At 43.5% G+C, this 120,839-nt stretch overlaps 3 protein-coding genes across 11 annotated transcripts; 2 read left to right on the top strand and 1 right to left on the bottom strand.

The window, feature by feature from the left end:
- Positions 1 to 9,230: 9,230 nt before the first annotated feature.
- LOC127424279 (nuclear receptor subfamily 2 group C member 2-like) lies at positions 9,231 to 64,168 on the top strand. 7 transcript variants are annotated; one of them, XM_051669304.1, is made up of 14 exons: positions 9,231 to 9,365; positions 12,495 to 12,593; positions 19,223 to 19,420; positions 23,775 to 23,880; positions 24,923 to 25,102; positions 25,821 to 25,968; positions 33,817 to 33,904; positions 34,183 to 34,313; positions 36,664 to 36,838; positions 39,264 to 39,385; positions 52,715 to 52,854; positions 60,594 to 60,734; positions 60,817 to 60,922; positions 61,237 to 64,168. In XM_051669304.1, exons 1-14 carry the CDS (start codon positions 9,357 to 9,359, stop codon positions 61,409 to 61,411), a joined length of 1,818 nt encoding a protein of 605 aa, XP_051525264.1. In that variant the 5' UTR covers positions 9,231 to 9,356; the 3' UTR covers positions 61,412 to 64,168. The 7 variants fall into 7 exon arrangements, with proteins under 7 accessions (XP_051525264.1, XP_051525265.1, XP_051525267.1 ...); XM_051669305.1 differs by having other exon boundaries at positions 60,597 to 60,734; XM_051669306.1 differs by lacking the exons at positions 9,231 to 9,365; positions 12,495 to 12,593 and adding exons at positions 22,277 to 22,731; positions 22,851 to 23,101 and having other exon boundaries at positions 19,285 to 19,420.
- Positions 64,169 to 70,515: 6,347 nt separating this feature from the next.
- Positions 70,516 to 85,544, top strand: mrps25 (mitochondrial ribosomal protein S25). The gene is made up of 4 exons (XM_051668816.1): positions 70,516 to 70,761; positions 82,545 to 82,651; positions 82,728 to 82,815; positions 85,317 to 85,544. Exons 1-4 carry the CDS (start codon positions 70,628 to 70,630, stop codon positions 85,507 to 85,509), a joined length of 522 nt encoding a protein of 173 aa, XP_051524776.1. The 5' UTR covers positions 70,516 to 70,627; the 3' UTR covers positions 85,510 to 85,544.
- LOC127424013 (rabenosyn-5-like) lies at positions 85,543 to 105,186 on the bottom strand. Of its 3 annotated transcripts, XM_051668774.1 has the most exons (13): positions 105,105 to 105,183; positions 104,947 to 105,025; positions 101,699 to 101,936; positions 98,056 to 98,187; positions 96,126 to 96,244; positions 93,824 to 93,869; positions 93,563 to 93,724; positions 92,740 to 92,996; positions 90,568 to 90,638; positions 90,359 to 90,445; positions 90,008 to 90,110; positions 89,631 to 89,735; positions 85,543 to 88,328 (listed from the first exon to the last, which is right to left on the bottom strand). In XM_051668774.1, exons 3-13 carry the CDS (start codon positions 101,844 to 101,846, stop codon positions 87,321 to 87,323), a joined length of 2,238 nt encoding a protein of 745 aa, XP_051524734.1. In that variant the 5' UTR covers positions 101,847 to 101,936; positions 104,947 to 105,025; positions 105,105 to 105,183; the 3' UTR covers positions 85,543 to 87,320. The 3 variants fall into 3 exon arrangements, with proteins under 3 accessions (XP_051524734.1, XP_051524733.1, XP_051524735.1); XM_051668773.1 differs by having other exon boundaries at positions 104,947 to 105,186; XM_051668775.1 differs by having other exon boundaries at positions 96,126 to 96,226; positions 104,947 to 105,185.
- Between the last annotated feature and the right edge of the window lie 15,653 nt (positions 105,187 to 120,839).

Raw genomic sequence — 120,839 nt, forward strand, 5'->3', positions numbered from 1 at the left:
GGGTCAGGATCACCCTCGTGCAGCTCTTTCAATACCATGGCCTGGTGGACCTGCAGGAGGGCCATGACATGCAGAGCGGAAGCGGCCCGCCCTGCAGCACTGTAAGCCTTCGCCGTCAGAGGAGCGTGGCTGTGAGCGGCGCTCTGACCCCAGGAATCAATCATCAAGCCACGAGGGTTCAGGGCAGGGTGGAGGGTTCCACTCTAGCCCGACGCTCGTGGCGGCTCGGGCAAGCATGGCCGTCAGCTTGGCGTCAGCCTCAGACTGGGCAAAAACACTTGAAGGCGGAAGACCAGCCGAGTTCGCCACATCGGACTGAAGCAGCCTGCTCTCCGATGCTGATATCTAGATCTCATCGTCCACCTGAGTGCCAAATGAGAGGTCGAACCCGCTCTGAGGCGGGCCGCCTGACTCATCCTAGAACTCCACCGGGGCGCACGAGTGTGCTGGGGAATGGGAGGTCCGTGGGGATTCACCCGGTGGAGATACTTCCATTGAAGTCCCAAAATCGCCCTCAGCACTAACCGTTGCAGTCTGAACCAGGGCGGGGAGCGGCTGGAGTGGCTTTCCCTCTGATGAAGGAAAGCCGCGATCGCAACATGGCCATGGTCATGCTCTCGCAGTGCGACATGAACCATCCACGAACGCTGTCTCAGCATGTCTGGTTTTTTCTTTTTTTCTTAGACACACAAGGCAGCGATCATGACCATCAGAAGCGGAGAGATAACGACCGCTACCAGGAACTGCACATAACCGGAAAGGCATCTTTAAAAAGACACTTTCCATCAGTGCCCACTCTTTTAGGGAATATATACCCTTTTAGGGAGAAATATACACTTTTAGCGCTCAACGCGCGCTGTCGAAGCACCCAGGGGTGTTCTCCGCACTTATCTGTGCAAGACGGGGAGAAACCGCTGTGATGCGCCGTGAAATCCAACAGCCGCGGAGGTCTCTTGCTTTCTACAGAGGCAAATGGATTGGCAGTGGAATACATCAACACTGCTCGGCTCCGAAGAAAAAATCGGAATGAGTGGTTGCACACCAGCTCCTTTTATACCCGTATGTCCGGGGGAGTGGCATGCAAATTCCACTCACCAATTTTCATTGGCCTTTTCTCAAACATCAGAGGTGTTTGGGGCTCCCAAGGGCAACCCCTAGTGTCACTACATCGACACAACATCGAGTGAGTGACAGATAGGGAACTTTCTGTTTCCTGTGTGAGCAATGCATAGCGTATACGGCTGTCACGTGAAAAAAGAACGAAAAACATGGACCAAAAGACTCGAGAGGTGAACTAATCTTTCTGTTTCCTGTGTGAGCAATACATAGCATATACGGCTGTCATGTAACAAAAGAACGAATGACTTGGACAAGAAGACTTTAGAGGAGAACTAATCATTTCTGTTTCATGTGTGAGCAATGCATAGCGTATATGGCTGTCACGTGACAAAAGAACAAATTACTTGGACCAAAAGACTTTAGAGGTGAACTAATCTTTCTGTTTCCTGTGTGTGCAATGCATAGCATATACGGCTTTCACGTGACAAAAGAACGAATGACTTGGACAAGAAGACTCGAGAGGTGAACTAATCTTTCTGTTTCCTGTGTGAGCAATGCATAGCGTATATGGCTGTCACGTGACAAAAGAACGAACGACTTGGACAAGAAGACTTTAGAGGTGAACTAATCTTTCTGTTTCATGTGTGAGCAATGCATAGTGTATACGGCTGTCACATGACAAAAGAATGAATGACTTGGACCAAAAGACTCGACAGGTGAACTAATCATTTCTGTTTCCTGTGTTAGCAATGCATAGCATATACGGCTGTCACGTGACAAAGGAACGAATGACTTGGACCAAAAGACTCGACAGGTGAATGTGGCAGCGGGGGCATGGTCAGGCGTCCGTCCAGAGAGAGAGAAAGCGGTAAAGGCGCTTGCACCTGAGCTAGATTATGTTTAACACCTGTCTTTAATTCCAGTGAGCATGGGGAGAGCGGCATATAAGCAGCCACACCACCAGCAGAGAGGAGAGAGAGTCTGGCACAAGCAAGGCCATGGTGCCCCTGAAGCTGTTGCTTTTAATCTATTGTGTTTGTGAAGCTGATGTGTTTAAGTAACTACATGTCTGTGAAGCTGTTGAGTTTGAGAAGTTGTAAAGCACTCAAGTGGCCGATTAAAAGTCTTACCTGAACCTGGAAAACACGCTTTCCTGTGTTCTCCTTCCCTTCTGCTGTGAAGCTGTGTTACAGTGAACAAATAATTTCTGTTTCCTGTGTTAGCAATGCATAGCATATACGGCTGTCACGTGACAAAAGAATGAATGACTTGGAGAAGCAGACTTTAAAGGTGAATTATTCTTTCTGTTTCCTGTGTGAGCAATGCATAGCGTATACAGCTGTCACGTGACAAAAGAACGAATGACTTGGACAAGAAGACTTTAGAGGTGAACTAATCAGTTCTGTTTCATGTGGAGCAATGCATAGCATATATGGCTGTCACCTGACAAAAGAACGAACGACTTGGACAAGAAGATTTTAGAGGTGAACTAATCATTTCTGTTTCATGTGTGAGCAATGCATAGCGTATATGTCTGTCACGTGACAAAAGAACGAATGACTTGGACCAAAAGACTCGACAGGTGAACGTCATGGTTACTTGTGTAACCTCCGTTCCCTGATGGAGGGAACGAGACATTGTGTTGATGTAGTGACACTAGGGGTCACTCTTGGGAGCCCGAGACACCTCTGGTCTTTGATAAAAGGCCAATGAAATTGGCGAGTGGTATTTGCATGCCACTCCCCCAGACATACGGGTATAAAAGGAGCTGATATGCAACCACTCATACAGGTTTTATGTTGAGGAGCCGAGACAAAGTCCGGCCATTTCAGCGGGTAGTTCAGCATTGTGGGACACAACGTCTCGTTCCCTCCATCAGGGAACGGAGGTTACACAAGTACCCATGACATTCCCTATCTGTCACTTACTCGACGTTGTGTCGATGTAGTGACACTAGGGGTCCCTATACGAAATCCCACAATTGGTTGAACTGTGTTACGTGAACTGGCGGTGTGTGGTGGGCAGACCACTGTGTGCCTCATAGCCAGCACACCAGGTCAACACGTAACCTCCCCCAACATAGTTATGAGTGTCGAACGGCCCTTTGGGGACAAGTCGACTGCCCAGACAGGCTAACCCAGTCGTGGCCTCTTTTCCCCTTCTTTTTTTCCACTCCCTAAAAAAGAAGGGGGATTATCCGACTGGGCCGCCAGGTCTAGTCAGGGGGTGTCCCTCCCAAGGGGAAGGCACTGCGGAGACCACACCTCGCCTAAAGAGGGGGGGGATATTTAAGTGGAAAAATACGTCACATGGTCTTTCCGACCATTTGGAGAGTCTTCAAGGTAGAGCCTACCCAATGGGGGAGGAGTTACTACAAACATGGAGACTAGGGCAGAGGGGCTCTGCCCAAGGAAGACGCAGTTTGCCAACAGGGAAACGAATTAGCAGAAGATATACATCGCATGGGGTTAGCCTTACAGGGAACCACCACATGCGGAGCACCTACCCCAGAACAGGACTCTTAGTTAGCATGTGTACTGGGCCGGCAGCGAGTCTCTTTGAAAACTCGACTGCCACAGGGCTCGGAGGAAGTGAACCAGGAAACAAAGTTTGTGAACACTACTGGGAATTAATGGTGCACGTCTTCAGCTCAAAAGGAGGTGGAAGGCACTATGTGCAAGCGATACACCCGGCCGGCTATCCCGGGTTTATCCACTTGTATTGCGCCCCAATCCACCCGGAGGTTGTAGAACCTTGCAAAGGTGTTGGGTGTTGCCCAGCCTGCTGCTCTGAAAATGTCTGTTAGAGAGGCACCCCTGGCCAGGGTCCAGGAGGCCGCTACACCCCTGGTAGAATGGGATCGTAGCCCTACCGGGGGCGGCATGTCCTGGGCGTGATATATCATAGTTATGGCGTCAATGAGCCAGTGGGCGATCCTCTGCTTGGAGACAGCGCTTCCTTTCTGCTGTGCACCAAAGCAGACAAAGAGGAACCTGATGATCAGGTCGTGCTTCCCTAAGGACTTACCATCGACTGTGTTGTGGTGTGCTGTTATGGCGGCAACGTACACCTTCAAGGTGGAAGGGGACAGCCTCCCTTCCAACCTCTCCTGCAGGAAGGAAAGCACTGATCCGACTGCGCATCTCTGGGTGTCTTCAAATTGGGAAAAACACCACTTAGCGAACAGACGCCACTTAAAGGCATTCAGGCGCCTCGTAGAGGGGGCCCTAGCCTGAGTGATCATGTCTACCACCGCAGGTGGCTGCGTGCCCGTTGCAAACAGTGCCCCAGCCCGTTTTGGAGGCGTCCGTCGTGGCCACGACGCGCCAGGAGACCAGTTCTAGGGTAACACCTGCCCGTAGAAACGAGAGGTCGGTCCAAGGGATAAAAAGACGGTGACAGACCGGCGTGATGACCACACGATGTGTCCTGTGGTGCCATGCCCATCTCGGGACTCGAGTCTGAAGCCAGTGCTGAAGCGGTCTCATATGCATCAACCCGAGCGGGGTGGCCACCGCTGAGGATGCCATATGCCCCAGGAGCCTCTGAAAAAGTTTCAGTGGAACCGCTGTTTTCTGATTGAATGCCTTCAAACAGGCCAACACCGACTGGGCACGCTCGTTCGTGAGGCGAACTCCAAACCGAGAAAAGAGATGCTCTGAACCGGGAGGAGCTTGCTCTTTTCCCAGTTAACCTGAAGCCTTAGTCGGCTGAGGTGTGAGAGCACCAAGTCCTTGTGTTCCCACAGGAAGGGTCTGTGTCGAGGAAGGATCGAGATGTGGAAGTACGCATCCTTCAGGTCTACCGCCACAGAATGCGTTTTTGCGTCAGCACCTTGAACGGGAGTCTGTGTAAAGCCCGGTTCAGTACTCGCAGGTCCAAGATTGGCCGCAACCCACCACCTTTTTTCGGTACGATGAAGTAGGAGCTGTAAATCTCCTTCTTCATATCGGCTGAATGGACAGGTTCTATCGCGCCCTTCTTTAGGAGGGTAGCGATCTCCGCGTGCAAGGTAGCAGCGTTTTAGTCCTTCACCAAGGTGAAGTGGATACCGCTGAACCTGGGCAGACGCCTGGCGAACTGAATCGCACAGCCGAGTCAGACGGTCCGGACCAGCCATCGCGATGGATTGGAAAGCGCAAGCTACGCGTCCAAGTTCCGCGTCCAAGTTCTGCGCAAGGGGGACCAAAGGGACTACGTCGACTGTCACATCGGGGGCAGATTTGTGCCACGGCTGGGCGCTCAGGGGCAGGAGACCACAGCTGGAGTGCCAAACCTGCCAAATAGAGTGGTGGACGGTGGTCGTGATGACGGCCGTGCACACCAGATACATGACCCAGGGAACAAGGAAACTGCTCTTGCTGAACTCTTGAGTACTGCAGCCACTTGGGCATGCAGCGCAATTAAATGCAAAGGTAACAAAAAGATTCTTCTCCCGGCCTTCAACTGGGAGATGGATAGGTCTGCTTACCAGCTCCAGAGCAGCGGGCTTCATCATCCCTGGGTTGCCCGTCTCAAGGGCGCTTTGAAGCCTTTCACGGGTTCTTGGCAGCTGCGAGATGGCGTCTGCTTCCTGCGGTGGGCTCCACGCCGGGGCCAGGCTGAAGGGGCATGCTGCGGTGGAGCCGGTGCAGTCACCGCAGGGGGTCCCATTGGGGTCCCCAAATCGCCCCCAGTGCTAGCCGTGCTGGCCTCATACCTGTGGGTAAAAGGACCGAGGCAGGGAGCCTCTGGGGTGGCTTGCTTTCTTACGAAGGCGAGCCGCCCACATCGTTGTCATGGATATGTCTTTGCAATGAGTACATGACCATCCAAGAATGCTGTCTCCGTGTGAGCAGTGCCCAGACACGAAAGACAGTGATCGTGACCGTCAGAAGGCGAGAGATAACAAGCACAACCAGGAATAATACACAATCGGAAAGTCATCTTTAAAAAGACGCGTCTTTAAAAAGACGTTCCGTGTGTGCCGCTCTTTTAGAGAAATATACTCTTTTAGAGAAATATACTCTTATTTCTGCTGAAGCGCCAGGGGCATTCTCTGCAGTGCACCAATGCAGAGGAGGGAGAAGCCACTGAAATGCGCCGTCAGATCCAGCATATGTGAATGAACAGTCGTGGGAATTCAGCTCAGTGAGCATGACCATTCGGCTTCGAAGAGAAAATCTGAATGAGTGGTTGCATACCAGCTCCTTTTATACCCGTATGTCCGGGGGAGTGGCATGCAAATACCACTCGCCAATTTTCATTGGCCTTTTATCAAAGACCAGAGGTGTCTCGGGCTCCCAAGAGTGACCCCTAGTGTCACTACATCGACACAACATCGAGTGACTGACAGATAGGAAACTAATCATTTCTGTTTCATGTGTGAGCAATGCATAGTGTATACGTCTGTCACGTGACAAAAGAACGAATAACTTGGACCAAAAGACTCGACAGGTGAACTAATCATTTCTATTTCCTGTGTGAGCAATGCATAGCTTATGTGGCTGTCACGTGACAAAAGAACTAATGACTTGGACCAAAAGACTCGACAGGTGAACTCATCATTTCTGTTTCATGTGTGAGCAATGCATAGTGTATACGGCTGTCACATGACAAAAGAACGAACGACTTGGACAAGAAGACTCGACAGGTGAATGTGGCAGCGGGGGCATGGTCAAGCGTCCATCCAGAGAGAGAGAAAGCGGTAAATGCACTTGCACCTGAGCTAGATTATGTTTAACACCTGTCTGTGAGGTGAACTAATAATTTCTGTTTCCTGTGTGTGTGTGTGTGTGTGTGTGTGTGTGTGTGTGTGTGTATGTGCATAGCGTATACGGCTGTCACGTGACAAAATAACGAACGATTTGGACCAAAAGAGTTGAAACGTGAACTAAATCATTTCTGTTTCCTGTTCATATGCGGTTTTCACATAAGAAACGAACGGAGGTTGCGCAATGCACATGCGCAGCTAGCACAAAATGAACGAATCACTCTCTGAGACTACTCGTTCTTCTGAGTCACATAAAAGATTTGAATCAGCGGAGATAAGGTCCATAGCAGAGTTACTCCGTAAGGCAGCGAATCGTAAGAACGAGATCCTTTGCTCTACTTTTAAGTCATAGATTGTGTAAATTGAGTCGGTATATGTCAGTATTGAGTTATTTTGAGAATTTAACTCATCTTTGTAATGTCTTGTGTTTGTACAGAAGGTACAGCACACACCTCGGCCTCATCATCTCTGTTAACTTCTGAAGCGAGGCAAACGATAGATGGTAGGTATATACATCGATAAAGGGTTTTGTTTAAGTTTGTTTGATGTTTTATTTAAATAAATGTAACTTGGATTTCAAATGATTGAGTGCTGCTCAACAACTCGCTTCCAAAACTGATAGTGATGACCCTACATATACAGCATCCTAACTGCAAAAAACATTACATGTGACTTATTTGAAACATTCTACGTCAGTGGTTCTCAACCTTTTTGACACCAAGGCCCCCCATTGTCGGAGAAAATATTCAAAGGCCACCTCATCTAGGCTATTAGATATTTATATTATAAAATATATCTATTATAAGATATTTCCTTAAAACGTGTGATTCCAGAAATATGAAACAGAATTGATTAGTTCACCTCTACAGTCTTCTAGTCCAAGTCTTTCGTTCTTTTGTCACGTGACAGCGGTATACGCTAAGAATGGCAAAGAAAAAGGCACTTTTGAAACAGAAAAACAAAAAGAAAAGGTTAGAGTGGGCAAAGAAACACAGACATTGGACAACAGATAATTGGAAAAGAGTGTTATGGATCTTAACCCCATTGAGCTTTTGTGGGATCAGCTAGACTGTACGGTGTGTGAGAAGTGCCTGACAAGACAGCCACATCTATGGCAAGTGCTACAGGAAGCGTGGGGTAAAATGTCACCTGAGTATCTGGACAAACTGACAGCTAGAATGCCAAGGATCTGCAAAGCTGTCATTGCTGCACATGGAGGATTTTTGATGAGAACTCTTTGAAGTAGTTTAAGTTCTTTTTTTCAAATTGTAATAGTAATTTTTCATGTTATTAATGTCCTGACTATACATTGTGATCAGTTAAATGACACTTTAGTGAATAAAAGTACCAATTTCATTCTATAAGAGCAAAATCTGTACATTATTCCAAACTTTTGGCCACCAGTGTATATAATTATATTTTGTAGAAGGCACAGGGGGAAATCTATATATACATACAGTATATATATATATATATATATATATATATATATATATATATATTGGATGCAATAGGTTCTTGCATCCAATTTTCTTGCCATTTCAAAATGAGTTGGTGGTGTTACATAAATTGTTAAAATATGAGTGTAGCAAAAATGCCCTTCTATTATGCCATTTTTAAGTCTTCTTTGAAGATTAAAGGTGCACTCAGTAATTTTTTCCCCATTAAAAAAGTTTTACTCCAACAGAAATGAATTGTTTTTTTGTTTTGTTTTTTATGCAACAAACTACAGATTGCTTGAATAATCTTATTTTGTAAGACAGAACAGCAGTCATATAAATAATTATGGGATCACCTTCAGTGTAAAAAGCTGCAGAATCTTTTTGATTTTCTTGAATTTCTTTCCCTTTTCTCGCTCTCTTTGGTGACAGTGGTGGAGAACTCCAGTTATCACAGTTTTGAGGTAATCATGTTTAATATTGACTGTCATACAAAATATAACCTGGACATTTTAAGAAGGACTTTAAGAAGGATTTGAATGCAGCATTTTTAAACAAAAATCTAAATAATGTCTAAATATCTAATGAAAAATATTTTCATCATTGAAATATCTGACACAAAATCAGAATCTTTTTTTATTCATCAGAACATGAGAATTTACCTTCTCATTTGACACTTGCTCAACACGTAACAATACACAGTTATAATAAATACCGTGTACATATTATAATATGTAATAATACAAGATACGTGTAATGTTTTGTGTGAATATGCAAATTTGATAGAAACGCCACTAATGAGGATTGTGATTAGCTACTATACGTTGATTTATGAGGGCTAAAATGTCCATTCAAGTCAGAGATTTCTTTGGCATTTAAAAGACAGAGGTCCAGTTAATTCATCAAATATCACACTTTAATAACGCAACGGTTTGTGATGGACAGGATGACGTCAGCGCCGTCTCGCCGCTCGTACTCGCGGCGCCGTGACCGCGCGCTGCGCGAGAGGAAGGAAGAATAACAGCCTCACGCTGACAAACGGGGTCACGAACTATGACCTTTCACTGGAGTGCAACAATAACAAATAATATGAAATAAAACCGTCCATGTCACAGGTAAGCGGCTTTTCCTTTTTGCACGTTGCACAATGTTTTTCTAAAACGCTCATCATGTTTGTGATGGACAGAAACAAAAACAGTGCTTTAGAAGCCCGTGCATAAGCCACATCTAGTGTATATAGGTATAATTAAACGATCGTAATGCAGTACGCTGGTTAACAGATGAACTTTGACCTTTGCCACCGTGGGTCCTACAGTGGGTTTATTTCCATATATTCAAAAACACAGCACGGACATATTAGTGGATAGTTTTGTGCTGTCCTCAGACTTAAAAACTGCCAGTAAGAAGCACGAATGTGATGTAAATAATTTGTATGCACATTTTGCAAAGGCGTCGCGTTTTTCTTGGCTTTGTCCCAGATTCTCCATGTTGTTCCGTGTTTTGAACAGAACTTCCGGGATAGATGCCGTGTGAGTCATTTAAATACTAATTAACCAATCAGATACTCGATCGATGATGACGTACAATTACAGCGGCCAATCAGTGAAAGACCTTACTGTAAATCATATAAATGAATTGTAAAAGATTCTCCTGTTGTATGGCGATGGTGTTCACATCAATGAAATGTTCATGCAAATTAATAGTAACAAATAGATGTAAAAATAATAAAACATATTGTAGTCAATTGTCCATTAACCCTAGAAGTGCACAATATTCAACAATGAACATTGAAATGTAATGTATTTCAAATGTAAAGCACATTATTAATAATTAATTAAAACTCCCAAAATCAGAATTATGTAATTATACATTTAATGATAATGAAATATAAATAGGCATTACAGTTGCATTATAATGTACACTGATACAACAATACTACAATATTAACATTTATTATGTCAGAAGCTGGTGAATGAAAATTTTAACTGGATGAATTTTGCATAATGAAAATGAAGCCTTTTATTATGATCCTTATTTGCATTGTTATATTTATTAAAGATTAAGCACATTTAAACCCTAAATTCAGGGTTCCCGTGATCATGGAAATTTTAAGGAATTTTACATTGTTATTTCCTGTGTTACGGTTACAATAATAAATGATAAATCAAAATCATTCATAAATGAGGTTGATTCATCAATGTCTGACTACACACTATTTTTTAGACCTTTGTATTAGAAGAAAATTGAATAATGGTCTCCCAATTTTCTGTTACAGTTCCCATGTACAGATGAGTGATGTACAAACCCAGAATATATTTAAAACATTAGATCTTTTGCAACTCGTCTAGTTCTATTTAAATGATTGTTCTTATTAACAATGCTGGCTATTATTAATCGAAAAATGATTTGTAGTCAAAGTTAATGGACAAATGGCACGTGTGGAATTACTTACAATTGGGCCTAATAATAGTGTGAACAATAACCAATACTGAAAGTCATTTTACTTTGAGTTTGTTTGTTTTTATTTGAACATTATGCATAAAAACAATGGGTTGTGAATGTGTATTGATAAAAACAGTACATATTACAAATCTGGTTTAGGTCTTCAGCACCCACAAATAATTTTTTTTAAAATCCTTTAAAACAGACATATTTTCTAAATCTGTTTATTAGTGATTTATCTGAAGAGTGTTTTGAACATACTAATTTAAAACAAAGAATCAGATATTCTATAGTGTACTCTCCTTTTTTATATGCATGTTAAATATGAGATCAGAGAAGAAGAATGATTCGTGTTTATGCTATTTGCTAGAGACACATCTGGATCAAAGTGCCTAGGCAATCAAATACTGCAGATATGAACTCAGTCTAAAGGAATATCATGTGCTTGCACTACTTATTGACAATGCATTGTTATCTATGTGATTGGCACACAGGTGGAGGGATCGTTGGCAGGTGTATTTATTATTTATAAATATAAAAACACACCGATCCTCCACCTGGTCGTGTAATGGTTAGACGGAGACCTGATCAGAAGCATATTAAGTGCTTATGAAGTGCAGAACGGCAGATGAATAATTGATTTTGCTTGGGCGGGGTGGCTGTCAAACATTTTTTAAACCTGTCCATGTTTCTAAAATTCTCTCAGGGTGCTTTCACACTGGCAGTTTAGTTCGAAACACAGCATGGTTCGCATGAAAAATTGGTAATGTGAAAGCTGTCATGCGGACCGAGGAGCGCACTGTGGTATCGAACCCGAGACTACCTGTAGGAGGTGGTCTGAGTTCGGTTGCAATGGAACTGTAGCGTGATTTGCGTGAATGTGAAAGCAACTCGGACTCGGGTGCGCACTCGTTCAGGAAGTAAAGTAACCTGCACATGCGTTTTAGCCGATGACGACATCTATCTATCTGTACACCTTATAAATACTATATATAAATACTATTATAGGTTATAAATATAGGGTATAATAGGAGATGACAGTGGCGATAACTTCACCTTGGACACGAGCGTGAGTATGCGTGCAGTGTAAACAAAGATGCAAATGAATTCCTTGCAATCAGCTGTCTCCTCAGCAGCACCAAGCCGCCTTCCCCTGGACATCTGATGAGTTACACCTTGAAGTGCACATATACGCAGTTGTCGTTCACTCTGCTTTGCATAATGGCACCAAAAAAAAAAAAAAAGTATGATGAGTCACGTTGTGTTCTCCATGCGTGTTTGTGATGACATAAGATGAACGCAAATGGACCGGGGTTCGATAGAATCAAGTGAGTGTAAAACCAGACCAAAGCTGCGGGAGGCACCGGGAACAGTCGCACTCGGAATCGCAAACGTGTCCAGTGTGAAAGCCCCCTCAGTCTCACATGGAGTTCTGCCCATTGATAGATAAGCCCACACTGCGCACATGGATATTTACATATCACGATATACACAATATAGCAAAATCTCTATCTATTGACACTTTATATTGTCGCCACATTGTTTCAAAGCAGCTTTACAGAAAATAATGCTGTAACGTCTGTAATGTCTTAAATGTCTTTGAGTTCTTACTGAGCACTTTCATTGAAAAACATTGGAATCTATTGTATGAAGCATGCATATGCAGAGGTGAATGTTTCGAATCTTTTGTTAAAGAGGACTGTAGTTACCATGGAAACACACTGCCTTTGACCCTCAGAGGGAAACTGTGCCGACAGAACATCTCGCCTCATTTCCTGTGTGTGTGTATATGTGTGTTGCAGGTCCAGTCATCTCCATCAGAAAGTTCAGTGATGAGCTCCTCCCCTCAGCACATTCATATCATCACTGACCCCTCCGTCACAACAGCACAGAGAATACAGGTACACACACATATTTACCTTCATCAGAGTAGCAGTTATTAGGGCAAGGCAAGATATCAAACATTCACTTTATACTGTATTCCTGATGATTTAGCTAGCGATTTAAAATTAAACAATATCTCAGTGATTTGAATTTGCTTTTTATTTGCCCAGTAAGTTTCCTAAAGAGCATATCATTAGAGCTCTTTCACGATCCTTCCTTGTCTCGTGACTCATGAATATAAGAGCATTATGACAAGGGGCTCCTTTTTCATGAAAGCACAAATCACAGTGCTACGCGCAACGACCGCGTCCAACATCTTATAAAATTTTGAGCACTAAGTCTAAGTGCAATTTTCATGCCAGCGCAAAGCCCAGGTGGGCGTGTGCGTGAGTGTTTGCGCTATCTGTGGGTGTATGCGTGCAAACTGTGGGTGTATTGTATGTAAATGAAGTGGCACAAAGCGCAATTTGATATTTTCCTGAGAAATAGATAATTACACTAAGATGTTTGAAAACCACGTCTTAACTCAGCACACAGTTTAAACTCAGTTCCTGCTTTTACAGTTTGGAGATTCCACCAGCAGGTGGTAATAAAGTTCATGTCCAATCTCTGAATATATAGTGAACATCAAATTATGTCCCTGACGATCACAGTTGTAGCCGTCTTGTCAAAAATCTATGAGATTTAAACTATTTTTTAGCTCATGGGTTATTTTTCAATTATTATTATTATTATGTTTACATTTATAATTGTATTTATGGTCTAATTTTTATTGTTATTTTTCCACCTGTTGTCGTTAAGTGATTTTTAAGTCACTGCGAAACAGGCCGGTGGAAGAAGATGGAGAGAGTAAAATGTTTGGGCTTGGTTTATGATTTTTTTTTTTTTTTATGAAATTGTTGATTCATTTGAAGTGTAATTTGAATTTAGAAATATTTTTGGTTTACTTTTTTCTTGTTTCAATAAATTAAATTAATTGTTCAAAATCGACCGATTGAAGTTAAGTGCGTTGCGATACAAGAATCGCATTTTCTAAGCATATAAAAGGAGCTTGTCCATTTTTCTATTCTTCTAATTCATTGCATACATTCCATTTCACTACGTACTTCTTATGAATGTGCTGTCTTTGTTTATATTGCTGATGTTTGAGGGAATGAACTATATAATAGGATGAAGAACCTCTGAATTAAATTGCACTTATACCATGGTCTCCAAGGAGGATGATCAGGAGGCCTAAGGGGTGGCTTCAGGGCTGGGAAAGGATCTGGGGGCCTGATGGGTGGCTTCAGGGCTGGGAATGGATCCAGAGGCCTGGGGGGTGGCTTCAGGGCTGGGAATGGATCAGGAGGCCTGGGAGGCAGCCACAGGGCAGGGACTGGGTGTGGAGGCCTGGGAGGCAGCCACAGGGCAAGGACTGGGTCAGGAGGCGGAACCGCTGGAGGAGGAGACTCTGGGGAAGCGGGCGGAGGCGCGGAAGACTCTGAGGGTGGAGCCGCGGAAGGGTCTGCGGGTGGAGCCAAGGGAGGCAGAGCTGAGGAAGGAGGAGCCGTGGAAGACTCTGGGGACAGAGCCGTGGAAGTCGGAGCCGTGAGAGGCTCGAGGGGTGGAACTGTGGAAGCCGGAGCCGTGAGAGGCTCGAGGGGCGGAGCCGTGGAAGTTGTAGCCGTGAGAGGCTCGAGGGGTCGGAGCCGTGGAAGGCGGAGCCGTGAGAGGCTCGAGGGGTCGGAGCTGTGGAAGGCGGAGCCGTGAGAGGCTCGAGGGGTCGGAGCCGTGGAAGGCGGAGTAAAGGAAGGTGGAGCCATGGAAGGCTCGGGCTGAGAGCCATGGAAGGCTCGGGGCTGAGAACCGTGGAAGAGAGTACAGGCTGAGACTGGGGATCGACCTCTGCGGTTGAGAGCTTAGGTAGAGACTGGGGATCGACCTCTGCGGTCGAGAGCTCAGGTAGAGACTGGGGATTGACCCCCGTGGTCGTGGGCACTGGCAGAGACTGGGGAATGACCTCCATGGTCGTGGGCACTGGCAGAGACTGGGGAACAACCTCTGTGGTCGTGAGCATAGGCAGAGACTAGGGAACAACCTCCATGGTCGTGAGCATAGGCAGAGACTGGGGAGGAGGAGTCCTTTTCCTTCTCCTCCTCTTCCGGCCAGCAGGAAGCGTGGTTACGGGGACGGTCGAGGCTACAGGCACGGGCACTAGTTCGTTAACCGTGGCAGGCATGGGCACTGGCTCGTTAACCGTGGCAGGCATGGGCACAGGTTGTGGCCCGGGGTTCCCGCCATAATTCACAGCATATGGGGGAAATGCAACTTCCGTGGTCGCCAACGCTGACTGTGGCAGGGAATCGACCACCGAAACCTGGAGAGGATGAGCCCCCCCAAAAAAATATATTTTGGGGAATTGTATGGAGAGGAGTTACCTTGGAAATAGGGGGCATGGAAGGCATGGAGACAGGGGCCGTGGAAGAAGTCAATTTCTGTATTAAACATGATGCGAGTGGGTTATGCATATTCAGGGTGGCTAGGATGTAATTCGCCAAGGGAAGATATTCCACCTCTGGAAGTGCTGTGGGTCTGTGGAAGTTTAATCCCATTCCATAAATGGGCTTGATGTATATGTCCGGAATTGATGTCGAAGCAGCGAGGTGAAGGAACTTGGTTGTGTATTCCAAGAGGGGAAGATCCTGCCTGAACAGCTCCAAGTATAATACTGTTGACTCCATGCTCAGTGATGTGCATATCGAGGTGAGGCTTTGTAGGAGAGGAGGATAAATGGGATTGCTGGAGTAGAGGAAGACGTTTGGAAGAGCAGGTAAATACAGGTGCATCTCAATAAATTAGAATGTCGTGGAAAAGTTCATGTATTAAATAAATTAAATGCACACAGACTGAAGTAGTTTAAGTCTTTTGTTCTTTTAATTGTGATGATTTTGGCTCACATTTAACAAAAACCCACCAATTCACTATCTCAAAAAATTAGAATACATCATAAGACCAATAAAAAAACATTTTTAGTGAATTGTTGGCCTTCTGGAAAGTATGTTCATTTACTGTATATGTACTCAATACTTGGTAGGGGCTCCTTTTGCTTTAATTACTGCCTCAATTCAGCGTGGCATGGAGGTGATCAGTTTGTGGCACTGCTGAGGTGGTATGGAAGCCCAGGTTTCTTTGACAGTGGCCTTCAGCTCATCTGGATTTTTTGGTCTCTTGTTTCTCATTTTCCTCTTGACAATACCCCATAGATTCTCTATGGGGTTCAGGTCTGGTGAGTTTGCTGGCCAGTCAAGCACACCAACACCATGGTCATTTAACCAACTTTTGGTGCTTTTGGCAGTGTGGGCAAGTGCCAAATCCTGCTGGAAAATGAAATCAGCATCTTTAAAAAGCTGGTCAGCAGAAGGAAGCATGAAGTGCTCCAAAATTTCTTGGTAAACGGGTGCAGTGACTTTGGTTTTCAAAAAAACACAATGGACCAACACCAGTGACATTGCACCCCAAATCATCACAGACTGTGGAAACTTAACACTGGACTTCAAGCAACTTGGGCTATGAGCTTATCCACCCTTCCTCCAGACTCTAGGACCTTGGTTTCCAAATGAAATACGAAACTTGCTCTCATCTGAAAAGAGGACTTTGGAACACTGGGCAACAGTCCAGTTCTTCTTCTCCTTAGCCCAGGTAAGACGCCTCTGACATTGTCTGTGGTTCAGGAGTGGCTTAACAAGAGGAATACGACAACTGTAGCCAAATTCCTTGACACGTCTGTGTGTGGTGGCTCTTGATGCCTTGACCCCAGCCTCAGTCCATTCCTTGTGAAGTTCACCCAAATTCTTGAATCGATTTTGCTTGACAATCCTCATAAGGCTGTGGTTCTCTCGATTGGTTGTGCATCTTTTTCTTCCACACTTTTTCCTTCCACTCAACTTTCTGTTAACATGCTTGGATACAGCACTCTGTGAACAGCCAGCTTCTCTGGCAATGAATGTTTGTGGCTTACCCTCCTTGTGAAGGGTGTCAATGATTGTCTTCTGGACAACTGTCAGATCAGCAGTCTTCCCCATGATTGTGTAGCCTAGTGAACCAAACTGAGAGACCATTTTGAAGGCTCAGGAAACCTTTGCAGGTGTTTTTAGTTGATTAGCTGATTGGCATATCACCATATTCTAATTTTTTGAGATAGTGAATTGGTGGGTTTTTGTTAAATGTGAGCCAAAATCATCACAATTAAAAGAACAAAAGACTTAAACTACTTCAGTCTCTGTGCATTGAATTATTTAATACACGAGTTTCACAATTTGAGTTGAATTACTGAAATAAATGAACTTTTCCTCGACATTCTAATTTATTGAGATGCACCTGTATATCCATATTCTTTGTTGGTCAGTCCTTCTGTAATGTTGGTGTCTAGGAGAGGAAGAGAGGAGACCCAGGAGTAGAATCTTTCAGTCTTTTAATTACAATCACTGGAGTGGAACAAACGCTGGAGAGGAGCAAACACTAAAGCTCAAAATGCAAACTTAACACTAAGTAACACTTCAATAACTCAACGTAACACTTCAAGGACTGACAAATGAACAAAACTAGAGGGTATATATACACAGGGAAACTAATGAGGGAATGGAAGGAAGGTGCAGATGATGATGAACAGATGGAAGTGATTAGGGCAGTGAACTATGGGTGATGTAGTCCAGTGGAAAACTTCAAAATAAGAGTCCTTGAAGAAAATGAGGGAGACAGACTGTGACAGATATAACAATCTCAATATTTACTGCAATATTTATACACAAGCAGTTCGGCTTTCTCAGACTGTATGAAGTTGCTAATGTTAGCTGCCTTGCTAACAAATAGGCTACGCCGGTCACCGTGGTCTGGGTCCAGACACCAGATTGATTCCATCCGGTCTGCAAGACTTCATGATGACAGTTGCATCCTCTCATCGTCTCTAGTGAACAACGCAACAAAACAACAGTGCTGTGTACACCAGATCTGATCTTTCTGTGCTGTATTCTTGAATATTTTTCTCTAGCACCGAACACGCTTCATTTATGCCCCGTCCCGCTCCGCACGCACTGCCTCTTTTCACCGCATGTAAGTAGATATGAGGCCCTGCATAAGTTAACGTGGTTCCAGAGTGCCTTTAGACCTTAATGTTTTTTTCTTCTAAATTTAGCTTTATTAATCAGCATGATATGAGCCTTTAATAATAAACCATTATGTTTCTGTTCTAATTTTGTGAAATTAATCAGATGTCATAATCTCGGCATGGATGACAAGGAAAGACAATAAAATTACTAGTTGGTAGCCTAGTCCTGAACCCTCATACAGTATCATTCCTCAGTCACAAGGGCTTCTATGCCTCCATACTTGTGTATCTGAAAGTAAAATGATATAAATATATATCATTTAATTTAAAAATATTCGAACAAAAACTGGACTGCTGTCATTATGCTTCAAAACGAACAGATGATCTTTTAACATTGATATCCAACTGCACTCGATTGATGAATTCTATCAAATATTTTAATATTTTGGTAGAAGACACCTGAGACACCACTGCTTTGGCTGTCTCTGGGCCTCCAGTGCAGATTTATGGAGACTATTTTGACTGTTTAGGATTTGTTTTTCTTCTTTTCTTCTGCCAACTTGAAATTCCAAAAATATGCAAATATGAATGTATATCGTCTGCAGGTTTAGAGCATTTTGGATAGTTTTCTCCTTGTACAGCAAGTGCTACTTTATCAACTGTCACGTCAGCAATGGCGGTTTTTCCTCATTAATGAGAAAATGACAAAGAATAGGAATGAAATATTACAAGTTCTGAGTAGTGTCAACCCTTCTACATTATGTGGCTATTATCATTTCTGGATTGAGTATTTAAACAGAGTTTGGTCTCCCAAAAACTGTGATAATATCACAATACTTTATCTTTGTGTCTGATTTAGAATGGGCAGGACTTGTAGATAAAGTTAACTATTATTGATATTCTTCCAGTCAAAATTTGCACTGTAAAAATCAATGACAGCTGTAACTAATCAATGCTGGCAAATGACCTTGGTATAAGCAAGGTAATCCACAGCTTGGTGTGCGTTAAACGCGCCGGGTGGTTCTTCTCCTCCACATCGTGCATTAAAATAGTTTAACGCCCACCTAGCCGTGGATTATCCCTTACTTGACCCAGCACATTAGCGCGACGTGTACATGATTTCGCTAAACCCACTTGCGCCTAGATTTAACGCATGCTTGCACAAAATTACAAAAACTTCATGGCCATGCCCACTGACTTTGCGCCTATGACTTATAGCACAGAGCTGCACTTAGCACTCTTAAAATAGGGCCCAAGAGATGTTATAATAGAAAACAATGTTAGAGTTGGTTTGTTCTTCATATTAAAATGTTTTCAATAAATTTAGGTAAGTGTTGCTGTTTATTACTATGTATTTTTATATTATATATATAAATGATTAAATATCATTCTTCCATGTGTTCATTTTGTGAAAAACATGCCTTAATTATTTTAGGTCTATGTTTAGTGTTGTACTTCTTACATTAAATATTTAGACTCTTCTTAGCTACACTGGTTGCTTGGTTGAAATGATGTTTGCTCTGATTAAAAAGTGTGCATATAAACAATCTCTGTGTGTGTCAGATTGTGACCGAGCCGCAGTCCGGTCAGAAGATTCAGATAGTGAGCGCTCTAGACTCAAGTGTGCCCAACCAGCAGTTTATCCTCACAGCACCTGATGGATCTGCGGCAGGTAAAGTCCTGCTGGCATCACCTGACAGCACTAGTGCCAAACAACTCATCTTTGCCACTGCAGACAGCCTACTGCCCGGACAAATTCAGGTACGCACACACATGTCATGGTTACATATGATAGCATCATGTTAAAATACTTTCTTCTCTCCCAGCTTGATATGGAGAGCCAACTATAAGGCAGTCATCATTTGATTTCACCTCAAAGTGTAACACTGACTCTTCAGCGCTTTAGGAAATCTGTTTGAAAATGCTAATATAATAATAATAATTATTATTATTATTTTGCAATTTCTTTAGAAATCACACTCTCTTTAGCTTTAACACAGATGAACCCAAGGAAATTCGATGAAACCATGTTGATTGACTTTAGGAAATGCAGTTTTAGTTATGCGTACAATTACGTTAAATTGTCCTCATTATAATAAAGTGTTCGCCCACTTTTTTCAGTAGTGTTGATTGCAGAAGTATTTTTCCCATTAATTTCTTCCATAGTGATTTAATAAAATCGTTCATAAAAGAGTTGTGCACCATGAATCCCAACATTACAAATTTTGATTTGAAGCAAAAACTTATTTAAGAATCTAACAAAAGACAGAGTACAAGACTGTTGGAAACTCAGAAGCGAAGACCAGGAGACTCGGGTAAAGCTTTAGCAGGGTTCTTTATTGTAGAACATCAGGAGCATCAGTCTGCAGGTCAAAAGTTGCTGTCTTGTGCTGCAGTCATCAAATCTAACTAAGTGAGACTTACATTGTAGTTTTATAGACATTTTGGTGGGCAGTCCTTCAAGTGAAGACAAAGTACTCAGTTGATGACCGTTAACAAATTATAAAAAGGAAGTAAGCAGTTGTAGGAACCCTTCCCAGACCCTGGAGTGTCACCAGCCCTTAATCCAATCAGCATAACTATATCACTCAGACTACTTCATTATCATAGAGATAAAAGAAGGTCCATACCTAAGCCATTGTATTTACATTTGACTCAGACAATGATTAAATCATGAACGATGGTCGTCAATTCAGTGACTGGGACGGAGGCACCAAGAGCCAACACATACCAAAGGTGATTGCTTCAGAAAGCCATTCTTGTTTGGCTCACAAATAGGTGAACAGGATCTGGCACCTCCACTTAGCAACTCCGTTTAACAGTGTAATACAGCTGACGCTGTTGCTTCTCTAAACTACCAAGTTTGATACACATATAATAAAAAGCTTATTCTTAAACTCATTCTTAAATGTATATTCCCACAGTACTTAACATCATTAAAGGGTCATGAAACCCCAAAACAAATTTGTTGAGATGTTAACAGGTATGTACAGGTTGCATCATTGAAAACATAGATAGCACTCACTATGTTTGTTGTTAAGGGGAAAGTGGTTGTTTTTTTGTTTTATTGAGCATTTTCGTACTTTCTGATTAAAAACGAGAGTTGAAGCAAGACACAAAAATCAGGTATATGCGTAAACTGAGTTATGATTGGTTGGACAGTACACATGTACATCTCCAGATTCTGAGCGTTTCTCCGCATTATTCATGAGGAGGAGCACGTCCATCCAATCACAATGCTGCCTCATGCATGAGCTCACATTACAGCGGAGAATTACGTAACCGCTGTTCCGCAGGTGCAAGACTTCAACAGCACTCGGGGAAAAGACATTAGAGTGAACATTTACACTAAACACAGCGGCGAGATCGAAACTCCTCAAAATGGACCGCAGTCCATAACCAGACCGGCACGAACATGTTTGATGGCCGGCTGCTGTCGTGTTCCAAACATGAGGCAGCTGTGTTTTTGGAAAGGCTGTTCTGTTTAGACGGAGTGCTGGTTATATCACTTATTCTCTGTGTGTCTTATAATAAACAAGATAACTCAACAGTCATGTCGCACTCTTTTTTTGTACCCTTTACATTAAGTGAAAGTTGGGAGGTCACGTGACGCCATGCAAGAAGCAGACGTGTGAATGACGAGCTCTGCACACTTTGCTAAATTTTTTATTATATTCATGTTATAATCTGGTGAAATTTGATACACCCAGTTACACATTTGCTCTTTGAGGCAAAACATGGCAAAGAAGTCAAAATCCTCAGGCTCTGGAGACATTAAAAGACACTTACGTGTTCAGGATGAAAGCCCCGACAGGCCTACAGACCAGGGACTCGATTTGGATGGCGCGGCGGGAGAGGTGATCCAGTGTCAGTTGTCCAACGTGTCGGTGATGTTGACGAAGGTTCTTGCTGACTTGGAGGATCTCGCTGTAATACGTCGATCGATTACGGTGATGGAAATAAAATTCTCTGAGTTAGTTACCAGAGTGACTGATGTTGAGAGACGAATCGATTGTCTGGAATCTTCGGAGAGGGAATTAACCGCTAATCCGCCTGTGACCAAAGTTGATTTGGAACATCTCCTTGAGAAGCTTGAAGATCTTGAGAATAGAAGCTGCAGGAATAATGTTCGAATTGTTGGAATTCCTGAACATGAGGAAGGCAGAGATATGGTGAAATTCCTAGACGAGCTTTTCCCGAGTCTGCTCGACATAACAGGTCACAAGCTGGAAATCGAGCGAGCTCACAGAGTTCCAGCTCACAGATTTGCTGAGGGAGATAGGCCCCGATCGATTCTGGCCAGATTTCTGAGATCATCTGATAAAGATCTTGTGTTGTGCCAGGCGAGGAGCAAAGGGAAGCTTTCTTGGAAGAACCATTGTATTTTCGACAAGAGAGAAATGCGATCAGTTCAAGGAATGTAAGAAACTCTTACATCAGCGAAAGGGGACGACAGTTCGAGAGAGAGAGAATTACAGGCAGCTGTACTGTGTGTGTGTTTATGGTTGTGTGTTTTTGTTTAAGTTGTTCATTAAATTATTATTTATGTTGTCAAACCTGTTCTCGCCTCCTCCTTTCCCTTGAACCCCCCTTACACTGGTGCCTTAACCCGGGAAGGAGGAGGGATTCCCATCGCAGAGTCCTCGACACTGCCTCCATCCAGGGTAGCGCCGCTGCCATCCGACGGGGGACGGAGTAGCCCGACCACCCGGACGCGGGGAACGGCCGCCGTCCACGAGGCGAGTGGGGACTGGACTCCCCGACCGCCTGGAGCGAGGGAGCCGCTGCCGGGGGCGGAGGAGTGCCCTGCCGTTCCCCGGGAATGCGGAGGGGTCGAGAGAAGACCGCCGTCTGCAGGGGGAGGAGGGAAGCGACTCCCCGACCGCCTGGAGTGGTAGGGCCGCTGCCAGGGACGGAGGAGTGTCCCCACAGGAATGCCGGGAACGCGGAGGGCGTTCTGTCCGCTGGGGGTCGGAGGTCTGACTCCGGTCCGCCCGGGGAGGAGCGGCTGCCGTCCGCCTGAGAGGGTGGAGGAGTGATCGAGGACCACGCGACGGTGCATCGGAGAACCAGTGAGTTTCTTTTTCTCTCTCTCCTCTCTCTCTCTCTCTCTCTGTTGCTCTGTGTTGGCCTTTTGCCTCGCCTACTTTTGTTTTGTTGTTGTTGTTTTTCCCCTCCTGTCTCCTCCCAGGTCGAGGAAGGCGGGGATGACCCGCCGGCAGTCGGGGCGCAAGGCACACCCCCCGGAGAGGAGGGGGGATGTACATCATGCCAGGGGCTCCCCGGCCTGAGGCAACGCCGGGAGGAGTGTAGAGCCGAGGAGGGCAGGGCCGGGCTGGAATGACGCATGCCCGGTCCCCAGTCAGCCTGATGGGGCGCGCGAGGGATAAAGGCGGCTGGAGACGACAGTTCGAGAGAGAGAGAATTACAGGCAGCTGTACTGTGTGTGTTTATGGTTGTGTGTTTTTGTTTAAGTTGTTCATTAAGTTATTATTTAAGTTCTCAAGCCGGTTCTCGCCGCCTCCTTTCCCACTGAACCCCGCTTACAAGTATATACAAATATATAAGTAGTTTGAGAGTGTAGGGAGAGCAATCATTCACAGTGCATCATGGGAGTTGGACGGAGCTGCAGAGTTTGTTTGCTGCATGTTGAAATTTCTCTATTGAACAGTTTAAAAAAAAAAATTTCTGTTAAAATAATGCGGACTGATGTCTTCAACAGAAGCATTTACCATCGATTAATAACCTCAGAACTCACGGTAAGTCTGTCTGTAAACGTTTGTATGTTACCATTAAAAATCAGTTCCCCAGTGAAACTGAAGGGGATTCTTTTGGAACCAAACTGTTGCGCTCTCTTTTTAATGGAAAGGCAGAATTTATTTCTGCCTTTCAAATGAAATGGAGAGGTCAGTATTCTTTAAAGCATCACACTAGCCGATTCTTCCTTTGATTTTCAGTTGTAAGCTTCATTCACATCATCACTGGCAAGTCGGAGGGAGACGGCACCTGCATTAGCGTCTGTTAATAACTCGACCGACTGAGTTAATGACTCAGCAGGAGTGTGATTGTACTGTAAGTGCTGAATGACTAATAAATAATTTGCCTTTTCTTCTAGTTTGTGACTGATGCAGTGTCAGTGGAGAGACTTCTGGGTAAAGGAGGAGACATGAGTCGAGCGCAGCCTGTTGAATACTGTGTGGTGTGTGGAGATAAAGCCTCAGGTACAAGCACAACACAGTACTTATGAGATATGTCTGATAGATATCACACACAGAAATGGCAAGTGCTCGCTGAAAGTGCCTGTTGCAGTCTGATGATCGGTTTGTTTTACACGCTGGTCAGGTGCGTTCTTCCTGTCCAAGTTGGTGCTCATGGACTAGACTTAATGCAGATAGTCAGAAGTCTAATCCTACCATTTTTATCCACAGATATTAAGGAGGGGAGACTTGGGCTAGTTGTCACAAGGCCTGTATCTCATTAATAATAAGATTTGGAGTCAAAAGTCCAATTGTGCAAATGTGTTTTCTCTCTAACAGGTTTTGTATGTTGGTTTCAAACTCCTAGTTTAAATAAGAATAATGTTTGTGAATTCTACCTTCCAAAGTAAATGTCCACTATCATCGTATTTGTGTTCTAGCTGTTGGGTAAACGAGCAAACATATTCAAACCACACTGGCATACATTCAGACAAGTCTCAAGTATATTATGAAGGCCGATTTGTAGTGGAGGGTTTAAATGCATTCTTAGGACACAGGTGCAGTATGTTTACATGAAAGTCAGATGGGGGCATGATGTCACATTTCCGTCAGGGCAGCTTGACACGTGTTTGACAAATGTCATAAATGTATACAATTTCTCAATTACAATATTTGTTCCATTTTTGGTGTTTTACAAATTGTGTTGCTGAAAAGCCTCTAATAAGCAGGTGTAGATTTCAAGAGAGGTATTAATTTTGAGTAGACACTGATTACTCAGAAAGGTTCCATTGTGACAACTTACCCCATGTAGTACAAAAATGCCCAGTGAAAAAGTTACAGTCCATTGAATGTTGAGCTTTTGTGACAACATGCCCCAATAGCAAGGCATGTTGTCACAAAAGCTCAACATTTAATGGACTGTATCTTTTTTACTGGGCTTTTATTTAGCTAAAAGTGTGACAGCCTGTCGTTGATCTTAATCTTCAGTATTTTAAACCCATTTGCCGTGGATGACTGTGAGTTTTACACATTTGAACTATCATATGTCTTAACTGTGTGTGTGTAGGGCGGCACTATGGGGCAGTGAGTTGTGAAGGTTGTAAGGGGTTCTTCAAGCGAAGTGTGCGCAAGAGTCTGACATACAGCTGTCGCAGTAACCAGGACTGTGTGGTCAACAAACACCACCGCAATCGCTGCCAGTTCTGCAGACTGAGGAAGTGTCTGGAGATGGGCATGAAGATGGAGTGTGAGTGTTCAACACAAACACAACACACACACGTGATCGTACACCTGCAGTGTCAGTTTTGTCAACTGAATTACTGACCGAAAAGTTAGTTGATCAAGGTTTTTTGATTTCGTCAATGATAACGAAGACCAGACGACAAAGATCATGGCGATAGTTAACCTGAGTCCCTAAATCATTTTTCACAACAAGAACAGGCTTCACAGATTATCAATTGTTTATGTTGATAAATCTTTCACATGTCTGATTACATGTTTAAATTGATAACTGTTTATAAGGGCTGTCGATTTTAACACATTAACTTAAAAAAAATGAATGCAATTAATCAAGCCCCCGGACCTTCATGTTATTGTGCGTCTCGTTCAGCAGGGGGCAGTAAGCACAACTCCGGCTGTACAGGCAACAAAAGTTCTTCAGTTTTCAGCAGTGGAGAATTACTCATTTCACATGTGAAGAGATTAGCTAATCAAAGCAGAGGACATTTACATGTACAAGTCTTAAATGCACAGTATCAAAAGGCAGCAATGTAAATCTAAGTGACAAAGAGAGGGTGGAAAAAGATGCTGAAAAACTAAATTATCACTGTTATCGGTGCAAGATACCTTGCATCATCTTTGCTAAGGCAAAATAAAATGCCACGAAAGCTCTTTTAAATGCGTCATAAATGCACAGTGATCTATTTTGTATTGATGTGTGTGTGTGTGTGTGTGTTTCTCTGCAGCTGTTCAGAGTGAAAGGAAACCCATTGATCTGCCCAGAGAAAAACCTGTCAACTGTGCAGCATCCACAGAGAAGATCTACATCCGGAAAGACCTGCGGAGTCCACTCATCGCAACACCCACCTTCATCACTGAGAAAGACACTTCACGGTGAGACTCACAAACATACACTCACAAACAATGTCAGGTTAAACCTGATGTGTATTCAAACATATATACATTCATATTTATAAATTGTAAGAGGTTCGTATGGTGGGAAAGGAGGAAACGGAAATCTTGGGATTGCAACTCAAAGGTAGAACTTTTTATTTATTTATTTATTTTTATCCCCTTTTCTCCAAATTTGGAATGCCCAATTCCCACTACTTAGTAGGTCCTCGTGGTGGCGCAGTTACTCGCCTCAATCTGGGTGGCGGAGAACAAGTCTCAGTTGCCTCCACTTCTGAGACCGTCAATCCGTGCATTTTATCACGTGGCTCGTTGTCTGGGCTCTGGCTGGGCCATTCCAAAACATTCATCTTTTTTTGCTGAAGCCATTCTTTTGTTGATTGTGGATGTGTGCTTTAGATCACTGTCATGCTGAAAGGTGAAAGATCTCTTCATTTTCAGCTTTCTAGCAGACGCCAGAAGGTTCTGTGCCAAAATTGACTGGTACATGGAGCTATTCATGATTCCCTCCACCTTCACTAAAACCCCAGTTCCAGCTGAAGAAAAGCAGCCCCAAAGCATGATGCTGCCACCACCATGCTTCACCGTGGGTATGGTGTTCTATTACTGATGTGCTGTTGTTTTTGCGCCAAACGTATCTTTTACAATTTTGGGCAAAAAGTTCAATCTTGGTCTCATCAGACCATAACAAATTTGTCCACATGGTTTTGGGAGACTGGATATAGGTTTTTTTTTCATCAGAAAAGGCTTGCGTCTTGTCACCATGCCCCACAGCCCAGACAGATGAAGAATACGGGAGATAGTTGTCACATGTAGGGAGCAACCAGTACTTGCCAGAAAGAGCTGCAGCTCCTTTAATGTTGCTGTAGGCCTCTTGACAGCCACCCTGACCAGTTTTCTCGTTGTCTTCTCAACAATTTTGGAGGGACGTCCTGTTCTTGATAATGTCACTGTTGTGCCATACTTTCTCCACTTGTTGATGACTGTCTACACTGTGTTCCATGGTATATCTAATGCCTTGGAAAAAGTTTTGTAGCCCTCACCTGACGATACCTTTCAGCAACGAGATCCCGTTGATGCTTTGTAAGCTCTTTGTGGTCCATGGCTCTTGTAGTGGCATGCAACCAAGAAGATGTCAGAAAAATCCTACAAGAACAGCTTTATTTGGAGTTAATCAGAGTCACTTCAGGTGAAGACAGGTGTGTACTATTTCATATGAGCTTGATGATTGGTTGATTCTGAACACAGCCACATACCCAATTATAAAAGGGTGTGCACACTTATGCAGTTAAGTTATTTTAAGTTTTTTTGGTTTTCAGTGGCATTGCTTAGGTTGTAAATAAAATAAAAAAAAGTCTGAAATGATTTATCTTTGTTTAATTTTTTACATCACACAAACCTTGCCTTGTCCCCCAACTCAAAATATGACTGTCTTGCCCTGAATAGCCAAAACTCCACCTTCCGCGACCACATAGTATTATATCTGTATTTCAGTTGGGTCAATTCTCTGAGGCCATCAGATGACATTCGGCACTTCAGCTCTGACTCGGCACTTTTAATATTCCCTTCCAACTCCATGAGTTCCCGTGCTTTGGATTTTTTGATGAATGAGGCATACTATATGATCCGACCCCTAAGAACCGCCTTAAGTGCCTCCCAAGCCATGCCCACAGAGGATACTGAGGTCCAGTTGGTCTCCATATAGACATTGATTTCAGCCTTTAGCATTTGTTGGAATTCAGGATTTTGAAAAAGGGATACATTAAAGCGGCAACTATATGATTTATTTTTCTCCGTTTGTGGCAACACCTCTTAACTCACCAGGGTGTGATCTTAGACTAAGATGTTTCCAACTGAGCAATCAACAACAGATGAAATGAGGGACTTAGATATAAAAAAATCATTTCTAGAATAAATCTTATGAACTGATGAAAAGAATGTATAGTCCCTACCAGATGGGTTCAAAAGTCTCCAAATATCTGTAAGACCAAGATTTTTAAACATCCTGTGAAGCGTCAATGTTGCTCCAGGGGGCTTGCATACTTTTGCTTCACTATGATCAAGGGCTGATTCCATCAAAAGATTAAAGTCTCCTCCCAATATTATATCATGAGGGGTGCCAGTAGCTTGCAACATGCCTTCAAGATCTATAAAAAAGCCCTGATCATCAGTGTTAGGTGCTTAAATATTAGCCAAAATCAACCTTTGCCCCTGAATTTCTGCTAAAACAATAATGACTCTTCCTAATTTATCTTTAATCTGTTTGAGACATTTGAATTGTAGATGCTTACTTATCAGTGTAATGACTCCCCTTCTCTTACTTGAGCCAGCACTAAAGAAAACATGCCCACCCCATATCTTCCCAAATTTTTCAGCTTTCAAAAGATGCGTTTCTTGAAGAAACACTATATCATATTTGTTACGTTTAAGAAAAGAAATAACCTTCCTTCTTTTTATGGGGTGCCCCAACCCATTCACATTCACGTGGAGAAAGACAATCCACTCATATTAACATTTGACATTTTGACATATTAGAAAAAATAGATTGTGTGTCAAAAACAAAATTATGAAGACCACATTCCAAAATTAGAGCAACAAACAAACCCCGAACTTTCCCCAGAACCAAAAAACAGAAAAAAGAAAAATGTGCGTATTAATCCCATGCACGACAGCGCCAACTGGCGTCCATCCCTCTAAACTCAAACAGTCCATGTACGCCTATGAGAGCCCCCGTGACACATTTGCCATCGGATTGCTCAAGTCTGGTGTTTCTATACAAATGTTGTGAGACAGAATTACACAACAAAAATAATCTATAAAACATACTCCAGCCAGTATGAGGCATAAGCACAAAGAGCATGTAGATTCATCCACATAACTGTCCTGAATGTGTGTTCCTCCACAAAACAAGCTCCAGCCGCTAGGCAGAACCAGCACAAAAAAAAGGCTGTTTAGTTTCCTCGGGCAGTCAAACGAATGTTCAGTGAGCTGGCCCATTCGGCTGTTACAGGAGTGTAACACATGCCCTAATCATTCTAATGATTTGCAAGAAGTATTCCACAAAACAAACTCCAACCAACAGGAGGCATAAGCACAAAGAACATGCAGATTCATCCACATACTGTCTCGACGGAGTGTTATTCCACAAAACAAACTCCAGTCACTAGGCAGAACCAACACAAAAAGAAACAAAGAAGATGCCCAGTTTCCTCAGATGGTCAAGTGAATGTTCAGTGATTCAGGTCCACTCGGTTGCATCGAGAGTGTCACACAATGACTTACTCATTCCATTGACTTTATGGAGGACATCGCTTGCTGTGGGCATGTAAATATTTTGCGGCCATCCTTAGGATCTATTCTCAATTTGGCTGGGAACATCAGTGCAAAAGCGACCTTCCGTTGATGTAAGAGTTTCTTGCATTCCTTGAATCGATCACGTTTCTCTCTTGTCGAATTCGCAAAGTCTGGGAATAAGAAAATGCTGTGGTTCTTCCAAGAAAGCCTTCCTTTACTCCTCGCTTCGGGTAACACAAGATCTTTATCGGATGATCTCAGAAATTTGGCCAGAATTGATCGGGGCCTGTCTCCCTTAGCAGATCTCCGAGCCGGAACCCTGTGAGCTCGCTCGATTTCCAGCTTATGGACTGTTATGTCGAGCAGACTCGGGAAGAGCTCATCTAGGAATTTCACCATATTCTGACCCTCTGCTACCTCAGGAATTCCAACAATTCGGACAATATTCCGCCGGTTATGATTCTCCATATCTTCCAACTTTTCCCAGACGTGCTCCAAATCCACCTTGGTCGCTAACGGATTAGCAGCTAATTCCCTCTCTGATGACTCCAGATAGTCGATCCGTTTCTCAGCATCCTCACTGCACATTCACTTGACCGCCCGAGGAAACTGGGCGCCTTTTTGGTTTCATTTTGTGCTGGTTCCGCCTAGCTGCTGGAGTTTGTTTTGTGTAGCAGCACTCCTTTGGGACAGTGTTGTGGATAAATCTGCACGTTCTTTGTGCTTATGCCTCCTATTGGCTGGAGTTTGTTTTATAGATTATCTTCTGTTGTGTAATTCTGTCTCACAAACTTTGTATAAAAAACACCGGACTTGAGCAATCCGACAGCAAAGAATGCAGGCGTAGTTTAGAGGGATGGACGCTGGTTGGCACTGTCGTGCGCAGGGTAAATGCGCACGTTTTTCTTTTTTCTGTTGTTTGGTTCTGTTGTTTCGGGGTTGATTGTTGCACTAATGTTGGAATGTGGTCTTTATAATTTTATTTTTGACACACAATCTATTTTTTCTAATATTTCAAAATGTTAAATGTTAATATGAGAGGATTGTCTCTCTCCATGTGGAATGTGAATGGGTTGGGGCACCCCATAAAAAGAAGAAAGTTTATTTCTTTTCTTAAGCATAAGAAATATGATATAGTGTTTCTTCAAGAAACGCATTTTTCCCCACAGGAAGCTGACCAATTTGGGAAGATATGGGGTGGAAAGGTTTTCTTTAGTGCTGGCTCAAGTAAGAGTAGGGGAGTCATTACACTGATAAGTAAACATCTACAGTTCAAATGTCTCAAACCGATTAAAGATAAATTAGGAAGAGTCATTATTGTTTTAGCTGAAATTCAGGGGCAAAGTTTGACTTTGGCTAATATTTACGCACCTAAAGCTGATGATCAGGGCTTTTTTATAGATCTTGAAGGGATGTTGCAAGCCGCTGGCACCCCTCATGATATAATATTGGGAGGAGACTTTAATCTTTTGATGGACTCAGTCCTTGATCACAGTGAAGCAAAAGTGTGTCAGCCCCCTAGAGCAACATTGACGCTTCACAGGATGTGTAAAAATCTTGGTCTTATGGATATTTGGAGACTTTTGAACCCATCTGGTAGGAACTATACATTCTTTTCATCAGTCCATAAGATTTATTCTAGAATAGATTTTTTTTAATATCTAAGTCCCTCATTTCATCTGTTGTTGATTGCTCAATTGGAAACATCTTAGTCTCAGATCACACCCTGGTGTGTTTAGAGGTGTTGCCACATACGGAGAAAAAGAAGTCATATAGTTGGCGCTTTATTCCTTTTGCAAAATCCTGAACTTCAACAAATGTTAAAGGCTGAAATTAATGTTTATATGGAGACCAACTGGTCCTCAGTATTCTCTGTGGGCGTGGCTTGGGAGGCACTTAAGGCGGTTCTGAGGAGTCGGATCATACAGTATGCCTCATTCATCAAAAAATCCAAAGCACGGGAACTCGTGGAGTTGGAAGGGAATATTAAAAGTGCCGAGGCAGAGCTGAAGTGCCGAATGTCATCTGATGGCCTCAGATTGAGAACTGACCTGATTGAAATACAGATATAATACTATTTGGTCATGGAAGGTGGAGTTTTGGCTATTCAGGGAAAGACAGTCATACTTTGTGTCGGGGGACAAAGCAAGGAAGGTTTTTGCTTGATATATAAAGAAGAGAGAGTCTTTTTCTACCATTCCATCTGTGAAATATGCTGGTGGTAAAATATTTACCTCAGCCATTGATATTAATAATGCTTTTTTAAAGAATTAAAAAAAATTCTGTCTAACAGATTTAGTAAAGTTATGACATCTTTATACATATAGATCAGGTGGGGTTTATTCGGGGCCGCAGCTCTTCTGATAACACTGTGGTCAGTGACGAATGATCAGACTCCGGTCGCTGCCATTTCACTTGATGCCGAAAAGGCATTCGATATGTTAGAATGGGATTTTCTTTTTATGGTTTTGGAAATATACAGGTTCGGGAATACTTTTATTTGTTGGATTAAGTTACTTTATAGACACCCAGTAAAGGCGGTACAAACAAATGGATTCATTTCAGATTATTTTACTCAGGATAGGGGCACCCGGCAGGGTTGCCCTCTTTCCCCATTATTGTTTTGTCTTGCCCTGGAATCATTAGCAGCCGCGATAAGAAAGGAAGTTGATTTTCCAGGGGTGGTGGCGGGAGGTGTGGCGCATATACTTTTGCCTTACGCAGATGATATTTTATTATTCGTCTCCGACCCCACTAGGTCTATGCCTTGCCTCCACAGAATTATTCATTCCTTTTCTAAGTTCTCAGGATACAGAGTCAATTAGTCTAAATCCGAAGCTTTGTCTCTGACAGCGTTCTGCCCAGCGACAGCTTTTCAGCCAGGTGTCTTACAGTGGCCCAAACAGTGCATTAAGTATTTGGGCATTTTATTCCCAGCAAATTTGTCTGATTTCGTTAGAGTTAATTTTGACCCCTTAATAAAAAGATTTGAGCGATGTGGGCAGGTGGGCTTCATTACATTTATCTATGATTGGGAAAGTTAATGTTATTAAAATGAATTGTATTCCAAAATGTAACTACCTGCTACAATCTCTCCCTGTAGATGTCCCCCTCTCTTATTTTAAACAATTTGATAGCATAGCGAAGTCCTTCATTTGGAATGGTAAATTTACCAGATTACATTTCAAAAAGTTACATAGGCTGACTGACAAAGGTGGGCTAGGCCTACCCAAGATTTTGTTTTATTATTATGCGTTCTGTCTCAGACATTTGGCTCATTGGTCACTTCCACCTGAGAGAGCCCCTCCCTGGTTTTGTATTGAACAGGAAGTTCTTGCCCCTATTTTGCCATTGCAAAGCCTTTCTATCAAACTAACCGGAGAAGTTAAGTTACCCTGTTATCTCACATTTGCACTCGGTATGGACAAAAGTGTCCAGAGTGTTTAATTCTGACATTTATTTAAATGAGATTTAATTGTAGGGGTTAAATGTTGATTCTGTGTGTATATGTTTTGCTTTGTTTACTGTAGGAATCAATAAAAATTTTAATTACAAAAAAGAAAGGCCCCAAAATGAAGATAATGTAAATAAGACACAATAATTAAATTAATGCATACAATTCAAAAGGTGGCTTTAGAAGTCAATTATTGTTTGTTTTATTCACATATCACCTAACATAAGCCTACAGTCCACAGCAATCTATTTTGCAACTGAGTTTGTCAATCTGTCATGTCCAGCTGTCAAGAACGCGTACTGTGTAGAGGTCTGCACGGGCCTTAAAATGAAAACTGACCTGTACCCGAGAGTGTGGCCCAATGCTACCTTTTTTTTCCCCCTTCTGCTCTAGTGTACTAAGGGGCTGCCGTGCCTTGTTAAAACTGTGTATGTTTACTGTTTCAATACTGTTAAGAATGTTGCCTGTATGCTTACATAAAATACAGCTATACTAGGAGAAGATACTAGGAGAAGAAATTAGATAGTAAGCAATTTCGTGTTCAGGTCGGGTTCGAGCTTAAAATCAGATGGTATCGTTCAGGTAGGGTCGGGTTCGGGTTTCATTTTAAGGCCCGTGCAGACCTCTAGTCCTGTGTGAACAGCTCACATTCTGTGGCTGCGCTGCTTGTGAGGTTTGTTGAGGCACTCTGACTGCCCCCTGCTCACATGCCTCGGAAAAACTTGAAATTACATGAGCTTGAATAACTCAAAGTATGTACTTTTATCACAGAATTTATGTATGGATCTGGGGGCATGATTACATGCATTAATTTTCTCAATGCTTTTTTTTAAATGTAATTAATCGCACTTAATGCGTTAAATCAACAGCTCTAATATGTACATATGCATTTGAGATCAAAACACTCCTATTCATAATGCACAGAACATATTTTAATGTTTCATAGCTAACGTAACTGCATAGATAAAGATAGTTTTGTGTAGTAGTTGATGAACGGGTATAGAAGCAGTAGTTTAAGTTCATTCTTTCTGTCTGAGACATGAGTTTAACAGTTCTTTTCACTGCTTCAATCTTCTGTACAGGTCTGGACTGTTGGACTCCGGGATGCTGGTTAATATCCAACAACCTTTAATACAAGCTGATGGCACGTTACTATTAGCAACAGACGAAGTAAAAACATCTTTCATAATCTCTAATATGTGATCAAAGAAAATGAAATTAAATCAATCAAAATATAACAGTTCTCTGATCTTATACGAATTATGTTAAGAAACGTCGAAACAATACTTGATATCTCAGAGGCTCCTCCAAGAAAAGTCCAAAATGCTTTGGTACTAATGTGTTGATTGCTTTAAAAATGTTTTTGTGCAAGGTTTCGTATTACTTATCAAAGCCAAGTTTTTTTTTTCAATTCTAAAATCCTACTGAAGATGTTATTTGTTCATCAGACAGAGTCAGCCCAGGGTGATCTAGGGACACTGGCTAACGTGGTTACGTCATTAGCGAACCTGAACGACTCACTCAATAATGGAGACACTTCAGACAGCCCGCTGGAGGAAACGTCCAGTGAAATCACACGGTGTGTCAATGCAGACAATACTGTACATGTGTGAATGAGTTTGTGTTTACATGTAAAGTTGTGGCCAAAAATATTGGCACCCTTGGTAAATTTGAGCAAAGAAGGCTGTGAAAAATATGTCTTTATTGTTTATCCTTTTGATCTTTCATTCAAAATATTCACAAAAATCTAACCTTAATTGAAAGTGGGGGAAAATCTCATAATTAAATAAATATTTTTCTCCAAAACATGTTGGCCACAATTATTGGCACCCCTTCTAATTCTTAAGAGTAAAATTAAGTATATTCCCATTCATATTTTAAATTTTTTAGTACACCTGGGTGACAAGGAACATTAAATTGTTCAGCCATGACTTCCTGTTTCACAGGGGTATAAATATGAGGTAACACACAGGCCAAATTCTCTTAATCATCCATCACAGTGGGTAAGACCAAGGAATATAGTTATGATGTGCGGCAAAGGTTGTTGAGCTTCACAAAATGGGAAGTGGCTAAAATAAAATTGCTAAAGCATTGAAAATACCCATTTCCACCATCAGGGCAATAATTAAGTTCCAATCAACTGGAGATGTTAAGAATCAGCCTGTAAAAGGATGTATTGTCTCCACGCACAGTGAGGAGGATGGTTCAATTGGCCACAAATTCTCCAAGGATCACAGCTAGAGAATTGCAGAAATTTGTTGGGTCTTGGGGTCAGAAAGTCTCCAAAACTACAATCAGACGTTACCTACATCACCACAAGTTGTTTGGGAGGGTTTCAGGAAAAAAGCCTTTGCTCTCATCCAACAACAAACTCAAGTGTCCTCAGTTTGCCAGACACTACTGGAACTTCAAATGGGACCGGTTTCTATGGTCAGACGAAACATAAATAGATGGGTTTGGCACACACAGAGAGGTAGCCATGGGGAAAAGTACCTTATGGCCATGGTTACATTTGGTGGTGGATCTTTTTTATTTATTTATTTTTTCAATAAAATTTTTTTATTGGGGGCCTTGGTAGATCAGCGAGTAAAGACGCTGACTACCACCCCTGGAGTTCGCGAGTTGGAATCCCAGGGCGTGCTGAGTGACTCCAGCCAGGTCTCCTAAGCAACCAAATTGGCCCGGTTGCAAGGGAGAGTAGAGTCACATGGGGTAAGCTCCTTGTGGTCGCTATAATGTGGTTCTTGCTCTCAGTGGGGCGCGGAGACATAGCGTGTGGGGAGGCTTCATGCTATTCTCTGCGGTAATGCGCTCAACAAGCCACGTGATAAGATGCGTGGATTGACGGTCTCAGATGCGGAGGCAACTGAGATTTGTCCTCCACCACCCGGATTGAGGCGATTCACCACGCCACCACGAGGACTTTGAGTGCATTGGGAATTGGGCATTCCAAATTGGGAGAAAAGGGGAGAAAAAAAACAACAATTTAACATTTTTTATTGATTCATAGTTACACAACAAAGAAAAACACAACACATATACATCGAATCAACATTTAATATTTAACCCCCACTAATATCCCTCCCCAATGAACACCCCTGCGGTCACATATAATAATACACACACACATAAAAAACAAAACAAAAAAGGAAAACAAAAAAGAAAATATAATAAACATACATAATTAAACTAAACTTCTCTCTCCACATCCCCTCCCCGAGAGTCCCCCAAAAACGCTAAATAATTGCCCCATTTCCTATCAAACAAGTCCCAAAACCCCAGCCTTCTACTTGCCTATGGTGGTGGATCTTTAACGTTGTGGGGCTGTTTTTCTGCCAGAGGTCCTGGACATTTTGTTCGGATACATGGCATCATGGACTCTATCAAATACCAACAGATAAAAAATCAAAACCTGACTGCCTCTGCCAGAAAGCTTACAATGGGCCCTGGTTGGATCTTCCAGCAGGACAATGATCCAAAACACACATCAAAATCTACTCAAAAATGGTTCCCTGACTGCAAAATCAAGGTTCTGCCATGGCCATCCCAGTCCCCTGACCTGAACCCCATAGAAAACCTGTGGGGTGAACTGAAGAGGAGAGCGTGAACCTCGGAATTTGAAGGATCTGGAGAGATTCTGTATGGAGGAATGGTCTCAGATCACTTGCCATGCGTTCTCCAACATCATTAGGCATTATAAGAGAAGACTCAGAGCTGTTATCTTGGCAAAGGGAGGTTGCACAAAGTATTGAATAAAAGGATGCCAATAATTGTGCCACACATACACTACTGTTCAAAATTTGGGGTCACTTGCCTGAAATGTTTCTCATGATCTTAAAAACCTTTTGATCTGAAGGCTTATGCTTAAATGTTTGAAATTAGTTTTGTAGACAAAAATATAATTGTGCCAACATATTAATTTATTGCAGTGCCTTTGACACGCTGGCTAAAGCTCTGAACCCCAGTGATGTGTCTGAGGGCCAGAACCTGTTGGAGGTGGATGGGGTGGGCGGAGCTACTATACAGGTGATCAGCAGAGATCAAATCACACCGCTCATAGAAGTGGAGGGACCTCTGCTCACAGACTTACACGTCAACTTCAAGGTGTGTTCACCAAAACAACATTCTCACACACTTACACAGGAATTAATATTGCACACGGCTGCTACAAAATGTTTAGATGTAGTGTGCTTTTACAAAGTCTTGATAATTTTTCAGTATTCATTATGTCCATCATTTAAACTAATACAGTTCTGCCATCAGTTAACACCCTCATGTTGTTCCAAACCCGGATGACTTCAAGTGGCTCTTTTCCATACTTGTGACCAGAAAAAGACTATATTCCTCAAGTTAGGGCTATGTCTTAAGCACAGCACTATGTGATACTGTACATCATATGTGACTTTGCCAGTGGGCATGGCCATGAAGTCTTAGGCGTTAGTGTTTTGGCAAAATAGCGCACACAAAAGCGCTAATGGGCTGGATCAAGTGCAATTTTTATTGCAGCGTCTGCGCCATGTTATATAGTCCATTCTCTGTTAAACACCAGCAATATAACAGCTGAAGTCAGAAGTTTACATACACTTAGGTTGAAGTCATTAGAACTAATTTAACCACTCCACAGATTTCATATTAGCTTTAACTATAGTTTTGGCAAGTCGTTTAGGACATCTACTTTGTGCATGACACGAGTAATTTTTCCAACAATTGTTTACTGACAGATTGATTCACTTTTAACTGACTATCACAAATCCAGTGGGTCAGAAGTTTACATACACTAAGTTAACTGTGCCTTTAAGCAGCTTGGAAAATTCCAGAAAATGATGTCAAGCCTTTAGGCAATTAGTCAATTAGCTTCTGATAAGCTAATTGGCTAATTGGAGGTGTACCTCAGAAAAGAAATTGTGGACCTCCACAAGTCTGGTTCATCCTTGGGAGCAACTTCCAAATGCCTGAAGGTGCCACGTTCATCTGTACAAACAATAGTACACAAGTGTAAACACCATGAGACCACGCAGCCATCATACCACTCAGGAAGGAGACGCATTCTGTCTCCTAAAGATGAACGTAGTTTGGTGCAAAAAGTGCAAATCAATCCTAGAACAACAGCAAAGGATCTTGTGAAGATGCTGGAGGAAACAGGTAGACAAGTATCTATATCCACAATAAAAACGAGTCCTATATTGACATAACCTGAAAGGCTGCTCAGCAAGGAAGAAGCCACTGCTCCAAAACCACAATAAAAAAGCCAGACTAAAGTTTGCAAGTGCACATGGGGACAAAGATCTTACTTTTTGGAGAAATGTCCTCTGATCTGATGAAACAAAAATGTAACTTTTTGGCCATAATGGCCATTGTTATGTTTGAAGGAAAAAGGGTGAGGCTTGCAAACCGAAGAACACCATCCCAACCGTGAAGCACGGGTATGGCAGCAACATGTTGTGGGGGTGCTTTGCTGCAGGAGGGACTGGTGCACTTCACAAAATAGATGGCATCATGAAGAAGGAAAATTATGTGGATATGTTGAAGCAACATCTCAAGACATCAGCCAGCAAGTTAAAGCTTGGTCGCAAATGGGTCTTCCAAATGGACAATGATCCCAAGCATACCTCCAAAGCTGTGGCAAAATGGCTTAAGGACAACAAAGTCAAGGTACTGGAGTGGCCATCACAAAGCCCTGACCTCAATCTGATTTGTGGGCAGAACTGAAAGCGTGTACGAGCAAGGAGGCCTACAAACCTGACTCAGTTACACCAGTTCTATCTGGAGGAATGGGCCAAAATTCCAGCAACGTATTGTGAGAAGCTTGTGGAGGGCTACCCAAAACATTTGACCCAAGTTAAACAATTTAAAGGCAATGCTACCAAATACTAACAAAGTGTATGTAAACTTCTGACCCACTGGGAATGTGATGAAAGAAATAAAAACTGAAATAAATAATTCTCTCTACTATTATTCTGATATTTCACTTTCTTAAAATAAAGTAGTGATCCTAACTGACCTAAGACAGGGAATGTTTTCTTTGATTAAATGTCAGGAATTGTGAAAAACTGAGTTTAAATGTATTTGGCTAAGGTGTATGTAAACGTCTGACTTCAACTGTAAATGAAGACAGCACATTTATAAGAATTTAGTAGTTTAAATGGACAGTAGATTAGAAGAACAGAAATATGGACTTACGTTCTTTTGCGCATTAACTGCATCATTGTTGAATGTTAGGTATACTGTATCTCTATGACACGCTGCTTTTATACACATGGAAAATTAGGTCCTCGTCAGGAATAATTGGATGTACACTCACTGTAAGTATAATAATCATATTGATCTACTGACACACAAATCATGGCTCATATTAACAGTGATCGAAAGCTCTTTGATGTCATCCGCTGGTGGAATTCCCAAACTTCAAATGCAGGAACTGATTTTACACTTTGATTAAAGACGTGTTTCTCAGAAGTCTTAGTGCAATTACCTATTTCTTTAGGAGTGCTCAAAGACTTTTGATTATTTTCTCTCTCTCATCGTCTAGTTGACGATGCCGAGCCCAATGCCGGAGTATCTGAACGTGCATTATATCTGTGAGTCTGCGTCACGTCTCCTCTTCCTCTCCATGCAATGGGCGCGCTCTATCCCAGCATTCCTCGCTCTCGGGTGAGCCTTCTTTTGAGTATGTACTAGGCAGTGTTGAGGAGTAGTTTACTACAAGTAGCGACGCTACTAACTTCACTAGATTTTTCAGTAGCGTGACAATAGTTCAGCGTTTCACAATGATGGATCTTGTCCAACAACGAGCTTCATTTGTCACTTTGTTTTGTGAACGCAGCACTGGAGTCAAGGGAGTTACCAAACACACTCACCTAAAGGCCGGCATTCACGGTGCGATGAGCTCCAAGTCAGTAACAATTCAGTTAATCTGATAATTTTACAGATGCAGTGGGACACCACTTTACGACCTGCCGATTTCGTGCTATTTATCATTATAAAACATAAAGCCAGAAAAGGAGATTGCTTTAGTTCCTTGTGGCAGTAATAGCTTAAGATTTAGAAATAAAAGAAGAAGGGTATGGCCAGGGGCAGCGTTAACTGAAAACTCATAATAATTTACAATTTTTTTTAAACATTGACTGATAATTATTACAAATTTCGAGGGAAGGTTGTGTGATTTCATGACTGCATACATTAATCATTAAACTGGTGTGTTGCTCCCAGTTACTGCATGATAATAAAGTGCACAAATAGTACAAGATAAAAAACTTGGTTAAATCGGCGCATCGTCTGCTAATTATTCTTATATTTATTCTAAGTGCAAACATGACGTTTATAGCAGAATTATTTAGTGGAGTATCTGTGTAATTGTGCTTTTCATCTGTCTCACTGTGTGTATCAGAAGATCCGTGAGGTCTTGTTCATGTAAATGTGCTTTAAAGCCGTACACAGCTAAATTAAAAAATCATGTTTTAGTACAGCGGTTGATTGACAGGTAGAACTTTTACCCTAGAAGTCCTTTGGCTTCGGAGTCCTTTTGGAGTCGCCTTCGGCTTGCTCATTGGGGTTATAAATACAATTATTATTTAATTACTTATTTTTAAACAATTCACAATCGGAGACGACGTGAAGCCATGCAAGAAGCAGACATGTGAAACACGAGCTCTGCGCACTTTGTTTTTTTTATTTTTATTATTTTCATGTTATAACTGGTGAGATTCGATACACCCAGTTACATATTTGTTCTTTGAGGTAAACATGGCAAAGAAGTCAAAATCCTCAGACACTGGAGACATTAAAAGACACTTACGTGCTCAAGATGAAACCTCTGGCGGCCCTGCAAGCCGGGGACTCGATTTGGACGGCACGTCGGGAGATGAAATTCAGCGTCAACTGTCCAACATCTCGGTGATACTGACGAAGGTTGTTGCTGACTTGGAGGATCTCGCTGTAATACGTCGATCAATTACAGCGATGGAAGCAAAGTTCTCTGAGTTGGTTACAAGAGTGACAGAAGTTGAGAAACAAATCGATTATCTGGAATCATCCGAAAGGGAATTATCCGTTAATCCGCCCACGACCAAAATAGACGTGGAAAAAGTCTTGGAAAAACTGGAAGATTTGGAAAATAGGAGCTGAAGGAATAACATACGAATTGTTGGAATTCCTGAGCATGAAGAAGGCAGAGATATGGTGAAATTCCTGGATGAGCTCTTCCCGAGTCTGCTCGACATAACAGGCCATAAACTGGAAATCGAGCTAGCTCACAGAGTCCCTGCTCGCAGATCTGCTGAGGGAGACAGGCCCCAATCAATCATGGCCAAATTTCTGAGATCATCCATTAGAGATCTCGTGTTGCGTGAGGCGAGGAGCAAAGGAAAGCTTTCTTGGAAGAATCACAATATTTTCTTGTTCGAGGACTTTACGAATGCGACGAGAAACGCGATCGGTTCAAGGAATGTAAGAAACTCTTACATCAATGGAAGATTGCTTTTGCACTGATGTTTCCGGCCAAACTGTGAATAAAAATGAAAGATGGTTGCAGGGAATTTACGTGTCCAAAGCAAGCACTGTCTTTTATAAAAACAATGGGTGAGTAAGCCATTTGGGGTTTTTCATGTAGCTCCAGAGTGGATTAACTCGCTGTACTTACTCTGAACGGCTTCATATCAGCTGGAGTTTGTTTTGTGGAGGAACACACCTTCAAGACAGTTCTGTGAATGAATCTACACATTCTTTCTGTTTATTCTGCCTATTGGCTGGGGTCTGTTTTTACAAAATATTTTCTGTTATGTAATTTTGCCTCATAAAATTTGTGCAGAAGCACCGGACTTGAGCATTCCGACAGCAAAGTTGTCATGGGGGTTCTCGTATGCGTACATGGACTCTTTGAGTTTAGAGGGATTGACGCCGGTTGGCGCTGTCGTGTGCGGGGTTAATGCGCACGTTTTCTTTTTTCTGTTTGTTTTGTTCGGGGGGAAGTTCGGGGTTTGATTATTGCAATAATTTTTGAATGTGGTCTGTATAATCTTGTTTTTGACACACGATTTATTTTTTTCTATTATATCAAAATGACAAATGTTAATGTGAATGGGTTATCTCTCTCCACATGGAATGTAAATGGGTTGGGGCACCCCATAAAAAGAAGGAAGGTTATCTCTTTTCTTAAACGGAAGAAATATGATATAGTGTTTCTTCAAGAAACGCATCTTTCCCTGCAGGAAGCTGAAAAATTTGGGAAGATATGGGGTGGACATGTTTTCTTTAGCACTGGCTCAAGTAAGAGCAGAGGGGTCATTATACTGATAAATAAACATTTACAATTCAAATGTCTCAAACAGACTAAAGATAAATTAGGAAGAGTCATTATTGTTTTAGCAGAAATTCAGGGGCAAAGGTTGATTTTTGGCTAATATTACGCACCTAGCACTGATGATCAGGGCTTTTTTATAGATCTTGAAGGGATGTTACAAGCTGCTGTCACCCATCACGATATAATATTGGGAGGAGACTTTAATCTATTGATGGATTCAGTCCTTGATCATAGTGAAGCAAAAGTGTGTAAGCCCCCTAGAGCAACATTGATGCTTCACAGGATGTGTAAAAATCTTGGTCTTGCAGATATCTGGAGACTTTTGAACCGATCAAGTAGGGACTATAAATTTTTTTCATCAGTCCATAAGATTTATTCAAGAATAGATCTAAGTCCCTCATTTCATCTGTTGATGATTGCTCATTTGGAAACATCTTAGTCTCAGATCATGCCCTGGTGAGTTTAGAGATGTTGCCACATACGGAGAAAAAGAAATCATACAGCTGGCGCTTTAATGTATCCCTTTTGCAAAATCCTGAATTCCAACAAATGTTAAAGGCTGAAATCAATGTTTAAATGGAGACCAACTGGTCCTCAGTATCCTCTGTGGGCGTGGATTGGGAGGCACTTAAGGTGGTTCTTAGGGGCCGGATTATACAGTATGCCTCATTCACCAAAAAATCCAAAGCACGGGAACTCGTGGAGTTGGAAGGGAATATTAAAAGTGCAGAGGCAGAGCTGAACCGCCGAATGTCGGCTGATGGCCTCTGAGAATTGACCCGTTTGAAATACAGATATAATACTATTTTGTCACAGAAAGTGGAGTTTTGGCTATTCAGGGAAAGACAGTCATACTTTGAGTCGGGTGACAAAGCAGGGAAGCTTTTGGCTAGATATATAAAGCAGAGAGAGTCTTTTTCTACCATTCCCTCAGTGAAATGTGCTGGTGGTGAAATCTTTACCTCGGCCATTGATATTAATAATGCTTTTAAAGAATTCTACTTTGATTTCAATGGTTCCACGTCTTCGTCTACTGATGAAGATATTAGAATCTTTGTAGAACCATTAGATCTCCCTAAATTGACAAAATTCTCTTGAATCTGAGATAACCTTGGAGGAGCTTGATGAGGTAATTAAGTCCCTGCCTACAGACGGCTTTGCTGCTGAATTTTTTAGATCTTTTGCTACAGAACTGGCTCCACTTTTGTTAGAAGTTTATACTGAATCATTAAAGAATGGAAAGCTTCCTCCAACCATGACACAAGCCCAGATCAGTCTGATTCTTAAAAAGGACAAAGATCTTAGCGAATGTAAAAGTTACCATCCAATTTCCCTGATCCAGCTAGATGTAAAAATTCTGGCTAACCGATTAAGTAAAGTTATGACATCTCTTATACATATAGATCAGGTGGGGTTTATTAGGGGCCGCAGCTCTTCTGACAACATTAGGCGTCTCATTAATATCATGTGGTCAGTGGCGAATGATCAGACTCCGGTCACTTGATGCCGAAAAGGCGTTTGATATGGTAGAATGGGATTATCTTTTTAAGATGATGGAAATATATGGGTTCGTAAATACTTTTATTGGATGGATTAAGTTACTTTATAGACACCCGGTAGCAGCCATACAAACAAATGGATTCATTTCAGATTATTTTACTCTGAATAGGGGCACCTGGCAGGGTTGCCCTCTTTCCCCATTATTGTTCTGTCTGGCCCTGGAACTATTAGCAGCCGCGATAAGAAAGGAGGATGATTTTCCAGGGGTGGTGGCGGGAGGTGTGGCGCATAAGCTTCTGCTTTATGCAGATTTTATTATTTGTCTTCGACCCCACTAGGTCTATGCCTTGCCTCCACAGAATTATTAATTCCTTTTCTAAATTTTCAGGATACAGAGTTAATTGGTCTAAATCCGAAGCTTTGGCTCTGACAGCGCACTGCCCAGTAACGGCTTTTCAACTGGGCACCTTTCAATGGCCCAAACAGGGCATTAAGTATTTGGGCATTTTATTCCCAGCAAAATTATGTGATTGAGTCAGAATTAATTTTGACCCTTTAATAAAAAGATTTTCGAGTGATGTGAGTAGGTGTGTGTAAAAGATGAGGCGAGAAGCAGTTTTCCTTCTTAAGGTGAGGCTTTATTTTTCCTCTTCACCACACCACTTTCCAGTTTTCCTTTTAAGCACTAAGCTAAATCCTATCACACACTGATTTCACAAATAAACTTTCACTTACAATCCTTGCTCTGGCTCGGCTCTGTCGTGTCCAGTCTCTCTCTCTCATCTGAGTGCTGCGTGAACCTATTTATGCCGCTCTCCCCATGCTCACTGAAATTAGAGACAGGTGTTAGACATAATTTAGCTCAGGTGTAAGCGCCCTTACCGCTTTCTCTCTCTCCGGAGAGATGCTTGTCCACGCCCCCGCTGCCACATATCCCCACCGCCCGACTCAGGCCGGGGCGGCATCCGGCCTGCCTACCACTCCCCCCCATTTCTGGAAAGGAAGTCGGCGACAGCCATCTGCGCCCCCGGTCTGTGGACCACCTTGAACTTAAACGGCTGAAGAGCCAGATACCAACGGGTGATCCGGGCATTAGTATCTTTCATGCGGTGGAGCCACTGGAGTGGGGCATGATCCGAGCAGAGGGTGAAGGCCCGCCCCAGCAGGTAGTATCGGAGTGTGAGGACCGCCCATTTGATGGCGAGACACTCCTTTTCCACGGTGCTGTACTTAGTTTCCCTTAACGAGAGCTTACGGCTAATGTACAGCACCGGGCGCTCCTCCCCCTCCACCACCTGCGAGAGTACGGCCCCCAGCCCCCTGTCTGAAGCATCTGTCTGTAAAACAAAAGGGAGAGAGAAGTCAGGTGAATGTAAAAGCGGCCCCCCGCACAGTGCAGCTTTAACTTGCGTGAACGCCTGTTGACACTGCTCCATCCACTGGACCGGATCTGGAGCTCCCTTTTAGTGAGATCAGTCAGCGGGCTGGTGACATCCGAATAATTAGGTACGAACCTTCTATAATAGCCAGCCAGCCCCAGGAACTGTCTCACCCCCTTTTTGGTCTTGGGTCTCGGGCAGGTCGCAATCGCCGCTGTCTTGTCAATTTGGGGACGCATCTGCCCGTGGCCCAAGTAGAACCCCAGATACCGTACCTCCACCCGTCCAATCGCGCACTTCTTCGGATTCGCTGTGAGTCCTGCTCGGCGCAGCGATCTCAGAACCGCCCTCAGATGTTGCATGTGCCGCTGCCAATCATTGCTATAAATAATGATGTCATCTAAATAGGCAGCGGCGTAAGCTGAATGCGGTCTGAGGATTCGGTCCATGAGACGCTGAAACGTAGCCGGGGCTCCAAACAAACCGAACGGAAGAGTCACAAATTGGTGTAATCCAAACGGTGTGGAGAATGCGGTTTTCTCACGGGAAATTGGTGTCAAGGGGATCTGCCAATAACCCTTAGTCAAATCCAATGTCGAATAAAAACGAGCAGTGCCCAACCGATCGAGCAACTCATCAACGCGAGGCATTGGATTTGCATCAAATTTAGACACCGCGTTGACTTTTCTATAATCCACACAGAATCGCACAGACCCGTCGCTCTTAGGCACTAGAACAACAGGGCTGGACCAATCACTGTGGGATTCTTCTATTACCCCCATATCAAGCATCGCATCCAATTCCCAAACGATTTTCTTCTTGTGTTCGGGTAATCGATAGGGGCAGCTACGTACCACGACCCCCGGCTCGGTCTCGATGTGGTGATGGATGAGGTTCGTACGTCCCGGTAGAGGGGAGAACACATCTGCGAACTCCTGTTGCAACCTAGCAACCTCCGCGAGTTGGCTCGGTGAGAGGTAGTCTCCGCAAATGACCGGGGTGGACTGATTATGTTTTGAACTCACCTCCGGTCCGAGCTCCGCCTTCTCGGGAACTACCATAACCAACGTCACGGGAACCGCCTCCCTCCACAATTTCAGGAGATTGAGGTGGTATATTTGACGTGCGTCCCCTCTATCGGTTCATTTAACCTCATAATCGAGATCTCCCACTCGTCGTGTGACCTCAAAGGGTCCTTGCCACTTGGTGAGTAATTTAGAGCTTGATGTGGGAAGCAATACAAGCACTTTATCTCCCGGTGCAAATTCCCTTAGCCGAGTTCCCCTGTCATACAGTCGGCGCTGTCGTTCTTGAGCTTGGAGCAAATTCTCCTGTGTTAGTTGCCCCAAGGTGTGGAGTTTTGCTCTAAGATCAAGAACGTACTGAATTTCATTTTTACTGTTTGAAGGTCCTTTCTCCCAGGCCTCTCGCAATACATCAAGCACACCGTGTGGGCGTCGCCCATATAGCAGTTCGAATGGGGAGAAGCCAGTGGAGGATTGCGGGACCTCTCGTACTGCAAATAACAGGGGGTCGAGCCATTTATCCCAATTTCTAGAATCATCGTGCACGAACTTACGAATCATGTTTTTGAGGGTTTTATTAAATCGTTCCACCAGGCCATCCGTTTGAGGATGGTATACACTGGTGCGAATTGATTTAATATTTAACAACTCGTACAGTTCGCGTAGTGTTCGTGACGTAAATGTTGTGCCCTGATCGGTGAGGATTTCTTTCGGAATCCCCACCCGGGAGATTATTTTGAAGAGTGCCTCCGCAACACTGCGTGCTGAGATGTTGCGAAGAGGCACTGCTTCCGGATATCGCGTTGCATAGTCCACTAGGACCAATACAAAGCGATGTCCGTGTGCTGACCATTCTAATGGCCCGACGAGGTCCATTCCAATTCTCTCAAAGGGGACCTCGATCAGAGGGAGAGGGCGCAATGGCGCTTTTGGGGTGGCCGGTGGGTTAACTAGCTGGCATTCGCGGCATGCCGCACACCACCTGCGGACATCGCCGCCAATGCCCGGCCAATAGAAACGGTCTATTAGATGGTTCAGTGTTTTCCTTTCTCCTAGGTGACCCGCCATGGGATTATAATGAGCCGCCTGGAATACCATTTCCCGACGGCTCCTTGGAATCAAAAGTTGGGTTGTATCCTCTTTGGTCCGAGTGTCCTGTGTCACTCGATACAACCGCTCATTTATAATTGCAAAATAGGGGTATGAAAGTGCGATGTCAGGCTGGAGTCGTTGACCATCGATGACTCTCACTTGGTCAAAGGCGTGTTTGAGGGTTTCGTCTCGCGACTGCTCCAAAGGGAAATCCCCATCAGGGAATTCCCTGAGAAGGGGAGGGGCTGCAGCCTCTCCCCCTCTCTCGTCACCATGACATGGAGCTGTCGAGGACGGCCCCGGCTCCACCTCCCCTGCCAGAGCATCGCACATTACACATCTCCCTATTTTCATACAGGACCCATCCGCACAAATTCTCTTTAATAAAACTCTAAAATCAGGCCAATCAGTCCCCAAAATCAGCGGATGGGTGAGGCGGGAACTAACCGCAGCCTCCACTCTATGCTTTTTCCCCTGAAATTTAATTGTCAGGGTCACCAGCGGATACTTGTGAATATCCCCGTGTACACATTTCACCTTCACCGTTTTAGTTGTGACCAATGCCTCGGGTTGAACCAGGCGTTGGTGGATAGTGGTTTGATTACAACCGGTATCCACCAACGCTTGGTGAGTACCCCCCTTGACACTTACCGGTATCCGGTACGCTCCGGCCCGGTCGGGGGCAGCCTGTGGGAGGTCAGAGACCCGCACCATCGTCCCCAGCTCCATCAGAGGACACTGATCTCGGAAGTGGCTCGGGTCTCCGCACCTCCAGCAGGCTGGCCCAGGTGCTACACCCGCACTTGCGTCGGCGGGCGCCCCCCCCTGAGGGGGAGAGCGGCGGGGCATTGGAGTAGGGAAAGGTGGTGTCGCCTCCCACACCCGGGGAACTGGTCTCAGGGGCTGAGGTCCTCCTCGTCTGCGTGGGGCAGGAACGGGACCTGGAGAGAGAGCAGAATGAGAGGAGAGAGGGGAGGGGGAAGGAACAGAGGGAGGAGAGAAAATGTAGGAGGGCTCTTCCGCCCTTGGGATCGCCGCCATGTGGTCCTCCGCAAGTCGGATAGCTTCCTCCAACGACGCCGGGCGGTGGCACTGGACCCACTCTGCCGTCCCTTTTGGCAATCGATCTGTGAACTGCTCCAGTACCACTTGGTCGATAATTCCCTGGATGTCGCGATCCCCCGCTAGCAGCCATCTTCGGCAGGCGTCACGGAGCCGCTGGGCAAAGGCAAACAGGCAGTCGGAGCTCTCTAACTTCAAGCTCCGGAAGAGTTGACGACTCTCCTCCGGAGTGCGACCAACCCGTTGCAAGATGGCTCTTTTCAGATCTCCGTAGGCCAGGAGGCTCGACGCTGGCAGTTGTTGAGCCGCGAGCTGGGCTTCCCCAGACAATAGTGGGATCAGTCGGGCCGCCCATTGGCCGAGCGGCCAGCCCCAGATCTCGCCGGTCCGCTCAAACAAATCCAGGAAGGCCTCAGGGTCATCCGCCACCCCCATTTTCTGTAATGCTGGCGGGGGTAACAGCGTGTGAGTGTCCGGGGTCGCGGCTGAGGATGCCTCCTGGCTGAGGAGGCTCCGGATCGCCTGCCGGTCCTCGGCTTGAGCATGCAGGAGCTCGACAAACCGGCGGTCTTGATCTTGTCGGAGCTCAAGCAGCATCTGTTGGTGGCTCTGATGTAGGCTTGGAGGATCTCCGCCAACTGGGAGGACTCTACGGGACGACCTCTATCCATCTTCGACCCAAACTTCAATTCCCGTGTTTCGGCACCAGTGTAAAAGATGAGGCGAGAAGCAGTTTTCCTTCTTAAGGTGAGGCTTTATTTTTCCTCTTCACCACACCACTTTCCAGTTTTCCTTTTAAGCACTAAGCTAAATCCTATCATACACTGATTTCACAAATAAACTTTCACTAACAATCCTTGCTCTGGCTCGGCTCTGTCGTGTCCAGTCTCTCCCTCTCGTCTGAGTGCTGCGTGGCCCTATTTATGCCGCTCTCCCCGTGCTCACTGAAATTAGAGACAGGTGTTAGACATAATTTAGCTCAGGTGTAAGCGCCCTTACCGCTTTCTCTCTCTGCCGGAGAGATGCTTGACCACGCCCCCGCTGCCGCAGTGGGCTTCATTACATTTATCGATGATTGGAAAGGTTAATGTTATTAAAATGAATTGTATTCCAAAATTCAACTACCTACTCTCTTATTTCAAGCAATTTGATAGTATAGGGAAGTCCTTCATTTGGAATGGAAAGCGTCCCAGGTTACATTTCAACAAGCTACATAGGCCGATTGACAAAGATGGGCTAGGCCTTCCCAAGATTTTGTTTTATTATTATGCATTTGGTCTCAGACATTTAGCTCATTGGTCACTTCCACCTGAGAGAGCCCCTCCCTGGTTTGGAATTGAACAAAGTTATTGCCCCATTTTACTGTTACAAAGCCTTTCTATTCAACTAATTGGAGAAGTTAAGTCGCACCCCGTTATCTCGCATTTGCACGGGCAATGGTCAAAAGTGTCCAGAGTGTTCAATTCAGACATTTATTTAAATGTTGCCTCGAGCAGATGGCTAAACCCAAAGTTGCATATTGGTGAGTCCCATTTCTGCTGGTCTGAGTGGATTGTGAGGGGTGTTAATACACTCGGTGACCTATATGAGGGATTCCTAGATCTCAGTTCTTCAGGTACTTACAGCTGCGCCACCTGCTCTGTACTATTTTTGGGAGTAGCATACACCCCCCTAAAAGGGCAGATACTCTAGAAGTGGTGATAACTGCTTTTGGAAAAGGTCATGAGGTATCAGTGTATTACTCCCTGTTAATTCAGATTCTGGGGGATGGAGCTACAACTTCTCTCAAGAGATTATGGGAGAGAGATTTAAATTTGGTATTGGAGGAGGGAGTGTGGGCTAAGATTCTAAAAAATGTCAAGTCTGCATCTAGAGATTCAAGGGTGCGTCTGATGCTATTTAAGATTTTGAATCGATTATATTGGTCCCCCTCTAGATTGTATAGACTTGGTCTTAAAGACACAGCCACCTGCTGGCGATGCCAATCAGAAGACGGGGACATAACCCAAGTTTTTTGGGGATGTGTTAAAATACAGGAATTGTGGTTGAAAGTTCAGGGATTTATGTGTGATGTGTTGGACACACGGTTTTCATTTTGCCCCATACTCTGCATTCTGGGTGATGGGGAGGTCATTCATTTTGGGGAATTCGGGGGGAGGGGTTTTAATTTATATAACTGATTCCATATTTTATGTTGTGTTTATTGGTTTTTGTGTATGGAATCAATAAAAATGTTAATACCAAAACAATTCACAATCATATTTTATCAAACTACACAATGATGACTCTAAGACATTATAGATATTACAGTTTTATCTTCTGTTAATGCCTGATCTTCTGTAAAGCTGCTTTGAAACGATGTGTGTTGTGAAAGGCGCTATACAAATAAAAATGACTTGACTTGAGTTTGTTTCACTAGACACGCGCTTGGGGAGTTGCAAAAAAATCTTCTATCACATATCCACTATCATGTGCATATACAATTATAACAGATTCTACATACCCTTAAATGTCACCCTAGAACTGAAACGATTGCAAGTATGACGAATAAAAATAGACCATAACGGAAATTTTACAACTTTGTCTGTCAGAGTGATAAAGATTGTTTTCTAGCGCAACCCGTTTAGCAAATTATTTGTTTGAAGGGCAGAGAACAGCATGGCATTTCTGTAGAATCCTTCCCAGTGATGTGGTCGTGAATAATATGGGAAAACAATTTTAACACAACAGTTTTCTCCAAATGTGTAAAAGCTTCATGAGCAATCAGTTTTGTAACACCTTCTCTTGATTGGTCAACTACATGTAGATCACCAAATCAGTGCATTCAACCGCACACACCTCACGAATTCAAGCCGATAGCGGCCACATTTTAAAAAATGATCAGGAGGTCGTGAGCTGCTCGTAAGAGGCTTGGCTCTGCTCTCACACGATGCGAGCCATGACCAATCGAGCACCAACGATTTCCACGCAATCTCTCTTGATGGGAACAAAATCAGTCGGGAGCTCGCACAACAGGCAAAATTCGCACCGTGTACGCTCAGCCTAAACCATCCTCTCTCGCTCTCATGTAGCACTGGGAAACATTTATCAGTCAGTGAATCGGTTCTTTCACGCAGTTAAAATAAATGATTCCTAACTCTGATACATTTTAGTGAATGGATTCTTTCTGAAGGTTCATGTAAATGAACTAGTTCATATAAATGATTCACTGATTCACTTGAGCCCTGAGAGCCCTTCTTTTTTTAAGCAAATATTTACTGTATTGCTATTTATCACTATATTTACATTCAGTTATATAAAATAGGGTGTTTTTTAGTTTATCAGTGTACAGTATATTAAGGATACTTTTATGTTCAATTGTAACTTGTTACCCTATTTGTTTAACCCTTATGATATTTAGCATGGTTTTACTGCAGTAAAGTAGACTGTAGTAAACATGGTTCATTTTCATAAGGGAATGTCACCTTAAATAAATATACAACTATCAGCTGATGTTATTGAATTGACAGAACTGATTGCAGAATTAAACAAGACAAACCTTGTTCAAACTTTGATCCCAGTTTGACAAAGCCTTGTCTGAAAATTGAAATCGTTTTAAAAGCTTGAATTTCGAAGGTTTTGCAGGTCCAACAGAAAACGTCAATGTCTGTTGGATTTTTGGCCCGTTTGTAGTTCAGATAAAGAAAAGCCGAAAGTCTGATCAGTTAGAAAAGACATAGCACACTAAGCCAGAACAGTCTGAAGGTCTGTACCAATTTTGGTGGCTGTAGTTTGAAATCTTTAGGAGTTAGTGTTAGGCATGTTGGTCTTTGTTTAGGGATTTTGGAAAAACTAAAAACAAACTTGAATAACGCATGCCAACATAATAATATCATCCAATTGTTAGAGATCTAAAAAATATTTTCTTTAAATAGGTTCAATGGAGTTAGCTATTTTTTATTAGTATCTTATACTTCAGCGAACTACTTTTATAAAAGAGTAAATTGACGGTAGTTTAATTTCTTTAAATTACGAGTAGCTTGTAGCTTGAGAAGTTTCAAAGAAGCTTCACCAACACCATATTAGATTTATCAAACATGGGTGTTCTAGGTAGCTCAGTGGCAAAGACGCTGGCTACCACCCCTGGAGTTCGCTAGTTCAAATCCCAGGGTGTGCTGAGTGACTCCAGCCAGGTCGGTTGCTAGGGAGGGTAGAGTCACATGGGGTAACCTCCTTGTGGTCACTATAATGTGGTTTGTTGTCAGTGGGGCGCGTGGTGAGTAGAGCGTGGATGCAGCGGTGGACGGCGTGAAGCCTTCACACGCGCTATGTCTCCATGGCAACGCGCTCAACAAGCCACGTGATAAGATGCACAGGTTGATGGTCTCAGACGCGGAGGCAGCTGGGATTCGTCCTCCACCACCCAGATTGAGATTTTTTTCACTATTTGAATAACAGTATGGTTTTTCATGCTGCTAATTACAGTATCATCAGAAATGATTGACAGTTATGATTTTTGTCATAATCATGCAGGTGTAGTGTGTCAGTTTCCTGTGCATATGTGTGTGATCTCTGATTCATGTGTGTGTGTGTGTGTGTGTGTGTGTGTGTGTGTGTGTGTGTGTGTGTGTGTGTGTGTGTTTAGGCAGGAGTGTCACACAGCTCTGGTCCGTGCATGCTGGAATGAGTTGTTTACTCTGGGTCTGGCGCAGTGTGCTCACATCATGAGTCTGTCCACCATCCTCGCGGCCATCATCAATCACCTGCAGTCCAGTATACAGGACGGTACGACACTCCACATGACCTCAAGAGACTGTTTACTAACCACACACTGCTATCCCAACAATACAAACACAATGTTTACAGTATTTTGTGCTGGACACTTGAGTCTGCGTGTTACAGTGATTTTAATACGGTTTCGGGGAGTTGCTAGGCAGGACACAAAGTGGAAAAAATGTAACATGGTAAAATCACTGTAACCCACAACGTTAAGTGATATATTGCTTTATTATGTCATATTCCTAGTTCTTTAATGTCATAAAAGACACCAATGTTCTAAATACTCAAATGTGTACTCAGCATTAATTGTCTCCTCATTAAAAAACTTTTACCAAGACATAAATAGTACTTTTGAAAAATCAGGAGGGCTCATACGGTTTGACCTCAGTCAAATCTGTTTTTTTCTACATGTCTTCAATGACAATGGCTTCAGTTTTGAGACATTATAATGAGTCTTCAGGACTTAAAAGAGAATATTAGCAGGAATTTAGACCTCAAAAAACATCCCTATCTATGGAAGCCTATTTCTGCCACGTTGGGATTTTTTGTTTTTGTTTTTTTTTAAGTAATAATTATGAGATACTAAGTCATATTTATGAGAAAAAAGTTGTAATGAATAGATACTAAGTCAAAATTATGAGATAAAAAGTGAATTAAGTCATAAAAAGTATATGAGATAATGTCAAAATTAAGATAGTAGGTTGTTATAATGAGATTATTAGTCATAATAATGTCGGTTCACAGTAACCTGTGGGTTACGCCATCCATGTATTCCTGATAGGAAAGAGAGATGGTTGCACAGTCCATACAGTTCATTAGAGTTCACAGAGGTTTTATCGTCTGGACAGAGATTGAGGCACATCTAGGCATAGAACTTCTAGCTAATTCTAAAACTACATTCATCACACATAAACATTTCAAGTTATTGGAAGGCACAGCATTAACCATAACACAATCCTTTGTTGTTCTTTGGTCATAACACAAAATCAAAGTATAACCTGACATTGGTTACTAGGAACAAAATGTTAGAGGAAAGGAGGGTTAAAGGTTAAAAGGCTTATCCTTGGAAATGATTGGGGTTATCCTGTGGGATGGGCTCAGACTGGTGTGTAAAATGCGGCTGTATGAGAAGTGAGTCCAGTCTGGCCTGTAGGTGTTGAATGTACCTGTACATGGCATGTGCAATAATTGCGATGATGATCCAACCACTAAGGAGGAGCCAGAGGGCAACCAAACTGATAGGGTGTTCTCGGTAAGATGACGATCTGCTTATGCGACTATGAAATATAGTGGTCAAGCCAGTCGGTTTGAGGCTGAACTTCACTAATTCCATCCCTTCAGCCTGAAGCTGCTGTTGAAGGGTGTCATCAACGGTGAGGCTGTGACCTCTAAATGCGTCCATGATCTCAATTTCTGCGTCATGATTGTTGACGTTGTGATGATGGAGGACAATATCGTCAGTGTGCACGATGGCTCTTTGGGGAACCGTTAAGAACACCATTTGGTTTGGTAGCCTTAGTTTAGTGGCCTTAGCTTAGTGGCTGTATCATGTCAGTCGTATGACTTCGGTGGCTAGGGTTAACGAGCCAGCGACTGCCTGCTCGCTCTACCTTTGTCTCTGTTCCTTCATCTTTGATGGACATGCTACCATGACATTTGTTCAGGGAGGTAGTTAGTCACCTCTCTAACAAAGGGGTTGCGTTTTGACAAACCCAATGAATGTACTTTGTCTTGGTACACGTTTAGGTTAGAGATAAGGTAGTGCGAGGGGTCCTCATCATGGTAGGCGAGTGTTGGTGGTGTTTTGAGGTGAATGTGTGCATTACCTCTCTGAAAACCAACATTAAATACAGATTTTAGTCTATATATATTCTGCCTATGACGGTAGACTGAGGATAAATCCTATTTTGAGGTTCTGAGGATTTACATGGATTGGAATTTCAATGCCAAAACTATATGCCAGGTGTATCTGTGAAGGTTGCACAATGGAGATAGTTGCAGATCTAAGGATTTGTTTGACAAAGTTTAGGGAGACCAGGTAAGCTGGAATCCTTCCATCACTCAGACTGTTGACTGAGGAGCTAATTTCCCTGAGGTCCTGCATTAGATCTCTAACGATACACGCATAAGTTGGTTTCTCTGACAAAATCCCTAAAGTGTACAAAGTGTTATTGATAAGAACAGATTGCAAATTTACAGTGACTATAGTACCCTGAAGGGTTTTATTCAGGCCCTGTAATTGTTCTTATTGGAGTCGTCGTCTCTGCTGGATTTTTGGACGATAGCGACGTGTGCATCTGAAGCTGGCAAACTGTTTTCTGGACCAAGTGGTCTCAGTATGTCAACCTGAGCCCACATGTGTCCACGACGGCAGTCAATGAGCGGAGCCAATCGGTTCAGTAGGTCCTGGCCAACTAACAGTGGTTCCGTATTAATGGGACATATGTAAACAGGGTCTGTTAGCATCATCCCTTGAAAGGTGTCAGTCCAGGCCCGTTTTGTGATAGACGACCTATCTTGCGTGTAGCTTGTGATGCTTACGTTGCAGGTCTCTGTCTATAACGGTTTGCCAAGGGAGAGCTTTGCTCTAGCCACCTCTGCGAAGGTGTTGGAACCCATTAGACTATTTCGGAACCGGTGTTGAGTAGTGCGTGGGAGTTGAATGACCCACGTGTCAGGCGTTGCCCTTACGGTACAGATCGCCCAAGAAGGTCAGAAAAGGAGGGTGTGGCATGTTAGGAGTGACTGTTTTGGGGAGCAACTTGGACACTGTTCCCCTTTTCCCGACCTACAAAGTAAACTTTGGCGTTAACGGGAGGGGGTTCATCGTCTAGTCATACTGACGGGGTTTCAGTGCCGTTTTCCTTTGAGGAGGTCGACGGACCTGGTGAACAACGGAGCACGTCAAGCTTAGTTACTAACTCAGTCAAGCGTCTCCTAATATCCTCCATTTCCTCTCTCAAATCTTGTCCTCTGAGGGGATTTGAAAGCTTTTCTACCCACTCACCTTCTTGTTTGGGTTTTCGTTCGAAACGCGCATTTCTTTTCGGCCAGTGAACGTTTTGTTGTTTAGGCCTGCTGTGACCCTGGGGGTGTGTCTGGTCACCACCCCCCTGGTTCTGTTGCCTACCCTGCCGGCGGGGTGATCGGCGCCTCTGGGGTCCTGTTCTAGCATTCACCTTAAAGCGAGGCGTTTTGTTGCCTTCAAACGCTAGGTCTGCATATGAGGCTTGGATCCCCAGGGCTCTGGCGTCGCCTTCATGCCCTCGGGCAGGGCGCATGGATGTCTCCCATGCCAGTTGCGCGTACTTTCTGATTTCCTGCATGGTGGGGTTGCCCATTCTGCAGTGCATCATGACGTCATATCGCACGCACTCGTGGAGGTTGTGAAGGAAAAGAGACTTGAAAGCTCGTTCCTCCTCCAGACGTGGTGTGTTACTTCCTTGGAAGTACGTGGTTCTCAGGCGTCTATAATACTCACGCGGAGGCTCGTGCCTCTTCTGGGTGATGGCGAAAGCAGCAATGGTAGCGGAAGCTTCATCGATATACATCGAATACTCCTCGTGTAGGGCTTTACACAAAGCTGAGTAGCGGTTTCATGTACCAGTCGGTAGCGTTTCCATGAACGCATGGACACTCCCTACTGTGGTCTTCCTTATGAGCTTGAGTTTTTCACGCGACGAAGCGTAAGGCAAGTCAATCAGGCAGTGGTCAATTTCCCTAAGATAATTGTCGATGTTTGAATCTCGATTATTTGGGTCAAAGCGTTCTATGTCTCCTGCGAGGGACTCGAGTTGTCGGATGCGCAAGCGCTGGTGTCGGTATGACCACGGGTCGTCCGAGTCATCCGAAACATCATAGTCACTCGGATCGCTATAGCGATGAGGACGACTTCCTCCCCTTCGTGGTGGGGAAGGAGTCCAGTCGACACGTGGGGGTGGACCCCGGGTTGCATACAGCTCCCTGGCTAATGGGATCTTTGAGCCACTTACACCACTCTGGCCTTGAAAATAATTGTCCCCCCTTCGTGGTGTGGAATCAGTCGGTTTGAAACGCACGGTGGCGTGACTGAAAAATGACTGAGGAGGGCAACTATAAGGAGGGGCACCTGCATCCAACCAGCGGGCTGCTGGAGGATTTTGAAAGGTGTCTTGGAGGACGAAGTCAGAGACTGTACCACTAGGGGCAGCTCGGCTCCTAGCGTGTGTTCCTGGGTTTCTCAGGGACACATTTCTACGCGTATCGCTAAAAGGGGAGCCCTCTTCTATGTCAGATGTTGTGCTGTGTGTTTCAGCTGCACTTACCTGATCTGACTCTACTTTTAACTGGGCAGCTTGAAGCTGCCTGCGCAGGGCTTCGTTTTCCTCCTGCATCCGGGCATTATCTTCCTGTGCCTGGACTTTCTCAGCTTGAGTGCACCTAATTTCTTGGTGCAGGCTGAGATTTTCATTCTGCACCGCTTGATAGCAGCTCTGCAGCTGTGCAAGCTGGGCCTGGTGCTCGGCAGTTTGCAGTTGGGTTTTGCGGTGATGAAGAAGGAACATTTGGCCCACAAGGTCCAGGATTGTGCGCATTGGCTTCCCGACCGGGTTGTTGACATAATCAACTAGTTCCTGCAATGCTTCATCACAACGACTAATATTGTAGCCGTTAAGGTTATTTCTCTCCTCTATGGAGAGACGGAGGACAGCAGCAACTACATCTTGCAGTGCTGGGTCGACTAACCTCTGTGGAGCTTTAGCTCCAGTCACGCAGGGCGATTGGTGACTCATTTTACTGGGGTCGTAAAAATTCTTGTGATAGTGGCTCTGACAGCTTGTTGTTTTACAGTTGATATAATGCTAGCACAAAAGCACAGTTGAGAGGCTTCAACCTGTGGCTTACAGTCTACTGTTGTTATGTAAAGTGCAAATTTCACTGCGTTCTCTCTTTGGTGGACGTCAATGAAGTGACTTGGCACCTCTCTGTAACATTTAGATGAAAGCGTTAGGAGTTAAATAACAACAACAACAGCAGATTTTAAGCAGACTATATTAAATTTACCAACCCCTAATTCACTCTTAAGAGCACTTTCACACCACACTGGGTTATGTTTGGCAAGTTTTGAGAAGTAAATTGTCAAACAGAACCAAACTTTGAAGTAAGGATTTCAAGTTATTACTTTGGATTCTTATGCATACACACTGTGACAGAACTGGCATGTAGGATGCCTCACACGGGGCACCAATTATTATGTCGGGCTTTACTGGTTGTTTAGATCAGTGTTACTATCAGAAATAATTAATAATTATTTCTGTAGTTATTAATCAATATTTGAATTAATTAATTGGATCTAACTCATTAAAACCTCATATGGGGCTCCAGTAAATGTAGTGTGCTACATTTAGGAGCAAGTTTGGTTATTAGCAATAATTAATAATTATCAAAGATAATTATTAATTATTAAAATCAATAGAACATTGATGAGAATCAATGTTAGCTTTTTTTTAATCCTTTAAATCAACAATTATCAAAGATAATCGTTAATTGTTAACGTCGATGAAACATTAATTAAAATTAACACTAGCTTGTTGATCATTCAAATTCAATCAAAGATAATTATCAATTATCAAAAATCAATAGAATATTAATAAGGATTAACACTGACGGGGCACCACCCTGGAATTAGGGACTAATAACCAAATAATAAAACAGTCTCAATATCAGATTGTTTTCTTAGGAAAATTGACATCCGAAGAATATCGATTTTCCGGAAAAAAAAACAATGAAAGAAGGTTTGAATCCGAGCACTGACATCCCGTCAGCATGACACAGGCGTATGCAAAACAAACCAAAACACTTCTCTTTGTAATATAAACAAAGTTTATTTATGCAGTAATATCAATTAATAATTAATACAATGCAGTCAATAAACTTCTGACTTACAACTACAAACTAAACAGTGATATGATTAGATATGGAAATCAAAATAATCCTATAACACATAAGGTGTGTGTGTGTGTGACAGTGTGTGTGTGTGTGTCAGTGTGGTTAGTGAGAGAGAGAGAGAGAGAGAGAGAGAGAGAGAGAGATGATTAAGTGACAACCCAAAAGCTGATTTCGCGATAGCTGGAGAGAAAGCAGCTGTGTTCATCACTCAGAGACGCGGTTTTACGAGCAGGGCTCGTAAAAGTCCCGCGTTATTCGACTCTAATGGATGAACTCAGTTGCTGTCTCACCCGCGATGGCGAAAATGCACAACAATCCAATTTGGTTGGACCACAATACAGCAAAACAAATTTGTGATAATTAATACCCTGAGTATTAATAATGAGCGGACATGGCGGTCCGTAAACTGTACAAGCAAAAACCTTGAAACACAAGAATAACACACTATAATATTCTATCTCTGCCCAGACGTAAACCTCTTACTTGAATCGCATGAGTACACAGGTAGAATGTGTTTTCCTCCATCCTTTAACTCTGACCCGGTTCCTTGAGGCTCGGGTGATGACGGGAGGCCGTTTCCTCGCTCTGTCGGCGGGCGGTACGGCTGTTGATTCTCGGCGGGCGGGCAGAGAACTCAGAAATGTCGACTTGATTGAAGATGGAAGAGATATCTTTAATCTCTTCACTTCTGTAGGCCAATGGATGAAGATGCGAATTGCTCGGCGGTCTCCTTCGGATCCGTTAGAGTGTTCGGTTGAACCCAGAGTAATCTCAACTCGTCCAGCGAGATGGAGATTGTGTGGCTACAGTTTCAAGTCGGACATTACTTCCTTAAGCCACGAGGTTGCACCGGAGAGCAGCAAAAAGCTACGTCCGTATTCGGTGAACTAAGTCACTGGAAGCAACTTTGGAAGCATTTCAGAATTATTTGAAGTCCTGATGATGTCATGTTTGAGGGTCGTTCTGTTGTGTGCCTCATCCAATAGGAGTTGAGAGTTCGATCCTTTAGTGAGCAAGGCTTCAAGGATTTGTAGTCTGTTTTGGACTCCCTTTGTTTTATTTTGGTGCAATTTTTATCAGTAAAATTTACGACTTAGAAGGAGGAATGTTTTTATGACTGTTAGGCCTGCCTTTGTCTTCTATCTGAATACATGAGGCCCAACAATAATGAGATATCATAAGTCAGTTATGTTGGTTAACTAGTTAAGGGTTTTTCACTGCATGGAATAATAGTGGTCTAATGAATTGTGAACACTGAGGAGTATTTCAAACATGATTTTAATATGAAACACTTGCCTTATTTGAGGAATTGCATGAACAGTACTGAGCAAACACACTTTTGAAAGGATTGTAAGCAAGAAGATGTTTTGGCGAACAGAACGGATGTGTCTGAGATTCATCAATAATTTTAAACCTCTTTTTTTTATCTCTGCTTTGCTTTTAATGTCAAAATTAAGACTTTTATTCTAATAATTTTGAGTTTTTATCTCTAAGTATCTTATAATTCTGACTTTCTTTTTTCTTTATGTGGCATAAACGGGCTTCCGTACCTATCACATACAGTGTTTTATAATAAATGTGTGTGATGGGTGAAAATATAAGAGTGTCCTTTAAAGAATCTTCTTAAGTAATGGCAACATTTAAGGTGTTCTTAATAAGTGAGGTATTTCTAAGAAAACTACAGTATCTCTAATATCAGACATTGTTGATATCAGACGCACAGGTAGAATGAGTTGGTCCAGCTCATACTTTAATAGTAACTGCACAATCATGTCGAGGATGTCTATAATTCACACTCACAACAAGTGTCGTCTCAGTAGACAAGCTATCGAGTGAACGCATTAAACTGGTCATGGAGCACATATGGAAGCTGCAAGAGTTCTGCAACAGCATGGCAAAGCTGGAAACAGATGGATACGAGTATGCATACTTGAAAGCCATTGTCCTCTTCAGTCCAGGTACACATACTACCTCATAGAAGACCAAATGTTCAATGTTTGGTTCATGTAATGACATTTTCTTGATCCATTTCTTCACCAGATCATCCAGGTTTGAGCAGCTGTAGCCAGATAGAGAAGTTCCAGGAGAAAGCACAGATGGAGCTCCAGGACTATGTGCAGAAAACCTATCCTGATGATACCTACAGGTGTGTTCTGGACTAAAGCAGTTTGAAAGATGTTTAAAGCAATAGCTAAATGAGAATTAGATCATTATTTACTCGCTGTCATGTCATGTCACAAAAAGAGAAATTCTATATGCTACATTTCATAGTGACCACGTCTGTCAAACTGCAAAAAGGACAAAAAAGCATCACAAAAGTATCATAAAAGCAGTCAAGTTTCACATTTGTGTTTTTACAAACTGAAGGGACAAGTTTATATGACTTTTTGGTGACAGAACTTACGATGTATTTAATCGAATTGTTTATTGGCTGATTTTTTTTGTATTTTTTTTTTAAAGGTTGGCACGGATCCTGTTGCGTTTGCCAGCGCTTCGGTTAATGAGCTCCAGTATAACAGAGGAGCTGTTCTTCACCGGGCTAATCGGCAACATACCAATCGACAGTATCATCCCCTATATACTCAAAATGGAGACTGCAGACTACAACAGCCAAATCACAGACCCTTCTGTGTGAGCGCTCACTAAACCCCGTCTCGTTTTCACCATCAGACTCCAACCAACCCTCGTGCTGAGGGACTCCAAGATATCACGTTATTTTGAACCAACCAACAAGCTCTACCTCAAGAGGAGCTGCCTCTTCCTATGTGAGCGTTACCCTAGAAACTTTGTGTTGTAGTTCATTGAGAGAGATGCGTTATGGGACTCTGAGTTCCTGTGGCAGGGCATTTTGCCTCTAAACATTAAACAGCCATTGGCCTTGCTTTTTTAACCTTAATTTGAAAACACTTAATAACCCAATGGGAGCTGTCCAAGATAAATGTTTTCAACCTCTTAAAAATACTCTTTATTCCTTTTGAAGGACATTATTGACTGCTGTGGGCTGTTGTATGATCCTTCATCACGCAAGACGTGATCTCTGATTGAATGTCACATTAATATCAAGATTTTTGCTGGTGAATCTGTGGATTTCTGAATGTAAACTCCAACAGTAAATGGGTGAATCTCACAAAAACCTGTCCAGGTCAAATGTCACCCCAAAAGCAAAAAAATTACATTTTGCATGAAGAAAAGGGAGCCTATTTTCAGACAGTTTTTCCCACACAGTGTTCACTTCCATAATGCATTTAGACATTTTATTTATTTATTTATTTATTTGTTATTTCAACTGTCAATGGTTCTTAGACTCAAATTATTGTTATCTACTGTAATACAGACATTTTGTACTGTATAAAAATACTGTAATTTTAACTTTCAACAAATGAAAAGCAGTACAACAAATGCTACTGTGATATACTGTAATTATATACAATTAATTTAAATAATATGCCTTTGTGGCATTACTGTAATCCCAGAGAATTGAGTTTTTTTATTTGTTTATTTTTTAACACAAATTTTTTTAATGGTCTAAAGAATAGGCTTCATTTTCTCTATGCAAAAAGAATATATATATATATATATATATATATATATATATATATATATATATATATATATATATATATATATAAAACAAAATGTGCTGCATCGGTCTTGCTCTGAAATCATGTTTAAACTCAATCTGCGGTTAAATCAATCTATAATGTCTTAAGACTCTTAAAGGGTCATATTTATGAAAGCGTTTGACATAATCAGGTATTAATTAATATTAATATTTATTTTCCTGGTGTGTCACAGCTCATTATTACCATGTATGTTCATGACAATCAGCTTACAGTATAAATGCTGCACTTACAGTATGCTCCTCAATGTCCTCTTCTGTATTCTAACTCTGAAGTGCAAAACAAACTTAGAGAGGTGATTTGATTTGCACATCTGTTATTCAATGGCATTTTATTAAATATAGGAAATATCTCAGATTTGTCTATATATTCATCACTTTTAGATGTAATATATCCACAACAGGGCAGTTTCATGCAGTTGGATTATTAAAATATTCTTTATTTGCAAGTCATGAATCGATCGTTTGTAAGTCACTTAAAGTGACTTCTGTAAATGTTGTCATCTTTGCAAATGAACATAATGTCCCTTATTTTAGATGTAATGAAAGTATTGACATGAACATATTTTACATGAATTTTGAACCAGAAATATTCACCTATATTTGTTTTAGTGTGAAATTATGAGCTTGAAAGGAAAAGGTAAATAGATTTGAGCGTCCAGACCGTGTAATGTTTCACACTTCTTGCTTATACACATCTCAGTTATCTGGTATTATGGGTAAACATACACAGACTTAGCAATGTGTTTAAGCATTTGCAGAATCTTCTACTCAATTTCAATAGGATTTTAATTGGGAATCTCCACCAACTGTGCAATTGAACTCAGAATAAGGCCTAAAATATGTCCAAAATGTGCCTCCGATTTCTGAAAACCTCCAAAGCGATTCAAAACAGTTGTTCTGCGTTTGCATTCATAGATTTATTCAGTCAGTTAGAACATTTCAAACTGAACTCTGAAACACTGTGTTCAAATCATTTGTATAATTTCAGCCTCTTGATTCTTGACAGAATTGTATATAGTAATTTGACTTTACAATTCAAGTTTACACATAAATGTTAATAGACTGTTGGTGAAACAATTGTTACAGATGTTAAATAGCATATTATAATCAATCAGCATAGATACATTGGCATTAATCTTCAAGAATCTCGTATTAAACTGAATTTAAATTGCTTGAATTATTTCATACAATTTTCTGGATTCATCATTGATAAATGATTTTTGCTCTCATTGATTACGTTCTCTTTTCTAAAACACGACCCCACACAATTCTATTTTAAAATGGTATGCACGCTGGTAAACATTTCCTTAAGCAAAATTGTGTATTAAAATGTGTATTATATGATGTCTCATGATTTTGCTTGTCTGTTGTCACAGACAGTTTGTATAGATGTTGTATTATTGTTGTGACATTTGTAGACATGTGTAATTTCATTAGTATGACTGCATATATATCTTCTTATTTCCCCTCATTTTCTTTAATCTATGAGATGATAAGAAATGTGTGCATTTTATTAAATGCTATACAGATGTGGAGCTTAAAAATTGTGGCTTGAGAAAAAAAAATAGACAAATATATGCACACATATGTAGACATTGTGTGTGTATGTAGAATATTACGAGACCAGACCAAGGCAAAAAATAATATTAATAATAACATTTCTGGTAATGAACTTGTATCTTGTGGAGCAAGAAATAACCTCATTGTCTTTTCAGTGAAAGCCTTCTTTATTTTGTGCATATTTGAAATATACTGTACAAATCAATGAAAGCATATTGTGTTTTTTTATAAGTGTTGTATTATAATCATTCTCTGCGTTCCTGTTGCTCAGTTGGTAGAGCATGGCATTAGAAACGCAAGTTTGAGGGTTCAGTTCCCAGGTAACACTGTATTGCTACATGTATAATGTACCTTGAATGCACTGAAGTGCTCTGGATAAAATCTGGCAAAACAATACAGATGCACTAAAATGCACAGTAGGGAAAGATGTAGACATGTTCAAGGGAATCAGACCCCAGACCTTGGTGTTTGATGCACATAGTAGCAGATGATAAATGACTTGACAACAATAAAGTTTTTATAACAAGGAATGACAAAATGCAATGGATATTTTGATCAATAGTTATATCAATATCTAAATTAATAACTAAATCAGAAGGTAAATGGTAAAGAAATATTTAAATACACTATGAATTTGGAAACAGTATGATGAATAATGGAAACTATAATGATTTGTGTATGTATTTATACAGTAGATTTTCATTTTGCAGGCCCTCACCATGAGTTTTGTAATAACCACAATAATAATAATAACCACAGTAACTATAATTGAACTATGATATTTGTAGTGAAACCATGGCAACCACAAAATTAGCCAAAATTGTGTTACTAGTAAACATAGTTCAACTATGGTATTTGTAGTCCAACTATAGTAATAATACAGGAAAACAAAAAATGTGGTAATAAAAAAATCTTAATTTTGTGGTTGCTATGGTTTTACTAAAAATACCATTGTTCAGCTATGGTTACTGTAGTAAAACAACAGTTCCCTTACGACTCAGTACACTTGACATTGCGTAGTAACACATATGGCAGTACCTTCTTACACGACCTAGCTGAAACCACTCTACAATAACGGCAATATTCTAATATTGGCTATGGTGTTTGAGCCCCGCCTGTTTTGGCGCGAAACTGTCCGCTGTAAAAACAGGTGCACAAACACCATTCTTCCCCCGAAGTTCATAATGAACTGTCTAAGTCCTGGTGTGCACCCTTCTCGGCGCACTCGTGCAGTGACACCATACTCTCTAATGTGGATCACGGGGAAGAAAACGGTTATGTGAAATGGTTCCTGTGTCTTGCACTCAAATAAATGCAATAAAAAATTCAATAACTGCAAAAAAAGAATACAGCAATCATTGCAAATGCACGAGATGCTCACACATTCTCAATAAAGAGCCATTTTCCTCTTCAAAGCACACACATTATGCGCAACCACTTCCCTATTGTGAGCGATGCATTATATCATACAGTGAGCAAACCAAATTGCCCTTGTCCCATTACTCGGACGTGTGGAGGGCCCTAACGGGTATTTCAAAATGGGTGCAAAAAACGATCGAACATGGTTATGCGATACAGTTTGCACGCTGGCCACCCCGTTTCAACGGCATTCTGTCTTCCACGGTTTCATCCAAAGACACGGCAGTGTTACAAGCCGAAATACACAATCTCCTTGTGAAAAGCGCGATAGAGATTGTACCAAATTGTCAAGCCCAAAAAGGGTTACAGCCATTATTTTCTTGTCCCAAAGAAAGATGGCGGGCTTCGGCCGATCCTGGATCTGAGACATTTAAATCGCACACTCACAAAGCGCCCGTTCAAAATGATTACTCAGAAACGGATCTTATCGCATGTATGCCCACATGATTGGTTTGCGTCGATAGACCTGAAGGATGCGTACTTTCATATCCAAATTGTACGACATCACAGGATGCTTTTGAGATTCGCGCTCGAGGGAAAAGCGTATCAATTCAAAGTCCTTCCCTTCGGACTGTCTCTGGCTCCTCACACATTCACAAAGTGCATTGATGCGGTTCTCGCCCATCTGAGACTGAGCGGCATGCGCATCTTGAACTGCCTAGACGATTGGCTGTTACTGACGCAATCAAAGGTTCTGTTATGCCAACACAGAGACTTACTGCTTCAGCATCTAAACAGCTTGGGCATCAATGTGAAATTTGTGCGAAAAGCACGCTCTCCCCCAGTCAACAAATCTCCTTTTTGAGAGTCCGCCTCGACTCCACGAGCAGGTGAGCGCACCTCACGAGCGAGCGCGTTCAGGCTATTCTGCAGTGTCTGTCTCAGTTCAAACTGGGGAGAACACTTCCACTGAAGCTGTTTCAGAAAGCATTGGGATTTATGGTGGTGGCATCCGTCATTCCATTAGGTCTCTTACACATGAGACCTATTCAGTGCTGCTGAAGCGCTGTGTGCCACGACATGCTTAGCACCAAGGGCGCATGCGCAGCACTGTATTCCGGCGCTGTATAGCTGCTTTAGCACCATGGACAGCTCCTGCATTTTACCAGTGAGGTGTCGCACTGGGGCAAGTTGTCAGGTGGAAACTGGTGACTATGGATGCTTCCAACACAGGTTGGACTTTCGAAACCTGGACAGGGGCGAAGAAAGCGTGGCACATCAACCGCCTAGAGCTATTGGCTGTATTTCTAGCCTTAAAGACTTTTCAGTCAGAAATAGCAAACTGTCAAGTCCTGGTTCACTCAGACAATATGACAGTGGTGGCATAGCCAAGGCGGAATTCGTTCACCACCACTGTTAAGACTGACGCGTCGCCTCCTCCTATGGAGCGAGCATCATCTCATCTCCCTGAGAGCGACATATGTCCCAGGCCGCCTGAATTATGGTGCGGACCTAATGTCACGCCAAGGGGTGATACCGGGCAAATGGAGACTTCATCCACAAACTGTATTGAGGATTTGGGAAATATTCTGCGAAGCAGAAATCGATCTATTTGCCTCAGTGGGGAACACCCACTGTCCCCTCTGGTACGCGAAGTCACAAGCCCCGATGGGAGCAGACGTAATGGCACACAAATGGCCAGCGAAATGCAAATATGCGTTTCCCCTGGTATGCCTGACTCACAGTCATATGCAAAGTCCAAGAGGGCAAGGAAACAATTCTATTGGTTGCGCCGAAATGGCCCAACCAGCCATGGTTTCTGGAAATGATAGAGATGCTGCACAGCTCGCCATGGAAAATACCGCTGAGGAGGGATCTCCTCTCTCAGGCACAAGGACAATCTGGCATCCCCAGCCCAAACTGTTGAACCTGCATGTGTGGCCCCTGAATGGAGCGCGCTAAACGTGCCAGAACTGACACATTCAGTCATGAACACCATTTTACAGGCCAGAGCGCTGTCCACGAGACGCCTCTATGCGCTAAAATAGAAGGTGTTCACTGAGTGGTGTCTCTCACATGGCAAAGACCTAGTAAACTGCCCCTTACATGAAATTCTCATATTTCTTCAAGAGCGATTAGACGCAGGATCACTCCGTCAACGCTCAAAGTGTATGTGGCAACTATATCTGCATATCACGCACACGAAGCTGGCGCCTCTATAGGCAAACACGATTTAATCATAAAGTTCCTTAAAGGAGCAAGATAATTAAACCCACCTTGCCAGGCTACAGTCCCGACTTGGGACTTAACTTTAGTCCTAAAAGCTCTTGCAGGGCCCCCCTTCGAGCCTTTGGACTCTGTTGATTTGCGCATGCTCTCCATTAAGACCGCACTACTGCTGGCTCTGGCCTCAGTAAAGCAGGTCGGTGACTTACATGCACTATCAGTTGACAGTTCATGTCAGGAGTTTGGCCCCGGTCTTTCAAAAGCCACTGTCAAACCCAGAAAAGGCTATTTGCCTAAGGTCCTAACCATTCCCTTCAGAGTGCAGGTGGTTCACCTTCAAGCATTTTTCCCGCCTCCATTTAATGCGGATGAGGAACAATCATTGCATTTATTAAGCCTTGTGCAGGCACTACACTCATACGTTGAGCGTACACACCAGTTCAGACTGTCTGATCAGCTCAGCTCTTTGTATGCTATGGAGGACGCACGAAAGGAATGTCCATCTCTAAGCAAAGGCTCTCTCACTGGATTGTCGATGCAGTTGCCCTGGCTTATGAGTTGCAGGATAAGACTTGCCCAGTTGGTGTTAAAGCACACTCAACTAGAGGCATGGCCACCTCATGGGTGTGGATGAATGGTGTGTCCTTACAAGACATATGTTTTGCAGCAGGATGGTCTTCTCAAAACACATTCGCAAGGTTTTACAACCTAGACGTAACGTCTCTCTCTTCACAAGTCCACTCTGTTTAGAGCGCTTGCTATTCATTGGCCAAATATATATATCTATGCTCCTCCCTTTAAGGATGAGCTCCCCATCTTTTACACAACCGCCTGCATTCAGGCCATTGTAATTCACCATAAGTCACAAGCACTTACATTATAAATAAACTCCCTTCCCGAATGGGTTCGTAAAGAAGTTAATTCATACTATATGACTATAGTTCATCTTTTCATTCTGAGTGCTCCCCTCCTGGCCCAACACGAGGGTCACTGACTGCGGCATACTCATGTTGGCACCATCCCACTAGACTGTGGCATCATGTTTACTCTCTGGAATGTTATGTCGTGTAGTGCGGCGTGATGGGATTATGTTCCCCATATGCATTAATAAACGCAATGTCAAGTGTACTGAGTCGTGGATGAATGTCCACGGTTACGTACGTAACCTCAGTTCCCTGAGATGAAGGGAACAAGACATTGCGAACACTAGCCGCACTGCAAGATTCTTGAGGCACGAGCGATGCGCTCTTTCTTCTCAGTCAGAAATTCTGAGGAAATTATGTTTGTGCACCTGTTTTTATAGTGAACAGCTTTGCGCCTAAAAGGGCGGGGCTCAAACACCATAGCCAATACATTTTTTTTCCTCCCCTATTTCTCCCCAATTTGGAATGCCAATTCCCAATGTGCTCTAAGTCCTCATGGTGGCATAGTGACTTGCCTCAATCCAGGTAGCGGAGGACAAATCTCCACCATCTGAGACCGTCAATCCGTGCATCTTATCACGTGGCTTGTTGAGCGCATTACCACGGAGACATAGCGCGTGTGGAGGCTTCACGCTATTCTCTGTGGCATCCATGCACAACTCACCACACGCCCCACCGAGAGCGAGAACCATATTATAGTAACCACGAGGAGGTTATCCCATGTGACTCTACCCTCCCTAGCAACCGGGCCAATTTGGTTGCTTAGGAGACCTGGCTGGAGTCACTCAGCACATCCTGGGATTCGAACTCGCGACTCCAGGTGTGGTAGTCAGCGTCTTTACTCGCTGAGCTACCCAGGTTCCCTCACCATATCCAATATTAGAATATTGTCATTATTGTAGAGAGGTTTCAACTAGGTTGTGTAAGAAGGCACTCCCCATATGTGTTAATAAACACAATGTCTCATTCCCTTCATCTCAGGGAACCGAGACGTTCCATGCTGGCAAAAAACATGGTTACTACAAGAATTACAACAATATTACTACAGTAAAACCATGGCAATTTTTTGTGAGGGGGAAAGCAAATTTGTTTTGCAAGAACACCCAAAACTATATATATATATATATATATATATATATATATATATATATATATATGTGTGTGTGTGTGTGTGTGTGTGTGTGTGTGTGTGTGTGTGTGTGTGTGTGTGTGTGTGTGTGCGTGCGTGCGTGCGTGCGTGCGTGCGTGCGTGTAAAATTCCTCCCTGTTAATGTTGTTTAGTTTTGGTGTTGGTGATTTCCAGTCCCCTACACGGCGCGGGTGTTGACTTGAGCAGACGCGCCGAATGAATGCGAAAATATACGCAGGAGAACTAATGGCCATTTGGATGGCCATTCAAAAAATTAATGAAATAAGGACTCTACCTCTTCTTTATTATGTCTGGAAGTTCAACAATCAAATAGTAGGCAGGATATTGTAGTAGAAATACTTCAACACTTGTATATTTTGGAACAAATAAATATTAAAGTGTTTTTTTGTGGGTCCCAGCTCATGTAGGTGTAGGAGGGAATGAAATTGCAGATAAGCTGGTGAAATAGGCAACGGAAAGAAGTGATGTAGATATACAAATTCATACAGTAGATCAGAGTTCAAAACAATAATAAAGAGCCAAGCAAATCAATCCAGGCAGAGCCATTGGGATTCAGGGGTAATATGATGCAGAAAGAAAGAAATTAAAGGAGAAGTTGGAGAGGATAGAGGGAAGACAGTTATCAGTAAAGACCCTGTTAGAGGGGGTGAAAATATATATGTTGTTGAATTTATAAAAGATACAATTCTGATTGGTAGAATATAGAGGAAGGGTTATTTTATTTACTAATTTTTGTTTTATTTTCTCCAACCCTCTCTATTCCTCCTTTGGGACCGAAGGGATTTTGGTGTGTACCGGTGGAAGGCGGGCTCTGGCGGGTTAGGTTAGAAGAGGGTGTGGGGGAGGAGAGCAATAGTGTCTCTGATCCATGCAAACAGAAGGTGGCGGTAAATGCACTTACAAGTTTGCTAACCGCCGTTAATGAGAAGAAGAAGAACGCGAGGCAGCAGCATGATGATAATTTCTAAAGATTGTTCAGTGTGATAATCAGTCCAAATTAATCATTTAATCATGCCGATGAAGGGACGCTTCCCCATACGGAGGACGCTGGAGTATCTGCAGAGAGGAGAAATCGTGTTTAAAAACTCCGTGAAGATCATGACTGTCAATTATAACACACATGGAGATCGAAGTGAAGGAGCAAGGTCAGATTATTCTTCTTATTATATCACACGCAAAACGGCGCAGAGACCGCCATTAAACGGATTTATATCACCGTTAAACGGATTTACATCAATCGCAAAATGGCGCAAATATCACCGTTAAACGGATCTATATCACACGCAAAACGGTGCCAAGATCACCGTTAAACGGATCTATATCACACGCAAAACGGCGCCAAGACCACCTTTAAACGGATCTATGTCACACGCAAAACGGTGACGAGATCACCGTTAAACTGTACTATATCTCACACAAACAGCCGAGATCACCGTTAAACGGATCTATATCACACGCAAAACGGCGCCGAGATCACCATTAAACGGATCTATGTCACGCGCAAAACAGCGCCAAGACCACCTTTAAACGGATCTATGTCACGCGCAAAACAGCGCCAAGACCACCTTTAAACGGATCTATATCACACGCAAAACGGCGCCGAGATCACCGTTAAACTGTACTACATCTCACACAAAACAGCTCCAAGACCACCTTTAAACGGATCTATATCACACGCAAAACGGCGCCGAGATCACCGTTATGTACTACATCTCACACAAAACAGCTCCAAGACCACCTTTAAACGGCTCTGTCACGCGCAAAACGGCGCCAAGACTACCTTTAAACGGCTCTGTCACGCGCAAAACGGCGCCAAGACCACCTTTAAACGGATCTGTCACATGCAAAACGGCGCGGAGATCACCGTTAAACTGAACTATATCTCACACAAACGGCCGAGATCACCGTTAAACGGATCTATATCACACGCAAAACGGCGCCGAGATCACCATTAAACGGATCTATGTCACGCGCAAAACGGCGCCAAGACCACCTTTAAACGGATCTATGTCACGCGCAAAACAGCGCCAAGACCACCTTTAAACGGATCTATATCACACGCAAAACGGCGCCGAGATCACCGTTAAACTGTACTACATCTCACACAAAACAGCTCCAAGACCACCTTTAAACGGATCTATATCACACGCAAAACGGCGCCGAGATCACCGTTATGTACTACATCTCACACAAAACAGCTCCAAGACCACCTTTAAACGGCTCTGTCACGCGCAAAACGGCGCCAAGACTACCTTTAAACGGCTCTGTCACGCGCAAAACGGCGCCAAGACCACCTTTAAACGGATCTGTCACATGCAAAACGGCGCGGAGATCACCGTTAAACTGAACTATATCTCACACAAACGGCCGAGATCACCGTTAAACTGATCTATATCACACGCAAAACAGCTCCAAGACCACCATTAAATGGATCTATATCACATGCAAAATGGCGCCGAGATCACCGTTAAACGGATCTATATCACACGCAAAACGGCGCCGAGATCACCGTTAAACGGATCTATATCACACGCAAAACAGTGCCAAGACCACCATTAAATGGATCTATATCACATGCAAAACGGCGCCTAGATCACCGTTAAACATCTATATCACACGCAAAACGGCGCCGAGATCACCTTTAAACGGATCTATCACACGCAAAATGGCGCCGATATCACCGTTAAACGGCTCTATATCACACGCAAAACAGCTCCAAGACCACCATTAAATGGATCTATATCACATGCAAAACGGCACCGAGATCACCGTTAAACTGTACTATATCTCACACAAACGGCCGAGATCACCGTTAAACTGATCTATATCACACGCAAAACGGCGCCAAGACCACCGTTAAACGGATCTATGTCACGTGCAAAATGGCGCCAAGACCACCGTTAAACGGATCTATGTCATGTGCAAAAAGGCTCCGAGATCACCATTAAACGTATCTGCATCACATGCAAAATGGTGCAGAGACCGCCATTAAACGGATTTATATCACCGTTAAATGGATTTACATCAATCGCAAAATGGCGCCAATATCACCGTTAAACGGATTTATATCACACGCAAAACGGCGTCAAGACCACCGTTAAACGGATCTATATCACACGCAAAATGGCGCCAAGACCACCATTAAATGGATCTATGTTGCGTGCAAAACGGCGCCAAGACCACCATTAAATGGATCTATGTTGCACGCAAAACGGCGCCGAGATCACCGTTAAACTGAATCATATCACACACAAACGGCCGAGATCACATTAAACTGAACTATATCACACACAAACGCCCGAGATCACCGATAAACGGATCTATATCACGCAAAACGGCGCCAAGACCACCGTTAAACGGATCTGTCACGTGCAAAATGGCGCCAAGACCACCGTTAAACGGATCTATGTCATGTGCAAAACGGCACCGAGATAACCATTAAACGTATCTGCTTCACACGCAAAATGCCGCAGAGACCGCCATTAAATGGATATATATCACCGTTAAACGGATTTACATCAATCGCAAAATGGCGCCAATATCACCGTTAAACAGATTTATATCACACGCAAAACAGCGTCAAGACCACCGTTAAACGGATCTATATCACACACAAACGGCCGAGATCACGTTAAACTGAACTATATCACACACAAATGGCCGAGATCACCGTTAAACGGATCTATATCACACGCAAAACAGCTCCAAGACCACCATTAAATGGATCTATATCACATGCAATACGGCGCCGAGATCACCTTTAAACGGATCTATATCACACGCAAAGTGGCGCCAAGACCACTGTTAAACGGATCTATGTCACGCGCAAAACGCCGCCGTGATCACCATTAAACGGATCTATAGACTACCTTTAAACGGCTCTGTCACGTGCAAAACGGCACCAAGACCACCTTTAAACGGATCTATATCACACGCAAAACGGCGCCGAGATCACTGTTAAACTGATCACGTTAGATCGTCTCTGCTCACGCGTAGTGGTCGTCCAATAGGGGTTTTTAATGGCTGGTGCCGATATCCAGAGTGCACGGTGGCCGATATAATTTATATACTCTCACTGAGCACTTTATCAGGTACACCTGTACACCTTATTCATGTGATAATCTAATCAGCCAATCATGTGCAGCAGTGTAGTGCATAAAATCACGCAGATACAAATCAGGAGTTTCAGTTAATGTTCACATCAACCATCAGAATGGGGAAAAAATGTGATCTCAGTGATTTGGACCGTGGTATGATTGTTGGTGCCAGACGGGCTGGTTTGAGTATTTCTGTAACTGCTGATCTCCTGGGATTTTCACGCAAAACAGTCTCTAGAATTTACTCAGAATGGTGCCAAAAACAAAAAACATCCAGTGAGAGTCAGTTCTGTGTGCCTTGATGATGAGAGAGGTCAACAGAGAATGGCCAGACTGGTCCAAGCCGACAGGAAGGTGACAGTTACCCAAATAACCACGTTACAACAGTTCTATGCAGAAAAGCATTTCTGAACATACAACACATCAAACATTGAGGCGGATGGGCTACATCAGTAGAAGACCCTTCCGGGTGCCACTACTGCCAGCTTAGAACAGGACACTGAGGCTGCAGTGGGCACAGGCTCACCAAAACTGGACAGGAGACAATTGGAAAAACATAACCTGGTCTGATGAATCTGGATTTCTGCTGCGACATGCAAATGGCAGGGTCAGAATTTGGCGTAAACGACTTGAATCCATGGATCCACTCTGCCTTGTGTCAGTGGTTCAGGCTGGTGGTAGTGGTGTAATGGTGTGAGGAATGTTTTCTTGGCTAACATTAGGCACCTTAATACCAACTGAGCATCATTTAAATGTACAGCCTACTGGAATATTGTTGCTGACCATTTATGACCACGGTCTACTCATCTTCTAATGGCAACTACCAGCAGGATAACGCATCATGTCATCTCAAACTGGTTTCATAAACATGACAATGAGTTCAGTGTACTCTAATGGCCTCCACAGTCACCAGATCTGAGTCCAATAGAACACCTTTGGGATGTGGTGGAACGGGACATTCGCAGCATGAATGTGCAGCTGACAAATCTGCAGCAACTGCGTGATGCCGTCATGTCAGTGTGGTGCAGAATCTCTAAGCAATGTTTGCAGCACCTTGTTCAATCTATGCCACGAAGAATTCAGGCCGTTCTGGGGCAAGGGTGGGGGGGGGGTCCTACCCAGTATTAGACAGGTGTATCTAATGTAGTGGTCATAGACAGTGTAGGGCTTTACTGGTTGTTTAGATCAGTGTTACTATCAGAAATAATAATTATTTCTTTAGTTAATAATTAATATTTAAATTAATTAATTGAATCTAACTCATTAAAACCTCATATGGGGCTCCAGTAAATGTAGTGTGCTACATTAAGGAGCGGGTTTGGTTATTAGCAATAATTAATAATTATCAAAGATAATTATTAATTATTAAAATCAATAGAACATTGATGAGAATCAATGTTAGCTTTTTTTAATCCTTTAAATCAACAATTATCAAAGATAATTGTTAATTGTTAACATCGATGAAACATTAATTAAAATTAACACTAGCTTATTGATCATTCAAATTCAACAATCATCAAAGATAATTATCAATTATTAAATCAATAGAATATTGATAAGGATTAACATTGACGGGGCACCACCCTGGAATTAGGGCCTAATAATCAAATAGTAAAACAGTCTCAATATTAGATTGTTGTCTTAGGAAAATCGACATCCAAAGAATATCGATTTTCAGGAAAAAAAACAATGAATGAAGGTTTGAATCCGAGCACTGACATCCCGTCAGCATGACACAGGCGTATGCAAAACAAACAAAACACTTCTCTTTGTAATATAAACAAAGTTTATTTATGCAGTAATATCAATTAATAATTAATTCAATGCAGTCAATAAACTTCCGACTTACAACTACAAACTAAACAGTGATATGATTAGATATGGAAATAAAAATAATCCTATAACACATGAGGTGTGTGTGTGTGTGTGTGGGTGTGTGTGTAATTAGTACGAGAGAGAGAGAGAAGTGACAGCCCTAAAGCCGATTTCGCGATCGTGGGAGAGAAAGCAGCTGTTTAGTTCATCGCTCAGAGACGCGGTGGACGGCTCGTAAACAGTCCCGCGTTATTTGACTCTTTAATTGATGAACTCAGTTGCTGTCTCACCCGCGATGGTGAAATTGCACAACAATCCAATTTGGTTGGACCACAATACAGCAAAACAAAATCGTGATAATTAATACCCTGAGTATTAATAATGAGCGGACATGGCGGTCCGTAAACTGTACAAGCAAAAACCTTGAAACACAAGAATAACATGCTATAATATTCTATCTCTGCCCAGACGTAAACCTCTTACTTGAATCGCATGAGGACACAGGTAGAATGTGTTAGCGTCCGGTACGGCTGTTGATTCTCGGCGGGCTGGCGGAGAACTCAGAAATGTCGACTTGATTGAAGATGGAAGAGAAATCTTTAATCTCTTCACTTCTGCAGGCAAACGGATGAAGATGCAGATTGCTCGGCGGTCTCCTTCGGATCTGTTAGAGTGTTCGGTTGAACGCAGAGTAATCTCAACTCGTCCAGCGAGATGGAGATTGTATGGCCACAGTTTCAAGTCGGACGTTACTTCCTTGTGCCACAAGGTTGCACATGAGAGCAGCATTGAACTGCGTCCACACACTGCAAGCAAAGTTGCTGGAAGCAAATCCCGGAAGCATTTCAGAGGTATTTCAACTCCTGATGATGTCATGTTTGAGGGACGTTCTGTTGTGTGCCTCATCCAATAGGAGTTGAGAGTTCGATCCTTTAGTGAGCAAGGCTTCATGGATTTGTAGTCTGTTTTGGACTCCCTTTGTTTGATTTTGGCGCGATTTTTATCAGTAAGATTTACGACTTGGAATGTGGGGGCTTGAGTTAGGTTTTTACGACTGTGTTAGGCCTGCCTTTGTCTTCTATCTGAATACATGAGGCCCAACAACAGTATCTCACACAATTTAATATAGTAAATAACATATACATAAAATAGCCAAAAATATGAATTACCTGTAATTTAGCACATTTACTCAATTTCACACAAAACTGTAATTTTGTAAAAAATAAATAAATAAATAAAATAATAATAATATTGTATTTTTAATGGTAGAAAGCAGTTTCTTCTGATTTCTGTTTAGTCATCAAATTTTAGTCATTTATTTGCACATGAAGAAATTGTAAATATATTAGGAAGAAGGAAATAACAGTACAGTAGTCCAGCAACTATGGCTGGCTTATGCGCATTAACAGTCGGATTTTCTCACAAAAGACCGAATCAAACTAATTGTTCATACAGTGAACAGTGAATGTTAACTTGTAGTGCTCATGAAGTGCTTTTACTCACTTTTACTTTGAATTTACTCTCACGTGCTCATGCAGATCCATTGAGCAGCAAACAGTTTACACAGCCCGGATCACCTGCTTGGATTGTCACAGACTGACCGTCCTGTAACATTTGTAAATCAGAGGAACTGAGTTTTGATCCAGACTGACAGAACATGTGCTTCAGTTGAGAGGAACATATAATGTGAGCGTTCGACAGGAATAAAACGCTGCATTTTCTGGAGGTTCATGAATTACATCTGTTTAAACGAGATATGCGCATATTTGCAGACAGTATATGATATTAGTTTTATTGATATTTGCCTTTTTATCATTAGACAAGACAGTTAAAAGTTACAGGAAACTGTTGGGAGAATGAAACAGGTGAGCACTTTAATATTATGAGCTCAAACACTTCTGCTGCGGCTCTGATATGTGGACCGTTTAAATGACACTGTGTTGCACACCGGTCTATTATTGTAGTAACACGATGGCACGTAACAACAAAACAAACTGATTGGTTGTTTACAAGTCTGACTTGGCTCCTTCAGGTGATTTTTGGATGCCCTCATGGATATAAGAAACAAATCGGCCAAATGGGAAAATTAATCATCCGATAATTAAAATTCTGCATATCGGCCTATTTATCATCATCGGCAATATATCGGTCGACCACTACTTGTGTTTTACTCTCCCTCTCTATCCTTAACATTTTACTGTTATAGCATATTTCTGTTTCACAAGTGAGTCTCCATTAATCTTCACTGACCAAATGATTGCACGCATGTACGTCAAACCGATCGCATCCGAGAAAGAGAAAGCCATTATTTTGATTAAACTGTGCTTAAAAGTTTAGTTAATTCTACAGAATGTAAAGGTTTAGATCATTATTCATTCACTCTCAAATCATTACAAACACGCAAGTAATTTTTTTTCTATAGATCACAAAAAGAGAATTTGTTTATGCTACATTTCATAGTGACTACGTCTGTCAAACTGTAAAAAGGACAAAAAAAGCACCACAAAACTATCAGAAAAGCAGTCCAGTTACACATTGGTGTTTTTCACTTGACGGTTACAAGTCACTCCCTTCCCGAGCCTGTAGGACAACATCGTCTCTGGCGACTAAAGCCTACAGCGCTGCCGGTCAGGCCGCCTTCGCCCTGCACGCCATAGCCCTCTTACAGGTCCATCAGACCAAGGCTTTGAAAGAGCTACACGAGGGTAGTTCTGATCCTGGTGTGCTACAAGAGCTGCGCTTGGCGACCGATCTCGCCCTCCGTGTGACTAAGGTCACAGCGCACGCGCTCGGGCAGACGATGTCCACGCTTGTGGTCCAGGATCGCCACCTATGGCTGAACCTGGTCGAGATGAGGGACGCGGATAAGGCGCAGTTCCTTAACGCGCCCATCTCCCAGGTCGGCCTCTTCAGCGACAATGTCGAGGACTTCGCCCAGCAGTTCTCGGCGGTGAAGCAACAGACGGAGGCCATTCAGCATATCTTGCCCCGATGCGGCTCAAGATTCCACACCCCGTCTGTTTGCCGAGGGCATCCCCCTGCGGTGACACAAACTCAATCGGCTCCGCCCCAGCCCGAGCCCAGCCCTCAGCCTTGGCGTAGAGCCCCCCACAGGAGAGGGACACCCCCTGCTTCTCAGCTGGCCGCGAAGACCCCCAGGAGGGCTCCCAAGTGCCCCTGAGACGGGACACCTGAGGATTGAGACGTCTGCGGGAACTCCGGAGCTGGTAGCCAGACCACTCCATCCCCCAGTGGAGGGCCGGGAGGAAAATCTTTTGTTCCTTTTTCTTTTCTGTTTGCCCCACATTATCAAAAAAAGAGCAGTTTCCTCTCTCCTCGGGTCACACCGCCAGTGCTCACGGTTGCCGTCCCCACGGCTACCGGACACCGAGCGCCTACAGCCTGGGCCTCACGAATGCGGCCCCCCGCCTTCGCATGCCCCGCTGCATCACACAAACCACACCCCTGGCCGGCCAGTGATGACGAGTCTCGAGGACCGCTCAAGAGGCCCTCCTCCTCAGTCGCCAGCCCGACTTACACCGGGCGCGCAGAGCAAGGTAAGTGCTTCGAGGGTCCCCTCAGCATGGCTGCCTCGGGTCGGAGCACCGCTCCCCGCCGTGGCACTCCCTGCTCCCCCCCAACGCGAGGCCCCACCCCCAGGAACATCGGATGCGATCCTTCCATTAGTGCCCCTTGCCTGGAGTTTGGACACGTGGCTATCGCTTTCCAACCCATCGTGCTGGCTGGCCAGAACCATCTGACTCTGCTATGCCATTTAATCCGCCAGGCGCCCGCCCCGGTTCCGCAGCGTTCCCTTCACGTCAGTGAAGGACTAGAGCACCGCCGTCTTGCGGGCGGAGATCGCAGTCCTCCTACAGAAGGGCGCGATAGAGCCTGTCCCTCCAGCCGAGGTGAGATGGGTCAACTGGGAAAAGAGCAAGCTTTCCCCGGTTCAGAGCCTCTGTTTTCTCGGCATGGAGTTAGACTCGGTGTCAATGATAGCCCGCCTCACATGCGAGCGCATGCAGTTGGTGCTGAACTGCCTGAACTTATCCAGGCGGGAAATGTCAGTCCCACTGAAATACTTTCAGAGTATCCTGGGGCATATGGCATCCTCAGCGGCAGTCACGCCGCTTGGGTTGATGCATATGAGACCGCTACAGCACTGCCTCCAGACCCGAGTCCCAAGGTACGCATGGCACTGCGGCGCACACACAGTGTGGCTCTCATGCCCGCCTGCCGCCGCCTTTTCAGCCCTTGGACAGACCTTGCGTTTCTGCGGGCTGGAGTCCCCATACAGCAAGTGTCCAGGTGCGTCGTGGTCATCACAGACGCCTCCAAGACAGGCTGGGGCGTCATGTGCAACGGGCACGCAGCCGCTGGCTCCTGGACAGTACCTCGCCTGCATTATCACATCAACTGCCTCGAGATGTGCCCAAGGTTCCCACGACCCCTTTTAGGGATCAGGTGGTGAGCCTGCAAGCGCTGCCCCCTGGAGGAGGCAGACCCAGCCTTATCGTTGCTGTGTCCGGTGCGTGCTTTGCGCATCTACTTGGATCGCACGCAGAGCTTTAGATGCTCTGAGCAGCTCTTTGTTTGCTTTGGCAGACAGCGGAAAGGGAACACTGTCTCCAAACAGAGGCTTGCCCACTGGATCGTGGACACCATCGCTTTGGCTTACCAGACCCAGTCCGTGCCCGCCCCCTTGCGGGTTCGAGCACACTCCACAAGAAATGTGGCATTCTCGTGGGCACTAGCCAGTGGCACCTCTCTAGCAGACATCTGTTGAGCAGCAGGCTGGGCAATACCCAATACCTTCGCGAGATTTTACAATTTCCGGGTTGAGCCGGTTTCATCCCGTGTTCTTTCAGGTACGAACAGGTAAGTTTCGTTACACGGGGCAGCTGGCCGGGTGTACCGCTTGTGTATAGCGTCTTTCCCCTCCACGAGGTGAAACCATGCGCTCTTCTCTCCCATGCCTGTTCACAACCTGTGAACCCTGGATGTCCTTCCTCCTAGCCCTCTGGCTCACGAATTCAGCGGAGGAATTCGTAGTCGGACACAGTACGTGTGCTAACGTGCTCTGTACTGGGGTAAGTGCTCCACAGGTCTCGGTTACCCCGGTAACCTCCTGTAATGTATCTTCCGCAGTACGGTCTCCCTTTATTGGTAGACCTGCATCTCCCTTGGCAGAGCCCTCTCTGCTCCTGTCGCTGCGTTTGTAGAGCTCCTCCCCTATGAAGGTCAGGACCTACCACCGCACCTCTTCCATGTGCGGCCTTAGGCCCATATGACGTATTCGCCACTTTTTTACTCTCCCCTTCATGGCAGGATGTGGCCTCCGCGAGGTCTTTTCCCACTGAAAGAATAGGAACGGAAAAGAACGCCTTCACCAGCGTATTTTATGAGTATTTAAAGTCCCCAGCCGAATCTAATATTCTGTGGAGAGAAAAACTTAGAGAGAAAAGGCTGTGGCTGGCATGGCCTGCTCCCATAATAGATATGTCTCCTTCCCCCCCACAGGGTTGTTGAGAATTACACGACATTTTGGGGCGTCTGGGGAGGCTACATGCAGTCCGAGTGCATCTGTTCCTACGCTCACAGTAGCTTGCCTACACCTGCATCGGAAGTTTACGTAATACAGTTCAGCCATTGTAGCGTTTCGTATAGGGACCCCTAGTGTCACTACATCGACACAATGTCGAGTAAGTGACAGAAGGGGAACGTCTCGGTTACTGTCGTAACCTCCGTTCCCTGATGGAGGGAACGAGACGTTGTGTCCCTCTTGCCACAGGCTGAACTACACCGCTGTAATGGCCGGGACCTTGTCTCGGCTCCTCGGTGCAAAAACCTGAATGAATCTGCATTCCAGCCTCCCTTTTATACCCGTATGTCGGGGGGAGTGGCATGCAAATTCTACTCGCCAATTCTCATTGGCCTTTTCTCAAAGATCTGAAGGTGTCTCGGGCTCTCAAGATCGACCCCTAGTGTCACTACATCGACACAACATCTCGTTCCCTCCATCAGGGAATGGAGGTTATGACAGTGACTGAGACAATTTCCACCGTTGAAAGTTTCCCCTGAACTTGTATAGCAGAATATGGTGTAACACCACTGCTTATCTGTTTATCTTGACTCGGCAGTATTAATATAGTCAGCATTTGACTGATGCTAAACATACAGTACTGATGTTTATTTAGCTATTTATTTTATTTTTATTTATTCTTTATTTTAATGCCCAGCATTTGACTGATACTAAACATACAGTACTGATGTTTATTTAGCTATTTATTGTATTTTTGTTTGATACTAAACATACGGTACTGATGTTTATTTAGCTATTTATTGTATTTTAATGGTCAGCATTTGACTGATACTAAACAGTACTGATGTTTATTTCTTTATTTTCTCAGTGTTCATTTCTAGAATTTGTTGACAATGTATAATAATAATGTCAAATATTCTTTGATAAAAATATTTAAGAAAGCAGCCTTCTGAGTACCTTTGCATAGTCATATTGATGCAAAATCGGTGCACAATCCACATAGAAAAGGTCTGTTTTCATTCCAGCTCAAATATTAAATATATCGGCCACCATATTGGGTATCGGTGAATTTTCCCTCTCTAAACTCGTTTCACAGGTTTTTAATAGAGCCCGACCGATATGGGATTTTTGAGACCGATACCAAGCATGGACTTAAAGATTACATTTCTACGAACTTGACGTGTTTTAAACTACAGTTTTTCTTTTATCACCTTGGTGAACCTTATTGATCAATGACCCAAATAATAAATGTTGACTTTTTAATAATGTGGTGCTAAGGACATTTTGAGTGTTGGAAATTACAAAAATTAATAAATGATTAAATATAGGAATACTAAAGAAAAGTAGAACATATTCCATGGATGTACATTTGTATTTAATTTTAAAAACATTTTTATTTTCTTGAGAAAGTCAGGTCAAATGTGACTATAGCCACTACAGATGCATGTTAATGTTTAATGTTGTGTTGCAGAAAGTTTGTGTTCTTCAACATCCCTCAAATCCAGTACAAGAATCCCTGGGTTCAAATAATGATGTTCAAGAACATGACGCCCTCGCCATTCCTGCGATTCTACCTGGGTGGGTGCTGTAGTATTGTGATCTCTCACTGTGATACTGCAGATGGTTCTGTGTTCATATTTCTCTGGTTATATAGATGATGGAGAGCAGGTGTTAGTGGATGTAGAAGGGAAGGACTATAAAGACATCACAAACCATGTGAAGAAGATCCTGGGCAAATCTGAGTAAGTTCTGCTCAAGTCTTTACAGTTAACATGAAATCAAAATTGACCTTCTTTACTTTCTTCATAAATGTTCCTAGACTTGTTTCTTATCTTTCCAAAATAATATTATTTATCTAAGAAAGTCATAGCCAAAAACCCATGATTCAATCAGATGAAATCTAGTCCTGCCTGTATTATTTCCTGATGAATTATCCTGTTTCATTCAAAGACACTTTGTGAACATGCTGTTGAAATGATGGGGGTTACATCACAGTTGATTAATAATTGTGATGAACAGGAATATTAGAATTCATAATAATAACACTGCTGGATTTTTCCTTCTGCTTTTGAACCCTGTATGTGAGGTAACTGCACAAGGACATTATAAACGACCTGAATACACTGATGAGCCAAAACATTATGAGCACTCACAGGTGAAGTGAATAACGTTGATCATCTCCTAACAAGGCCACATGTCAAGGTCTGGGTAGATCAGATGATAAGCGAACAATCAGTTCTTGTAGTCAATGTGTTGAATGCAGGTGAAATGGGCAGAAGTAAAGATCTGAGCGACTTTGACAAGGGCCAAATTGTTATGGCCAGACGACTGGGTCAGAGCATCTCTGAAACGGCAAGGCTTGTGGGGTGCTCTCGGTCAGCAGTGGTGAGTACCTGCCGACAGTGGCCCGAGGAGGGAAAAACCACAAACCGGCAACATGGTGTTGGGCACCCAAGGCTCATCGATCCGTGAGGGCAATGAAGGCTATCCCGTCTGGTCTGAACCGACAGAAGGTCTACTGTGGTACAAGTCATAGAACATTTTAATGATGGTTACAGGAGGAATATGTCACAACACACAGTGCATCGCATCCTGCTGCGTATGGGGCTGTGTAGCCGTAAACCATTCAGAGTGCCCACGATGACCCCTATCCACCGTCGAAAGGGCCTACAATGGGCACGTGAGCATTGGAACTGGACCTTTGAGCAGTGGAAAAAGGTCGCCTGGTCCAATGAGTCCTGTTTTCTTTTACATCACGTGGACATTAGCGCCGTTTGCCAAGTGATGGCACCAGGATGCACTGTGGGAAGACAGGTCGGTGGAGGAAGTGTGATGCTCTGGGCAATGTTCTGCTGGGAAACCCTAGGTCCGGCCATTCATGTGGATTTTACTTTGACACGTGTCACCTACCTAAACATCATTGCAGACCACGTACACCCCTTCATGGCAACGGTATTCCCTGATGGCAGTGGCCTCTTTCAGCAGGATAATGCGCCCTGCCACACTGCACACGTTGTTCAGGAATGGTTTGAGGAACATGATGAACATGAGATGTTGCCCTGGACTCCAAATTCCCCAGATTTCAATCCGATTGAGCATCTATGGGATGTGCTGGACCAACAAGTCCAAGCCCCACCTTGCAACTTACAGGACTTAAAGGATCTGCTGCTAATGTCTTGATGCCAGATGCCACAGGACACCTTCAGAGGTCTGTGGAGTCAATGCCTCTGCGGGTCAGTGCTTTTTTGTTGGCACGAGGGGGACCTACACGATATTAGACAGGTGGTCATAATGTTTTGGCTCAACAGTGTTTACATTTTTATTACCGGTACTATACTGATTATTTTCTGTAGAGGATGACTGAGAAGTAGTTTTTTTGTGACTAATCTGTGCTGATAGTTGCCAATAATATTTTATTATTATTATTTCCTGGTGTTTTTCTGTGGTGGCACTGGAGGATTCTACAGTATAACAGCGGCATCTAGAGGTGAAATAAAAACAGTCACATGGGGATTTGCTGCATCTAAATCTTTCATCATTGGCAATATTCATCCACATTTTTGTTCTCACTTTAATGCATATTTTGATTAGAAAATCAAGTGTTCTTAAATGAAGCGAGGGCATGCAAAGAAACTGACTATATGGAAATATGCAACTTCATCATTATTTATCTTGTGAATAATAACAATGAGTGAAATATATGTATATACACATAAACCTTTATCTGTTAAATATATAGGCTATAAAAGCTTAATTTGGTTAATACTTGCATATAGAGCACTGCAATGGAGCAAACTTTCCGTCACCATCACTGCGATTATTAATATGAGATGTTAAGAAAAGACACACATGAAGCATAGACATTATTGAACGTTTATACTGTTGATACAACCTTTAATAACTGTTGAGTTCATGCTCATTTTGACTGACACTGTCCCTAGAGAAAAGGAGAAAAAAAAATGACTGGAATACTGAACAGTTATGACAATTGGTCGCTGATGATCTACTGTTGAATAGATCAATGATTAATAATACCTCTTATACAGTATTTATTAGCCTATATGCTGTAGTGTTAATATTGTAATACAAACAAAACATGCACTTATTTACAATGTGTTTGTGTAAGCCGGAAGCCAGATATTTTAAAATAAAAGTCCCCAGCGACTGCCCACTGCTCATTTATGTCTCACAGATTTAATTTATACAGAAAAACCTCACACAAGGCTTCCTCTTCTTTCCACAGTAAAGTTCTTGAAGCCGAGGCTCTGGCTAAGATGGAGTTGTCGAACCCTGCGAACTTTGGGCCCAAGAAGTATTTCCTGCGGGAGTGTATGAGTGAAGTGGAGGGTCAGGTGCCTCATCCGGGGCTCGTGCCCCTTCCCAAAGAAATGACCGGTAAATACAGAGCCAAACATGCTGCTGGAGCTGATGATTAACAACTGACTTTAATATAAATAAATCTAGAAGAACACTTGTTTGTGTGATTTATTCAAATGATGATAAATCTGGCCACATTATTAAACATCGGTTTTAGTGTTACATTTACGATATTGGTTAGTGTAAACAAAACTTTATCCAACAGTTTATGGACAGATTGCTAATGTTATTCAGAAATACATTAGTCTTTTAACTACAACATGAGTAATTATAATGACAAAAAGCACGATGTGCAGCCACAACGTGTTGTTAAGGACTTACAGACAGTATTTCATGTTAATCATTCATAAACAGCATATACTCTGCAGAGAAAGTCTTGAATCGCTCATGTAGGTAATACAAGCGCAGCGCTGACTTAATGTTACACAGCTGTTCAGTGTTTACAATGAACAATTATCTAAGTGTTAGTAAAACATGCATGTGACATTGTTATCGAGAAGAAGACTCAAACCAATTTTAAAAGGACCAGGCAATTATGAAAACAGATTGTTCACCTGTCATTTACTCGCCCTTATTTCCTTCTAAACTCATGACTCTCTGATAACACTTTATAATAACTACTTGGTATAAAGTATTTGTAAAGCATTCGTTTTAGTTAAATTATAAATATTCATATAATATTCACTATAATTTATAGCAAACAACAGTTAATAACTGATTTCTTTTGTTAGCCGATGCACACAAGTGGTACAGAAGTCGTCATTTTTTTACAACACGTTTCAAAGCAGCTTTACAGATGTCTTAAAGAGTCAACACAATAAGCATTCACATGTGTCAAATTCATAAATGTATAAACAGATTTATGTCAATGTTCTCATAAGCATTTCTCACCACTTGTTTACATCATCTGAAACACATTAGTTATGTGTGGTTAACAAGCTTTTAATGAGTCATTTGACACAGTAAACAAATGAATTACATACTATTTATATAAACTCAGTGTATTAAGAATGTAGGCACAAAGATGTATAAATAATGAGTGAACAGTAAACTAATGCTTTACAAATACTTTATATCATTGAGTTATTATAAGCTGCCACTAGTGGAACAATACTTGTATAATTGCGTGATATGTACACGCAAATTAGATGGCAATTTGAAATCATATCAATAAACATTGCAATCGGCATTGCAGATTCAGCCAGTCGTGTTTCAAAGAACCGCTGCACATCAGGGTTTCTATTTAGTGAAGTGCTGGTCATCCATTAGCTCAGTCTCATGAGATCAACTGAAAGCAACAGGTGTCTATTCATGCTGGACTCACAAAATCAGCTAATTCAAAATACAACTTTGCTCTAGTGTTTCACTAACAAAATCTCACAGAAGCTGCAGTATGTGCATACTGACTTTGAAATATCAATGGTAAAGCCTTTACCATCCAACAACCACTTTGCATAAAAAAACTACCCATTTACAACCTGAAACTACCTGTTAAATGTAAATAACACTAGGTTTGATTGCATAATTTTAACAATTTGATTAATTAGCAATGCTAACACTGTTACTGACTTTTGTACAGGAACCTTAAATTTGCTTTACAACATTCTTGCCTAGTGCAATAGTAATATATGTTTATAACTCATAAAACTGATTACATTTCAAACCTAATTATCTGAGGCAATTGAAATTTGAAGTTATATGCTTTTGTGATTCCATGTGTTTCTGCTTCCCTACCGAAACGTTCTTGCTCACAGATCTTAAATTTGCTTTACAACATCCTTGTCTAGTGCACTTGGGCCACTTTTGCTTTTGTCCTATGTTTATAACTGAAAAAAGCCATATCAGATATAAAAAGGGTTCATGGCTGTCACTATTTCTTTCGTTTCTGCTCTTGTAGCGTGCGTTGCAGCTCCCGCAGGTTCTCAGACAAAAGCTCCACTTCATCAGAGCGTTCACTGAGCTTGGCGTCAAAGATATAAGCCCGAATATTATCTATCTGTTGTAGCAGTAATTCTTCCTCAATCATATACTCCATAGCAGAGACCTCATCGTCTTCATCAAACGGATTGCTTGTGGCAGTCGGAGTCTCATCTGAATGCTCTTTAAAAGGGTTACCTCTATCTTCTTCATGATCCTCATCTTCAAAAGGATTTCCAGATGTCTTATCGGTGCCTTGATCCTCAATTTCATCATCATCTTCAAAAGGGTTGTACTCTTTCTTTCCATTGGCTGCCTGATTATGGTCCCTCTGCAACTCTTTGTTCAAAGATCTGCTTGGCTCTTGCTCAGCTGGAGAGGAATCTTCCTTGTCAAACGGGTTTTTGGACGGTGGGGTCGGTGAATGTTCATCTCTTTGCCTCTCCAATGGTGGGGAGTTTTCTAGCAGACTTGGGAAAGACTTAATAGATGGGCTTGCAATCAAATGTCCTTCCTCCTCTTGTTGTTTCTGAACATTTCCTCTGTCTCTGAAATCCGAGGAGGAAGTTCTCATGTGGGTTTTGTTCTCATGCTCTCTTTGATGCAGATGTTCGATCTGTCTCTGCTGAAGGTCCGTCTCCTCGGCCAGCTTCTGTGAAAGCTTGATAGCTCGGCTGGTCTGCTGGGTGTCAAACTCGTCCTGAAGTTGCCGTAGGTTCTCCTCTAGCATGGCTACCTCATCGGTGCGGTTTGCAGCACGTGCCTGCCGTAAGAATGACTTGATGTTTTCGATCTGTTGCAGCAGAGGGTCATCTAGTTCAGAGTGGGTGTGTAGAGTGTTGGATTGTGGCAGCCAGCTGCCAGCTTTGGTCATGCGAGGACGAGGAACATCCCCGTTTGTACTGAGGGCTGGTCGGTTCTTCTCATTTTCAGATCGACGCGTTTGTGCCTCCAGGGCTGCCTAAGTTACACAAGACAAAATAACCCCAAAATGAAAAGCACTTCTGGCTTCAAATATTTATTGACTAGGCTATTATGCAACGATCTTCCAGTGTAAATTATGTGTTTGATTGTACAAAAGTGAAAACATTAGGTTTATCTTAATGGAAAATCATAACTAGATTCAATACGCCAGACGGTGACTTAAAATGAACATTCATCATTGATTTGTCATATTCATTGATCAGATTCATGATTTTAAGCAAAGAAACATAACCTCTTTTAAGTTGTTCATTTTGGTCTATAGTATACTCTATTAAAGGTCTATAATACATTTTGCAATATATTGTTTATCCACCTCTGACCCCTATTTTGCAACCATGAAATATGGCTGGTTAAAGGATTCTTTAATTTCACTTTATGTAAATAATAATCATTTTCCAGAAAGACAAGAGGATGTCATAACAGTGCTTTTTAATTAATTTAAAAGAGCCACATTTATTAGGTCGCTGCATTTCAGTGCCATGTGACATCTGTAACATTTTAAAGGTTTAGTTTATATCACTCAAACAAAATTCATTCAAATAAGTTGACAATTTCTGTACAAAGCTAACTTCTGCCGATGTCAAGTATGACGAAAGAATGTTTTCCCTTTTTTTTTTTTTTTTACATTAAACACCCACAATAATGTGTTACGGACGCCTCATATTAAATCATATTGATATCAATGAGAGAATCGAACATCTACCGCTCGTTGTTTAACTATGATGTTTCTAATAGACCGCTGACCATTGGTTTGATCTGTGAATTGCTTCAATCTTACAGCATCTATAGGCAACAGCTGGGACAAGATCATTTTGACAAACTTTGCCATTTAAATTGTAATGTATGATCAACATCTAATATTACTGTGCTGCTCACTCGCTCACACAGTGCTGACTGATGCAGTCAATGCAAACGATATTTTAAAACGCAAGGCCACATGGTGATTTAAATCTTATTTCAATCCATCATGCAGCTTTGATGGACATCATACAGATGTCTCAAGAGATCAAAGTCTACAAATTTCACAACTGTCATGTCCGTAACCAAGAGATGTCACATCCATTGTAAAAACTCTGTGAATTAAAAATGGACAAAGTCACTGGTCTCCAAAAAACTCATGTCCGTAACGCAAGATCATTCCCCGATCTAAACAAGGAGTACTTTCTATGTGAGGTTAAATTGAACATTTTACACTGCAAATGTTCCGCCTGTAATGCTGAAATTGTCCATGAGCAAACTGAATGGTATGAACAGAGTCATGACTGTGCAGTTGTGTCACCTGCCGCTCCTGTTGAACCCTTTTCTCCTGCTCCTCCCTCCTCTTCGCCTTCAGCTCCTCGTATTTCTCCTTGGTGGGGAGGGATGTTAGACCCAACAGTTTCTCCTGCGGGGTGTAAGAATGTAATGAAGTCGCATGAGAGAATAAAAAAGTTTGTGCAGAGCTGCAGTCTACACAAACAAGCTCAAATATTTGATTTGTTTAACATCTTTTGGTCAGTTCACAATTCTAATTCTTCCATTTATTTTATTTAATAGTTTTGATGACTTAAAAAATGCAGGAAAAATGAATAACAATGAATGAATATGTGTGTCCAAACTTTTGACCGATAATGTATATCACTGGCTTCTTATGGCTAGGATAGTGTTGTGTCTAACCTGAATAAAAAGCGTAGCTGCATAGCGCACCATCCTTTGCAGCTGGAGAGCTTTTGGGTGCGGCTGGACTTCTTCTCTTAACCCAAGCGTGAGAATCTTCTTACTAATACAAAAACACATCCATAGAAATGCATACATGATACTGATATATCCAACACAGAATACAGTACAGCTCTGAGTCTGTTCCAAAACCTAGTGAGCTTCTTATTACACAATATTGAGTTGAGTTTGCCGTGCGAGTGACGCAGTTGATGTAGACTGTTCTACTGTCACTTAGGAGTTCCCATCTCTGCCTTAGAAGGCAGCTCAGCAGGTTTTGGGACAGACGCATGTCTCTGTTGTGTTGCGTACCTCAGAACATCAATGAGCTCATAGTATTTTTGTATCTCCATCCTGAGTCCAGCAGCGTTCTCCATGTTATAGGCCGTCTCTCCAGCACTGTATAACACAAACAGAACTTGAGTCTGCCAGAGCTTTACACATGCCACATGGTCAGTGAATTAATAAGAGAAGAAATGCACGTGTGTAGGATTTTCTTAAAGCTGAAGTTGAGGGCTTACTTGAGTGACTCGGCCATGTGCATATACTCTGGAGCTTTAGCTTCAACCTTCTCCATACATGTCCTTAACCTCTGCAAACACAACCAACACAAACAAAGGGCTACAGTTACAACAATTAAAGCGACCTCTCGGACTGATTGACCCTTACTCTCAACAGACTGTTCATTGTTGTTCTTTTTGTACTGGCATTGTATGTGAAAAACAATCAAAGTGAAGACTTCATGTGCAATTCAGAGACATTAAAAGTTGACATTACGAGAATTCATTTGTAGTGCTCACAAAATGCAATAACACCAGAAAATTTGAGATTTCTGTATTCACTAAAAATTCCCTTATTTGGGTAATGAAATGTGATTGTATTTTAAAGTGCACAAAAAAATCCAAGATCAAATAATCACATCAGGCCTATGCAAAGCATTTCATTTTTGTAATGTGATGAATTTACCAGTGAAACATTTGAGAAAGAAATGTAGCTTTGGAAATCTTTTACTGTTTGCTATTGGTGATACCTTTACAGGGTTGCAGCAGAGTTTTTAAAATCATCTTCAAGACCTGAACAAATAAAATGAATACCATATGCCCATCCCAAAACAAACCTACACAATCTCAAATAAATCATGTATCACAGACTCTTAATCAGGCAGGAGCACACATTCAACATGACCTTAACATTGATCATCAGTAAAACAAGTTTAAAACACTCAAGACACATTTACCACATATATCTCACATTAAAATAGATTTATGTAACATTATAGAAATAAATACAAATTAGAGGTCGACCAATATTGGATTGTGCTGATACGATAATATGTTGAAAGAAAGAATAGTTTTAAAATGTGGTAGCCTATATTAAATGTTCTTAGTCTTTCCTTTCTGTGATGAGGAGGGCCAGACAGAGGACACAAGAGTCCAAATCGAATTAAATTCCAGATGCACTTTATGGTGCAACCAAAATACCAATAACTAGAAAAAAAATAAAATAAATTCATAGTGCAGAACTTTTAACTTTAAAGGCTGAAATACAGCGGGGACTCTTATTTTGAAATGCTTCCAGCTGCTCATTCAAACAGATAAGGGAAATAAAACGTGCACTCCTACAATAATCTACAACTTATTCCAATGTAAATATCGTTATATTTCATCAACAGATGATCATTAGCAATCACTTGTCATAAATTTCCGATATGTCCTAATGATTGTGAACCGCTCTGCAAAAGCCCCCGCGTGCTTGGAGAAAATACAACAGTCACGTTTTCACTCTGAAGGACGCAGCGCATGCACTTATATAATAAATCATATTCTTTTGAAGTTTGATACTCACATTAGGTTGTATCACGATTCCTGTCTTTCCACTCCCAAATTTAAGACCTCTTGTTGTATCATTTAAGATATTTCAGACTTCGTGGCTTCGAGTTCGCAAGTTCGAATCCCAGGGCGTGCTGAGTGACTCCAGCCAGGTCCCCTAAGCAACCAAATTGGCCCGGTTGCTTGGGAGGGTAGAGTCACATGGGGTAACCTCCTCGTGATCGCTATAATGTGGTTCGTTCTCGGTGGGGCACGTGGTGAGTTGAGTGTGGTTGCCGCAGTGGATGGCGTGAAGCCTCCACACGCACTGTCTCCGTGGCAACGCGCTCAACAAGCCACGTGATAAGATGCGCGGATTGACGGTCTCAGACGTGGAGGGAACTGGGATTCGTCCTCCGCCACCCGGATTGAGGCGAATCACTATGCGACCACGAGGACTTAAAAAAGCACATTGGGAATTGGGCATTCCAGACTGGGTGAAAAAGGGGAAAAATCCCCCCAAAAAAAAAAAATATTTCAGACTTTTATGACCTTACATTTAAGACTTTTTAAGGATCCGAGGGAACCCTGCTTTATTATATTACCCTTAACTGCCATTAAATTACTGGATTAACTATTGTCAAAATATTAGAAAGGCTATATACAACAATGGGGGAAAAAACGTGCAACCAAAGTGGTGGTGATTTTGATGAAAAAATGCAGTGTCTATAAGAAATACATTCTTAGTAGACTGTGGTATTACATGCACTGATTAATCATTCACAATAACCAAAAAACGTGTATGAAGTAATTCGGGTAAATTTTGATGTTCAAGAGTGTTTGGGTTCACAATTATGTGTGTCTGGTTAACTCTGCAGCTGGTACCTCGTAGAGTTTGACTATGTCAGGCACGTGGTCTCTCTCCTCCAGTTTGCACTGATGGCGGAGCAATGAGTCCATACAGTGCCGACAGCAGCGCACATGGTCTTCATCTTTCTCTTCTAACACAGAGGTGACGGAGGAGATGCTGCTGATGGAGCCGCGGCGAGGGATCTGTTGTGTCACCTGTGCTCCAGGAGAACCGCTCTGACCCGGACTGGCCGGAGCACACAGAGCCTCCTTCGTTCCACTGGTTAATTTATCTGACAACACAACATTACAGAAAAATCACACTGAAGAACCACACTACCAATATACATCAACAGAATACAAAAAAAATATTACAGTCGAATCTGATTGAATGAATCTCAAGTATCGTACAGGTCACCTACATGAGCCCACTTTTAGGGCAATTTAGCAACCCCCCAATTGTCATTAGTGTAATGTAAAAAAATTATGATTTATTACTTATAAATTGTAAAGTATTTCATCATGGTAGTATTTGTGGCACTGTCTTTGTGCATATAATAGAATCACCACTGAGAATACTTCTTCCTCAAGTGAACCATCTGGACGCATTACAGAGATGAGAATTTTGGGGGAAAATGTTTTTAACTATCATGAAAATAATGTAACAAAGCAAAAAATTATAATAGTTCTAAAGAGGCTTCATTTGCTTTATGCAAAATATAATTTTTCTTTTGATTTGGGGGAGAAATGTGCCCTGGACATGTTTCCGTAACTGTCGCTAGAGAATAAATACTGTTTGAGCAAATAAAAAAGGATGATTGATACATGATTGAAAACTCATCGATACATGTAAACTCACATGCCAGAGGCAGCGGCACAAACTCTGTGCACTTCCTACACATGATGGACCCACAGAGACGGCAATGATGGCGGCGGTTACGGATGTTGAATTTCCCTCCACAATCAGGACAAAATGGCACATCGTGATCACTGACCCATGACACCACAGATTTCTCAAGTGCTGAGAAAACAAAGCAACATGGCTGTCATGGTTTAAGTTTTTACAACTATAGCGCTATGAAGCACATCCCAGAGATTATTCTTGATGTTGTTCACTTACATCTTATCTGCGCCGCATCCATGCTGGTTCTGTCAAAGCAGGTCAGCTGAACGAATGTGAAATAATTTGATGAGCTTAAAACAGTTCAGTTGAGCATGTAATACATTATCTGAATCCTTTATGCCCGAAACATTTTCTACAGAAGAAGTACTGAACAGTGTTTTCTATTTGGGCTCAAACACTGTCATGGTGGCAACAGTGTGAAGAGAATCTAACCGAGCAAGTTTGTGAAACTACCTGAAATATCACTCAGCTGCTCAAGGGAATAATTCATTTGAAACTACTAATTCTGTAAAATTGTAATGAGATTACTGACTTCACTGATTATCAGAAATCACATTTCCAGTCACATGTCAGTTACTTTCTAAAACACTTTTCACAGAAAAGCTCTTGTTTTTTTGCTTAAAAAATGTAAATGTCTATATTTCCTCTTAGTTCATTGACTCAATGACTCAATAGTTGCTAGTGGGCGCAAACCCTTCAGGTGTCACAGAACCGCAAACAGATTTGCATATTAAGGTGTCAGTGCCCTCCGCAAGTATTTGCACAGTGAGACACTTTTCATAATTATGGCTCTGTATGGCACCACAATGGATTTGAAATGATAATCAATGAACACTGTATGTGATTGAAGTGCAGACTGTCAGATTTAAGACAGCTGCAGTAAAGGCATCACTAGGGAGGGAACCCAGAATTTGATGATGTCGATGAGTTCCAGACTTCAGACAGTCATTCACTGCAAAGGATTTTCAACCAAGTATAAAGATTATCTTTTAATTTATGATTGTTACTTTTTCCAATTACTTTTAAGCTCCTGAAAAGGGGGGTATGTGTATAAAATGTTCTGTAATTCCTAGACCGTTCACCCAGTTTTGATGTAAACCCCTTCAAATTAAATCTGACAGTCTGCACTTCAATCACATACAGTATTCATTGATTATCATTTCAAATCCATTGTGGTGCCATACAGAGCCATAATTATGGAAAGTGTCTCACTGTCCAAATACTTGTGGAGGGCAGTGTACTGTATGTATTGTACAAAAATATGATTTTAGAAATATCTGCAGCCTAAGTAGTGTAATTAAAAGTAATTAATTGAAGGTCAGTAACTGTAATCTGATTCCAAGCATTTGAAATGTAATGTGTAACGTGGTTTGGGAAAGGAGGAGTCAGGAACCGGATCAACACTCAACAACACATCAAACTGGAACATAATAACAGATGTCGACCACGAACACACACACAGCTCCGTGTGTGTCTCTCTCCCCCCTGGCATCCCTGGTTCCTCCTCTTATCTCTCTCCCGCTGACTGGGCTACTCAGCACCAGGTGTGCACCCTCACGGCCCGGCCACGCCCTCCTCCTCATCACACACCCCCACCACCCGATTCAGGCTGGGGAAAGCTCCGGACTGACTTACTCCCCCCCCCGGTGGGGAGGAGTTGCCCCTTCGGCCATGTCCTCGCCGGCTGGTTTTCCCCGCCTCCTGGGTACCTGGGTAGGACGAGGGGAGAGGAAAAGAGGGCGGGAGAGACAGAGGGAGAGAGAGAGAGAGAGAGAAGAAAGGCAGTGGTCCTCCGCGACACTGGGCGATGGCACTGGACCTCACCTCCTGACGGACGGCAGCGAGCTCCCCCGCCCTCTGGTGGATGGTAGCGGCTCCTCCGCCCCTTTAGCAAACAGCAGTGGCTTCTCCACTTCCTGGCGGACGGCAGCAAGCTCCCCCGCCCCCTGGCGGACGGCAGCGGCTCCTTCGTCTCCTGGCAGACGGCAGCGGGCTCCTCCGCCTTTGGGCGACCCGCTCCAGTACCACTGTATCATACCTCCTCGGCATCGCGATCCTCCGTCAGCGGAGGGGGCTCTCTGACGGCGCGTCTTCCTCCATTCCTGGGTTTCAGCACCAGTGTGGAACCAGATTGGGCTACTCAGCGCCAGGCGTGCACCCTCACGGCCCGGCCACCCCCTTCTCCTCATCCCATAATGCTTTTATAGTAATTAATTACTTTGCAATTAGATAGCACCAAACACAACCAGGTTTGAGTACGGAGGTTTACTACCGCCAGAGCAACATAAAAACTCACGTTATGTATGTACAACAGGGCCGCACGACTGCAATACCCTGGCACAAGAATTTGCATCTGTGTTTCCATATTTGCGCAATGTTTCTGGACTTGCGTGTCAAAAATCAAACAACAGCCTTTCCTATATAGCATCAACAGTATTTCATAATCTTCATTTCCAATATATAATTGCTCAAAGTTCAGCATGCTTTATTACCAGAAGTACAATGGACAAATATTCACCTTTTCCAGTCGTATGATGCATTTGTTGAGTTCAATGACATAATGGTCGATTCGGGCAGCTCTGTGCTTCTTAAAAGAGTCTAAGTGACTGCGGGTGGCTCCTGATTGAACACAATACACTGATTACAGTTTGACAATGACTAAGGTTCAACCTACAGTGCATCCGGAAAGTATTCACAGTGCTTCACTTTTTCCACATTTTGTTATGTTACAGCCTTATTCCAAAATGGATTAAATTCATTATTTTCCTCAAAGTTCTACAAACAATACCCCATAATGACAACGTGAAAGAAGTTTGTTTGAAATCTTTGCAAATATATTAAAAATAAAAAAACGAAAAAAAATCACATGTACATAAGTATTCACAGCCTTTGCCATGACACTCAAAATTGAGCTCAGGTGCATCCTGTTTCCACTGATCATCCTTGAGATGTTTCTACAACTTGATTGGAGCCCACCTGTGGTAAATTCAGTTGATTGGACATGATTTGGAAAGGCACACACCTGTCTATATAAGGTCCCACAGTTAACAGTGCATGTCAGAGCACAAACCAACCCATGAAGTCCAAGGAATTGTCTGTAGACCTCCGAGACAGGATTGTATCGAGGCACAGATCTGGGGAAGGGTACAGAAAAATTTCTGCAGCATTGAAGGTCCCAGGAGCACAGTGACATCATAAATGGAAGAAATTTGGAACCACCAGGACTCTTCCTAGAGCTGGCCGCCTGGCCAACCTGAGCGATCGGGGGAGAAGGGCCTTAGTCAGGGAGGTGACCAAGAACCCGATGGTCACTCTGACAGAGCTCCAGCATTTCTCTGTGGAGAAAGGAGAACCTTCCAGAAGAACAACCATCTCTGCAGCACTCCACCAATCAAGCCTGTATGGCCAGACGGAAGCCACTCCTCAGTAAAAGGCACATGACAGCCCGCCTGGAGTTTGCCAAAAGGCACCTGAAGGACTCTCAGACCATGAGAAACAAAATTATCTGGTCTGATGTAACAAAGATTGAACTCTGGCCTGAATGGCAAGCGTCATGTCTGGAGGAAACCAGGCACCGCTCATCACCTGGCCAATACCATCCCTACAGTGAAGCATGGTGGTGGCAGCATCATGCTGTGGGGATGTTTTTCAGCGGCAGGAACTGGGAGACTAGTCAGGATTGAGGGAAAGATGAATGCAGCAATGTACAGAGACATCCTTGATGAAAACCTGCTCCAGAGTGCTCTGGACCTCAGACTGGGGTGAAGGTTCATCTTCCAAGAGGACAACGACCCTAAGCACACAGCCAAGATAACAAAGGAGTGGCTCCGGGACAACTCTGTAAATGTCCTTGAGTGGCCCAGCCAGAGCCCAGACTTGAACCCGATTGAACATCCCTGGAGAGATCTGAAAATGGCTGTGCACCGACGCTCCCCATCCAACCTGATGGAGCTTGAGAGGTCCTGCAAAGAAGAATGGGAGAAACTGCCCAAAAATAGGTGTGCCAAGCTTGTAGCATCATACTCAAAAAGACTTGAGGCTGTAATTGGTGCCAAAGGTGCTTCAACAAAGTATTGAGCAAAGGCTGTGAATACTTATGTACATGTGATTTTTTTCGGTTTTTATTTTTAATAAATTTGCAAAGATTTCAAACAAACTTCTTTCACGTTGTCATTATGGGGTATTGTTTGTAGAATTGAGGAAAATAATGAATTTAATCCATTCTGGAATAAGGCTGTAACATAACAAAATGTGGAAAAAGTGAAGCGCTGTGAATACTTTCCGGATGCACTGTAGATCCAAATAAAGCCAGAATACAAAAATAAAAGACTAAAACAAGTTTGTTCAGTCTCAACATTTACTTCTAGACATCAAACCTTAACTGACTGAAAGCATAGTGCATCACCACCAAAGACAGATTCACAGTATTCTCCACTAAGAAGACTTACCAAGCTCCTGTGGCTCCCACATGTACGGGTCAACTCCTCCATAATAAAAGGACTCGTAGCTGCTCTCAGTCCGCTCATCTCCATCCCACTTCAACAGCTTGTCTTTGGCTCTCTTCGCCTTCTGAACAAGACCTAAGAAACAATGTGAAAACAAGTAGAAGAATTAAATACTTAGTCAAGACTTCCTTGTTACTACACAACTTGGATGTTGAAGAGAACTAGCATAATCCACCTCAATGCTAACTGCTGTTAAGAAGTGGCGCAGGGTGGAGATCATGACTCTTTTGGACCTCAGTCTGTGTTTCTCTAGTTAAATAAGCATATGAATAATTATATATTTGGGTGTTTCTTCACTTTCTAGAAGTCCACAGTGCTGAAAGTACCTGAAGTTGAAGTTAAATCATGTTTCACACTCGCACTAGTTGATTTAAATTGTCTACTAACAATGTCCAACAATGTGTGTTTCTGCATCACAGGAGATTTATGTCATTCATTTCCAGCTCATCTCAAATTCTGTATTGTGTTTAATAGAATTCTGTGCTGGAAATGATGCTGATGGAAATGACATTTTTAACACTTTTCAAATAAAACGATCGACTTCTTTGTCTTGCTGAGACTAATTTAATAGCTAACATTTGATGTATCCTAAATACACACAATTTAATCATATTTTCACACTCAATTTGGCAAAATTAAAAGACTAGAAATGACAGCAAATAAAAAGTGATATTTCCCTTGATTTTTCTTTGTTTTGTCTCATATTTCATCTCAAGCGTGCTCTTCACTGACACTAAGCAAGTACTCTAACTTCTTAAATGTTATACATACATATGCAGTACAGTATATGTATGGTATATATACTGTATATTAGGGGAAAAATTATTTTATGTGATGTAAATGACACCACAAGTGTAATTTTTTAAACATTGATGGAAACTTTTCACCAGGCCTTTTTCATCATGTGAAAATTATTTCTAAGTCAGTTTTAATGAGACCTTCATATAACAAAAAGAAGAATGTTGAAATCTGTTTACTTTGAAGAAAATCAACCCCTGAGACATGAAATGGCTTGAAGCTGAAGAAGCACCCATTTATTTATAGTACAGCTGGGAAATTTAACACGTTCATAAAATATTAGAGCAATTAATTCAGTATCTGTTTTTATTTTTATTTTTACTTCCTGAAACTTCATGCAATAGGATAAAGGTGTCCTGAGTTGTTCCTCACAGGCTCGGATTAGGGTGGGGGCAGGGTTAGGGCATCTGCTGCCTGCTAGGAACAAACCCAGGCACCTGTGTTCAATGGGCGAAACTTCACTAATGTTTTTCCCCACTTTCTGCGGCTAAAATTGGCATATACACTGATGAGCCAAAACATTATGACCACCTGCATAATATGCTGTTGGTCATCCGCATGCCACCAAAAAAGCACTGACCCGCAGAGGCATTGACTCCACAGACCTCTGAAGGTGTCCTGTGGCATCTGGCATCAAGACATTAGCAGCAGATCCTTTAAGTCCTGTAAGTTGCAAGGTGGGGCTTGGACTTGTTGGTCCAGCACATCCCATAGATGCTCAATCGGATTGAAATCTGGGGAATTTGGAGTCCAGGGCAACATCTCATGTTCATCATGTTCCTCAAACCATTCCTGAACAACGTGTGCAGTGTGGCAGGGCGCATTATCCTGCTGAAAGAGGCCACTGCCATCAGGGAATACCGTTGCCATGAAGGGGTGTACGTGGTCTGCAATGATGTTTAGGTAGGTGGCACGCGTCAAAGTAAAATCCACATGAATGGATTTTCAGGGTTTCTCAGCAGAACATTGCCCAGAGCATCACACTTCCTCCACCAACTTGTCTTCCCACAGTGCATCCTGGTGCCATCACTTGGTAAACGGCGCTAATGTACACGGCCGTCCACGTGATGTAAAAGAAAATAGGACTCATCGGACCAGGTGACCTTCTTCCACTGCTCAAAGGTCCAGTTCCAATGCTCACGCGCCCATTGTAGGCCCTTTCGACGGTGGACAGGGGTCATCATGGGCACTCTGACCGGTTTACGGCTACACAGCCCCATACGCAGCAGGATGCGATGCACTGTGTGTTGTGACATATTCCTCCTGTAACCATCATTAAAATGTTCTTTGACTTGTACCACAGTAGACCTTCTGTCGGTTCAGACCAGACGGGATAGCCTTCATTGCCCTCACGGATCGATGAGCCTTGGGTGCCCAACACCATGTTGCCGGTTTGTGGTTTTTCCCTCCTCGGGCCACTGTCAGCAGGTACTCACCACTGTTGACTGGGAGCACCCCACAAGCCTTGCTGTTTCAGAGATGCTCTGACCCAGTCGTCTGGCCATAACAATTTGGCCCTTGTCAAAGTCGCTCAGATCTTTACTCCTGCCCATTTCACCTGCATTCAACACATTGACTACAAGAACTGATTGTTCGCTTATCATCTGATCTACCCAGACCTTGACATGTGGCCTTGTTAGGTGATGATCAACGTTATTCACTTCACCTGTGAGTGCTCATAATGTTTTGGCTCATCAGTGTATAAATGTTCAACTGTACATCCTAAAAACACAGAAACTGATTGTGTGAAGCAGTGCACGGTTATTCATTACATGCAACACATGTCCCAGGCATAACAAACATGGGAGCAAATTTACTGTATGGAGAATGAAGATTCTTCATCCGCAAGTGGGCGAGTTATACAGGCAAGCTGTTGTCTCTCTTCACATCGCGCGAAAACACTCACTGACTTTCATCTGAACCCATTTCAAAAGCGGAACCACCCGAGAGAGACCCAGCGTGTGCACGATAGAGACTGAGAAGGACCTGACTGATATACTTGTAGAGACTGAACGGCAGCCAGAGAAAATAACAGATTTGAGATTTTAAACTTCAGCAAATTAAACTTCAGCATTCAGTATGTTTGTTTTATATCTGAATGTATAGTGTCTAATAATGCACAGGCAATGTACACTTAAAAGTTTCTCTTGCCAATAAAGTCTGATATAAATTGAATCTGCCCATTTTATCCTATTAAAAACATTCCACTGGAAAACAGCATAAGATTCTGCCCAAATTGCACTTACAACACGTCCACTGATTTTATGGCATATATACATATATTTCTATAAAAGATGTGAAGAATTTTTTTATTTATTCACAGCCTCATTTATAAATATAAATACATACTGGATGGCTCTATTGGTCAATCGCATCATTTTGCGGTCAGATTTTCTGTTTATTGACCGTTAAACGGTTTAATTGATTGTTGTCCCATGCAAACAATTTCCTACTTTTCGTTTCATTCCACATTCAATATCTTTAAGTAGCCATGTAATAACTGGGATAATGAACATTTAGCCTGATATTATCGTTAATTCAGCATTCAATACTATGGCACTACTGAAGAAATAACTTGCTTCTGTAAGCTGTCTATCTTTTGTAATGGAGTAACCTCATTTTAATGTACATTTTTATCCTTGAAGTGTCTATTTGTGTATATACACTTGTAAATGGCCTTTATCTTACTAACTGTAAAAGATCTGTATTTGTCATTTTTGCCCATTTTCATTTTGTCACTGTGTTAAGTGTTGGTCTTGTGAATACTGTTATATGTTCTCTCACTCACTTTTGAGCTGTCCAGTAACATGTCTGTTGTCTCCGGAATGCTCCTCCTCATAGTGGTCCTGCAGCTGGTAGAATGACTGGAGATCTTTCAAACAGAGCGGGCACAGGAAGCCCTCCTTCACCTCAGCTGTGTCCTCTAATGAGGCCATGAGGAGCGGTCTGATGATTCTGGGGTTATGCTGCAGCTGTCTGACAGTCCAGACTGTCCCAAACCTTCTCCATCACTCACACAGCCATACCTGCACGCACACACACACACACACACACATACACGCACACAAATATAACATTAACAATTATGTGACAGTTTATAATAACACATCTGTGTGGTTGAATATTCTCAATTACAGTTACATGCGCTTCGTGAAGTTCTACCCTTACAAAAAAAAAGTACTGTGGCAATACCATGATACAAGGCAGACTCCAGCTCCATATTCGCCATCATAACCGTTCCACCTTAAATAATGGTGGGTGGCATATAGGACCTCCTGCTTATTTTCATTGGCTGTATTTTTTAAAGGTACAGGTGCACTGAAAATCTGAGGCTGCGGTATTTAAATAGATGAATCTTCTAACGTGGCATGTGTGATAATAGTATGTCATTCCGTGCTATTAAATTAAAGAACATTTTATTCTTTTAAAATTAAAGACTGTAGTAAATATGATGCCTTGCTCTGACATAGGGAAGTAGATAAGAGTAGCATTACACTTTCTTGTAAACTCAGCAAAAAAAAAAAAAGAAACATCCCTTTTTCAGGACAATGTACTTTAAAGATAATTTTGTAAAAATCCAAATAACTTTACAGATCTTTATTGTAAAGGGTTTAAACCATATTTTCCATGCTTGTTCAATGAACCACAAACAATTAATGAACAAGCACCTGTGGAACGGTCGTTAAGACACTAACAGCTTACAGACAGTTGGCAATTAAGGTCACAGTTATAAAAACTTAGGACACTAAAGAGACCTTCCTTCTGACTCTGAAAAACACCAAAAGAAAGATGCCCAAGGTCCTGCTCATCTGTGTGAACGTGCCTTAGACATGCTGCATGGAGGCATGAGGACTGCAGATGTGGTCAGGGCAATAAATTGCAATGTCCGTACTGTGAGACGCCTAAGACAGCGCTACAGGGAGACAGGAAGGACAGATGATCATCCTCGAAGTGGCAGACCACATGTAACAACACCTGCACAGGATTGGTACATCTGAATATTACATCTGCGGGACAGGTACAGGATGGCAACAACAACTGCCCGAGTTACACCAGGAATGCACAATCCCTCCATCAGTGCTCAGACTGTCCACAATAGGCTGAGAGAGGCTGAAATGAGGGCTTGTAGGCCTGTTGTAAGGCAGGTCCTTACCAGACATCACCAGCAACAATGTCGCCTATGGGCACAAACCCACCTTCGCTGGACCAGACAGGACTGGCAAAAAGTGCTCTTCACTGACGAGTCACGGTTTTGTCTCACCAGGGGTGATGGTCGGACTTGCGTTTATCGTCTAAGGAATGAGCGTTACACCGAGACCTGTACTCTGGAGCGGGATCGATTTGGAGGTAGAGGGTCCATCATGGTCTGTGGCGGTGTGTCACAGCATCATCGGACTGAGCTTGTTGTCATTGCAGGCAATAATGCTGTGTGTTACAGGGAAGACATCCTCCTCCCTCATGTGGTACTCTTCCTGCAGGCTCATCCTGACAGGACTCTCCAGCATGACAATGCCACCAGCCATACTGCTCGTTCTGTGCGTTATTTCCTGCAAGACAGGAATGTCAGTGTTCTGCCATGGCCAGCGAAGAGCCCGGATCTCAATCCCATTGAGCATGTCTGGGACCTGTTGGATTGGAGGGTGAGGGCTTGGGCCATTCCCCCCAGAAATGTCCGGGAACTTGCAAGTGCCTTGGTGGAAGAGTGGGGTAACATCTCACAGCAAGAACTGGCAAATCTGGTGCAGTCCATGAGGAGGAGGTGCACTGCAGTACTTAATGCAGCTGGTGGACACACCAGATACTGACTGATACTTTTGATTTTGACCCCCCCCCCTTTGTTCAGGGACACATTATTCCATTTCTGTTAGTCACATTGAAACTTGTTCAGTTTATGTCTTAGTTGTTGAATCTTTTTATGTTCATACAAATATTTACATGTTAAGTTTGCTGAAAATAAAAGCAGTTGAAAGTGAGAGGACATTTCTTTTTTGCTGAGTTTATTTTTCATTAGTTATGAACCCAAGAACATCATAGACATATTGGTGCAGTATATGTCTAAAGCGCCTATATGTGAAGCGCATATAGTTAATGTATCTAGTATTGTATAACTCTCTTAAATGGTAAGATATCAGCTGCAGAGCAATACAATATAATACAGTATACTTCTAGCACCAAACTGCATACATTCTAACATTAAAAATAATCATATTCTTGACAATCTGAAAGCGTGGTGAGATAGAAAAATAATAGACCAACGAAATTAAAGATTAAATCATCTTTTGCTGCATCATTATAAATATGAATCAAGAACATAATATTATAACAAAGGTAAAGTATTGCACCTATCCAAAGCCCATAACAGTAAAATATATTCTCAAGAAAAAAAAATAGAGAAATAACAGACTAACGAAATTCTAAATATTTCAAATATTCTCCTAAATCTGAGATCGTGGGGTCATAGAGAGACTAAAATATGTATGAGTCCCTCTATGCCACCACGATCTCAGGAATGACATACTATTATCACACATGCCACGTTAGAAGATTCATCTATTTAAATACCGCAGCCTCAGATTTCAGTGCACCTGTACCTTTAAAAAAGGAAATGAAATGTAATGAAATGCAATGAAAATAAGCGGGAGGTCCTATATGCCACCCACCATTATTTAAGGTGGAACGGTTATGATGGCGAATATGGAGCTGGAGTCTTCCTCTATAATGATATCAGATGCTGAATAACATGGTACTTTTATGACATATCATGTGACTGAACTATATTCACGTACTGTGGTATTTCATGATACTTTAAAGAATACTTATAAACCCATGGCACATGTCCCGACAATCACTATATTACCACGGTACACTGTCCAAATAACCATTGGAGTAGCACGGTACTTTTAGTTGGTGTTCATTATCTCAAAAGCTTCCACTGAACAGATAAAAGATATATATCATATATACTGGTCTTTTACTTAAAATAGAGTAAACAACAGCAGTCCTGAGCTAAACCACAGTGACAGATGACAAATGTACCTTGTGTCAGAATATTGACCGATATCGGAGCAGTATCGATCATACGGCAGTCTGTCGGGTGTGATCACAACATCATCCGCTGACAAAATAAAAGTCACACTTCAACAAGAGCGTCAAACAACGTCTTGAGCAATTTATTCATCTGCGTTTTTGTTTACCCTGTCTTCGTGAGTTGATGAATTCAGACGTGATGGTGAAGTTTACACCACATACAGTAAATATCAACACATTTTCCTCAAGAGTTCAGAATAACCGGAAGTGGGAGGGGCTTGTCGTTGGCAGCAGCCAATCACTCGCATGCATGAGGGGACGTTTCTTCCTCCTCCATAATAAAAGCACCACTGAAATATTTGCTGAAAGAAAAAACTGAATGTGTTTGAAATAAAACCATGCTTCTGGATTGTCTTCTTTGGTTTACTTCAGTTATTTCCTTTTATAAAATCACTGGGGGTTGTCATATGACTGCCGTAACATCTATAATCGAAGGCTAGAGTTTAACACTACCAAGACAAAATGCAGTTATGGAAAGTGTTGACAACATTTCTAAATGTCTTTTGAATGCATGGTTATTTGTTCATCATCTTGTTGACAGTTCTTAGCTACTCGCTATTAACTGAATAATTCATTATTTCATTGCGTGGGTCATTTATTATTAAGCAGATCTTGGTTAAGTTAAATGTCATCATGCACGCCATTAACAGCCTAGTTTTGGTGAATAATGTAATCACCCAAGTTGTTTAAATTTGTGTAGTGTACTGTTTCAATCTTAATTGTTGTGTAAGGTTAGATGAAACAACAGAAATACAGTGAAGATACTTTCTGTACGCATAGTTCATGATGTTGACAAATATTATATGCGAATGCCACTCTTTTGTGTAGCTTTCAATACAACTCAATTGCAAATACAACAGTAATACAAGACCAATAACAGAATAAAAATGAACATTAAACATACCAATAATTTACCAGACTGCCCTACAAAGCCAAACGATACACCGACACTGAAGTATTTTCACTGGATTATAAAACAGTCTTCGTTTTCCCTGAATCTGTGCATATTTGAGCCGACACGTCTTTTACAAAACAGATAGAGAGGGTTAAAATTGACACAATATTACTGCTTTTTGCCTTTTGGGGGCTATCAAATTAAGCTTAATTAAGCTTAAGTATACAGTGAACTAAACCTTAAACAAAAACAAAAAACATTGTTTTCAATGATCAAAAACATTATCTTGGCATTTGTCATTCATCACCACTGCATTTCTTCCTCAGACCATAACATACAATAATATTAGGCAGAAACACGTGTAATTCTAGTTATGTCGTTTATATCATGCAAAATAGGAAAAGCCTACTATACCTGCTGTCTAAATGACAGATTTGACCTTATAATATTTTATTGCTAAATGTGAACTTTCCATGTTCAGTTTCACATTGTGTAGGGCAGTTTTCTCATTTCAAATGATCTCATTCAGAATACAAGACTTGTAATAATAATGACAATGCCAACAATATTAAGTCAAATCTTTATACATACGATTGAAGAAATATGTTATAATTATTTTATCAAATGAACTTGACCGCTAACACTAAAAAAATCGTCTGTTTGCTGTTGTCATTTGTTACTTGTTTATTGATTGGCTGCTGTCTCTGTTTGGATGCTAATGATTGACGGCTGCCAGTCATCTGTGCAGACAGACATTGGCAGGCACTTCCTGCTGTCAGCTGCTGTTTTTTCACTGAACCCCCTCTCAGTGAATCTAACGTTATGTGCTTTTATTTCCGATTACAGGATAGGACATATTGGTGACTTCCGGTGGCATTTTAAACCCACACACAAGCAGATTTGGGGAGAAACGAATTACTCATAACAGCGTAAAGTAATCAGGATAAAAAATTAGGTAACTGTAATCCATTACGTTACATAAAAACCCATTGTAAACAGATTACAGTTACATTTAAAAAAAACAAGTTGGGATTACAAGTATTCATTTCTGACAAAAGAAATAGTGAATTTTCCTGACATAAAGTGATCCAGACAGCTGTTTGTTTACGGTGAGAGATGTTTAGATGCGCATGTCTCACTTGAGTCACATGTGCAAATAACACCTGTCTCACATCAGCACTCTGCTCTCCAGGCAAACAGCTGCTTCATCACGATGGCCACGCAAGCACACACACTATTAAAGAGAAAAGCGAAAGAACATTAAAGTTCAGTGGAGTTTATGCCTTCCAGCTGTGAAGATGCTCTCATTATCCAACGACCTGAGAATCTGAAGTTAATAAGAGCCACACAGAAATCACATTAGCTAGGTTAGCTAAAATTAGTTCATATTAAAATGAGTTAGCCTTAGTGCTCAAAGAAATCCAAGGCCCTCATCATTTGGCGGGAGCAGGAATATCTGACAATACTGACACGATTTGTGCATCGTTGCTGGTACAGCATAGAAATCCCCTGGTCTGCATGGTTTCAAATGCAAACTATATTAGCCAGGACGTCCTGTATGTTGTTCCGTTCCATATTGAAGCTGAAAAAATGACCCTTCCCCCAGGTGAATGGTACTTAAACCTTCAACATTTAAGAAAACAAAAAGTTTTGAATACAACAATACAAAAATCACCTGAAAAAATGGAAAACCTGCTATGACTTTCCTTCATGATTTTGTATCCCTGATCATTATTAACTCATCCAAACTGTACACATAAATACCAAATTAATGGGAAATGTGTTTTAAGTTCAGTGAAGAATGTATCTGATTTTGATAAATGATTGTTGAGAACAGTTCAAATGTCTGGGTGAGGGACACATTCTGGCATATGTAACATGTTCAACACTTATAGTAATTAGGAATAAGTAATTGATAAGACTCTAAAAGTTTAAATCTGTTTTAATTTATTCTTTAAAACTAGATTTTGTTTTCTTTTTGGAATCAAAACTTTTTTCTCCTTTAAAATCCTCCATAAACAGAAACAGAAACAGAAATCAGTGATAAACTGTTGTAATGTAAAGATGTCTGGTGATGTTTGGATCATGAGCAAGCAGAGGAAAGACACTCTTCAGCATTTAATTATGACAATAATAACGATGATGATGATGATAACGTGTGTTCTACATTAACAGCTCAATTTCTGTTTTCTTGGTAGGGTGCAGTGTACATGTTTCTTTTCCTTAGATATAATAACAGCTACAACAGTACTCATAAAAATACTCAAACATGTTCTGTTTGCATTCAAGGTATCATTTAAAGTTTTAGAGATCATATTGATTTTATTTTGACTTTATTTACATATGTGCCAATATGTGTTATCCAAAAGTAATGAAAAATAATCTGATTACTGATTTCATATTGCTGTAATTGGATTATGTCACTAATTACATTTATTGTTAAATAATCAGAAATATGTAACGGATTACGTTAAAAAGTAACCCACCTAATCCTGCACATAAGGCACCTATATATATATATATATATATATATATATATATATATATACACATACAGTTGTGCTCAAAAGTTTGCATACCCTTGGAGAATTGGTAATATATGTACCATTTTTAAAGAAAACATGAGTGAGCAGGAAAAACACATTTCTTTTATTTCTTATGGGATTCATATTCAACTGTAGGTTATAACAGAATGGCACAATCATAAAACAAAACATGGCAACAAAGAAAAAAACGAAATGAGCCCTGTTCAAAAGTCTGCATACCCTTAGTTCTTAATACTGTGTATTGCCCCCTTTAGCATCAATGACAGCATGCAGCCTTTTGTAATAGTTGTCTATGAGGCCCCAAATTCTTGCAGGTGGTGTAGCTGCCCATTCGTCTTGGCAAAATGCCTCCAGGTCATGCAAAGTCTTTGGTCATCTTGCATAAACCACATGTTTGAGATCTCCCCAGAGTGGATTGATGATATTAAGGTCAGGAGACTGTGATGACCACTCCAGAACCTTCACCTTTTTCTGCTGTAACCACTGGAGGGTCAACTTGGCCTTGTGCTTAGGGTTATTGTCATGCTGGAAAGTCCAAGAGCATCCCATGTGCAGCTTTTGTGCAGAAGAATGCAAATTGTCTGCCAGTGTTTTCTGATAACTGTCACTAGAACCCAGGTCACTGGTGTGGTGGTTGAGAGATCTACCACTGAGCCACGGGAGTGGTAATGTTGGACCCAAATGAAACACTTAAGGCAGTATTCCAGGAGATGTAGATTTATTAAAAAAAATGGAGAAGACAAAACAGGTTTTAGCAATGAGACATGAAATGTAGGGTTAATTCTAAGTGAACGGGGAAGAAACAAATGATAGGAAACAGGGTTAACTTTCCTTGCTATGCGAAAAGGGCCAATGTATTTCTGGGAAAGCTTCCTTGATTCGACCCGGAGGGGAAGGTTCTTGGTGGCTAGCCAGACTCTTTGACCAGCTCGGAAATTAGGGGCCGTCTGGTGGCGGCGGTTAGCCTGACGTTGGTATCTCTGGGAGGTCTGAAGAAGGGCACACCTAACCTTCCTCCAGGTCTGCCGACAGCGTTGGACAAAACGTCGGGCCGAGGGAACGCCAACCTGTGACTCTTCCTCAGGGAATAATGGGGGGGTATACCCGAACTGGCATTCAAAGGGGGATAGTCCAGTGGCCGAGGACAGGAGGGTGTTGTGGGCATATTCTGCCCATATGATGTAGGTAGCCCAAGAGGTGGGGTTATTAGCCGCCATACACCGCAGAGTGGTCTCCAGATCCTGGTTAATCTGTTCTGTCTGGCCATTAGACTCTGGATGGAACCCAGATGATAGGCTAGCTGTGGCCCCAACCAGCTTGCAGAAGGCACCCCAGAACCGGGACGAGAACTGGGGTCCTCGGTCGGAGACAATATCCAGGGGGATTCCAAACACCCGGAAGACATGGTTCATGAGGAGCTCTGCTGTCTCTTTGGCCGAAGGCAATTTGGGCAGGGGAATGAACCGTGCGGCCTTAGAGAACCGGTCCACAACCACCAGGATGACAGTGTTGCCCTGGGATGGTGGGAGTCCCATGAAGTCCAACGAAAGGTGCGACCATGACCTACGGGGAACGGGTAAGGGATGGAGCAGTCCCTGAGGTCGCTGATGTGTAGACTTTCCCTGGCTGCACACGGGGCAGGCCTCCACATAGACCTTTACGTCTTCCTTGATGGACGGCCACCAAAACCGCCATTAGAGGAAGTCAAGAGTGCGAGCATTTCCTGGATGGCACGTCAAGGGAGACTCGTGACTCCACTGCAAGACCTGGGCCCGGGCAGATTGAGGGACGTACAGGCGTCCAGCCGGATTACCTCCTGGGTCTGGCTCTTGGGCTTGAGCTTCTCGCACCACCCTTTCCAGTTCCCACTGAAGGGGTGCGACAATCCTAGACCTCGGAATAATCGATGCCAAAGGCTTCTCCTGTGTCTCGGGAGAGTAGGCTCGGGACAGGGCATCCGGCTTGACATTCTTGGTGCCGGGTCTGTAAGACAGCAGAAACTGAAATCGATTAAAAAACAATGACCATTGAGCCTGCCGAGGGTTAAGCCGCTTAGCCTGCTGGAGATATTCCAGGTTCTTGTGGTCCGTGAGAACCTGAAAAGGGTGCTGAGCCCCCTCAAGCCAATGGCGCCACTCCTCCAAGGCGAGTTTAACTGCAAGCAACTCTCGATCCCCCATGTGGTAGTTGCGCTCGGCATCCGACGAGACATGAAGGCACAAGGGTGTAATTTCCCATCCTCACACCTTTGTGACAGGATGGCCCCTACGCCCACCTCTGAGGCATCCACTTCCACCACGAAAGGTCTTTCTGGGTCGGGGATTGAGAGAATGGGAGCGGAAGTGAAGCGGCGCTTGAGCTCCTCGAAGGCCCCCGCTGCCTCCAGACCCCAGTGAACCTTGATTTCTCCTCCCTTAGTCAGCGCAGTTAAGGGGGCCACCATGGAGCTGAAGCTCGTATTGAACCTCCTATAGAAGTTTGCGAAGCCGATGAAACGTTGAACCTCCTTAACTGTGGCGGGAATAGGCCAGTTGAGGACAGCTTCAGCCTTCTTAGGGTCCATCTCCACGTGGCCAGGAGTGATGATGAACCCGAGAAACTGAGCCTGGGTTACGTGAAACTCACATTTCTCGGGCTTCACGTAGAGATGGTTGTCAAGGAGTCTCTGGAGGACTCTGCTGACGTGCCCCTTGTGCTCCTCCAATGACCCAGAGAAAATGAGAATATCATCAAGGTATACAAAGACGAATTGGTTAAGCATGTCCCGGAGAACGTCATTTATCAGTGTTTGGAACACAGCGGGGGCATTGGTGAGCCCGAATGGCATCACCAGATACTCATAGTGGCCTGTGGGGGTGTTGAAGGCCGTCTTCCATTCGTCCCCCTGTCGGATCCGCACGAGATGGTAAGCGTTGCGTAGATCCAGTTTAGTAAAAATGGAAGCCCCTTGTAGTAGCTCGAAAGCAGTGGCCATGAGAGGAAGGGGATATCAATTCTGAACCGTGATCTTGTTGAGGCCACGGTAATCGATATATGGCCTAAGGCCTAAGGCCCCACAAATAAGAAGCCCGCCCCAGCCGGGGAAGTAGAGGCACGGATGATGCCGGCTTCCAATGATTCCTTAATGTAGGTATCCATTGCTGTGCGCTCGGGGGACGACAGGGAGAAGATCCGACCCCTGGGAGGGCAGGAGCCGGAGAGTAGCTCAATGGCACAGTCGTAGGGGCGGTGAGGTGGTAAGGAGGTAGCCCGGGACTTGCTGAACACTGCCTTGAACTGATGATAGGAACTGGGGACTCGAGACAGGTCGACAGACTCTTGAAACTCAGAACTAGGGGCTAAGGGACTCAGGCAGGTGAGATGGCAAGTGGAACCTCAGGTCCTCTTGCTGGTATTGATGGATGGTAAGTCGCAGGGACTGAGTGGCCTCTGTTACTCTGCCAGGTTCCAGAGGTCTGCCATCCAATGCCGTAACTGCCTGGGGATGAGGAAGAAGTTGGGTAGGGATCCCAAGTTCCTTAGCCAAGGATAGATCCAGGAAGTCACCTGCGGCACCGGAATCGATCATGGCCTGGACCTGATGCTGGTGGCCCTCCCAGGACAGAGTGGCTGGAACAGCTAGAATGGCATTAGTAGGAGGAGCTCTAATTTTCCCCATCACAGCCCTCCTGTAGCTGGGTGGGGATAACCGTTTCCCGAGAGCTCGGAACAAGTGGAGTGAAAGTGGCCGGAAGCACCGCAGTGGAGGCAACGTCGCTCCCTCATACGACGTTCCCTCTTGTGGGGAGAGAGCCTGGAACGACCCAACTGCATGTCCTCCGGGGAATCACGGGGCTGTTCAGGAGCCGGGGAAGCCCTGAGCGCAGGAATATGGACTGGGGAAACAGATCTGCTCACAGGAACTTGGGACTGAGACGCCTAGCGGCGAGCCACCCTCCGCTCTCTCAGGCGATTGTCCAGGCGGATGGCCTTTGCAATGAGGGACTCAAGATCAGCAGCTGGTTCTCGGGTGGCTAACTCATCTTGAAGGGGCTCGGACAGCCCTCCTTGAAAGCAGACCATCAATGCCTCATTGTTCCATCCACTTTCTGCCGCAATGGTCCGAAACTCGATGGCGAAATCTGCGGTGCTGCGGGAGCCTTGATTGAGAGTAAGCAGATGCTTGGAAGCTTCACGACCACTGACTGGATGGTCAAACACTCGCTTGAACTCTTCTTCAAAGGCCGCGTAGGATGCACAACAGGCATCCTGGGATTGCCACACCGCAGAGGCCCAGGAGAGTGCCTTGTCTGAGAGAAGGGTAATTATGTAAGCAATCTTGGAGCGGTCTGTAGGAAAACTTGAGGGCTGGAGCTCGAAGAGCATTGGGTGAGGAAACCCTGGCAGGAACTAGGATCCCCAGCAAAGGAGGTGGTAATCGAGGCTCTGCAACTGAAGTAGGCCTGTTGCCACTCGGGGGTGAAGCAGAGGGGGGTGAAGCACCCGGGAGCCGTTCAAAGAGCTGGCGGAGGGAACCCATCACATCAGCCAGGAGTTGAGAGTGTTTGGTCCTTGTTGACCCCTCTCCAAACAAAGTGCTTATGGTTGTGACTATAAAGCTCTATTTTGGTCTCGTCACTCCAAATTAGTGTGCCAGAAGCTGTGAGGCGTGTCAAGGTGTTGTCGGGCATATTGTAACCGGGCTTTTTTGTGGCATTGGCGCAGTAAAGGCTTCTTTCTGGTTAGAGGCCAGCACGGCTAGCACTGGGGGCGATTTGGGGACCCCAATGGGACTGCCTCCGCCGGGTATCCCCCCGCAGACATCCCATTCCCCAGCACGCTCGTCTGCCCCGATCAGGCTTCCGGGTGAGTCCGCCGGCTCGTCTCATGGCGAGTTCGGCCTCTTATTCAGAGCCCGCGAAAGTGATGAGCTCTCGAGCGCAGCATCGGAGAGCGGGCTCGTCCAGTCAGAAGCCTCAGCTGGGCTCCTCCCTTCGGGGTCGATCGCCCAGTCTCAGGCTGACGCGGAGATGACGACATGCTTTCCCAGGCAGCCGTGAGCGTTGGTTAGAGTGGATTTCACCGCTCTTCCCTGAACCCTCACGGCTCAGTGATTGGTTCCTGGGGTCGCGGCGCCGCTCAAAGCCACGCCCCGCCCCGTTCCTTTCTTCCCGGAAGTGCATGAAAAGCTGACAAGGTTGCGGGAAGCACTTTTTACCACCCGGTCCCGATCTTTTCTGCTTCCCCGCTCTCACTACCCTCGATGGTAGGGCGGCCAAGGGTTATTCGGCAATCCCCCGGTAGATAAAGGCGCTCGCGGTGCACCTATGCCCGCAGAGCGCCGCCACCTGGCACGGGTGCCCAAAGCCCCGTCCAAGGCCTGTAGGTTTACGTCGTCTCTGACGGCCAAGGCCTACGGTGCCGCTGGACAAGCCGCCTCCGCCCTGCACGCCATGGCTCTCCTGCAAGTCCGCCAAGGCGCTAAAGGAATTGCACGAGGGATTGATGCAGGAACTGCGCTCAGCGACCGACCTCGCTCTCCGAGCGACGGAGGTCACGGCGTGGTCTCTCGGGCGGACAATGGCCACACTAGTGGTTCAGGAGCGCCACCTTTGCCTCAACCTGGTCGAGATGGGTGAGGCCGACAAGACATGATTCCTTGCTGCCCCCATTTCCCAGGTGGGCCTATTCGGTGACACAGTTGAGGACTTTGCCCAGCAGTTCTCGATGGTAGAGCAGTAGACGGATGCTAGCCGGCATATCCTGCCCCGGCGCGGCTCAAGATCCCGCACCCCATCTACTCATCGCCAAGGGTGCCCCCCTGTGGTGACTGCACCGGCTCCGCCGCAGCCCGCCCCTTCGGCCCGGCCCCGGCATGGAGCCCACTGCAGGAAGCAGATGCCACCTGTTTCGCGGCCGCCCAGAACCCGTGAAAGGCTTCAAAGTGCCCTTGAGACGGGCGACCCAGGGACAACGAAACCCGCTGCTCTGGAGCTGGTAAGCAGATCTTCTTTTTGTTACCTTTTGCATTTAATTGCACTGCATGCCCAAGTGGCTGCAGCACTCAAGAGCTCAGCAAGAGTGGTTTCCTTGTTCCCTGGGTCACGTATCCGGTGTGTACGGCTGGCATCACGACCACCATCCACCACTCCATTTGGCAGGTTGGCGCTCCAGCGGCGGTCTCCCGCCCTGAGCGCCCAGCTGTGGCACAAATCTGCCCCCAATGTGACAGTCTCCACGGGTCATGAGGACAGGCCTCTTCCTCCCCCGTCCCAGGCTGTTCCGGGGGTGGTCACAAGGAGCCAGGTAAGTGCTTCGATGTCTTTGGACTCAGCACGGCCATGACATGGTGTGGCACCTCGAGCTCCGCCCCGCCGGCGAGGCCCCACCTGCCGGTACATCCGATGATGTTGTCCCTTTGGTCCCCCTTGCGCGGAACTTGGACGCATGGCTTGCGCCTTCCAGTCCATCACGAGGGCTGGTCTGGACCGTCCGACTCGGCTGCGTGATTCACTTCGCCGTGCATCTGCCCAGGTTCAGCGGTGTCCAATTCACCTTGGTGAAAGACGAAAACGCTGCTACCTTGCACGGAGATCGCTACCCTCCTACGGAAGGACGCGATAGAACCTGTCCCTCCAGCCGAGATGAAGAAAGGGTTTTACAGCCCCTACTTCATTGTACCGAAAAAAGGCGGTGGGTTGCGGCCAATCTTGGACCTGCGAGTACTGAACCGGGCTTTACACAGACTCCCGTTCAAGATGCTGATGCAAAGACGCATTCTAGCGAGCGTCTGGCATCAAGATTGGTTCACGGTGGTAGACCCGAAGGATGTGTACTTTCACGTCTCGATCCTTCCTCGACACAGACCCTTCCTGCGGTTCGCGTTCGAGGGTCAGGCATATCAGTACAAGTCCTACCTTTCGGCCTGTCCCTGTCTCCTCGCGTCTTTACGAAGATCGCAGAGGCTGCCCTTGCCCCGTTAAGGGAGGTGGGCATTCGCATTCTCAACTATCTTGACGACTGGCTAATCTTAGCTCACTCTCGAGACGTGTTATGGCGCAAGGTCAAGGAGGACGAGGAGAAGGTCATCCTGGTAAGCACCCTACTGGCCGCCCAGACGTGGTGCTCGGACCTCACGCTCCTCGCGACAGCTCCCCCCGGGCAAATTCCCCTGAGGTAGGACCTTCTTTCTCAGGGAAGGGGCACCATCCGGCACCCGCGCCCAGACCTCTGGAATCTCCATGTCTGGCCCCTGGATGGGACACGGAAGACCTAAGCTGTCTCCCACCTGCGATGGTAGACACGTTCACTCAGGCTAGGGCTCCCTCTACAAGGTGCCTGTATGCCTTTAAGTGGCATCTGTTAGCTAAGTGGTGTTCTTCCCGTCAGGAAGACCCCCAGAGATGCGCAGTCAGATCAGTGCTTTCCTTCCTGCAAGAGAGGTTGGAAGGGAGGCTGTCCCCTTCCACCTTGAAGGTGTACGTTGCTGCCATAGCAGCACACCACGACGCAGTCGACAGTAAGTCCTTAGGGAAGCATGATCTGATCATCAGGTTCCTAAGAGGCGCCAGGAGGCTGAATCCCTCCAGGCTGCACCTCGTTCACTCATCGGACCTCTGTAGTTTTTCAGGGTCTACAGAGAGCCCCCTTTGAGCTTTGCAGTCAGCCGAGCTTAAGGCACTCTCCTTGAAGACTGCCCTCCTGACTGCGCTCACTTCCATCAAGAGGGTAGGTGACCTGCAAGCGTTCTCTGTCAGCAAAACGTGCCTGGAGTTCGGTCCAGGCTATTCTCACGTGATCCTGAGACCCCGACCGGGCTATGTGCCCAAGGTTCCCACCACTCCTTTTAGGGACCAGGTGGTGAACCTGCAAGCACTGCCCCAGGAGGAGGCAGACCCAGCCCTGTCGTTGCTGTGTCCGGTGCGCGCTTTACGCATCTATTTGGATTGCACGCAGAACTTTAGAGTCTCTGAGCAGCTCTTTGTCTGCTTTGGTGCACAGCGGAAAGGAAGCGCTGTCTCCAAGCAGAGGATCGCCCACTGGCTCATTGATGCCATAACTATGGCATATCTCGCCCAAAACATGCCGCCCCCGGTAGGGCTACGAGCCCCATTCTACCCGTGGTGTAGCGGCTTCTTGGGCCCTGGCCAGAGGTGCCTCTCTAACAGACATTTGCAGAGCAGCGGGCTGGGCAACACCCAACACCTTTGCAAGGTTCTACAACCTCCGGGTGGAACTGGTTTCGTCCCAGGTAGTGGCACGCAACACAAGCGGATAAGCCCGGGATAGCTGGCCGGGTGTATCGCTTGCACATAGTGCCTTCCACCTCCTTTTGAGCTGAAGATCTGCGCTGTTAATTCCCAGCAGTGTTCACAAAAGTTGTTCCCTGGTTGACTTCCTCCGAGCCCTGTGGAAGTCGAGTTTTCGGAGAGACATGCTGCCGGCCCAGTACACGCGCTAACTAAGAGCCTGGTTCTGGGGTAGGTGCTCCTCATGTGGCGGTTCCCTGTAAGGCTAACCCCATGTGATCTACATCTTCCGCTAATTCATTTCCCTGCTGGCAAACTGCATTTTCCTTGGGCAGAGCCCCTCTGCCCCAGTCTCCATGTTGTAGTAACTCCTCCCCCATTGGGCAGGATCTACCTTGAATGCTCTCCACATGGTTGGAAAGACCATGTGATGTATTCTTCCACTTAAATATCCCCCCCTCTCTTGGGGTGAGGTGTGGTCTCCGCGGTGTCCTCCCCTTGGGAGGGACACCCCCCGACTAGACCTGGCAGCCCAGTCGGATAATCCCCCTTCTTTTTTAGGGAGTGGAAAAAGAGAAGGGGAAAGAGGCCACAACTGGGTTAAGCCTGTCTCTATCTCTGGGTAGTCGACTTGTCCCCAAAAAGGGCCGTTCGACACTCATAACTGTGTTGGGGGAGGTTACGTGTTGACCTGGTACACTGGCTAAGAGGCACACAGCAAGTCTGCCCACCACACACCGCCAGTTCACGTAACACAGTTCAGCCTTGTGACGTTTTGTATAGGGACCCCTAGTGTCACTACATCGACACCAACGTCGAGTGAGTGACAGATAGGGAATGTCATGGTTACTGGTGTAACCTCCATTCCCTGATGGAGGGAACGAGACGTTGGTCCCTCCTGCCACAACGCTGAACTACCCACTGAAATGGCCGGACCTTATATTGGCTCCTCAGTGTAAAACCTGAATGAGTGGTTGCATACCAGCTCCTTTTATACCCGTATGTTTGGGGGAGTGGCATGCAAATACCACTCGCCAATTTTCATTGGCCTTTTATCAAAGACCAGAGGTGTCTCGGGCTCCCAAGAGTGACCCCTAGTGTCACTACATCGACACCAATGTCTCGTTCCCTCCATCAGGGAACGGAGGTTACACCAGTAACCATGACGTTTTCCAGCATACATCATGGATGTGCGAGGTCACGTGATGAAGATGCTGTATTACAACCAGGAATGTCAAAATAAATACCAGTGTAGCACTGTGAACATAGCATTGGGGGCTTTCTCAACAGCTGCAAAACACAACAATCCTCTCATGTGCAAGACAGGTCATGGGACAGCAGAGGCACCGGAACAGGGGGGCAAAACTCATTCCAGCACCAGTGTGGAACAGGACACAATTTAATCAAAAGATGATTTATAAGGTTTGATAGGTTTTTTAAATGTTGTTTTGCCTACTGTTGTTTGTGTACTGTTAATCTCACAATGGTACAAATCACCTTCATAGAACACTGATCCTGTTTACATTGAACAAATGTATGTTTTAACACAATGTTAAAATTATAACCTATTATAAATCAGTTATTCAAAACAGAATTCCTTCTGGTACTCACAAGCAGTTTTGAATTATTGCTGGATATCAGTAGGGTAGAATGGGGTGAAAAATTATTTGATTTGATTTTCTCCCAAAACACTAAATAGTAAAGTAGTAAATACCCCCCTGCAAATATCAAAATGGTTGATGAGGGGGCATGTCCAGAAATAGTTGACTGATGTTTCTGTTTGATAACACTAACCGGAAATGTGGAGGTCACGTGACGCCATGCAAGAAGCAGACGTGTGAGTAACGAGCTCTGCGCACTTTGCTAAATTTGTAATTATTTTCATGTTATAATCTGGTGAATTTTGATACACCCAGTTACACATTTGCTCTTTGATGCAAAACATGGCAAAGAAGTCAAAATCCTCAGGTTCTGGAGACATTAAAAGACACTTACGTGTTCAGGATGAAAGCCCCGACAGGCCTACAGACCGGGGACTCTATTTGGATGGCGCGGCGGGAGAAGTGATCCAGCGTCAGTTGTCCAATATGTCGGTGATGTTGACGAAGGTTCTTGCTGACTTGGAGGATCTCGCTGTAATACGTCGATCGATTACAGCGATGGAAACAAAATTCTCTGAGCTAGAGAATGTTGAGAGACGAATCGATTGTCTGGAATCTTCGGAGAGGGAATTAACTGCGACCAAAATTGATTTGGAACATCTCCTTGAAAAGCTTGAAGATCTTGAGAATAGAAGACGCAAGAATAATGTTCGAATTGTTGGAATTCCTGAGCATGAGGAGGGCAGAGATGTGGTGAAATTCCTAGATGAGCTTTTCCCGAATCTGCTCGACATAACAGGCCACAAGCTGGAAATCGAGCGAGCTCACAGAGTCCCAGCTCACAGATTTGCTGAGGGAAATAGGCTCCGATCGATTCTGGCCAGAGTTCTGAGATCATCTGATAAAGATCTTGTGTTGCGCCAGGCGAGGAGCAAAGGGAAGCTTTCTTGGAAGAACCATAATATTTTCTTGTTCCCGGACTTTGCGAACTCGACGAGAGAAACGCGATTGGTTCAAGGAATGTAAGAAATTCTTACATCAGCGAAAGATCTCGTTTGCTCTAATGTTTCCGGCCAAACTGAGAATAGAAACGAAGGTTGGAAAGTATTTACATGTTCCAAACAGGCAATGTCTTTTATTGAATCAATGGGTGAGTAAACCATTGGGTGTTTCTCATGTGAGTGGGTCGACTCGCTGTATTTACTCTGGCTTTTGAGGAAGTTGGGTGACATTTTGGTTTCTTTTTTCTTTTTGCGTTGGCTCCGCTGTGCGGCTGGAGCTTGTTTTGTGAATAACACTTTTCCTTAAAGAAACTTTTGCATTGATGAAAGATTACTTTTGCATTGAAGTTCCCGGCCAGTTTGAGAGTGGACACTACAGATGACTGCAAAATATCTACATGCTCACACAAAGGATGTCTTTTATAAAGTTGACAGATTGTGTAAGTCACGGTATATACTTTTATGCAGCCTCCGAGTGAATTGACTCGACCATCCGGGGAACCGGGATGCCGGTTTTGTTTCTTTTTGTATTGGTTCTGGCTAGTGGCTGGAGCTTGTTCTATTGAATAACACTCCTTTGGAACAACTGTGGAATAATCTGTTTGTTCTTCGTGCTTATTACTCCTGCTGGCTGGAGTTTGTTTTGTTGAGTTTTTTTACGGGACATTGGAATGATTACATCATCCGTTGAACTCATAACAGCCGGCTCACTGAACATACACTATATTGCCAAAAGTATTTGCTCATCTGCCTTTAGACGCATATGAATTTAAGTGACATCCCATTCTTAATCCATAGGGTTTAATATGACGTCGGCCCACCCTTTGCAGCTATAACAGCTTCAACTCTTCTGGGAAGGCTTTCCACAAGGTTTAGGAGTGTGTTTATGGGAATTTTTGACCATTCTTCCAGTTGAGGTCAGGACTCTGTGCAGGCCAGTCAAGTTCTTCCACACCAAACTCGCTCATCCATGTCTTTATGGACCTTGCTTTGTGCACTGGTGCGCAGTCATGTTGGAACAGGAAGGGGCCATCCCCAAACTGTTCCCACAAAGTTGGGAGCATGGAATTGTCCAAAATCTCTTGGTATGCTGAAGCATTCAGAGTTCCTTTCACTGGAACTAAGGGGCCAAGCCCAGCTCCTGAAAAACAACCCCACACCATAATCCCCCCTCCACCAAACTTCACAGTTGGCACAATGCAGTCAGACAAGTACCGTTCTCCTGGCAACTGCCAAACCCAGACTCGTCCATCAGATTGCCAGATGGAGAAGCGTGATTCGTCACTCCAGAGAACGCGTCTCCACTGCTCTAGAGTCCAGTGGTGGCGTGCTTTACACCACTGCATCCGACGCTTTGCATTGCACTTGGTGATGTATGGCTTGGATGCAGCTGCTCGGCCATGGAAACCCATTCCATGAAGCTCTCTACGCACTGTTCTTGAGCTAATCTGAAGGCCACATGAACTTTGGAGGTCTGTAGCGATTGACTCTGCAGAAAGTTGGCGACCTCTGCGCACTATGCGCCTCAGCATCCACTGACCCCGCTCTGTCATTTTACGTGGCCTACCACT

Source organism: Myxocyprinus asiaticus, chromosome 33, assembly GCF_019703515.2.
Source record: "Myxocyprinus asiaticus isolate MX2 ecotype Aquarium Trade chromosome 33, UBuf_Myxa_2, whole genome shotgun sequence".
In the NCBI taxonomy this organism is placed as follows: domain Eukaryota; kingdom Metazoa; phylum Chordata; class Actinopteri; order Cypriniformes; family Catostomidae; genus Myxocyprinus; species Myxocyprinus asiaticus.

Coding starts and splice junctions, on each gene's coding strand:
- mrps25 (XM_051668816.1), top strand. CDS start 70,628: ATGCCGATGAAGGGACGCTTCCCCATACGGAGGACGCTGGAGTATCTG. Junction 70,762..82,544: donor GATCGAAGTGAAGGAGCAAG/GTCAGATTATTC, acceptor GTTGTGTTGCAG/AAAGTTTGTGTTCTTCAACA. Junction 82,816..85,316: donor AAGATCCTGGGCAAATCTGA/GTAAGTTCTGCT, acceptor TTCTTTCCACAG/TAAAGTTCTTGAAGCCGAGG.
- LOC127424279 (XM_051669304.1), top strand. Junction 25,969..33,816: donor ACTGAGAAAGACACTTCACG/GTGAGACTCACA, acceptor TCTTCTGTACAG/GTCTGGACTGTTGGACTCCG. Junction 34,314..36,663: donor ACGTCCAGTGAAATCACACG/GTGTGTCAATGC, acceptor AATTTATTGCAG/TGCCTTTGACACGCTGGCTA.
- LOC127424013 (XM_051668773.1), bottom strand. CDS start 101,846: ATGGCCTCATTAGAGGACACAGCTGAGGTGAAGGAGGGCTTCCTGTGC. Junction 90,446..90,567: donor CACATGGCCGAGTCACTCAA/GTAAGCCCTCAA, acceptor TGTGTTATACAG/TGCTGGAGAGACGGCCTATA. Junction 90,111..90,358: donor GAGCTCATTGATGTTCTGAG/GTACGCAACACA, acceptor TTTTTGTATTAG/TAAGAAGATTCTCACGCTTG.